This window comes from Rissa tridactyla, chromosome 14 (assembly GCF_028500815.1).
Source record: "Rissa tridactyla isolate bRisTri1 chromosome 14, bRisTri1.patW.cur.20221130, whole genome shotgun sequence".
NCBI classification, from domain to species: Eukaryota; Metazoa; Chordata; class Aves; order Charadriiformes; family Laridae; genus Rissa; species Rissa tridactyla.
In genome coordinates, this window is record NC_071479.1 from 3,431,648 (window position 1) to 3,560,070 (window position 128,423).

A 128,423-nucleotide genomic window follows, 5' to 3' on the forward strand; every position below is an offset into this window, starting at 1 on the left:
TATTACTCTAAATTTTCTCGAATCGAGACATTCTCAACAATAGCAAAGGAGCTGTGCCAACGCACGGGCTTTGACTGTGGCTCCCGTGATAAGATCACACTCTGGTTGTGTGGGAAATATTAAGAGTTTTGGCTTGAATTCAGCAGCAGGAGTCGCTTTGGAAACCTTTTGTGTGCAGTGCACCAACCTTATAAAAGAGGGCATCTTCAGGATCTGCTTTTTGCCGTAGCTGCCATATTAAAATCCTCCCTCAGCTCTGCAGAACAAATTACACGGAGCATTTGTCCTGGGGAGAAGTTGGTTTGATTGTAGCTATACATATTTTCTAAGATAACTTTAATTGGCAAGATTGTCACCCAAAGACATTTACGTTTTTCCTTTGTAGAAGAGGGAGGCATCAAACGCAATAATGTGGTTGTTTTTTTTTTTTCCTTTCTTTTTTCCCCTCCTGATTTCTGCCAAAAAGAAATACAAAAATAGTCTGAGTTTTAAAAAATGAGCAAAACCTTGCTTGGCACTGACAGTCAGCCATCAGTTCTGCTCTCCCGAGAGCAGCACGAGCTCCTGGCCGCGTCCGCGGTGCTTCGGGGGCTGCTGCGGGTGTTCAGCCGAGCAACTCGCAGGAGTTCAGCCCTGGCAGCAACCGGAGCAGGGAGAGGCTCCTCCAGAGCAGAAAGGAGAATTAAAATATGTTTTCGGATGCGACTCAGGGGCGCTGGAGCCGTTCTCGCTGGGTAATGGGATGCCACTTTTCCAAACAGTGGAAAATCTGGAGACAATTCTCTCCGCAAAAATCTCTTGTGTTACGTTGGATGCTGCTGATCTCGGTGCAGAGGTCGGGTACGGTGCGAGTGCCCGGGAGGAACGCCAGCACGACCGCGGTGCCGCTGGCAGCTCTGGAGCATGGCAGTAGGCTCAGGGAGCAGCCGTTGGATGAGCCCAGCACCCAAATACCCAGCTCCTCTTGTTTTTCTGAGTATTTGGGGGCTTGTGCCACATTGTATTGTTCTTTACACCCTGCCAGCCCCTGCAGAGCATCCTCTACCTGTATCATTGTGCAGGTGTGGAAGGCACCGCACGGTGCAGGGCGTCTTTCCCACTCATCATTGCCCTGCCCCGTGTGTCTGGCTGCTGAAGGACAGATGTTTGATGCTGTAATTTGCTGAACAATTCCCAATTCCCATCCTCTCCTCTCTCGGGAGAGGCCGGGCTGAGCGGGCGGAGGCAGTGGGAGAGGAGCTGACAGTCTCAGGACATTCTCACAGTAACCTGGAGCTGAATATTTAGGAAATTTCACAGTCATAAGACATTAAAATTCTTACCAGGAATTAAGTTATTGCTTAATCATTCAGAAGATCACCTCGATCGCTCAAAATAAAAATCCAGACTATCTCGTGTTCAGCAGCAGTATTTCAGGCGATACCTGAGTCAAGCCCAGAGCTGCACGGGGCCGTCGCTGGAGAAGACGGGAGCCCAGGTCTGCTGGTTCAGCTGTCCACACGCCAGCCTTAATGGATGAAAACTTCAGTGGGTGCCAGTATCGGTATGAGCCCATTTCCAGTGGTGAAAGAGCCTCTTCCCAGCAGCGCCTGCTGGTGACACTGGATCCTGGGCTCCCGGCAGCGGGGAGACAAGGTTACCCACTCCCACCTCCAGCGCCGCAGCATCGACTCATGAATCACGGCTCTGACAGCAGAGACTTGCTGTATCAGTCACATCACAGACACTTCAAACCAAACTGTTCTTCTGCGGAAAGGAAGGGGAAACACAGACCGATTATGCCAGTCTCTTCATTTACATGCTTCGCTTAGAAAAATTAAGTGCCTGACTTCACCTCAGGCAGTTTCACACTCTCGTTGAGGGCGTCACTGTCTCCCACGGAACAGATACGCGGCCGCCCCGTCCCCTTTCCACCCGACCAGAGTTATTTGACCCTCCAAAGGTGACCTGGGCTGCTTCATTTAAGGCATCGTGCTCGTGTTTCTGTGCATCTAAAGGACAAAATGGAGAGGGACGGAAGGGGGTCTGTAGGGAGAGGCTGAACGCCGTTTTTTGCTTCAGCGGTTCAACTGAGCGGTCAACTTTAAATGAATTAAAATTGTTGTCCAAGGAAAACTGAAAAAGTGCTGGTTGTGTCAAAGAAATGAGCCATGCTCTGCGAGAGGCCTGAGATGGTCTGCAGGGAGTTTGGGTTTGAGGTACAGCACAGGGTGTTGCTCAGTGTCCCCAAAACCTCCAGGCTGGCTGCAGACACCGCTTACCGGGGCTACCGGGGGGCACATGGAGCCCAGCTGCAGCCCCTTGACTAAGCCAGGAAAGGAGGCTCCTTGCCCTGGTTTCCAACTCTTCAAAGCAGACAGGTGACCTCCAACGCAACACGCTGCAGCTGGGGCTAACAACTAACCCTACCGAGAGTCCTCCAGTCACCCGAGTTGCTGGGGCCAGTAGGTCCTGCGCTAACGGGACATACGCTCCCACAACCCGGAGAAAGGTGGTGCCTCAGGGAGCAGAAATCATGGCCAGACCTTAACAAGAAAGCAATCAGCCGGAGAAAGACCTGTGAAGTCCTGTGAATTGTGCCCGTTCAAGTTAAATGCAATTTCTAAACAGTAAAGGCAATTAAATATCAACATCATTTACAAGAAGAGGTTCTATCCACCGACATGTTGAGTTTTTAAGACGAAAGTAGATGTTTTTCTGAAAATTTTATTTTAATGCGGCTCCTGGGAAAAGAGTTGGCAGTCTGCATCTAGGGAGGTCAGGAGCCACGGGGCTTCCTCCAGCTTCAGAGCCCGGCAGCTTCGGCTGAGCCGGGCATTTAGTCCCTGCACGTGAATTAAGAGCCGGAGCGAAGAATGCCTCCCGGGACTGGGTTTTCTCTTCTCCTGCTTGCACAGTCACCATACCATTATGTAATAAATAACTATTAAAACAGGCCAACGCTACATTAGTTTTGTTGTTGTCCTGCCCTCACCTCATGGGAGGCCCAGCTGGGAACAGGCGGCACCGTGCACTTCTGGAGCAATTCTCAGGGCAGGATCTGAAGGATTTCTCTATTTACAAACAAGTAAAGCCTTTTTACACACAACCTTGTACCAGTTTAGTTAGGACAAGGCGGCCACCTTGGAGACACTCTCATTTCTGTTTGTTTTAACTTATTCCTAATCGTTTTAATGTAAACCAAATAAGCCTGGCTGTAGTCAAAATAACCACCGTTGGCACTGCGTCAACTGTGCGGCACGGGGCGATGCCCAAGCCTTGCGTAGGTGTCTAATGTAAAGAACTCAGGACTTTATTTACTTTATTTATAAAAAATAGCAACTCTAACAGCCAATTCCATCACACTGGCTCGCTCTGAGTAGTGTCTTCTCCCATCGGTGGCTTCCTCACGGTACTGGGGATGCTGATGTGGGAGGCCCTGCCCGGAGGAGGGAGGGGGCAGAGCCTGCTAGTCATGTTCCCTGTTTGCTGGTTGGCATTATGGGAGCTGGGGCCGATGGAGGGTTACGGAATCACAGAATGACAGAATGGTAGGGGTTGGAAGGGACCTCTGGAGACCATCCAGTCCCACCCCCTGCCAGAGCAGGGTCACCCAGAGCAGGTGGCACAGGAACGCGTCCAGGCGGGGTTGGGATGTCTCCAGAGACGGAGACTCCACCACCTCTCTGGGCAGCCTGTGCCAGGGCTCTGCCACCCTCAGAGTAAAGAAGTTCCTCCTCCTGTTGAGATGGAACTTCCCATGGTCAAGTTTGTGCCCGTTACCTCTTGTCCTGTCACTGGGCACCACTGAAAAGAGCCTGGCCCCATCCTCCTGACACCCCCCTTTCAGTATTTATAAGTGTTGACAAGATCCCCCCTCAGTCATCTTTTTTCCAGACTGAAAAGACCCAAATCCCTCAGCCTTTCTTCATCAGAGAGATGTTCCCGTCCCCTCATCATCTCGGTAGCCCTTTGCTGTCCCCTCTCCAGCAGTTCCTTCTCCTTCTGGAACCGGGGAGCCCAGAACTGGACCCAGTGCTCCAGATGCGGCCTCCCCAGGGCAGAGCAGAGGGGGAGGATGACCGCCCTCCACCTGCTGGCCACGCTCTTCTTGATGCCCCCCAGGATGCCATTGGCCTTTTTGGCCACAAGGGCCCATTGCTGGCTCATGGTCATCCCGCTGCCCACCAGGACTCCCAGGGTTGGGGTGGCTGGGGCCGTCACACCACGTACAAAGCTAGCAAGGAGAATACCCAAGGGACTAAAAATGACTGAGCTGAACAGCCACCAAAGACAACAAACGAAAGGCTTTCTTGGGTAAGAAATTGTCTCCCCGGGTCCTGCAGCTTTGGCTGAGCGAAGATTTCAGGGCCTTGTCCCAAAATGCGGTGTCAGTGCCCTGTCCCTCCTCAAACATGGTGGGTGACAGCAAGGTGCGGCGAATACGCTGTTCGTCGTCCCATCGCAGCTGATGGCGCCTGGCAATCGCGGTTACTGATGTTGCGAGTGGGCTGCAATGGCAGTTATCTCCCAGGGTCGTGGTCCAGTTCAAAGAGCTCAGACACCATCAAAATGCCAATTCGGAGCCCGGGGCCTCCCGGGAGATCTCTGCGGGGCTGACATGAAAACATTGCTGGGCTGGAATGAGACCCCCCGTGACCCAGGAGAGATTTACTGCGGCAGGGTTAAAGCTTTCCCAGTGAAATACATGCCAGCAAGGCTCCCTAATGGGAGCAGTGTGTAATTCCGGAGTGGGAAGTGAAATGAAGACACCACAGAGCGGTCGAGGAGCAGAAGAGCACGAGACTAATGAGGCAGGGCCAGCAGATAAATTCTCAGGATGGTCACAGGTTGTCATTTAACCTCTTTATCTCCATTTTCCAAAGGGAAAAGCAGGCATAATATCCACCTTGAAACCCATTTTGAGCTTTGTGGCCGAAAGATGTGTGCTTAGATAGTTACTGCTCTGCCTGGACGGAACCTGTGTATCCTCCCGCCCCGCTCCGCTCTACTGCACCGACGGCAACAAACCCCCCAGGGAACCAACTCTTTCCTCACCGTGTTTCAGTTTTGTACAAGAACATTAAAGACTGTTTCTGCTCTTGCGGGCTGGAGCACAACGAGCAAAACTCATCCCCTGGCAAGGTTGACTTGGCCGCTGTGATGGGGAGAGGAAAAGGCAAATCCCTCTGCCATAAATAAATAATGCAAACGAGGGTTTCTGATACATTTTGTTTTGTCGTTTGCTGCTGTTCATGATGGTGTCTTAATCCCAATGAACTTTATGCGGCTGTAATAAAGCCGCTGTGTCCTCTCCTCTCTCCTATGAATACCAAATACACCGAAGTGTTAGCTAAATGTACCGTCAAAGTAAAGGTTTCTGGAAGCAGGTAATTTTCTCTCCCTACCAGATTGCCTTGTAGCTCACAGCGCAATGCAAATACTGGTTGCGCGTGTTGGGCTGGGTGTATAACGCTGTTTCTACCCACAAAGAAAACTTCTGTCCCGGTTACACAAATTCATCCTAATATGACGATCGGTCTGCTTTGCAAAGTCCTCTGAAGAGTTGCTTCAGAGAACGGAGTCTCTCAGACAGACTTGTTAATTTTGGCAGTTTTTTCAGCATCCTCTTCCAGCCCGGAGCCGCTCTGCTGGGCGAACGTGGTGATTCCCACGGCCGCAGGGGAGCAGCCCAGCCAGGGCTGGGCACACCTCGGGCACATCGATGGCCCTCCCAGGGCAGCGCGCCCGGAGGCAGGATGGTTAGAAAGGTCTTGTAGGTCTCCTTCAGTACCGGGTTCGCTGCAAAGTCGTGTCTCGGCACAAAATGAATTTGTCCTCTGCTGCCTGGTTTCATGGGAGCCTCGGGGCAGCGCTGCTCTGCCGGGGGCGAGTCGGTCCCCGGTCCTTCACGCAGCGGTTCAGAAACACAGCTGGGAAGGAAGATGCAAAACCCATCTTAACCATCTCCAGCGCCCTTAGAGCCCGAAATTTGGAGAAGGAACAAAAATCTCCAAAGCTTTGCAGTGAAGGGCTAATGTTTAATGGAAAAGCTGCAGCTGGGAAGGGTTAAATGGACGTGGGACACCGCAGGATTGTTTCTTGTGCTTCCCTAAACTACTCTTCAGATGGAAAGAAAAAAAAAAGTTAGCTTTTCTCCTGCAAGAATGTAAATGTTGGGTGTTTTATCAAGTGATTTCTTCAGCCCTCGAGCCATTCTTCAATTTGAAATGCTAGATTAAAAAAAAAATTGCAGGGAAGAGAGAGAAAGAAAGAAAATATTTTTGTCAGCCCAAGAACACTTTGCAGACATTATGGAAAATGTTGCCTATTTTGTTTCCTCTAGTCGCTGAACCAATCTTTTGCATTAAAATCAGCATAGTAGTAAATAAACATGTTTTCTCTAGCCCTGGAGCCATTCCGAGACATCAAATGGTACTTAAGAAATGTTTCTTTCTCCATCAGGGAACATTTTTAAAATGTCCATGGCCGAAGGGAGGAAGATGCTCTCGCGGCTGAAGCATTATCCGGCTTCCTGCACTCTCAAAGCTGGGGGTGGCCCTGGGCAAGTCAACGGAGCTCGGATTTTTCTGTCCTGCTTAAGCACTTGGGGAAGGACAGGAGTTTTCCAGCGAAGCGGCACCTTGCAGCTCCTCGTAAACGTGGCTGGATTTCCTGTGAAGCTTGGAGAGGTGCAGGGGGCTTCCGAAATCCACCCCACAGACTCCCAGCCCTGTGCTGACCCTGAGCTCTGCTGGAAAATGTAGCCAGTACATCACAGAATCCCAGAATGGTTTGGGTGGGAAGGGACCTTAAAGATCATCCAGTGCCACCCCTGCCCTGGGCAGGGACACCTCCCACCAGCCCAGGTTGCTCCAAGCCCCGTCCAACCTGGCCTTGAACCCCTCCAGGGATGGGGCAGCCACAGCTTCTCTGGGCAACCTGGGCCAGGGGCTCACCGCCCTCACAGCAAAGGATTTCTTCCCCATCTCTCATCTAAATCTCCCCTCTTTCAGTGTAAAACCCTTCCCCCTCACTCCCCTCCCTGCTCCAGAGTCCCTCCCCAGCTTTCCTGGAGCCCCTTGAGGGACTGGAAGGGGCTGGAAGGTCTCCCCGGAGCCTTCTCTTCTCCAGGTTGAACCCCCCCAGCTCTCCCAGCCTGTCCCCACAGCAGAGGGGCTCCAGCCCTCCCAGCATCTCCGGGGCCTCCGCTGGTCCTGCTCCAACAGCTCCGTGTCCTTCTGCTGTTGGTGCCCCAGAGCTGGAGGCAGCGCTGCAGGGGGGTCTCACGGAGCAGAGCAGAGGGGCAGAATCCCCCCCTCGCCCTGCTGGCCACCATGAAGCGTCTCGGGGTGATATTAATTATTCGAGTTTGGTCCACACGTCTTCTGCGACACGGGGATGTTCTGACGCGGGCTGTGGTCCCTCAAGGAAGGACAAGGGGACGGTGCTGGCTGTCCCCCCAGGGACATTTGCCCCCGAGGAGCAGTGCCGCAGCCCCAGGAGGTGGTCGTGGTGGCCCAGCAACAGGGGAGCTCTTGCAGGAGATGGTTCACATATTTGTACCAGGATGAAACTCAGCGTCTCCGCTCCGTGCGGAAAGTGGCCCAATGGGCCACCACTGGCCCAATTCCCACCTCTGTGGAAAGGCGGGCGGGTGGCCACGCAGGCACTGAAGCGTTTGTAGCATCGCGTTGAGATGCTTCAATGAAAGAGAAGGGCAGGGAGTGGGGAACGTCACACTCGAGGGTAGTCCGAGGGCGCTGTCTCGGAACGCAGGGTTGGGACGTATTTCTCGTGCATCATTTCTTAAAAAAACCAACAAACCCGATTTGATCTTGCGCAGCACAGAAAATGCCTTTGTCCTGACCTGACACTGTTTTTTAAAGTGTCAAGTGCTAATGAAATTCCTCAGCCTTGAGAGGTTCTGGGCATCCAATGCTGATTTTTAAAATGCAGGGATATTTTGCTGCAGATTTTTAAAGCGGCCTCGAAATGACAAACGTTGGAGAGCGTGAGAGAAAAGAAACTTCCAGATTCAGAGAAGTTCTGCCACAATCACGCAGGAAACACACCCAGACTCGTGCGTTAAAGAGCTTTTTGTTATTCCTTTGAAATTTGTTTCGAAGACGGAGGGCCAACACCACACGTTTAATCATGCAAATAGGTTTCCTGATTTTAATATTTGGGGCTCAGAGAAGCAAGAAAGGAAAATGGCTTTTTTTTTTAGGCTAGAGGATGAAAATTGGAATGAAAGGCAGTCGGCAATCGGAGTAGATGATCATCGCAGGTCCCTTCCAACTAAACTATTCCATTCCATTCCACTGTAAACTTAAATAAAGTACAATAAAATAAAAGAAAAAAAATTTAAAATGGAATAAAAAAAAGAAAAATGAAACAATAAAATAAATTGAATTGAAAACTGAAACAAGGAATTGAAATTAAAATAAAATAAAATAAAAATGAAATCATAAGGTTATAGAAAAACCAAAAAATCAAATAATAAATTTAAAAGTTAAGTGATAGAATAAATGAAATTGAAAAAAGAAATAATGAAATGAAAATAAAATAATAAAGATAAATAAAATAAAAAAATAACAAAAAGAAGTAACAAAAGGAAATAAAAATAAACTAAGTTAAATAAAAAATGTAATACAAATTTAATAAAAATTAGAATTTTAAAAAGTGAAATAAAAAATAAAGAGCAAAAAGTGAAATAATGAAAAGCAGCAAAAAGCGACAAAATTAAATGAGAGTAAAATAATAAAATAAGATAAAAATAAGTTAAAATAAAAGAAATAAAACAAGTTAAAATAAGTTGAAATAAAATAAGTTAAAATAGAATACGATAGATATAAGTTAAAATAAAATAAGTTAAAATAAAATGAAATAAAATAATAAAAATAAAATAATAAAAATAAGTTAAAATAAAATAAGTTAAAATAAAATAAGTTAAAATAAAATAAGTTAAAATGAAATAAAATAATAAAAATAAGTTAAAATAAAATATAATGAAATGAAATAAAATAAGATAGAAATAAATAAAACAAAATAATAAAAATATAATAAGATAAAATTAAAATATCCTAAAACAAGATTGAGAATAAAACAAGATAAAAACGGCGAGGAGGCAAAATAAAATGCGATACAACAAAATAAAAGCAAATGTGACACAAGAGAAAACAGCAGCGATTTCCGCCCCTCGTGACCCCCGCGCCCCCACCGCTCCCCTCCGCAGCGCTGCCCCGCGGAGGGTGGGTGGGGGGGGGGTGTATGTGTGTGTCCCGCCCCCCCGCGGTCCCTCCCCCCAACCCCGAGCGGGGGCATCCCCGCGGGGGGGGGGGGGGGGGGGGGGGAGAGGGGCGGCGGCGGGAGGTGGGACCGGCCCCCCGGAGGGGGGGGTTCCCCCCCTCCGGGGGGCCGGTCCCACCTCCCGCCGCCGCCCCTCTCCCCCCCCGGCCCGTCCCGGGTCCGTCAGTCTGCGGCGGCGGCGGCTGCCGGCGCTGCTGGGCGAGGTCAGGGAAAGTCCATGTGAGGAGCGGCTGGAATCACTTCCTGCCGCCGCCGCCGGGACCGCGGCTCCCGCCGCCGCTAGGCCCAGGGCAGCCTCCGGGGGCCGGCCACCCGCAGGTGAGCGACCGGGGACGACCCCCCCCCTCCACCCCCCCCGAGATCGGCATGGAGGTGGGGGCGGGGGGGGGGACGGACGGACGACGACACGCGGGAGGCGGGGGTGCAGTTGGCCGGCAGTCAGCGCACCCAGCATCCCTTTTATATCCTAATAACTATCCCCCCCCCCAAAATATTAAAACTCAGGGAAAGCGATTACACCTCGTTTCCCCACCGGGGGGGGTGGGTGCGTGGGTTTTTTTGGGGCTTAGGTCCCCCCCCCCCCCCGCCCTAACGTTGCGGGGGGGGGGTGGTGTTTGTGGATGAATTGGGTTAGTTCCTGCAGTGTTTGCAAGTCTTGCGCGAAATGTGGGAAATGGGGGTTATTATTAGAAATGCCTCTCCCGGGGCGGGGGGAGCTGCCGAAGGCTTTATTTTTTTTAACGCAGGTTCGGACTTTTTCCTCCCGGGGGAGAAAAACGCTGTGAAAGGGGAGATGTTTAAAAAAAAAAAAAAAAAAAACAAAACACAAAACCAAAACCACCCGTCAAAACCCGGCCAAAACGCCTCAATTCAGAGTTGGGGAGCGATCCTGGTGCTGCGGCGGAGGGGGGGTGGGGTGGGGTGGGGGGTGTCACCGTGGGACAGGCAGCCGTGCCCCCATCCCAGCGCCGGGCAGGATGGGAATGTCGTTTGGTTTTTTTGGTTTTGTTTTGTTTTGGTTTTTTTGGGGGGGAGAAAAAAATCGGGGGTCGGCGGTTGGGTTTTTATTGGGCGAGCGCCGGCGCGTTCCCCCGCTGCTGCAGTCTGCAGCCTGCCGCGGGTGAAGTGCGTTCGCTCCGCTCAAGGACTTCTCCAAACATCCTCCCGGCTGGTGGGAGATAATCCCAAGGCGGCCCACGGCGTGCTGGCCCCCACCGCGCTCCCCCCGACCCACCGACCCACCGACGGCCAGGTGCAGGATCACTTCCAGCCAAGTCCCCGTTACCCGCTGGGGCGTTAATTTGAATATTCACAATATTCACTTTTTTCCTTTTTTTTTTTTTTTTTTAATTCCTCCCTGCCAGGCGGCGTTTGCGAGGTTGCGGGCGGCTCGATGTGCTTCGTGCCTGCCAAACGTTCGCCTCGCGCCCCGCGTAATTGAGGGGCTGGTGTGCCGGCTCAACCTCTCCAGCTGAAATATTAAACAGCGGGAGAAGCCGAAATGGGGAAACAAACGGGAATGGTTGCTGCCCTCTCGGTGGCACGGTGGCTTCTCAGCAGTGGTAGTCACAACGGGCCCGGCAGTGGCCACACAAACCCCAGTGCCGGGGCGGGAAGGCGGGGAGAGGGCCTGAGAGAACCGGTCCTGCTCAAAAGCGTGGCGTTTGAGCACAGCTAAACCCAAATTCCCTGCCTTATTTGTAGCCTGCTATTAAATAAACCCCTTCAACTAAAAAGAATAAAGCTGAGGCTTTCCTTAATGGCTGAATTGATGTTATTTGCCCGGCCTTGGACAATAAGCCCATGACCTCAAGGTGTGGATAATGGAGGTAATAATGGTTTGATCTGAAGTCAGCAGCAAATATAAAATAATCAGGAATCTTTTCCTCCTCCTCCTGGGAATAAATGTCCTTCCGTAGCCCTAACAGCTGTGGGTTTGGGGTTTTTCCTCCTGTAGAGGCCTTGTAGTGAAGGCTTCGTGGAGGAAAAGTTATAACATTTGAACGCTCAAGGGCGGGGATGGATTTTCAGGACTTGTCAAAGAAACCTTCCAAGGCTTGCAGAATTGTATGAGCGGTTGGGTAAGACTCCGAGGTCCGTCCATGCACAAGCGGGAGCTCTCAGCGGCGTTGAAGGGGTGAAACGTGGCGTTTGTGGTGTGTCTGGTCCATGCACTGGTGTGGGGCAGTGTCCCCCGACACCTCCGCTCCCGGCCTGGACCCCTTCCATTCCCTCCAGGCCAGACCACACCTTCTCCCCTGGGAAACTTTCCCTTTCCACCCCGCCGGCCCCAGCTCCAGCCTGGGATGCGCTATTGGCCCAGAGCTGCCAGCACCGCCTGGGTTTGGTTGTTGAGGTCTCCTTAGGGTTCTCCCAGAGACCTTCTCTGTTCCCAGAGGATGGACACCTTGAGATGAGATGTGTGCGCGTTGATGCATCATCTTGTTATTTCGGAAGCGGTGTTTTCCGTGCCCCGTTGTAATGTGGAAGCCTTTTCCCTCACCAGCTGTAACTCTGGGGTTTCCTGAGGGAATCTCCTTGGATTTGGGGCAGATTTTGGTTCCTCACAGCAGGTGCCGGTGACAGGTCGGCGTCCTCGCGGGGCGGTTGTGCTGCTGGTCCAGGGGCATAGAGCATCCTTACTGCTGGTTGGTCCAGCAAAGAAGAGTCCCCTCTCCTTGAACTTGAAGGAACCTGCCCGTAGAGTCCCGGTAAGTCCTTTTCCAAGGAGGTTTTGGTTCAGATCCGCAGATGGGGTGACAGGAGGTGTGAGGTGGCTTTGCCATATGGCACTCAGGGAAGAAGCCCCGAGAAATCTCCTGCCAGAGCCCGTCAGAGTCGGTGAGCTCCGGCTTTGCTCCGGCCTCTGCTTCCCTGCCGGGGGATGCACACCATCGCGCCTCGGAATGGAAATATTTATTTTAGAGTGGCGTCTTATAAAGTCCGCTTCCCCTGCCAGGCCTTCTGGCGGAGCTCAGGCCATGCTGTACCCAGTGCTGGTGCACACACTGGTGCTTCAGTGGGCGCGCGGTGCTGGGGAAGGGCGTGTTTTGGGGCGAAACATGGCGAATCAGGCCGCGACGGGGTGCTGGGATGCCGTTCCCGCTCTCCTCTGCGTTTAAAAATACCCAGGCCTGACAAAATGGGGTTAAGAGGAGGCTTCAGCCATGGGTTTGAGTTTTCCCAGGATTTTTGAGTCAGGTGGTGTTTTAGGTGGGGAAACGGGGTGGGCTGTGCTGGGGCCGCGAGGAACCGCTCCTGGAGAGCTCCAGGGATGCCGAGGAGCGGGGCGGCTGCGCTTTAATTGCTTTTTTTTTTTTTTTTTTTTCTCCTTTTCCTACATCTCTTTTGAGTTTGGTTGAATGCAATGAAAGAAGTAGAATACAGGCATTCAGCTGGAGGAAATTAAAGTGAATTGTAAGTTCCCCGCCGTACCTAATGGCCAGGGAGAGCATTGTATCTTGCTGCAATTAACCTTCAAACCCAGCCCGTGGCTGCCGTCCGAGGAGCAGCCTCCCAGCACATGGATTCTCCGGCCGGGAAAGAGGATCCCGTTGCCTTCAGCACCCCGCTGGGGTGGGCGCACCTAGAAGAGGTGGTGGGGTTGGATGGTTTCTTGTTATGCTGTTTGGGTTTTTTTTGGTTTTGGGTTTGTTTTTTTTTTCCAAATCAAGCCTGTAGAGCAATTGAGAAATAGGTGAAGCATGCTTAAGAGAGGGTGAGGCTGTTGGTTTTCTCTACCTGACTTTATGTGCGAAGTGACAGGGATTTTGACAGGCTTTGTGTCTTTTTTAGCAAATCAAGTGTCATGCCAGGTTTGCCTGTGGATGAGATCATTTGCAAAATATGTTTCCCAGCTTGCTTCAGGCATAATTCATTGTGTCAACTGCAATTGCTCATTTGCTAGGAACTGTGATTCATTAGCGGTTTGGGTTTTTTTTATTTTTTTATTTTTTTTTTAAGTTCAACTTGTTTTCAAGCAAATGTTTGGAGGCAGAACAGAAATTTAAAAAAAATATTCTGTCTTCTAGTCTTTGCATCCGTAAATGCTGCCGTTGAGGGAAAACTTGCTAAAACGCCGCGATCCCGGGGAGGGAGAGGCGATCCCCGGGTGAGCTCCGCTGCACTGGATTGCGCTCGTTTTTGTCATGTGGTGACTCCTAAATGGGGACGGAGGTGATAAAACTCGGAGTGTCGGGACGGAGCCTCCCACGTAGAGCCCTGGGTGATGGCAGGAGCCTGCGGAGTGTCCTCCTCCCCATCCCTGGAGGGGGGTTTCAGCCCCGCTGGAGGTACCACGCTCTTCCTCATCCCCGGATTGGGCTGGGGTGGAGGCTGCCCTACGGGTGGATGGGTGGACGGATGGATGGTGGGGGCAGGAGGGACGGGGAGGGCTGCACCACCCCAGCTCCCACCTCCTGGCCAGAGGAGGCCTTGGGGCCGGTGGTGAGGAGAGCAGGTCTTTAGTTTGGTGCGGGGAGTGAGACCCCCCGAAAGCTCACGGCTCGATGGGCTAAAATGAAGATATATTGGCCCTTGGCAGGCGGTTTGTGCTGTGTGTCCCCGGGGCGGTTCACAGGCAGCGCCGTTCGGCTTCCGTCTTGTTAGAGGTGCTCACATCAGACTTTTTTTAAAAAAAAAAAAAATTTGCACGTCGAGTACATTTTTGCATTCTGTTTCCTATGAAGACAAATATTTCAGTGCATTTTTTTCCCTTAGGTGGGTGGATGGGGGGTGGAGGTGGTGGTGGGGGCAGAAATCACTGCTGCCGCTTCGGCAGCTGCAAACTACCCTCCGGTAACAAACGGCTGTGTGTGGGCTGAATAGATTGATATACTTTTCACAAAACGATTTGATTTTATTTTTTTTAAAAAAACTTCTAAGTGAGTATGAACTGTACATTTAAACATAAGTCACTTGACAGTTTGTTTTTTTTCCCCGTGCACCAATTCTCTCTAAAGTACTCTTAAAATACGTTGGGGTTTTTTCCAGAGTATTTGTGTTTTCTCTCTCTTGCTCTCCCCATTTAAGATATTATTATTTTTTTTTAAAGCCAAAAAAAATTGGGAAAGGGGGGGAGTAACGTGGGGAGTCTGCTGACTCGTGGCTGGCCGGCGCCGTGCCTGGGCGCTGCCGGTTTGCTGCGGGGGCCAGTGCCAGGAGCGAAGGGCAGCGGAGCGTGAGGGGAGGGAGGTGACTCCATCAGGGTGACCATATATAGTCACTGGGGTGAGATTAAATACTTCGCCTCCTGGTGTCATCCCCACGGCAATAAAGCCAATATCAGGATCTATTCATCCCTTGCAAAAGCCAGGCAAAGAAAAACACGCTTTTTCTCTGCGGCCCCTCGTTTGTAGCAGTCAGGGCTCTTCTGGGGCTATCGATGTGGGGAGAGGAGCCAGATGTTTTTCATCCCTGGGTGTCTGGAGAGGGAATTTCGGCGGCAGGGTGAAGAGTAGCGTGTGCGAAGAATTGCAAGTTAATATGACCGAGCTTGCGCTTCCTCGGGCTCGGTGGCAGAGCGGTTGTGTGGAAAGGGTCCTGTGTTCGGATGCCAGCGCTGGCTCGGCTCCACGCACGCGTTCCTATCATGATATCCACTGGGGAAGCATATGGCAGCCGCGGAGATATATATATATATATATTGTGTGTGGGTACATGTTTTACATGCCAGTTCTCTCTGTCATAGGACAAACATTTACGCTCCGATTATATGAAGCATTAGGAAAACAAGGGTTAGGCTTGGAAATGACATAACTCCTTGCAGAGAGGTTGTAGAAGACACTTTTTAGTGATGACACGGCAAAGGAGTGATAACGTTCTGGTGCTTGGTGCTTTCCAGGGCGCTAAGCTCTGAAGGGATTATGCTGCGTAGAGGTGTAAATGCAGGTGTATAAATAAAGTGTTGGCATTTCAGGGCGTGCCATGCAGAAGGCAATGGCCAGGTGCCCGGAGGACGTGAGGAGCGAGCTTTTGTGCCGTTGAAGGTGGTTAAAAAGGCTTGATTTCCAAGGGAAGAGGCCGATGGGCCTTGCCGGCGTTGGGTGGGAGACCTCCATCGTGGGGTGGAAGACCTCCAGTGGGACCTGCCTGGCTGCCCGGGTGCACCGTGGACCCCTCCTGGGGAAAGGCTCTTCTTTGGGTGCAAAGCTCGTGGTTGAGATCCTGCTGGAATGAAATTCCCACAAATTGGGGGTAACCCCTTTTCGTAGCTGCCCCTTCACTGGAAACCTGCCCCGATGCTTCACCATACGTAGCGACCTTCATAGGACTGAATCTGAGTAGGATAACGTGCTTTTTGGTTATATTCTGTTATAGTTATGGTTGGAATCACACTTTCCTTGGCAACTGAGGGGTTTATGATTTGCTGATGACCATGTGGAACGTTTATATCACTCTGCCTAGATCTTCTCCCTTCCAACAAATTCTGATGGACGGTGAAGTATGACATTGTGGGTTTTGCATCGCTCCTACAGCTGCAGCCCAGCCTCACAGGCAGGTGAAAGCAGCAGTATCGCTCCGTCACTCATTTCTACAAAGAAATTTGTTTGAAACTTCATCTGTCTGCCTTGCAATTACCTTCTCCTTTTGTGCCTCCCCCGGTTTATACGTGGTAACATCATCGGTGCATGCCCGTGCTTAATGAAACATTACTGCTTAGGTTTAATTGTCTTCTAATTAAGTAAAACAAAATTTTGCACGGTGGTTGTAACTACATCTTTCATGTCTGTGAATGCTGCTGTGGCCACGGTACCGGAGCCTGCGGAGCGGGGTTGGCACCGTTCGTACAGAGGGTGATAGACAACAGCAGCAGCAGGAGCCCCCTCTGAATCTGCTGCTCCGGGGTGTCACCCTGGTTAAATCAGATGAATTGCCAGGTTTAAAGCACTTTTTTTTTTTTTTTTTTTTTTTTGGATAAATCCGTGGACGCGTTCGGTAGCGCTGCCTGGGTCGTTGCTTCAGGACAACCCCGCTAAAAGACACGTCTCTGGGGTGGTGCTGAGTATCTGGGGAAGGCAGAGACAGGGCAGGCAACTGTGGCACTGAGTTTTTGACTCTTGTCTGAGTGCAATTCCTGCCCTTAATGCGTCATTAACACGGTTTTCTGCATTTCATTCAGTTCCCATTACAGCACTCAGTTCCGTCTGTTAATTTTGGTATGTTGATATTTTTGTTGTCAGCAGTTTTTTCTTTTTTGAAGCATATAAAACCGTTAGTGTGAAAGAAGATTAAAAAGATACATTACAATTAAAATGTTAATGAAATTGGCATCATACAACTTTTGAAACCATTTAGGCATTAATCTTTCTTGGTCTTATGTCCATTAACTCAGGCGATTCTTATTCTACACTGACCCCTGCTGAGAGAGTCGTGCTATAATTGGATTTTAAAAACTTGGGGGGAAGAAAAGGAGGGAAAGAGAAAAGCTATTTTTTAAAAAAAAAAAAAAAAAAAAGTAGATGTTGGGGAGCTTGCGTTAAGCTTTCTGCGTGGGTGTCCGTGGCGATGAATCCACGATGGCTCCATCGCTCCCCTGCCTGCGTCCCACTGGGGCAGGTCTTGCCCGTGCGGTGGCTCTGCGGCCCGGGGGACACCGGGGTCGGTGGCCGGGGCAGAGCCCCGGGAGCCGCGGGGCTGGGCTGCTCCTCGGCGGCGTGTTGTCACCGTGACCTTGGCAGGACGCGAGCACCGCGCTCCTCCTCGCCTGGCACGGGTGAAACGTGAGACGGGGTGGTGGGGAGCCTTTTTAAGGCTCTCGGAGGAAGGGAGTGGGAGAACAGCAAGTGATCATTTGCCGTTATGGCTTTAGCTTTGCCCTGTTCCTCCAAAATAGTATTTCTACTGTTTCGGGGTGTGTTTTTCGTAGCTTTTTGCAGCTTACACAATATTTGGATGGGGACCAGCCTCCTCTCCCCCACCCCCCACCCCAGCCTGCGGGGTAGGCGAAAGAGGAGGATTGACTAATTCACGGGCTGTGTAGTGGATCAAACAGTGGGACTTCTTGACTCATCAGACGGCTCCCAGGATGGGTGCCACAGCGCCGTCGGGGCCATGGGCTATGCTCGGCTGCTCCAGCCTGGCCAAGCCTCCAGCCCATCCAGAACACTCTGTGCTGGTCAGCCCAAGGCTTGGACTCGCTTGGCTTCTGGATGCCTTCTCCAGAGCTTTGCCTTGGGCTCTCCAAGAGCTTTGCGTCTCCGGGACCTCCTGTGGGATGCTGGAGAAGTTGTGAAGGGCAGGTCCTTTAGTGAAGAGCACAACCGTCCTTCCCAGCACAGGGACGGGGCATTGACTTGTTCAGAGGGTGGGTGTGCTGCTAACGGGGCAGGGATGCGGCTCATGAGTGGATGAGCTCCGAGTCAAAGGGCGAGCACATCCTGATGAGGGGAGGAGCAGAGTACCAGCCCAGCCTGCCTTTATGCTGCAAACGTGAATTTCTTTTTTTTTTTTTTTTTTTTTAAAAAAAAAGGTAAATAGAAATTTGGAAGTTGCAGAGCTGTCGTCTTCCAGCTGCTCCACTCTCCTCCGGGCTCGTGTGCCGTGGGATGGCACTTTACTGCACAGGCATGCGAGCGAGGGGGTGGGTGTTGGTGTGCCGGCCAGGAGACCCGCTGGAGCTGAAACATCTGCAGGGGCTGGGAGAAAACGCGGGCTGTTTCTTGGGGCCGGGTTCCTGCCTTGCCATGAAGCACAGAGCGTGCTGCTGGCACCTCATCGCAGGGACACGGGCGCTGGACAGCCGGGGCGATGGGGGCTCTTTCTTGGAGCTCTGAACTAGCTGTTCACACACAGCAGAGGCTGGCTTTTAATGGTTTTATTCCCTTTTTATGTGGGTAAAAAAATAATTTAGAGTGTTGTTGTTATGTGTCAAGTGTTTGGGCATCATGTGAATTTACAACCTGAGAGAATCTGGGACGAGGATCCAAAACATTTGTCAGGAATGAGGGAGGCTGCTGGGGTGTGACCCATCCGTGTCCCAGCTCCGCTGGGATGAGCTGGGGGTGTATTGCTGGCACAGGCTTCCCCCAGGGTCCCGTTTTGTGCTGCGGGGGGAAACCCACAGTGTTTATGCCAGTCAAGTTAAACTTCCTTAGGGCATGGGAAGGGAAACCACCCCACCAGAGCAACGAAAAGGCCAGCAGAATATCCTGGGGTGTTCAGCCTCCGTCTCTGCCTTCCCATCCTACGGTCCCATGGAGATCTGGTGTGAAGAGGGAATTCCCGAGGGCAGGAGGGCTGGGGGGGGAGCCGAGGGGCACCTGCAAGTCTGGTCCAGAAGCCCCCAGAGATACAGCCGGGTGCTGACCACCATGGAGACGATCAGCCGGGACGGAGGTGGGAGCTGAGCGTCGGGGTGGCACGTTCCTTTTCCCGCACAGGCATCGAGGCTTCCTGGGTTCTCCTGTGTCTCAGCAGGGCAGCAGACGTGCAGGCAGGGAACAAAGAAATTACCGTTTGAAATTCCTGGCTTATTTTATTGATGTGCACCGGCAGTTGTAGGCCAAGGAAAAGGGAGCAAAGCAAAGCAACCCCAGCCATTCCCAGAGCATCTTTCCAGCCCAGCTCACAGCTGGGATTTCTAGCAAGGTGAATGTCTGTGTTGCAGCAAGAAGCACACCAGAATCAATATCTGAGTAGTCCAATAAAATCTGTGGGAATTTCATTTCAAGTCATTTCAAGCCATCTAATAACTGGTCCTTCGGACGACTGTTGGGTGGTTTGTTTTTTGGTTGGGGTTTTTTTTTTTTTTTCATTGGTGTTTTTGATTGTGCAACTGTAAAAATGTAGATCGAGCCCAATGTACACATAGTGCTTCGGTTGTGCAATGTGAGCGGCGAGCCCGGGGCTGGTTTACCCTGGAGCCGGGCAGCGAGGGCTGGAGACCCCACGTTGCCAGGCTTGGCTCTGGGTGGTTTTCAGCTCCACTGATGGTGCCAACGCTTCTGCTTCCAGATTGCAATGCTGATTTCAGCACAAAGCAGCTTTTATATCCTTGCACGGCATTGTTAAGATTTCTAGTCCCGTATCCTTGAAGATTCATGAACTGGTTTGGGGAAGAGCCCATAACGCGCTGTCCTGTTCTGCTCCCCAGCGGGCACCAGCCTGGAGAGGAGCATGGGAGCCGGGTGCATCTCGAGCTGTTGCCTTCTCGGAGCCTGTCATGGCTGTGGGTGAGGTCAGTTGAAGTCCCGGTGTCAGTAATAGCCAGGTTAGGGCCCATCCCTGTCCCTGGGCTTACCCTGGCTGCCCCACAGTCCCCACTCGAGACCCTTCACAGGCTTGGAGAAGCGCCTGTGCTCCTGCAGAGAGAGCAGCTGGAGGTACCCGAGCCACTCAGTATCCTCACGAATATTTTTACAGTCAAATTTAGGAAGTTTCCTCATTTATCTTCTCCTTAAGATCCCCAACTGGCTGTCGTCTTGTTTGCAAGTGGCCTTAGGGGAGGTGTATCCTGCAGTACTTGCTGACTGATCTGGATTTGGCAGGAGAAACGACACAGAAGGGAGGATTTAACTTTTTGCTCTTTGGAAGGGAGCTGCGGCTGGGGCGGTGGGCCAGGAGGGCAGTGCAGCCTGGAGGGGGTGGAGGAACCACGCGGTGAAATCACGGCGTGTCCTGGGAGGCAGCAGTCGCCTGCGCGGCAGGGCTCGGAGCCGAGCGGTCCTGGCAGCACTCGCACGGCACGGATAACTTGTTTTCTGCAGGTAGACCAGAGCTGTTTGGATTTTACCAAGGCTTGCAGATCTTACCAACACCACTAATTATTATTTTTTTTTACCAAAGTCCAATGGGTCCATTTAGAAAGCTCCAGTCTGTGCTTGCCCCAGCGCTGCTGGGCTGACCGGCCCTTGCCCAAGGGCTTGATGATGGGGAGCTGCTGCCCCATGGCAGCTCCTGCGCCAGAGAGGAGCAAAGATCTCCTGCAGGCTTTGATCCATCTGCCTGGCACCGTGATGAGCTCGTGGTCTGCATCCTGCAGCCTGAGCCTGTCTGGTTCGGGCCCTGCACCCCACCGCAGCTCAGCGGGGCATCGAGTGTTATTTTTTCTGCTTGGCCACCAACAAAATACAGAGGACCACTGCAGTGGTACTGGTGATGTCCAGAGCCCATCGTGTTGCTTTTTAAGTGATTTTTTTTTTTTTTTTTTTAAAGAACAAAAATATCCCAGTAGGCTTTACTACTTGTTTTGTAAGGTTTTATATGGTGAAACTCATGATTTTATATCGCCTTGAAAAATAAACGCAGCCCTCGCACCTCCAAACTGGTATTTCCCTCCCCAGATTCTTCAAGCAGTTTATCACAATATATTTATAAAGGGACACAGATGAATGCCGAGTGCCAGCCCGACAGGAGCCCTGCTCTGGCAGCCTCCCTCGGCGGTGCAGCACGGGTCTGTGCTGCTGGAATCGTCTCGCAGGCGGTCGAAAAACTGGCTGTGAGCTCCCCACCCTCCGGCCTCCTCCTCTCTGTCTCGTAAATGTTATGTAAAACGCAGCGTGCAGCATTAGCAATAGAAATATTCGGTTCAGGCAGTTCACGAGGCGGTTCCCACACCCTCGTGATCTCCCCAGCGCATGTGCCGACGGCTGAGGTGTTTGCTGGGACTCCGGAGAAGCTTTTCCTCCTGGTGTCGGGGTGATGGCTGTGTCGGGCATGCAGGAGGTGGGTAGGGGGCACATGAATCGCATTTGGTGGTACCACCCGCCGGTATGGATGGATGTGTCAGTTTGGGGAAGGAAGGGAGAGATTTGCTTGCAATTTTTGAAAAAAATAAGTTCCCAATGCTGCTTGCCCCACTTGGTGTCCCTGAGCGGTCAGGGCGGTAGGGGCTTCACCCCGGGACCCGCTGTGCTGCAGCATCATGAACAAGAATCAGTGTTGAGCTGGCACTCGGCGGGTAAAATCCATTCCCCTGCTGCTGTTCGTGGAGATGCTTCTGCAGGTTTGCTGGGGACACAGCTGGACACGGCTGGAGGTGTTGGTGGCCTCGTGCTGTGGGTGGGGGCCTCTTTGTGGGCTTTCTGTGTGACTGCATCCTCCACAAGCCGGTGGCCAGGCTTCCTCGCCACGGTCACAGCTCTCATCTCCGCAAACAGTCAGCTGATTTAAAATCTGCTCATTAAAGAGTTGCAACAAATTCTGTGCCAAGCACCAGACCTGCGGCTCCAGCAGCCCCGACCCCGTGCTGATGGCTGGTGTGTGCTGCGGCCACAGGCATGGTCTGCACCAGAGCATGGGAGCCGCTGATTTTCCCTTCTTCCAGTGTTGCGTCCATCGCTGGTTTTCATTTTGGTCACCGTTCCATGAGTTTTGGAGCTGCAGAGGAGCCCCGTCGTCAGCACAGAGACGAGGTTGCTGCTGGTGGGTTCAGCATCGGTGTTTCTGGCAGGGAGAGGGCAAGGGGTTTGCAAACCCGTTCGAGGAAGCCTGTGATGGGGTGTAGCAAGGAACTGTTTGAAATTCATAAAAGAGGTGTGCAAAGGAGATGATGGGCTGGAGTGGGGGATTGTTGGAGGCTTAGCCTGGGCTGGTTCCAGGCGGGGAGTGCTGGGACGTGGCGATACCCTGCAGAAGCATCTGTCCCCTGGTGTGCTGAGCAGCCAGGGGACACCGAGGGGTTTGTGTCCACAGTGCCAGAGCATCTGCACGCACAGCCTGCTGTGGGGAGACTCAATGCGCTGAAGGCCCAGCAAAATCATCTCGGCGTGTTCACTGTGACAGCCAATGCCACCAAGACGTACGAGTCTGCAAGAATCTCCCCTAAAAACTGTCTGGCCAGCCTCTGATCTGAGAACTTACCCTGGCGGTTCTTCTCCTGCCTGGCATTGACTGTGGTCAGACAAACTCTGGAAGTTCCCAGACCTTGTAGGGGAGGGGACCCATCTCAGGTCTCCCTTACGATGTCTATCAGCCGAGCAGAGACAACCGCCTCGCCGAGCTCGCTCTGACGTGCGAAGAGGCTGTTTTCTCCCTGCCTGGACTGCACAGATCTGGTATTTGAATGTGAGACTTGGTTTTGTAGGTGGGAAAAAAACCACCCACCCTCAGCGCTGAATGATGCCCTGTTGTATATGTTAGCGGCGTGGGTAGCGCGAGCTGGACTATATGTACTGTCCTCGGCGGTCCTGCGGATGCTATGGGCAGAGCCAGGGGACATTTGGTTTCTGGGGCACGTACTGGCGCTGGCACTGTGTGGCAGCGCTGGCGGGAGCACAGCCCACGCCGGGGAGCCCGCCTCGTGCTTTCTTCCAAATCTGAGACCGTTACATCATTTGCACGATGAGAAATAGATTGGTGTGAACGTGTTGTCTTTCTTTGCTTAATTGAAGTGTGCGACTGCTCTGTTTTATTGCCTTGCGCACGGGCTGCCCCAGGAGCCTCTCTGAATTCCTTTTGGCAGTTTTATTTTAGCTGGTGGAAGGTTCGCCCAGGTTTAAACCGCCTGGTTGTGGTTGTTAAGTCTTAGTGACATATTAAGCATTTAGTATCCAAGTGCATTAGCTTCCCACCCACATCCCCCGTTTGAGATGGGTTGAGGGAAATAGTCGGTGCCCACATCTAAGAGGATGCTGCTTGGCATGCCTGGATGGATGGCTTCCTCCTGGACCTCTTCTTTTTATGTTTAGTTCCTGACCTAATTAAGCATGAAGGATGGCGATCTTGTGACTGCATCAGACAACACCTCATCCCTCGCAGAGATTTCGGGAAGATCGCTGGCTGCCGGAGGGGACACCTTCTCGCGTGGTGGGGACGTGACAGTGGTGGCACGGTCTGAATTCCCAGTGCGCTGTAAATGGCTCTGCAGCCAACCGGGCAGAAGAAAAAGCCCAGATAAACCAGTGTTCCCAGTACCTGGTGGCAATTCGGGTATGCCCCGGTGCTGCCACCTCCTCTCGGTGTTACCTCGTGGCTCGGTGTGAGAATCCGCCTAAATTGCTGTGGTACGCCTAATTGTATTACCTCTTAATTTCTAGGTCCTTGCTTAACCCGTGCGGTACATCAGAAGCTCTTGTGAAATGTAATGTGCCGGAGCATCAGCACAGGAAAAAGCTCTGCCTTCTGTGAAGCCAGACTGTTGCAGCGTAATTTGTTTTGTAAGATTTTGAAAGGCAGTGTTGCAATCTGTAACAGTAGAATAGTGGGAAGATGGTCAGGTGGTTCTTGGGACTTCAACAGACAGATTTCATGTCTGTGTGTTTTTGCAACACCTTTCTATAAAGGGAAACATAATTTAAAATATGATTACTTAGTGTTGTAACAGTCTTCTCAAACGTTTTTGCATTATGCAGAGATCATTATCAGAGGCTGATATTAACTTGCAAAGAATATTATGCAAATCATTCTCCTGTTCTTCTAAAAAGAAATTTCCTTCATAATGCAAAGCGTGACAAAAAAAATTGTGCAGAGGCTTTTGGCAAAATTACATTCAGAAGATGTAACAGTTTTTCTGCTTACTAGCACAATCCATTTGTGCCTTTCTACTGGATTTTCTCAGCTCAAGCTGATAAAGGATGAATTTTAAAATGAGGGCTGGGGTTGGGGGGGAGAGTAGTGTACCTCGCGGGTTCAGGAATAGACAGAGAGGCTTTTTGTGTTTCGATCGTTGTTTCAAATCCGTACTGAGAGTCATTACGGGCTGTGTTTAGTTGTCAGCAATTCATCGCTCGCTGAAATTATCCGGTGGTGTGTCTCCCGTTTCCAAGGAGCAGGGGTGCACGGCATCGCCGTCCCCCTCAGCAGCGACTTGGAGGTACCTGGCCTCAATTCCCCGCACAGTGTCCGACCCCCCCCGTCTCCAATATTGAGCACTTACTGCACTGTTGGGGCTCTGTATCGCCGGTCCCGCTAAGACCATCCTGAACGAGGGGCAGTGCTTGGCCGGGGGACGGATGGTCCTGCTCCGAGGTGGCCCGGCCTTGGCATCTACTCTGGATTCCTCCGAGCATCAGCACTTTCCTGGAGGAGATCCTGGCCCTGGCTGAAGTCACTGTGGGTTTTGCCACCGGCTTCATCCCTCCTCCATATTTTATTTTATTTTTTTGGTTTGTTAGAAACTGGTTGTATCGGTTGAGAGCTGCCCCTTTCTAATACAGAAACCAGACTGCACTAAAATCGAGGGGATTGTTTTATAGATATTGTCTGTTCTGCTCATTATAGATTGATTGACAAAACCAGACCCTAATAAATATTGTAGCTGGTTTAAATGACTAAAATATTTAGAAGCTGCAGATTGCAGTCAGAGCTGGAAAGGCTCGTTCACTGTAGATCCCTATTTTTCAGGCACTTAAGATCATTTTGAAAAACTGTAGCCTTTGTCCTGAATTTTTTTTTTTTTTAGGCATTTCTCAATACAAATGTGATTGAGAAAAGTCAGTAGTATTCAGAGATATATATTGAATTACAGCGTCACAAAATGGCAGAGAGAGTTTTCACCGGCATGGGAAATTTTCCGACTTTTTGTTGCGTTAGGTTAGATAACTCAATATTTTAAAATCAAACCAAATTAGATCAATAAGCTGGAAGTTGTCGTTAACATTCTTCAAGCAACTTAGGCTGGGTGTTCGGGCATTGACTGGCTCCACCTCTAGCTGCAGGGTTTCCCTGTTATGAACGGGTGAATACTAATCCTTGTTTATTCTCTGCTGCAGAGAAAAGGATTCATCTGTGGGTTTCGATCTTCAGAAGCAGCCTGTGGTGGAGCCGGGTGGGAGCGCCCCGGGCGGGTGGATGTATCTGTGCCATGTGCACGACGGTGCTCAGCTGGCTCCCGCCGTTGATACCTTCTGCCAAGACGAAATACCGTATTTCGGTGGCACAGAGAAGTTTTAATACCCCCCAAAGTGGCCCCAGGGTGTGGTGGTGATGTGATAATTCCGGCAGTGAGCGATTACAAGAGCTGGTGCTGCCTGGGGCAGCTCCTGGTGTCCTGCTCGCCCCCCGTCACGGGGAGGTGCACGCTGGAGCCCACCGAAGGAATTACTGGGAAAGGACGGTTTTTTACTTTTTAAAAGAGTGCATGGAAGGATGAATCAAAGTAGTGAGGTGTTTTACTCTGGGCATGATGGCAGAAAGGGATCTTTTTACCTCCTGCGTTTCTTTATCTCCGGGAGGTTTCGCAGTGCCGACCTTGCTAGCAGAGCACTGCACGCTCCTGCACATCTCTTTCTGGTGTCCTCTGGAAAACAAATGAAAATCAGAGATTTAGCTCTAAACTTTAACTTTCCTTTTTTTTTTTTTTTTTGCTCCCAAGGACTCTTCCTTTTGACTCTATTTGTTTATCCCAGAACACGGGCTGAGGAGCCACCAGCAGCCATCTGGCCGAGAGCCTCCGTCCCTGCAGGTCTCGGGGGACATGGGGCTGGGGGGCTTGTAGCTCCTTGGGCTGTCCTGGGTGGGCTGCGTCCTCGAGGTGGGCTGTGTTTAACTGGGACAGCAGCGTTATCTCTCATGGTGGACAGGCGATTGCTCGTTCCCCATGTTCCCCTTGTATTTCCAGTCGGAAATATCATAGAATCATAGAATCTTCATGGTTGGAAAGGACCTTTGAGATCATCAAGTCCAACCATAGAATGGTTCCTTCCCTGTTCCCTTCGTGTGAGTCCCATACTCCCCTTTGCGATCGTGTCCGGGGATGGGGCAAAACGCCCAGAAAACCTTGTCCAGGTTGAAGGAAGACCTGAGAGTCCTTTAAAATACAGGGAAATTTTCTAGACTCTAAATGATTCTTCCTGTAGGTAAGCCCAAGCTCTATGAAGGGCTGCAGCATGAAGAACTAGAATTTCTTTGGGGTTTATAGTATTTCTTAGAAGAGCATTTTCAACGCTAATCTCCAAGCTCCTTCCCTTTGTTTTCCCCCATTTCCCAATTAACCTCATATTAGACTGTGCATATCAACAGTGGCTTTTATCCTCTCCCGCTCTTCTCCAGGTTTTGTATTCCTACCTGCCTCGCTACAACCATGTTCTCACCGTCACACATTTAGAAAACCAAAGCAGAGGCCAGCGTGATCTTCTGCCGTCTCTCTGGCTGCTGGAGGGAAGCTCTTCCCAACAAACAGAGTGAAAATTGCACCTGGTTATGTAAATTATGGGCAAGGGGAAAAAAAAAAATAATATATATATATTCAAACCTGGTTTAATTTGTGAGTATGTGTCTTGGAAATAAGTTATTCTGATGTGTAGCACAGGTTATTCTAACGTGAATTACGGGCTCGCCCTTCTGCGAGCGTGATGCTAGCTCACGGATGTGGAAGCAGATATTACAACCTTGAAGAATCTTGTAGGACGTAAAAGCTTTAATTAAAAATCCGGCTTGGTTGAGGGTATTTTGGTTGAGTATGAATGTCTTCATTTCTTTTGAAAGAGAATTAAATGAAACCCTTAGTATTTTTTTTTTTTATTTCTGCATATTTATTCTTGAAGTTGAAGCATTAGAAAATAATTGAGTAAAACAAAATCCACAAGGCTTCAAATTACCTCTAGCTTAATGTTTTATTTAAAAGGTTTGCTAACTGACATTCTTTATAATGAATTAGGTCACGCGGCTCTAAAGAGTGTTGTGGGTTTTCTTTTTTACATTTAAATTTGAGGCTGCTTCCCCCGAAACTCGGGCTCCGCTGCCATGAACCGCTGTACGGTTGTGACTCCCCGGCTCGGGGAATCTCGCTCTAATTATTCTCAATCACACTGGTGCAAATGAATATATCCATGTTTGGAGGATCAAAGCAGTGTTGTCATGGCAATCTCCGTAAGGTCACGAGAAACTCATGGATATTGTTTGCCGCTTCTCCCTGGGGACTTCTCCTACCTTTGCGGAACTATGGATTTGGGGGGTTTGGGTAATAACTTTAAAGCACAATTTTGTACCAGTTTGGCTAAAAGGATTCTCTGTTTTCTACTGGGTAGCTGAAGGCACCGGGGTTCAGGTGAGGCCGATGGTGGCCTGTGACTCATGTCCCACATGCTGACTAGTCATCTGCCTCTGAGCTGCAGGTCACCAGACCCCGAGCTGGTGTGTGGACAAGGGTGGCTCCAGGAGGTGGGATCCAAATAAAGCCCAGGGCAACAGAGGGGACCCGTTGAGTGGGCACTGGTTCACGGTGCTTGCTGTGCTGGGATGGGCTCTGGCTTGGGTTTTGTTGGGAAAGGATTTGCTTATACACAATTTAGAAAAAAAGAAAAGAAGAAAGAAACAAAATGGGTTCAGGGAAGGGATTCTGCCCCTCTGCTCCGCTCCGTGAGACCCCCCTGCAGCGCTGCCTCCAGCTCCGGGGCACCAACAGCAGAAGGACACGGAGCTGTTGGAGCAGGACCAGAGGAGGACCCGGAGATGCTGGGAGGGCTGGAGCCCCTCTGCTGTGGGGACAGGCTGAGAGAGCTGGGGGGGTTCAGCCTGGAGAAGAGAAGGCTCCGGGGAGACCTTCCAGCCCCTTCCGGTGCCTCAAGGGGCTCCAGGAAAGCTGGGGAGGGACTCTGGATCAGGGAGGGGAGCCATGGGACGAGGGGGAAGGGTTTTACACTGAAAGAGGGGAGATTTAGATGAGAGATGGGGAAGAAATTGTTTGCTGTGAGGGTGGTGAGCCCCTGGCCCAGGTTGCCCAGAGAAGCTGTGGCTGCCCCATCCCTGGAGGGGTTCAAGGCCAGGTTGGATGGGGCTCGGAGCAACCTGGGCTGGTGGGAGGTGTCCCTGCCCAGGGCAGGGGGTGGCACCGGGTGGGCTTTAAGGTCCCTTCCAACCCAAACCATTCCATGATCCTGTGGAAAAAAAAAACCCAAACCAACAAACCCCCCCAAACCAACTCTGCTTCCTTGATCGCAGGAGGCGATGCTAGCTGAAGCTGTAGCAATAGGAGGCCCTCAAAGATGTCCCTGTCCCCCGGCGTGGCTGGGGGTGTCACCCTGAGTCCGTCCCTTCCCTCCCTGTCTGCAGTGGCGTGGGGAGCGCGGATGGAGCTGGTGCTGCCATTGCTGCAGAGGAATGTGGGCAGTGGAGGTCGTGCCTTGCTGGGCTGCAGCTCCCTGATGGAGTGGCCCGTCCCGCGGCCCGTTCCCCGGCCTCGAGCAGGAGGGGATTCATGTCAAAACTATGTGAACAGTAAACACTGGAAGAAGTGGCAAAGGCAGCAAAGGGGCTGTTTGCTCAGGCCTGCTTGGGCAGAGCTCTCCTCTTCTAAAAGAGATCATGGCAAACTCACGGGGTGCTTTTATTCGGGTTCTGCAGGGTAAGAAATTGATAATGAAGTGCATCTATGTGGGTGCACAGCAAGAGGCGTTACAGATGCGAGTGTGAGTCTCTCTGCTTTTGTCGACTTCTATTTGTGCTAAATCTTAAGTTAGAGTTAAGGCTAAATTAAAATAAAAGTAAGTGTAGAAGTGATCCAGAAAGTTAGTTCATTTTGTTTACTGACATGTCTGAAAACCTTTTACATGTTTGGATTGCCGCAGCAACGCTGCTGGCTTTACAAATGTCTTCTGTAGTAGGACAAATGAATTCACTAAAATTGACATTTAGCAAATCTTAGTTTAGGTGATCCGTGTAGTTGTGGGTTTATGGTTTTGTGTTTCTAAGTTCTTTTTGTTTTTAAAAAAAAAACAAACCCAAACAATACCAACAAAACAAAACCTAAAGTAAGTCTTATTGATAGAGCCATGAAAGCATTTGGATTTGCAACTAAATGCATGTTAAATCTGCAATTCTTTTGCTAGCCCAAAGTTACACACACATACATACACACACACACACATCTTCATTTGAGCCTTTAGACAGGTTTAGCATATCCATATGCAATTTTTTTTTGTGCAGGTTACTTGGTTTGACAGATCTGGCATTATTTAATGATTGATATCAATATTCTACAAAAAGGTATGAGATCCATATTTAAAATTAAATGAAAATCTTAAGTTTTATTGGCTACAGAAGAGACGTGACTATTCCTGTCAGGGTGCATGTAAGTATACGTGTTATCTACACTTAATTACTCCTGCTTACCGAGATTCTGAATGTAGCCGGTCCTGTCCTCTCACACCCAACCTGCACTCGCGCGTCAGAGGAAGAAAACAGGTTTTCACGCGTTTTTGCGCCTGGCAGGTGTGCAGAGGGGTCCACCCTTCCCTTGCACAGCCCCTGCCCTGGGCTGGGTTTGCCCCTGCCTGTGCCGGGGGTGCCCTGGCCTGGGGACAGCCCCACCGTCACCTCTGCCCACCCCGGGGGCCGTTTTGACCCGACTTTCTCTAGAACTTTACAAACGTGTCAGATTAAAGGTTTTTAAATTAGAATTTTAGTTAATCGCTGTAAGTCAAAGAAGGGCTTCCTAGTTTCGAGTGTAGATATGAGTTGGGTTTAAAAAAACCCAACAAAACGCTTAGCAAGTAGAGTTCATAATTAAAGGCCTATTTGCATTTGAAGAATTATTTTTAAGTGATCTGGCTTTCTCCCTGCTCTCTGCAGAGGGACGGAGCAGAGGCCGGGCTGAAAACGAAGCTGGTTTTCTCAGCTGACCATCTGGCACTGGGGCTTTCTCCTCGCCCGCTGCCTCCGCGCCCACGTGTGTGTGCACACACGGCTCCAGCCCTTCGTCTTGGCACCCAGAGAGTATCCGTTAGTACTTCCAGCTCCTCAGGACTTGCTGAGAACCTCTCTGAACAACTTCTCCTGACCTGTTCTGGCTCGTGTACCCCGCACGCCGGGGAGGTGGCCGGGAAGCTGCTGCCCCGTGAGGGACTCGGTGTGCCTGTCGAGGTTAAAAAAGGCACAGTGGAGCCTTTGATGCCGGGAAAGCAATTAACTGCAGCTTCTGCAATATTTAATGTTGCTTCAAAACCCTCCAATTATCCCTCGCATTGGCTTTTGTCGATCGTTTGGTTGACTAACGTGGTTCTTTTCAGCTTTGGTGATAATAACATGTGAGTAAGCAGAATACCCAAATTTCTGAACGATGGCTCGTGGCAATTTCCTAATTTCCTGAGTGAGTGCAGGCTTCTTGGGATTTCATTGCTGTGCCAGAAAGACTATTTGCTCATACAAAGTTCTTCATTGTAATAGGAAAAAAATCAATTTGATTACTTTCATGTCAGCATGCATGTCTAATGGCTTAGAAGTTATTGCAGCCATAAAATATACAGTATCATTTCTCTCTCACTCTGAAATTTGACAGGATTAATATAGTCAGCATGAAATCTTAGTCATAAAGTCGACCATAAGTGATGGTAAAATTAGCTGCTGAAATCGTCTGCTTATGGAAAGCATCTTCTGTTTTTCCTTCTGGGAAAAAATACCAAGGGGCTGGCGTGCGGACAGGAGCGGGAGCTCTCTGCCTTTCAGGCTCTAATACAAATGTGCCCGTTTCATCTCACACTCTGCTAACGAGTGCGCTGGCGAGCGCTGCTGGGCTCTGCAGTGCCCTGGCTAGCCTGGCCTGTGGGCTGGTAGCCTGTTCAGCGGCTGGCCGGGCGGTGGAGGCAGCGCTGGGGCTGGGTACCACGTCCCACAGGTGGTGATGGGGGCGTCGTGGCTCTCCTGCATCCCGCCCTCCACTGTAAGTCATTCCCGGTGGGAGCTGAAGTGAGGTACATTGGCAGGGCCCAAAAAGCATCTCCCCCTTTGGAGGTTGGAGTTTGGGTTAGAAACCGGGGATTTGTGGTGTGGCCCTTGGACGGTGTGTCCTTCGGCACTGGGCCATGTTTGCCTGCCCGCGGTGGAGTGAATGATGCACCCGTTTGTCTCGTCCAGTGCAAGCCTTGTTGGGGCTGTTTTGGTTGAAAAGCTGTTTCTGTCCATGGGTCAGGGCTCCAGTGAAGTGAGAGGGAGTTGAGGTCCAGGTGAGCTGAGCTTTGTCCTTGGTCTTCACCCATGGGCTTTAGTGGATGCTCCTCCTGCTGCTGTCTAGTCGGTGACCTGCTGTCCTCCCCGCACAGCCCCCTTGGGAAGCACCTTCATCAGGGCAGGAGAAACGCCCCGTAGGAAGCTACCTTGCTTTGAGCTGAGGTTGAGAAACCTCTGCTTGACGCTGAGTTTCCTCCTGCCGAGTGACTGCGCTGGGTGCCAGCGGAGGAGCCCAGCAGGTGCCCGGAGCAGCCGCTCCTTCCTGCTCCTCCACCTTCAAAACTGCCCTTGGAAGTGGAGATGAAGGGCTGAGGTTAGGCAGGGGATGTTTGCTGACGTGTAATCCTTCACCAGCCCAGCCTTTGAATTACTTGTTCATATTTTTGTTTAATGACATCTTCTTTCGGCTGCATTGTGTAAGGTGCCCATAGCTGTTTTTTCTGCTTATGAAGCTGGTTCCAGAAAGAAGTAAAGAGCTGGGTGCTGCTATCTTTGTTATCAACTTTAAAATGAGACCAAGAGAAGACAGCGTCTCGCGTCCGGGGGTCATTTACCCACCCCATAAGGGCCAAGACCAGGGTTTTGTTGCTAGCCCTTGGCCCGCTTGGCTTCGGGAGGGGAAATTTCCCTTGCTTCTTGAGCGAAAACGTGCAGGGTTTTATTTCTCCTGGGCGGCTCGGCAGTCCCTCCCGTCGTATCCGCACGCTCCCGCCTGGGCTGGAAGCTGTTGTCCTGCTGGTTTTGCATGTTCTGCCTCCCTTGGCAGCCCCTTGTGAAAAGTTAATATCTGGTCATTGGTTTTGGCTGCATCTCCAAGGCAACTTCATTCATACACCGGCTCCTGGTTCATACCGATCCGGACATGCCTAGATGACTAACTCCCGTCTCCTGTTACGCTGTCCCAGAAGAGCTGTTAACTCCTTCGGCCCAGGTAGGTGGTGATACAGCAGGGAACGGGCAGACGGAGCCAGTGGGTGCCGTGAACACCCGCCAAACGCTTTCTCTCTGCCCCCTCCATCCTTTCTGCTTTGCTGTGCTGCCCAGCCTGCGGAGCAAAGAGCTCCTCTCTATTTAAGATCCTTTTCAGTGCAGAAAGGTCTCACACCGAGTTTGTTTCTCCTGAAATTATCGCGCTTCATTATCCTTCGGTTTGAGCAGAATGTTGCCTTTGGGATTTAAACTTAGTGAAAAATTTCATTAAAAAAAAAAAAAGAACTTGGCTGCATGCTAGCAATACACTCTGAAACGCAGCTAAAACTTGATTTTTGCATTTCGTGCAAGCCAAGGGGGGATTTTTCCTCCAAGGGGGAGGTGATGCAGTGAGACCACCGCATTCCCAGTGCGTGTTGGGGGTCCGTGAGCCTGCGAGATGGAGCTGTGACAGGTTAAACGTGGGGACGCCCGGCATTGCTGCAGCGCCTGGTCCCTCGCTGATGTGCCTATTTCTGTATGGGTTTGTCAGATACAGATTTACAGCCCCCAGAGGCTCCTTTTGATTCTCACCAAAAGATGTAGGAAGGAGGAAAATGAGCCAAACTCTGTTGGGCTTGGGTTTTTTTTGCTGTTTGTTTCCCTCGCGGCGGTGCCGAGAGGTGCCGTTGCACTAGATGATGATAAGTCCTTGTAATCCGCACCGCTCGCTGGGATGGGTCCCGCAGCGCCCATCAATTCCCGTCCGGTTTCACCGTGGGGCTTTTCTTCCAGCTCTGGAAAGCGTCCGACCCCGGGCAGGAGTGGGCTGGGAGAGGGGCAGGGCAGATCCAGCTCGCACCAGCACCGCGCAAAGTTCAGCTTGAGCTTTAGGATGGGATGCTGCACTCTCCCCGTGGTGCGCCTGAATATTGATGCGGTCCATGTATCCCACGGGGATGTCGTGACGCTGCTTTTCTCAGGGTCCTGGAGGTGACTTGGCAGGAGCGTAGGCACAGGTAGGAGAAGCACATCGGGTTTTTCTGGTCACATTCCTGTCCTCCTTGCAGCCTAAGTGGGGTATCGCAGCAGAAATAAGGGTCAAGATTGCCCTGAGGATCGCTAGGATGCTCAAAGACGCTGTTAATTTTTTAACGCCTGACGCGTTTTGGGAGATCCTTTACGCTGAAACATCAGGCGGAGAATTAAACACGCTGGGAATATGAACCTGCCGTGGCTTGTGACCATGCCTGAGCAGCTGGCCGAGGCTGCTTGCCGCAGCAGCGCTGGTCGGCTGTGGAAGGGTTGATTAGAGAAATATCGGAGAGATTACCCCAAGGACCTGGGGTACAGCCCCGTCGGAGACCGTTACCCCATGTGCCACGTATGGAACCCGCTGTCTTGCCAGCTTCCCTCCTCCAGGTGCTGCTTTCCCTTCCGAGAGAAGAAAAACTGCTGTAGGACTGTTTGAAATGTAGCTGCTATAACTCTTAAATTTTAATAATAGATTACCATTAGTATCAGCCTTATATAATGCACACCTCATTATTGCTTACTCAGAATAATTTCTCAGCCTCCTTATAGAACCTTGGAACTTTATTTGCTGAGTATAAAATATGCAGAAATGCATGAATAGTTTTAAGACTTGGTACCCTAAACTAATACAGCGTGCTTTTTTTTTTTTCCCCTGCACCATGATTGAAGTCAAATTAACATATTTACCTTCAGTGCTCCCAGGAGTAGCATTAAAAAATTCAAGAGGTGATTCAGAATAGTCTCCGATTTACTGTGTTTAAAGCTGGATTTCATTTCTCAATAAAACCATGCAAACACTTGACTCCCTTTCAGCTTCGCAGCCTCTTTCCTCCCTGTGCAGGTCCTTGGACTTATCAACAGATGGTAGCGGTATTATTACCGCCGCGTTCCCAAAAGGAAGCTTTTTATTTTATTTTATTGGTTTTTCAGGATGGGGGAGAAAGCAGAGACAGAGAATAAGGGAGGGAATGAGTTATAAAAAAATAGCACAGAAGCGTAGCTGCTAGTTTAATCTGAAATAAGGAAAAAATATCATGCATGGTTTTTGTCCTGCTGCCTGCGAGCACTGTTTTGCTGGGTGATGTTGGTTACGTTATTGTGCTCTGCCTCGGGTTATCTATATGTGATAACTGTTTCCTAGGGCAAATCACAAAGCTGAATTTTTTCTGTATGTTGACACCTTCCCAGGAAGAAAAGCCACGTAAACGCAGGGGTAGGAAATGGAAATGGTTGCTTTATTGCCCAGTGGTTTCTTTATTCTTACCAAGGATTACCCAGGAGTGGTCCTGCCTGTGCCGTGATTTGTTCCTACAGCTATAGGATGCAGCTCCCAGGATTTTAGACCCCACGGCGATCGGGTTCAGGGGTGCAAATTCCTGCCCCGAAGCCCCAGGCTGCTCCTCCATCACTTCTGCCATGGGCTCCATCCTTTTTAAGCACATCAGTCCTGCAGGGAAGGCTTTGACCCGATCGCTTTTCCTGACCAGGTAATAAATACTCTGGGAAGAGGGTCTGTGAGACCAGCCCCAGTACTTGGCGTTGATACCTTCCGAGTGGAATAACTCTGCCTAAAAATTTTGTTTACTGTGGACTAAGGATTCTGCAGTGACTTTTTTTTTTCCATGCCTGCTTCTAGATTAGGAAGTTATTTCAGCAGATGTTGTTTCCTAAGAAAATGGGTTAATGCTTGGTGGTTAGAACGGTGTGGCAAAAAAGCTTATTTGTGTGAGGTTTTGGCTAATTGCCTTGCAAGTGTTACAGAGCGTTGCAGCAAATTTCCTGGATTTCGCAATCGTGATGGTTCTGGTCTAACTGGCCAGAAAGATTTTCAAAAATACAAAAATAAATGGAAAAGAAGAGGCAAATCACACGCTGTGTTGCTGCAAAAAGCTGGAGGACCTTAAATTGGGGGTGAAAAGTCTCCAGGTGTCTGAGCAAGTAATTGAGACTCGAGGCTGAACAGATCACAGAGTTTTATCGTCTTTTAATTGATGAAAGGCAGATGTTGCTCTGGGGCAGGCCAGAACAAGCCCCTCTTAGAAATAAGAAGTAATTCCCAGGCTAAGAGTTCCCTGGGAGAACAGGGATGTTTTTCCATCCCGGTTGATGGGAATGCCTTAGCAGGGCTGTTGTGCGGGGAGGGGAAGGCTGCCGGGGTGCAAACCCCCCTCTGCTCTGAGGTTGGGGACCTCGGGAGGTGGCAGGTCCTGGTTCTCAGGTGGAAGCTCTTTCTCAGCATGGAAAACCTGTGGAAGGTGCTGGTGGAGGTGAAAACAGAGCCTGGACTGAGAAACAGGGTTGGTTTATGTTTGATAATATTTGTGCAATGCGTCCTGCTGACATAATGCCGTCTCGGTGGGGAAAGCTGCCTGTCCCCCGTCTCACCCGCTGGCAGCAGGACTGCTCCGCACCACTGCCTCGGCTCACGGGCACCCATCCTGCCTGGGGCTGGGGGAGGTGGGAGCTGCTGTGAGCAAAAAGGTGAAGGACAAGGTGATTCTGCCCCTCTGCTCCGCTCTGTGAGACCCCCCTGCGGTGCTGCCTCCAGCTCTGGGGCACCAACAGCAGAAGGACACGGAGCTGTTGGAGTGGGGCCACAGGAGGCCCCGGAGATGCTGGGAGGGCTGGAGCCCCTCTGCTGTGGGGACAGGCTGAGAGAGCTGGGGGGGTTCAGCCTGGAGAAGAGAAGGCTCCGGGGAGACCTTCCAGCCCCTTCTAGTCCCTAAAGGGGCTCCAGGAAAGCTGGGGAGGGACTCTGGGTCAGGGAGGGGAGCCATGGGACGAGGGGGAAGGGTTTTACACTGAAAGAGGGGAGATTTAGATGAGAGATGGGGAAGAAATTGTTTGCTGTGAGGGCGGTGAGCCCCTGGCCCAGGTTGCCCAGAGAAGCTGTGGCTGCCCCATCCCTGGAGGGGTTCAAGGCCAGGTTGGACGGGGCTTGGGGCAACCTGGGCTGGTGGGAGGTGTCCCTGCCCAGGGCAGGGGTGGCACCGGGTGGGCTTTAAGGTCCCTTCCAACCCAAACCATTCTATGATTCTGTGAAACCTCAGACTCTCTCCCAGGCACCTCCACACTGCTGGCCCTCGGGGTGCCCCAGGGAGAGGTGGCCGTGGTCTCATCCTTCAGCTGGTCCCACCATCCTGTGCCATGGAGAAAACCCATTTCTGGGCCAGAGTCCCCAGGGCCACGTGCCAGCGCAGCTGCGGGTCGGGGGCTCGCGGCATCGGCCAGCACCGCATCCCCACGCTGCTGGTTAAATCGCTAATTAGATTCTATCCGAGCAGCGACATAAACCGGGAATAAATGGATTTGGCTTCATAAACTTAGCGCTTAAATATTTTCCCAGGCAGGAAAAAAAACATTTGCTTTCCATGCAAAACATATAAATCTTGGAAAAGTTCCCGAAGTTGCGTGTTTAACTGTTCAGTTCTGTGCCTTTGTAGAATAGAAGTGGTTATTCCCCTGCATAATTATTTTTCTTTTTAAAAGGAAGCTGAAATGTTTGCGAGGAAGACATTTTAAGCGACTGCTGGGGATGAGCAAGAGTGAAGGGAGAGTCAGGTTTAATGATGATTGCTTCTCTTTGCTTTATCGCTGTTGGAAATGAAGCACCTTCTCCTCATCCCCTCCCTGCAAGGACTAACCACAAATGTCGCTTTTACCGTCGCATTTTGGGGCTGTTTCTGCTTGTCTTAGGAGTTTTATTGAAACATGTGTCTGGTTGCTAGTTTATTTTTAATCCTTCCAAAATACAAGAGCTGTTACTGGAGTTTATTTAACGCGATGGAGTCTTTGTATAGTTAAAATTGCAGATGCTGTATAAAACACAAGCTCTCTCCTTCCTTCCCAACATCCCTGGTGCAGAAGATGCTGCGATGGGATGCTCCTTTATTTAATGAGTGAGGGCCAGGGGTGGAAGGGAAGGGAAGGAGCATCCTCTCCCAGGCGGGGAAGGGCCGTCGGGGCCACTCGCCCCTTTGCTGCGGTGGCAGGCAGGGGGTGCCCGTGGGAAACAGGGGGCTGACACCCAACGGGGGGGGTCCTGCCTCCAGGCACGGGCACCGCTCATCCAGGACGGAGATTTCCCGAGCGACGGGGTGAGCTTTCCGCAGAAAGATGCATCGGTTATTTCCCGCACACCCCCTCCCTCGTGCTCACCCCACTATGGCTATATAAATAGAGACACACAGCGTAGACTTATTTTTACAGAAAATCACTGTTTTGCATAAAATCCCCGAGGAGATGCTGTGGAGACCTGTCACGGCGGCTGGCATGATGCACAGCCTGTGTTGGCACCGTCCTGTCCCCATATTGGGGGTGCTGGGGGACACTGGGGGGGCAGCAGGACACTGGGATGGGGAAGCAGGTCTGGGGTGACCGTCCTGCCTGTAACGGGTCAGGTTTTGCTGTGAGGACAAGCGAAATGAGGTTGGTGGTCTCTTTATTTGATGGACTATCAAAACAAGATTATCGGGGGGTTCTCGGAGCTGGGAGAAGGTGGGTTGGGGTGCGCCAAGCGGGAATTTGCCTGGGACGGTGGTGCGCTGGAGGAGGCTTTCCAGCACGATGGCCCTTCACAAGCACCATGAACACACGGTTTGAAAGAAGCTAGAAAATAAAAACACTCAACAGTCTCCTATGAGATGCAGAGAAAAAAAACCCACCCCAATAACCGTCCTACAGCTTCTCTCCACGAGCACTTTCTGCGTGCTTTGCTGTCGTTAATAGTCGCCATGCCCGAGCTGGAGATGTTAGGAGAACACAAATAAATTAAACACCTTTCTGTTTCATAACAGTAATCACCTCTCCCGGTTTGGCCGGGAGGCAGCGGTGTCTGCCGCGCTCCCTGTAATCCAGGAGTGAATCAAAGCAACTTTTTACAAAACAAGATTCTCTCGCTGTTGCAAAAGAGCTTTGGGGAAATCTGGTTTTTGTGGTTAAGGATCTTACTCTGATGCACAAGGAAAATTATGTGTAGCTTTTATTTGGCCCAAAGGATTCTTACAACATTATCCGTATTTCCTTTAATTTGTGGGATTTCTAGTAAATGGGCTTAAAAATAGGTCCGGGCAAGATGCCAGGGTACATACGAACAGCAAAAAGGCTTTGCAGGCTGCGAGCCTCTCGCTTTCACTTCTCCCTCGGCGCGGGCCGGGGGGGCCGGGGCCAACGCTCACCTTTGGGGGTTAAAGTTAATGTCGGCTCTGGAATTCTTTGGAAGTAGATACTGCGGGAGAGAGACCCTTTAACTCTTTAGTAGAACCGATGCAATACTGTGGTTGAGCTGGACGCAAGTCTGGAAAGGGGCAGGATGAGGTGTTGTGCCGGGGGAGGACGAGAGCCCGGGGGGGACCTGCACATGAGTCTCTGGAACCGCTCCCTGACGGGATTTGGGGACCCTGGAAAGCCGGCGTACGAGTGGGAGCAGAACATGGCAATGATAAACATGTTTGGTTTTTTTTTCTTTCAGCTTTTCATTCTCAGAAGCCTCTTTAAGCCTTTTGTAAGACGGGAAAAATCTAATAAGGGAGAGGCTGTGGCTGGAGCCGGGCGGCTGCCGGGTGCCCGGCTCCCCTTGGTGATCCGTAGCTGCCTCTTTCTTCAGAGTCAGTCTCGGTTCAAGTGACTTAAAAATGCATTTTTCCCTGGGGACAGCCACCCACAAAAGCCTTTCATTAAGCCGTAGTGGGTTTATGCAGCTGGAGTCCCAGCGGTAAAGGGAAGGTAAGTGGGAAAGGATGCCAGCCTGCCTCGCTCCGCGTTCCTCTGCCAGGCAAGGGCTCCCTACAGCTTCCCAAAATGTGCCATTTTTGTCCTACTTCTGCAAAACTTAGTTCATTTGATTTTAGTTAAATCTTCGGGCATAAAGCTGTAAAACTTTTATTTTATTTTGAGTACCGTGGATGCTGTATCTCTGTGATGTGAGTAGCTTCTTGGGAGATGGGTGAAGAGGAGGAATGGGGAGATGGGTGAAGAGGAGGAACGGGGAGATGGGTGAAGAGGAGGAAGGTTTTGAGCTTCCTGGGAGCGGCATCAGAGCGTCGGATCGGTGCGGTGGGCAAGGAGCGGTGTCCCGGTGCGGGGAATGGCAGGAGTGCGGCAGCAGGGCCAGGGTCGGGTTGGGGCTGGAGCGGGTCCCGTGGGTCCCAGCCGTGGAGAACCCACCTTGTGGGGAGCGGCGGGTGGGCACAAGCTCACACCGAGCCTGTGCCAGGGATCTCGAACTAAAAATATCCACTGTCACGAGTTGCTGGTGGTGGTCTTCCATAAAATCCAGAGGACCCCGGTGCCTGATGCAGAAGCAAGCGTCTTCCAGGGAAATTATTTATGCCATTGGCAGCAATGTGCTAATAACACTTCTCATCCGAGGATATCGAGTTGCTTTACAGATACTAAGTCTTCTGATGTCTCTGTGAAGCGGGGGAATATGGTTAATTTGATTGTACAGGTTGTACCAGGCCTCATCTCTGTCGTCCCCCCCATCGCAGCCTGGCACCTCTGTGCCACACCAGGACCGCGCTTCTCCTTAAAAGTCAATAATTTGAGAGTTGTTGTGGAAACAAACCCTCTGGGATCCCAGAAGCCGTTAGCCATGCCACCCAGTTCCCCAGTACGCTTTCTGGAGGAGGCAGGTGAATTTCCTCTAGTTCTTATAATAAGGGATAATAGGGATGTGCCTGGCACCCAGCTCCGGCACCCAGCTCCGTACGGCCAAGTCTTTCCATCGGATGGCATCGCCGGCCATTGAACGGGATCTTGAGCCTTTTCCATGGGACTGGTGCCGGTGGTGGGTACCGCAGCGAGTGCAGGAGCATCCCAGGGCAGCTCCCACCTCCGAGGGCTCTTCCATGCTTCAGGAAAAAGCAGAGCAGGGAAAAACACCCGTGTTACATTGGTTTTGGTTGGTTACCAACAGCAATCATCTGTTTGGTGGGTTATGAAGAGAAATCATCTGTTCCTCGTGGACGGGGGGCTGCGGAGTGCAGGCACCCCAGGACGCCTCTTTTCTCATTAAACCCGGGGTTTAGCAGCTCCCGGCGCCGCTCGCCCTCCCGCACTGGCGCGGGATGCCAAAGAGTTTAAATTCAAGCTGATTCTTCAAATTTACCTCCTTTGCTAGAGATCGGCTTTCCCGGCTGCCCCGGAGGAAAGGGCTCCTGTTGTTTCTTCAAAGACCAAGGTTAAATGAGGAGCTGCAGCCCAGCTCGGTGGTAAAGGCAGGTTTTTCGGGGCTGGGGGGAGAGCTGGTGCCCAAGGGTCCGTCACCGGGGCTGGGGCTGGGATGTGTGAGCTCCCCTTTGAAAACAGCAGCATCCCCCCTGCGCACCCGTATAACCCACTTTAATTTTTCTTTTAAAAAATAATTGGGTTTGTGCATGTGGTTTTTTGTTGGTTTTTTTTTTGTTTGTTTTAAAGATTTTTTAACCGAGAGCCAGCAAATTTAATATTTTCTGTGTCTTGGATGTGTTGTGATTTACATTTGATTTTAGGCATAATTAGAAATGCAAGTAGAGCGCTTTGTGTTTTACCTCTGCTTCAACTATTTATGGCATGATATGCAAATGAAGCAAGCTATGAATATTAAAGATTAGAGTATGTTACAAAGTATCACTGTCTTTAATGAGTTTCGGTAATGGGCACAGGCTTTGCGCACGCTGTAATATGGAGGTATTTTATGTTGTGTGCCGGCGAGGCGGCTCTGCAGCCATCGATGCCGTGTGCGGTTGCATCCCCGGAGAGCGGGGCTGTGATTTAAACCCCCCCCCCCCCGCCCCAAGCCCCCGGCGCGGCCGCAGTCGGGGTGTGCGATTTCCAAGCGTGCCCGTGACAAAGGCGGCTGCGGCTGGCGAAGGGTGGTGATGGATTATTTCACAGAGACTGTTTCAGTTCTCGTCTAGGTCAATCCGTTTCATCTGCTGCAGCGTTAGGAGATGGATCGGGGAATATGAAAGCGCTCGGCGACCTTTCAAGGTGCTTTGCAGCACTGGGAGGGAATCTTAAACACGCTCCTGCCGGAGCGGAGCTGCTGCCGGGAGCATCACTGAGACCCCAAGAAATTAATTTTGCCATTCCTCACCAATTAGACTTATTGACATAGAATTGTTTTGGGGTTTATTGACACATCCGAAGGCGTTTGGAGGAGCATCTTATCTACTGGATAGCAGAGGGCTGGGGCTCCTCACATTAACCCTTTCTTGCCTTAGGAGTCAGGGCAGCCTGGGTAGCACGGTTTTATCTCTAAACCGGTAAACCGCTTTATCTCTAAGCTAGCATCATAGTTATAAAAGAGGAAGGTGAAGGGTGGGTTTGGGCGCTGCAGTGCGCGCAGAGATTTCATCCACGGGGAATCTGAAGAAGAAACTTGTGCTGGAGCACTGGGGTCCCTGCGGGATGCGGCGGATGCTGCAGGGGGGATGCCGGGGGGATGCGGCAGGTGGGGGGGGAAAAACCAGCCAGATAGGGAAAGCCATGGATTTTGTGCCGAACGGGGCTTGGGGAGGGTGGGCGGCGGGAGGGAGAATGAAGTGTGCCCCAGGGAGCGTGCTTTTCAGATTTGAGGTATTTAAATTACAAATTTTGATGAGGCAGATTGTCAGCAGTATTCAAAACAGTGCTTAAATTCTTTTGAAACACTGTCGAGCTGTGCTGTGGCAGTTGAAAAGTTTGGCACACAAGAACTTGGCCCAGAAGTTGCTGCTTGGGTTTTTTTTCCTTTAAAACTCAATTCATCTGTATTCAAGTATCCCACATGCTTAAGAAAAAAGCCCCACCAGGCTCGCACTGGTTTGAGACGGACCCTTGCGTGCGAGGGAAGCTGCAGAAGGGCTTGATCTCTAATATTGGGGCGTTCCCTTGTCGGTTGATGAGCACTAATAACTATTTATACTTGTGTATTTTAAAAAAAAATATATAAATTTTATAGCGCTCGTGTCTATTCATAAAAACAACCAGCAAACTAAACTGGGGTTTGGAATATGTTTGCGATCCACTGGATTGTTAATCCATATGCGTGAGCTGTACCTGTTTATTTTGACGGGTCGGTGGGTGTTTGCGGGTGTGGGATCAGCTCAGTGTCTGCAGCGTGTCCTGAACCTTGGGGAGGCTTTCTCACTTCCAGCCTCCGACCCTCCTCTGCTGCACAAGGCTTGGATCTCTGTAAAATCCTGAAGTTTAAGGAACGTGTGTGCTTTAGCCAGAGCTGTGCACCCGCAGGGCTGCCCCGGGGACGTTGGCTCTTAGCTGTGGCACGGCAGCACAGCGCTGGTTAGGTGTTGGTGTTGGCTCTTAAGACCTACTTGATCATATATAATAGATATAAAAGTAATAATATATAATATAATAATATATAATATAATGACCATATCTAATCTACATTATAATATCAAATACATGTATATAAAATGTAATATTCTGGGCTGCGGGGCTGCCTGGGGGTGTTTTAGGGCACGTTACAGAAACAGTCGCATACTCAAGGTTTGGGCAAAACGTGCTGGACCGGTGAAGGGTTTTGTTGGAAGAGCAGAGAAGCCAGAAATGCCAAGTGGGTGTTGAGTCTCGGATACGTTCTGCCTTGATGCTGTGATCCGAGGGGTGGTTTACCCCCTGATAAATGGGGAGAGAGAGAATTGGTTGCTAAAAGTGCAAGCGATAAATGCGATGTATGAAAAACGCAGGTTTTCCGCTTTGCCCCCATCGTCCTGGGGCAGGTGGGTGTCAGGTTGGGGTGACCACCTCACGTCACTAATTTTAGGTTTCTCAGGTTTTTTGGTCAAGGACCAGAAACCTCAGTTTTGAAAACCATCCTGTGCAATCCAGTACTTGCTTCTATAAACCTGGAAGTACAGAGTTAAATTTCTGCAGCCTGTAACTTTCCTTTTGTGCAAGCTTATATTTCCATTAAGGATCAAGCTCAGATGCAATTGTAGCTTCGCTTTATAGAGTATTAAAAGTTTAATGTATAAATGTCTTCGTTTGCCAGAACTTTTTGGCAGTATTGTTTTCCAGTGCTGAAATTTCTACAAAAACACGGAGATCCCGATCGCTGCAGGGGCTCAGCTGCCCTTGAAGGGTTAATTATATTATGCCTGCTTTTTTTTTTTTTTTTTTTAAAGCAGGGAGAATAAGCTGTAGCCAAAAGTAAAAGTCATTAATTTTAGGACAGAGATGTAAGCAAAGTTTCCTTCCCCTCTGCAGGTTGGTCAGGGTAGGCTATGCAGTAATTGAAAAGTAAAGGCAATTGAATTACAGGCTCCTGTCCAAACGGAGTGCGATTTCTTCTTCTTCTTCTTCTTCTTTTTTTTTTTTCTTTTTTTTTTTTTTTTTTTTTTTTTTTTTACAACCTCCATTGCATCAGAACTAGGCAGTATTCCTGATGTTCTCATGTGTGTTAATGCTGACTCACAGACTAACTTGCACAAGAAAAAAAAACACACAGGCAGCTCCACCATACTAGGTAATGAGCTCTAGCGAGAAGCAGCGTCTGATGTTTTGTAAGCTTTTTTTAATTGACCTTTTAAGATATTTACTTTATTTTAAGGCTTTCTGTTCCGTAGTGGCACGATGGTAGAACTGAGTCATGCATGTTATATATTGCTAGCTCTGCTGTTGTGTACTAGGAGTGAGGAGAATACAATTCAGCATGGCACTTGTCTTTTTGATGTGTTACGGATGTGGATTAATGTTTGCGATGGGATGCAGGCGATGCACGCTTTGCGGAAGGCATGGTGATGGGGTGCTGTGTGCTTTCTGCTGGACGTAACTTAGCCGGGGTCTCGAGCTTCTATTGGGTTGCAAAAAATTAAATTCTGCAGAATAATTGTGGGTTTTATCTATGTCTTTCCCTTCCCCTTTCTCCTTGCAGCAATCTGGGGTGGGGGGGGGAAATAAAATTAAAATGTTGCATTTTCTATTTTTGCTTCTCCTTGCTTTGAGAGCTCTTAAAACCAGTGATAGATAAGGAGAGGGGGAAGAAAAAAATAATTAAAAAACAATGGCAATAACACGCTTCGCCTTGGCTGAATGACTGCACTTTTTGGAGGCAGCAGCCTGCGGGGTGGGTGACCTCGGGCGGTGATGGTGTGCCCAGGCTGCCGGTGACTCACCTTGCAGCAGGACAGAGCCGGGGACCTGCCACCGGGGCTGTGCCGGGGTCCCCTGGGGCTGCACCGGGTCCCCAGGGATCGCTCCTGGCACCCCGTCCCCGGGCTGCCCTGGCAGAGGGGCTGCGGTCGCCCGGCTGGGCTGGCTCATCAGCGTTGATTTAATTCACTTTTCCATCTTTTTTCCCCCCATTCCCCCCTGCTCAAGCCTCCAGGTCTTTACTTTCTGTGCGAACTTTTCGGGTTACAAAGCAAAGGTGGCTCCGTGCCGCATGTCTGCTGCCTGCCTTGCTTCTGTGTTACTGAGTAATATTTGCAAATTTGGTTTCTGCTATCTTAATAAGGCAGAAATAATCTTCTTTCACCCATTGCCACTGGCTGCTACACTAAAAATAGGGTCCGCTAGCGCTGCTCGCCGCTTGCCACTTGCAGCATTTCCAAAATAAATACTTTGGAGCTGCAGCAAGAAATGCTGCAGAAGAGAAGCGGAGTCTCGGCATGACCGTCATTTGATTTCCAAACTTAACCTTGTTTTCTTCCCCCTGCCAAAGACGGGCATCAGGCCGTGCGGGCACTCGCGGCCTTTCCCGTTTGTGCCCCCGTCTGTCCCCCGTCCCCTCCCCAGGTTTTCTCGTCCCGAGCCCCAGCATGGGCAGGGGGGAGATTCGCTTTTGGGGGTGGGGGAGAGGGGGCAAAGACTTTTCTTTTTTGCTTCTCGGTTCCCCGACACAGCAACCTGCGGTGCATGGGGAGGGGGGTATGCCCAGCGCGGGCCTGAAGTGCATTTTATTTGACTTTATTTAACTCCTTATTTTATTTAAGGCGTGACAGCAGCTCGGCGCTGGGGGAATGGTGCTTCGCCACCCAGTTGTGCAGTTAGCTGTTGCGTATTTTCCTTTGGGCTTATGTAAAAAGTGCATTTCCTTCTCATTAAAGGGGGGGGGGGGGGAACCCCAAAACCCTCTAGCAAGAGCTGGGCGGGTGGCACCCCTGCACCAGGGGGTCCTGGGTGGCTTTGGGGGGCCCCTGCCCGGCTGGGTGACATCCCCCTGCCAGCCTCAAATCCAAGGATGGGATTCCACACCCCCCCCCCCTCATTTACAGAAGAAAGCAGAGTTTCCTTTGACCCTTTGGGGCCTTCAAGGGCAGGACTTTTCAGCTCTTTCCTTTTGAGGGGCTTTGGCTGGGAGGTGAGGGGGGGTGCAGGCTCTGGGCCGCTTTGTCTCTTCCCCCCCGCCGGAGGGTCCTGCTGCCTTTGACCTGCCCCGGCTGCCCCCAGCGCCCCTTCCTGTGGGAAACCCAGGGCAAGGGGGGCTTGGGGGGTTTTTTTTAAGGGCTGGGTGAAGTCTCCGAGTCTCTTTGTATGTTGGCTAAGGAAAAAGACAATTTAAATACATTATCTAATTATTTCTGATTACTCCTGGGGGAGCTCTGATGCCAGCATCTTATTCTAGGTCGATGCTTTTTTCCTTTGTTGTTGTCTCGCCCCGACCTTTCGGGCCTCGGAGCAGGAAAATAGTTTGGAAAAGAGCAAACCTGCTTTTTTTTGTGCCCCCTCCCTTCCCCCCCCCCCCCCCCCCCCCAAAGCACGTGAACGCAGAAACTGAGAATTCTCAAACTCTCGTGGAAGTTGTATCAAGTAACAGCTGCATTTTTTATGAAGATCTTTGTGACAAAGGCTATGACTTTACAAAAATCGTGCAGGCATGTACAGATTGTCCTGCCTTATCCAAGAGCTGGAAAAAAAGAGGCTGCCATTAGAGAACAAAATGATGTTTTGCTTGAACGGTCACGTATCTTAAATGATCCGGGGGAGGCAGGGGGCGGGGGGGCGCTGGCTGGTTTTAATCCAGTTTTGTCCAAGTTTTTCCATTTAGTGGGAGGTGTCCATCTCATCGTCTGTCACCTGTAGGACACGGCAGACCAAAGGGGACTGGATTTTTTTGGGTGACGATGGCGCTGGGGGCTTCTCCTGCACCCTGGGGCACAGCTGAGCTTGGGAGATGAGGTTGCAAAGTACAGTTTACAGCTGTAATCACTAAGGTCATTTTTCCTGCAGCACAGCTCTTCCCGTGTCAAATGGACTGAAGCCGTTTCAAACCATGCAAAAGTCGCTTTGTTTCTCTACTTAAAAAAAAAAATTCATATTTAATAGAGGAGATTTTTAAATTAGGTATTATCAAGCGTTATTGCATTTGCTATCTAGTCACAGTAATATTTTGTTGCTGTTGTTTTTAGGGGATGTGAGGTCTGGTGGTGAACAGGTTCTCCGTGGCTTTCAAGGGTGGTGAGCAAGTTCTCCTTGGCTTTCAAGACTGCCTTCTTTTATTTCTTGGATTTTTGGAGGGTGTTGGATTGTTGGTTGGTTTGGGTTGGTGTTTTTTTTCTATAAAAAGGCAGGGGCAAAGTGGGGAGGAAGAAACAAAAGTCCAGCAGTCCTGAGCTGTGGTTTGTTGAAGTGGTTTTGCAGCTCACTGGTACGGCTTTGCCCGTGTTCCTCGATGCCGTTTCTAGAGCAAACACAGTTACTATTTTCACCATTTCCATGTGAGAGCATTTCAGAGCCTTTTTTCTCCAGGAGAGCTGGAGGTCTAATCTATCACCAAGTGCCACTGGAAACTCGCCTGCTCACTCGGCCACTGTGTGACCAGCAGCTGCAAAACCTGCTAGAATGGGAGAAAAGGCCACTGGGAGCTGGAGTGATGTGATTTTGGGGTGGGATCCCCTTGGGGTGGTCAGGCCAGGCTGCAGTCCTGTGGAAGGCAAACCTCGGGAGGGATCAGTTGTGTGGAGCATCTTGGTTCAAACTCCGATGTCTCATGGGAGGTTTTATATGAAATCTGCCAATAATTTGCTAGGCAGAGGCACTCTAGTGCTTCTCACCGGCTTAAATGTATCCTGAACTGGCACAATTTGGGTGTTTTTAGGGAGAGACATGGGTTCCTGCTGGCACGCCTGGCTTGTTTGTAGAGCAGATTCTAAGTAATGTTAATAATTGAGATCTATTTTAAGTTGGTTTGTTCTGTGCTACCAAGCTGTCCTTGGCTGGTCCTGCTCATCCTGCCCTGTTGGGTTTCTCCAGGCTAGGTTGTGAGCGGGTCCAAGCAGGTCCCACCTGGTCCTTCCAGCTCTAAGGGAGCTCTTGCTGGAAGAAAAGAGGAGGGGATCCTTCTCCACCCATGGTCTGCCATCCTCATAGACAAGGCTTCCTTCAGGTTCCTGAGTGGAGGAGTTACGTTTCTGTAAAGCACATTTAATTTCAGTAATTTTCACAGATCCAGAGCAGATCTGCATTTGCCAGGGCAGACTTCTTTCCTTCTCCAACAGAGGTCGGTGCTGTCATGGGTGGAAGGAGGTCCTGGGCTCTTGGGCTTGGCTGTTGTGGTGTCATCTCTGACCTCCTTGCAGGATGTCACCTTGGTCCCCTCTCGGTGCCTTAGCATCCTCGTCACCACCGGGCGGAGATCCCATTGACCTGACATGGGGTTTGGATGAACCCTTGGGCGCTCCTGACACATGGAGGTCCTGGAGGTCCTCGGCTGGGAGCGTCGTGGCTCTGCGGGGCGCTGGGAGCCTGCGTGTCCTGTGGGATGCAGAGCAGACGTGTTAGTGCCGTTTGCTGGAAGAGCAGGGGAAGGCAGCCAGCCCCTGGGCGCTGGGGAGCAGCGGCCGTTTGCTGCCGTGGAGTTGAACTTAATGCACCAAACATCTCTTTGGAGGGTGGAAGGGGAGGCAGCGCGCGGTCAGCAGGGAGGGGTCACACCGGAGCATCACCCGCCCCGTCTGCCCTCCCTACACTTACCCTCCTCTAAGGATGGCTTCACCTCTGATCTCTTACATTTTAACGGTGTGTGACCGTCCGAGCGGAGTGATTGAAACAAATCTGAGAGCAATAGCAGAAATAAAAAACGCTCTGGGCAAGAGCGAAGTAAGCAAAGTGAGGCCCCACCCTCTTTCCCAGAAAAAAGCACCAAACATGCTCAATAAATGCGAAGGTAATTTAAAATCTGAATCCAGGAGACAATGTGACTAGGATTTCATTACTTAAGCAAATGGATTTGCTTTTAGTGGATTCAGCCACAGCCTGAAAGAAGCTTTCCCCAAGGGGTAAACATTTTTCCTGCATTTGAAAGGCTTTCTTGTATGATGGGGGGAGCTGGGGGGGGGGGGGGCCGGATCAGGACTGTGGCTGCCCAAGGAGCACCTGTATTTGGGGCAGATTTGGGCATTTCCAAAGCTTTCCTTTTGGGGGGGTGGTTTTGGGGAGCCCTGGCGTGGGGTGGCAAGATGCAAGGAGGTGGCTGGGGGGATGCGGGGGGGGTGCTCGGGGGATGTTGAGGGGATGCAGGGAGACGCTGGTGGGATGCAGGGAGATGCAGGGGGGGCGGCTCGGGGGATGTTGAGGGGATGCAGGGAGATGCTGGCAGGATGCAGGGGGTTGCTGGGGCAGGGGGAATGCTGGGGTGATGTTGGGGGGGGCAGGGAGATGCTGGTGGGATGCAGGGTGGATACTGAGGCAGGCGGGATGTTGAGGGGATACAGGGGGATGCTGGCGGGATGCAGGGGGGATGCTGAGGCAGGTGGTATGTTGGGGGGACACGGGGGGATACAGGGGGATGCAGGGAGGATGCAGAGGGAATGCTGAGGCAGGCGGGATGTTGGGGGGATGCAGGGGGATGCAGAGGGAGTGCAGAGGCAGGTGGTATGTTGGGGGGACACGGGGGATACAGGGGGATGCAAGGAGGATGCAGAGGGGATGCTGAGGCAGGCAGGATGTTGGGGGGACGCGGGGGGATGCAGGGAGGATGCAGAGGGAATGCTGAGGCAGGTGGGATGTTGGGGGGATGCAGAGGGAATGCAGAGGCATATAGGATGCTGGGGGGATGCGGGGGGATACAGGGGATGCTGAGGCAGGCGGGATGTTGGGGGGATGCAGGGGGATGCAGGGGGAATGCGGAGGCCCGCGGGATGTTGGGGGGATGCGGTGGGATACAGGGGGATGCGGAGGCAGGCGGGATGTTGGGGGGATGCGGGGGGATACAGGGGGATGCGGAGGCAGGCGGGATGTTGGGGGGATGCGGGGGGATACAGGGGGATGCGGAGGCAGGCGGGATGTTGGGGGGATGCAGAGGGAATGCGGAAGCAGGCGGGATGTTGGGGGGATGCGGGGGGATACAGGGGGATGCCGAGGCAGGCGGGATGTTGGGGGGATGCGGGGGGATACAGGGGGATGCGGAGGCAGGCGGGATGTTGAGGGGACACGGGGGGTTGGTGGGGGATGCTCTCCACGCCTTCCTCCGGCCGCAGGAGTTAACCCGCAGCAGTGCCAGCTCTGCAGACTGTTTGGAATAGTTTAAATGCTTTGACACTCTGGATGTACTAGATGGCAGGGGAGGCAGTTTACAGCGTAATTCATATGCAAAACTGCACTATAAATTTAAAACCTGTCTCAGTTGCCGTGGCACCACTAAGCATTTCATCAGCATACAGTACAGTATTTCTGCCATCTTTGTTTGCATTGCAGTGACTCATCAAAAGTCTGTCTTGTACCAACACTGAGAGCATTCCTCTGGCACTGATATTTCTCTGTTTTTAAAGCTTCGGTTTGAAACTGGCATTTACTTCAGGTCCCTAATCAAAGGGCTCTATTCATTGCAGAGAGCAGCCTGAATGTTAATCTGCATCCGGCCTATTCATTTAGATGCTGTGCGCTGCCGGGGAGATTTGACTTGGTAAAAGCTTGAGCTCCAGCAGATACAAACCCAGGGTTTGATACTATATATTTATTATTTTTTTTTTTTTCCTTCCCTCCCCTGAGCGATCGTCGTCGCTGGGCACAGCCTGCGGCCGGGCTGTACGGGGGGACGCAGAGCCCCTCGGCCGGCGGCCGCGCTGGGGACGCCGCTGCTGAAGGTAGGTTTGCTTTGCTCCCGGCCAGGCCAGGGGACCGGGAACTTCCTCGCTCGGAAGAATTTTTTTTTAACCATGCAGATACAATTAAATTGGCTCCGAGTGTGTTCCCTTTTCTTCCTGTTACCCCGTGGCCTTGCAGATAGGACTTTTTTTTTTTTTTTTCCCCAGCAGTGGGAACAGAGCAGCTCTTTGTGGGTTATTATTTTCTTTTCAGAAGGTTTTTTTTTTTAATCTTTCTCAGATAAACTTCTTTTTTTTTTTTTTCCCTTTTTTAAAAATATTGTTCTTACGAGCTTTCAGTACTAGTTAACCGTCGTTTTTCTTCAGTAGCATTGAAGGCAAATAGGATTTTACATCTTCTGGACTCTTGCGTGGAGCTTGAGGGGGATGAGGGGGGGGAAATTTGGGCTCCGGCTGCTGTCGGTGAATCCGCAGTGATTTGCTTCGCTGGAGTTCCCGTTCCCTGGGCTGCGCTGACGCTCCCTGCTCGGGGCTGGTGTCCCAGCTGCCTTCCCACGCCGGTCGGGGAAAGGAGGAATTGTCCCCGTGGCCCAAGGTACAGCTGCTCGGACAGAGCGGCACCGCTGGGACGCGAAGCCGGAGGCGTCACATCCAGCCCGTTCGGCGTGAGGTTGCTCAGAGGGTCCCCGGTGCCGCTCAGACCCCCGGGATCCCCGGGCTGGGGCGATGGAGCTGGGGGGGACGGAGGGGCTGGGCTGGGGCTCCCCCTGCCCCGCTTGGAATTTAGGGGAGAAAAATACGAAGACAACTTGGTAGGCGGCTGGCTGCGGCGCGTCGGTTTGTTTTATTGGGGCTCAAATATCTGGCTTAATTTGGAGCTAAGCCTCGTTTTGTTGGAGGATCAATCTGTTGAGAAGGGGTTTAACTGTTGAAACGCTCCCTCTTTCTGGTGCAAATGGGAAGATTGCTTTTCAAAGTGCTTTTTCCTGGGAGCTGTCGCTCCGGCAGAATCCTGTATTTATTTCAGGCAGAATGGCACGTTGTTTTATAAATATCTTTTCTGTAGTTTCGACATAGCTGCTGGTTGTTGTCTTTCTTATATAATGCTACCCGAGGTCTGACTGTCCTACGTTTGCTGTGCTGTTCACTACTCTCCCGTTACCGTTCAGATTTTCCTGCAGAGAGTAAAACCCCCCCCAGGGGAATGGATCAGTGGTGCTTATTTAAACAGACCACAACTTGAAGAAAATACTTGCATTTTTGGGGAATATCCTTTGTCATCCACCGATAGCATTTCCAACACTGTTTGAAAACATTGATAAGTAATTTTTAGGAGTGATTGCTTTTCAGCGTGGGCTCTCGGAGCTTAGCTTTGAGCCTTTGATGTCGGGTGAGGTGGGTTCCTCTGCTTCTGCCTGCTTTGGTGAACTGTCTAAAAACGCTGTGCCTCTCTCCCTGCCTTCTCCGTTTTTCAGATGTGCCCTACTTTGGATATTCCTGCATTGAATGTCTGAGGAGCTCCAGCCGATCCTGAGCCATGTCGCAGATGTTGCACATAGAGATTCCCAACTTTGGGAACACCGTTCTGGGCTGCCTGAACGAGCAGCGGCTGCTGGGGCTGTACTGCGATGTCTCCATCGTGGTGAAGGGCCAAGCCTTCAAGGCGCACCGGGCGGTCCTGGCCGCCAGCAGCCTCTACTTCCGAGACTTGTTCAGTGGGAACAGCAAAAACGCCTTTGAGCTGCCGGGTACTGTCCCCCCGGCTTGCTTCCAGCAGATCCTCTCCTTCTGCTACACCGGGAAGCTGACCATGGCGGCGAGCGAGCAGCTGGTGGTGATGTACACGGCGGGCTTCCTCCAGATCCAGCACATCGTGGAGAAAGGGACGGACTTGATGTTCAAGGTCAGCTCGCCCCATTGTGACTCTCAGACCACCATGATCGAAGACCCCAGCTCGGAGCCACAGAGCCCTTGCAACCAGCTGCAGTCGGCCTCGGCGCCCTACGTCATGTCCCCCTCCATGCCCATCCCGCTCCTCACGCGCGTCAAACACGAGAACCTGGAGCTGCAGGCAGCTGCCCTGCCCGGCCTGCCCGGCAAGCGGCCCCTTGAGCCCGGCGCCCGGGAGGGGGCGGGTGGTGGTGGCCCCAACGCCGGTCCCCTGAAGCTCTCCCGTGTCTCCTACTACGGGATGCCCAACCTGGCCACCCTCATCCCCAACGTCCAGCAGGTCCAGTACTCGCAGGGGGAGCGGACGAGCCCTGGTGCCAGCAGCATTCCCACCACCGACAGCCCCACCTCCTACCACAATGAGGAGGACGAGGAGGATGACGAGGCATACGACACCATGGTGGAGGAGCAGTACGGGCAGATGTACATCAAGTCTTCGGGAGGCTACTCTGGTAATGGTCGGTCTCTCTCCTTGGGTTTTCTGCTCTCCTTGAGCAGTTGCTTGGTCCTTCTCCAACCAGCATGGGTAGTTTGGGGTTTGTTCACCAGGTTTTTGTCTTCAGGGGCATCATTTGTTTATTTCTGTAGCGCGGTGCATGTGGTGGGCTCGTGCTGGTGTGTGGGTATGGCATGGGCAGGTCCCCCCCTGCCATTGCTCCTGGGCTGTGTCCCCAGCTGAGAGGCTCTTCAGGTAAGAGAAGCTGCGTCGTCTGCCACAGTTGGCTCGGCCCCTTGCGTTTTGGCTGAGGCTCTCGACAAGCGGCCTGGTGGTGACGTGAGCCATGCGCTGGTGACACTGTCCTGTGGCAATGGCTGAGCTTACCTGCTGTGGGTCATCCGAGAAGGATGGTCATCCATGGGAAGGGAAGCGTCAGCCCTTGCTGGCCTGGCAGGGCTTAGGTGGTCGGTCTGGGAGTTAGTCTTCAGCGAGGAGCAAGGCACGGTCCCTCTGTCCTGGCCTTTTAGAGTAAAATTTTTTTAAAAAGTGATGAACAAATGACATTTGGAGGAAGGGAGAAAAACATCAAATGAATGATTTTCACAAATGTTAATTAGGAATATCTGCAAAAAGAAGAAAAGATGGGCTTTTATGCCCACTGCCTGAAAGTGACCCCCCCTTTCCCTTGCCAGCCTTGCCCAGTGCATCGCTGTCACAAAGGGAAGAGCAATTTGGGGGCCTCTTGATGACATTTTATTTCTCTATTAGGTGGGTCCCTGGGCATGCCTACAGAGAGGAGGTGGCTTCACTTTGCTGGTGTTCGGCCGGAGCTGCCAGCTCAGCCCCGAGGCGGGTGTGGGGGCACAAGGCCCCTTCCCTGTCGCTTCCCGCACAGGAGAGGACGTCCTCGGGTGTGCACGCCCCGGCACCCTGCAGCAGCAGGGGAAGGGTTCGGAGCCAGGGGCTCAGGACCGGAGGGGGAGATGCCCGGCTGTGTCACTGGTGTCCCTGCATCCCGTGTGGATGAAGCTCGCAGCATCCCACGCGGAGGCTTGGCCTCGGCGCGGTGGCCTCCCCGTCGGAGCTGCCGGTGTTTGTGGTGGCAGCTTTGATCCGCGGGCGCTCCCCAGGGAGGGACATCTTCCCGCCGGCTCTGGCAGCGCGGAGCATCCTCTCGCCCGGAGCTGCTGCTTTCCCGCTACGGTTCTGCGCTGAAATTGCTGGACTAATTTTGCAAATATTTAACTCTCGTTTGTTGGAGAGCTGGCGTGTTTTCCTTAAAGCCGTTTGATTTTGTTCTTAAGTAAGGGAGAAGTTTTGACAAATAACGGCCTTTCCTGTTAACCTAAAGCCAGGCTTTCCCTTGTGCTGAGAACTGGCTCATCCCCATCCTGTCCCAAAGGGCAGGAGCCCAGCGTCCCCTTGGCATCTCCCCCTGCCAGATAGCAAGCAGATAGATAAGCAATATTTTCCAAGCAATTTTACCAAGCCATGTGCAAAAGGGGGAAAGCATACCGATAGCAGTGATGCTTTTTTAATATTTGCTGAGAAAAGTGGACAAGCCAGTTGGAGAAAATGAGCCTCAAAAGCCGGTCTGCTCTCTCTGCTGTCCTTCAAGTCCCAGCGGTTGGTACCGGCTGGGCGAGGAGGAGCGGGATGAAGGGATGGGGACGGGGTTGGGGTCTCCCCCATGGCCACCCACCCAGCAGGAGCGGGGCCCCGTGCCCCGGCTGCTGTCAGTGTCAGACTGAACAGAAATCGGGCTGTTTTCCCTCACGCTGGTTTTGTTTTTATTTTGCTTTGCGCTTCCCCGCTGTAGAGCTCGCGGTGAGTAATGTGGGTTTGCCGGGGCTCACAGCAGCGTTCCTCGGAGCAATGGGATTATACCCTTGGACACGGTGTTTTCCTTTGCCGGTTCTTGCAGTAACAGAACCAAATAAATTCAGCAGGCGAGGGCAGGACCGGCCCTGGGACGGAGCAGGCTGTACCTAATTCCTGCCATACGGGAGCCATCCCAGTTGGAAAAGGGAAAACACAAGCAGCTTTCTTGGGTGTCGCCGGAGATGCTGCAGCCGTCCAGCCCTTGCGTCGGAGCTGGGTCATCCCACAGCAAAGTTTTCCTACTTGGTTTCTGTAGGGGGAAGACTTGAACCACGCCGTGATGCCGAGGCAGGGGCCGTGCGGGGAGGAGGCAGGTTGGGAGCCTGGCGCTGCCCGGCCCCGCTGTCAGGCTCTTAATATACCACATTTCTGCTAAAATATCTCTTCCGCACCAGCACGTTCCAAGGGAGTTTCCTGTTTTAAATAAGCCAGCTATAGTATCAGGCTTCCTGGAAAAGAGGGCACAGAAAAAAAAAAAAAAAAAGATTAAAAAAAAATAAAACCTAAGCTCTTCCATTATGGTTTGGACTTGTACAGCTAACTGCGTTTTAATTACTCGGGATAAACTGTACCCTCAAAAGGTGCAGAATAATAAAACCATAAGATGGAAGAGAGAAGGCAGCTAATCCTGCTCCTGGCATGTCGATTCCCACAGCCTTACAAAGGCCTGGGGGAGGGGGCAGCCCTTTAAAATTGTGATTGCCAAGGTTTCCAAGAGCCCCGCTTGTAAAAACAAAAACAAAGCCAAAGAAGAGCACAGCAGATGAAGCCCTGAATTTCAGAGAGGTTTGGTCTTTTTTTTTCTTCCTCCTTTTTTTTCTGCTTTTTCCTTCCCCAGCTGAAGCGTTGACTGAGCTAATGCCAGCGAGTGCGTGGTGGGACGCTGGTAGCTGATGCTCTTCACTTGCCTTGAGCATCACTCGCCTTGAGCATCACCCACCGCTCGTGGGGCAGGGAAGGGCGCTCGGTAGGACCCCCTGAGCAAGGGTGGCACGAAGCCTCTTCTTGCCCCAGGGCTGGGGTTTTTTTTAATTTGTTTTTGTTCACCCCTTTTTATGGTCAGAATCGTGCTGAAACTCCAAAGCTGAGATCAGAGAAACACCTCCAAAGCTGGGATCGGAGACACAAGGAGCACATCATCCCCTTGGCCAAGGGTTTGATGGTGGTAGAGGGAGCAAGGAGAAGGTCTTATTAAATGATGTGCCTCCTGCAATGGTGGCAGTGGTGTGATGGACCAGGACAAGCGCTGGACCTGCAAAGGGAGCAGCAGATAAAGGACAAGCCCTGTCTTGAACACGAGCTGATGGGAGGGTTAGGTTTAGGCATCAGCAGACAGGGCAGCAGCCTGCAGAGGGATGGAGGAGAAGGTGCATCAGCTCCCACCAGCCTCTGGCCGCGTTCGGTGGCCACGGTGTCACCGCCGCCATCCCCCGCGCCCGCCTGCTGCTGTGGCAGGCTGGGAGCACCGCGGTAAAATGGCTCCTTCTTCTGTAACTAGGTCTGGTTGTGGAGAACATGTGGGCCTTGAGGACATGAGTGAGACTGAATGAGGTTTCTAGCATCTGATCTGAGGAATGCACAACTCCAGAAAATATTAAACAAAAGCAAAGTATTTTTATCCTTGTTAATTACAGCGTCGTGGGCCTGATCTGAAGTGGGTTTCAGCAGGACTTGCAGATGCTCGGCGTTCTTCTGCGCTGAACCGCGTTCTTGTCAGTCAGCTTGCTGCTTAGCAGACGCAGTTAATTTAATTTTGACAGGCGCAAGTGAAGTTGCGCGAGGGTCCGTCCTCCTCCCCTGCTCCTGCAAGATTTCTCCTCTCCTCCCTGTTTGCAGGGAAGAGGAGGAATCTTTATGCAGCAAATGGCTGGAATGTAAAGGCTGGACTTGAAAGTTATGAAATCCCGAACTGACAAGAGCACGCTTCATTAAAAATTCATCTAAAATGGCCATTATAGAATAGTTGTGGTAATTAGCTGAGAGAATAGTTTTCTCTCCTGGCCTCTTGATTCCTGACAGTAAGGAAAGAGGGCAGGGAACAACCCAGAATCCGTAATGAGCGGCTCCGGCGCTGCATCCCGACCCGAGCCCGGGAACGCCGTGCCACGCTGCAGCGATGTAAATCACGGCTCGCGACGCCCGACAAGCGCAGCCATAATAACGCAGCTGGTTCTAACTGCGGGAACGGGGGGATCCCATCCTGGGAGGACCAGAGCCGTGCGGCGGCTGCTCTGACACCGTGCTGCACAGGGGGGATGCTTGCCAGCAGAGAGCCGGTGGGGTTTTTTTAGGAAATAAAGGAGTTTCTTCACCAGAGCACTTTTCCTTTGGCTTTTTGCTGAGGGTTGCGAAGAACCCCGATGCCCCCGGGGAGCCGGCGTCGCCCAGCCCGGCGCAGGGACCGGTGGTACCGGAGGAAGGCAGAGCCCCACGCCAGGGGCGAGCAGCCTCTGGCCTTTTTTGGCGTTAAACTTCCAGTCCCGGTTTCCTCACCGTAAAACACAGATGTTTAATTTTAGGCTGGCAGATGTTTCACTCCTGGCTGAGATCTGAAGCGAAGGCAAGATAGGGGTATTTATAAACCAGTAATATTTTTCCTATACTAATTCCAGATTACCTCCCTGTATAAATAGGTCACAAATCAAATCTCTGCATTCCAGTACGTTGTTATAAATGTACTATTTGTACAACGTAAACTATCCCGGCTGGGACTATATCATATATCTGTCCCGCGGTGCGTGCATGTGTCCTCTGTGGTCCAGGTTTATGTCGTCAGGCAGATGCTGGCGATGCCGGGGCTGCGGCAGGGATGCTATTTTTGGGGTAGTCCCACTGCCAGTGGAAAATAGGCTAATGGGATAAAAATGTTTGTAAAATGTTGCTGTTTAAATGAAACTTCTTGCCTTGCAGAGAACAGGGGAGAATTATCCATGTGTTTGCATACGCGGTGACTGGTGGTGGAGCCGGTGGAGGTGGTTTTGTAGCCTTTGCAGTGGACCTGGGCTCCTGAGTTGTGGTTCCACATTGGGGCTCTGTAAAGGTTAATGTCTGGGTGAGGGTCCATCACTCTGATCTTTCTGTATCTCAGAATCCCATTCCTAAAAGAGAAATAGTTTTTTCTTACCCACGGGAGTATGTTGAAGTTTATATGCAGTAAATGGTGAAGAGGAGCACTGGTGGGAATTGGGGGTTCATGAATAATTTTGAAATCCTGGAGTTTGGCTTGTCAGGAACTAAGGAAATAAGTGAAAAGTGGCACCAAGTATACGGGCAGCAATTCCCAGCGCTGCCAGAGCCCGGGCACTCACCCGAGCAGCTTGGTGCCCATCATGGATGAGGGTCAGCAGGAGCTGGGTGGGCTCAGCATCTCTGGTCCCAGGCACCTCAGGCGGGATGTGCAACCGTCCTGGCATGACCAAAACCATCGTGGGCTCAGCAAGAAGGTGGTGTAATGGACCTCTGAGCCGCATGGTAGGTTTTAGGGACAAGGAGGACACGTGCCCCCAGCGTCACGCAAAGCCTGGAGCCGTGGAGCACCGGTAATTCCCGTGACTCCAGCTTTCACAAAATCACAGAATCTCTCTTTCCTCCGAGCACAGACCGGTGAGTTGGTTTGAGGTTGCTTCTTCAGCCAGGAAAAACAGGATATTTCCCATTCTGGACCACTTGTTGCTATCCATAGAAGTTTGAGGTGAAAGCATATATCTGGATAAATAAAACATACCAGCGTCTGGCTGGCAGCTCTCATTGCTCCCTCTGTAATGATTTCCTGCCCCTCTCCGCTAGCTGGTAGGCTCCTTTCTTGGTCGAGAACAAAACTGTATTAAACAATACTTCACATTGTTTGGCCTTTCATTCAAGGGGAAGGAGCCGCTGCCCTCTGAAGATACAAATTAATTAGAAGCGAATACTATCCTGTTCTTCAGAGCATAAAGGCCAAACAGACGGGCTTTCTTTGAGAACATGGGACCAAAGTGTCTCTTGTATCCTGCTTCTTTACATAACCGATTGCTATCTGCTGAATTGAGGTGGCACTGAAAGGCCTAAATCTTCAGTCGTTTTTGTTTAGTATCGTTGAATTTGTGCTAATGCTTCAATGGAAACAAAGTCCAAAAAATGATTCATGCCCATGTTTAATAAGAGATTTATAGACAGCGAGCCAGCAGGACAGATGTAACCAAAATAGAGGAGTGGGTTGATTTACACTTGGGCTTTTTAGCCCAAATTTTAGCCTGTTTTATGAAGCGTTTGATTCCACGGGAAGAAACGTAAACTTCTCGATGGCTCCATGTGTAGAAAATGAAATGTTTTCAAAAGCAAAGAATTTCTTCAAGGCAGGATTGTCACCAACCAGCGTGGCAGCGTTGTCTTCCTGAAAAGCTGCTTTGCTTTCAGGAAATAGGTCTGACACAAAATCCTTCAAAATTTCTCCAGGAAGGTGGCGTAGAACACGGGGCTTGTGCTGATCTTCCTCTTCCCTGCCTCATTATTGCTACCTTGGGATCTCTTTGGCCCAAAAATTGTTTTTTACTGAATGTTTGCCTATGGAAAGTGGTAGAGCAGGTAGATTTGTCCTTGTCTGCTGTAGCTGTTGGCCACTTGGGTGTTGGAGGTGTTTAATTTCTTCAATGACAGTGGCCTTGCTGAAGAAGCGGGCAGGAGGAGGGCACGGCTGGTGGCCCTTCCAGGCTGGCTTCTCTTCTGCTCCCAATACAGCAATGCCGCGTCATGAGCTGCGAGGACCTTCTCCTGCTCTGAACCTCATTGAGGTTATTGACTGCAACTGCTTTCCCTGGAGACCCACAGCCTTTATATCGCTTAAAAAAATAACTGGAGGCTTCTAAGACAGTTTCTGAGAATCCGTACCAGTCTGCCCAGCTTTCCTTCAGCAGCTTAATGTCTGCCCGTTTTTAGGTGGTGACGAATATCGTGGGTGCTTTTGACCTCAGTCATTAGTTAAAAGTAAAAATGAAATATTAAAAATGCAGTTTTACACAGCCTGGGTGGCGTGTTGTGCTTGCGAGGGCTTGCGATGGTTTTCCTGCTCCTGGCGGGCAGCTGAAGCGGTGGCTCCATGGAGAGCCCGGCGCTGCCAAGCTGCCTGCAATTAGCAGGAGCCCCATGCACAGGCACGGCCTTGTCCTCACCTGTCCTGTCACCTGAAAGTTCAGGGACGTGCGTTTGGCACAAAAAACTCATGCTAAATTCTGTTTTACCCCTAATAGCATCATGCACCTGCCTTTCACTGCCGCTATTGAAGACCGTAGGGTAGAGCAGGACAGGAGAGGACATCCCAGTCTGGTTGCTGGGGTTTACCAGCAGAACGACAGCTCATACGTGGTGTATATAATTTTATCTTTTGGTTCAGCCTGTGTGTGACGTGCAGGGGACTCCAGGTGCGAGCTGACGGTGGTGTCCCCCATTCCTGCTTCTTCCTCTCCCCTGGAGATTTGCATTTACTTTGCGGTGGCCCCTGTGCTGTAGCCTGTCTCGGTGAGCATTGCCAGGGCCAGAAAGCCTGGGAAGAACAGCAGAGCGGGTCCTCCCTGGGTGGTGGGTCCCCCATACCTAATGCTCATCTACCTTTGATTTGTTTAAGCTGGAGAAAATCCTAGTATTTAATTGGATGTACTGTGCTTATCGCTCTTTGAGAGCATCAGCAGTACAGCAGGTCTTTGAGATGCTTCCTCTGTGTAAGCAGATGACTCCCATCTCCAAGGAGAAGGTGTTTGGATGCTTGGGAGCGCGATTAAACAGGGAAATATTTCAGTTGGTGAAATTTCTGCGTGTCAATGGGACTGCACATCAGGATGACAAAGCCCTGCCGCTTTGCACGGATAACCGCGCCATGCTGGCAAGAGAAGTTAGTTTTAAAACATCATGTGAATTGTTCTGCTGCTGTTTGGTCCTTAATCGGTGAAGGAAACGCTGCCCTGCTGCGGTGCGGCTCCGCGAGCAAGGGGCATCCTCCTGGTATCCCGACTTTGTAGGGAAGGAGGGAGCGATGGGGTGGGGATGCTTCCAGCCCCGTGCCTGCGATAGGATGCCATGGCACCGCCGCGGGGCATGTCCTAGTTAGAACACTGCTCCCATTGTGCCGGAGCCGTCGCCCTGCGGTTACTGCAGCAACAAGTCTGCAAAACTTGTTATTTTATCTTGAGAGTGGAAAAGTGTCCCCCAAGAACACCCAAATAATTGCAGGAAAAGACACCTCTCCGGTATGAGACATTTTGGGTTCAGAAACACTAATTGCTGGGATTTTTTCCTTCGCTCTGTGTTCGCAGATGTTGAAGCACAGAGAAGGGTTTGATATTATGCGTGGCACTTGCCACGTTAGACAGTTTTGGGGAAAGAGAAGGATCATTGTAGAGCTGGGCTGCAAGTCAGGATTTTTAACTGCTCCCACTGCGTCCCAGTGCAGCTGGAGTTGATGTACACCCGTGTCAGCCCTCTTTTGCTGTCAAAAATTGCAATTTTAGGCAAACCTGTGGACTTGCACTGTAAATGTGCTTTAGAAGGCAAATTGTCTGTCTGCCCACAAGACCCTGCGCGGTGCTGGTACAGCTCAGAACTTCCAGCTGTTCAATGTTAATGGTGGCTGGTGGGCAGTGGTGGGCGCCGGGGATGGAACGTCGGGGCAAGTCACAGCTGCGTCCTGGCAAAACCCAGTAATTTGGTTTTGAAGCCACAGCTTAATAACATTTTTTGGCTTGCTGGTTGGGGTCTCTCTTGTTATTGAGAGGAAACATTAGCCCGCAAAAGGCAGAGTAAGAGAAGGTGAGTTGGAGCTCGTGGGAGGTGGCTGCTGGGTGCCGTCCTCGGGGGAGGCTACGGTGGCCTTTCTTGGTGCAGGGGGTATCTGCGGGGTCTGACTTTTAACTTCTGCAGGAAAAAAACATCAAGAGACGTAGTTATGGTGCTGATACAGGTATTTATCAAACTTGGGCAATTTATTGCCTGTTTTAGAACCCCCTGGTGAAGGAACCTGCCGTTCTTCTGGGAGTGTTTGGGGAAGCCAGCTCCGTATGCTGCACTTCGAGAATGATGCCAGCTGTGCAGAGTTGCCTGCTTTCATAAATGATTAACTTAGGAAAAGTTAAAGCGTAATTAGATTCCAAGATTCCCTCTTGCAGAATCCAAACGCACATGTGCGATGGCCGTGGTAGATGGTGGGGGAGACCGGGGGATCTTTCCATGCTGTCAGGTGGCATCTGCCCTGCAGCCGAGAGCCCTGGTGAACGGTTTACTTCTGGAGGGAGGAATATTTCCGAGAGCTATGGGAAAAAGTCAAAATCTGACCTTCTGTTAATGTTGCGCCTGCGTAATAAACTGTTTTAATGGTTTTCCCTTTTAATTTTTAAGTTGCTCAAGAGAAGCCAGAGCAGATCCCACTGGAGAACCGCTCCTGTGTCCTCATACGACGGGATCTAGTTGCTCTCCCAGCCAGTCTTATCAGTCAGATCGGATACCGTTGCCACCCAAAACTCTACTCAGAGGGAGATCCTGGAGAAAAACTTGAGCTCGTTGCAGGTAACGAGGGGGTAGATTTCTTTGCCTGGGGATCACTGGCGTTTTCCTCCTGGAAATGGGTTCTTCATCTCGTTTGCACCATTGCTGGAGTGGAGCATCTTGTGTGCCCTTGCTGTGTCTTTCTGGATTATTCATCACCAATCATCTTTTTAAAAGTTCCGAGTTTCCTTTAATTTGCTGATAGAAAAATGTGTCATTAACAGGATTTATTCAATTGAATTAATTTAGCATTTTAATTGAATTCTCCAGCTTGTGTTCTTCCTGATTGGTGTGGGCTGCATCGCAATTGTGTTTTGATTTAGATGCACAGATCTTAAAAAAAAAAACCCCACAAATGAAAAATCCCATTGCATTGTAAGATTTACAGAGCAATGGAGATAAAATTTATGTCACTGAACAAGCTTTGAAAAACCTGTAAAAGTTTTTTTAAAAATTGGGGGTGTTACTAAACCGTGAGATGCTGCAGTAGGAAGGAAGGGAAGGAATCGGTTTGGGTCCTTTCTTCTCTCTTTAGTTTCGGTTTTGGGGGTATTTACAATATCAGGAGAATTCACTGCTCTGTAAAGGACTTATGGCCAACTTGAGGGGCAAGATGCGATGTTGAGATGTGCTTAGATGAAGCGATCATTGCATGACAGCCCGTACCCGCTGCCCAGGCGGGGAGGGTTAATTAATACCTGTAACGCCCTCGGTACAAAAAGGACATGTGGCAGCACAGTCAGTCCAAATTGTCCTTTCTTTCTGGTCATTTATCTCTTGGTGAGTAGCGTGATTTTATTTTCAGTCTGTAGAAGGAATCTGAATTTCAGGGGAAGCCCAGGAAGGTTTCCGTCTGATGGAGGATGGCTCTTTGATGGAAGGCAGAAGTAAAACGCACACGCTGTAGCACAGTGCACAACCACAAGTATTTATTTTGTATCTGGAATATTCATTTTGTGCCCATTTACATTTTATGTGAGACTTCTTAAAAACCATCAAGTGGTGCAGGTTATTTTCACAGTGAGAGCTGCAAATTGGCTCGAGGCAGCTCTGCTTGATTTACATTTTTCAATCTGGAAAAAAAAGTAGATTAATATCTCTAACAGATAGTGGCTGCCTCGGTTATTTTTTATTTATTAAAGTGAAGTTACCCTCGCTAGCGTCTGGCGTTCCCTCTGATGGCTTATCTTTTAAAATACTGCTGATGAAGAAAGCTAATTCCTGTCTCAAACCTGGTGAGACCTCAAGGGGGGCTTGACCAGGGCTTGACGCAGGAGGATCCTGCGGCAGAAGTTTTCCTCAGCTCTCCACTGGGAGTGTTCTCCTTTTGTCTCTGATTTTTCATGCCGTAATGGATTCTGCAAACTTCAGCAGCTCCGAGAGGGTCTTCAACAAGTCTCACAGTCGTCGTAATAAATCTGCTGTGTGTGGAGCATGGCGAGAAGCGGGACCGCTCGGATCTGGAGCGATAATTGCTGTTTCCTGGGGCAGGACCGGTGGCCTGGGCTGCCCACGGTGTCTGGAAGGGTGCGGGCAGCTGCCGTCCCCAGGGAGGGGGTCGGGCTCAGGATGCTGCTGCCCACCGGCAGCTCTGTCTTCATCCGGGAGATCAGGAACAATCATAGAACCATAGAATGGTTTGGGTTGGAAGGGACCTTAAAGCCCACCCAGTGCCACCCCTGCCCTGGGCAGGGACACCTCCCACCAGCCCAGGTTGCTCCAAGCCCCGTCCAACCTGGCCTTGAACCCCTCCAGGGATGGGGCAGCCACAGCTTCTCTGGGCACCCTGGGCCAGGGGCTCACCACCCTCACAGCAAACAATTTCTTCCCCATCTCTCATCTAAATCTCCCCTCTTTCAGTGTAAAACCGTTCCCCCTCACTCCCCTCCCTGCTCCAGAGTCCCTCCCCAGCTTTCCTGGAGCCCCTTTAGGGACTGGAAGTGGCTCCAAGGTCTCCCTGGAGCCTTCTCTTCTCCAGGCTGAACCCCCCCAGCTCTCCCAGCCTGTCCCCACAGCAGAGGGGCTCCAGCCCTCCCAGCATCTGTAGGGTTTCCTGGAAATCCAGGAGGTAATTTTATTTCAGGAATAGATATTTCTCTATCTTGAGAGCAGAGCGTGTTCTGGATCCAGATACAACCCATTTTTTAATCTTAATTAAAAGCAAATACCAAAACCCTCTCGTATAACGGTACTCTTGAAAACCAGGATAACCTTCCCCTGCAAGCCGACGCCGAGGCAGGAGCGGTTGGTTCTGCGAGAGCTCCGTGCAAAGTAAAAGGGTTTGATAAGGAACCTGCGGTAAAGCGCTGCCAAACCCCTGGACGTGTAAAGCCGCTTTGGCGGGGGCTCCTTTTTCTTCCCGAGAACATCCTTAAAGGCAGGGTATCTCAAAGTCAGCAGTTCCTGTGCATTAGAAGGAAAATTCCCTGCTCACCAGCAGTATGAAGAGGTGATGGGCTGGGATTTTTGGAAACAGATGTGTAGTGTGAGCGAGGACCTTTTCTGGGCTAGAGGGTTTTTTTTTTTCCTTTCTTTCTAGTGATATGTTCTGGGATCCTTCCCTTGAGAAAAGAAAGGCCAAATGGATTGGGGTTTTCTTCCTTCAGAAAGAATAAATAATCTGCATTAGAATATAAAGAATATAAAATCACAGAACAAAGCCTTGCAGTCTGTGTCTTTGCAAAAAAGAAAAAATAATAAAAAAAAAATTTAGTCCTTTCATTTGATTTCCATAGACTTCCTTTCTGTAATAACAAAATTGGGAATTATTATTAGCTGGGACTTGCCAAGACCCCAAGGGTCTGCGGTAACAGCCCCTGCTGGGCTTGTCCAAAAATCCTGCCGTCCTTGTTGGGCTTCCAATAGCAGCACGCGAGGAAGACGCTGCCTCCGGCGTGCCCCCAGCGCGGGGCTGGCTCGCAGGCGGCGAGGCCAGGGCGTGATTCTGAGTTCTCCCTCTCCGACCCTTCCAGGCTCGGGGGTGTACATCACCCGGGGACAGCTGATGAATTGCCACCTATGTGCCGGTGTCAAACACAAGGTCCTCCTGAGACGTCTTCTGGCCACCTTCTTTGATCGGTATGTCCGCTTGCTCTCTGTGCTTTCCCAAGGGATTACGTTTATTTTCTGGTGTTTTAACCACGTTAATAGATAATGTGTCACGAGCGCTTCATCCTCTGTGTATGCTGCGCTGATTTCTGGGCTTTTTCTCAATGATGCTTGAACTGAGTACTGGGTTTTCCAATTCTTTGCCTCAAAATCGTGTAACGTGGTGATGCCTCCGTAAGAACCCAGAGGGAAGAGGCCGGGGCAGCGGCTGTCCCCTGGAGCCCCCGATGTAAGGAGCTTCCTTTGCCTCTCTTGCAGGAACACGCTTGCCAACAGCTGCGGAACTGGAATCCGGTCCTCCACCAGCGATCCCAGCAGGAAGCCCCTGGACAGCCGGGTTCTTAATGCAGTCAAATGTAAGGAGAGAGATTTATTGCTGCTCTGTTGGAAGAGCATGCCGAGAGCAAAGCCGAAACCTAAGCAGGGAAGGCCGTCTCTGTTGCGTAATATGGGAACTATATGTGGTGAAATTAGGTTATAGGAAAATTAATTTATTTTTGGTTTGCATCATTTTGGGGGGAGCTAAGGTGAATGTTTGGGGTTTTTTTATTTGTTTGGCAGTATCTTAATATAAGACATCATTGCTACTTGACTGTTTTGCTATATTTTAAAGCACTAATTTCACAGTTAATTATTTTATTGATAGGTGCTCTAAGAAAGAAATCAAAATTATGGTTTTGGCAACATTCAGAGCTTGAAGCCACCGAAATAGCACATCTCTGTGTGCTGGCTTTAATGCCCCCGGGTTTCAGCTGGCACTCGGATTCATCCCAGTGCAGAGCTCTGCCGAATCCCCTGGTTTGCAGGAACAGAGCGTCCAGCCCCATCCGTCTCCTGGTGGTGCCCTCCGCGCATCTCTGGAGGCGCTGGCCCTGCGGTGCCCGGGAGCAGCCGTGCTGTGCCGTGCCCCGGGCATTTGGGGCAGGAAAATGCCCCAAACTTCAGCAGTAAATGGTCCCCCAGGAACCAGGGAATCCACTGGCTGCTTCAGCCCTGGTAGCGTGGGAGGGTCTGCTCCATCTCGCTGGCAGCCTTTCTGTTAGGTCTACAGTCTATTGCCTTGAGTGTATTTTGTAGACTTTTAAAAAAGAAAAAAAAAGTAAAATGGGAGCCCTGTTGCAAGTAACTGCCTTTTTAAAAGACTGCATAAAGCAACAGGAGTTTTTGTTTTTAACGTCTGAAGTCCACACAAAGTTCTGTGTCGTGCCGCGCGGCTCAGCGCGTTGGTCGGTCGGTCGGTCTGTAGAGCCGCTGGGCTCGGTCTCAGAGCTGGGGCTACAACAGGTCCCGCTGTTTAATGCCCCTTCTGCTGTCCCGCAGGTAAGATCCCCTGTGTTTGCAGGGTCACCCAGCACCCAGACTTCACCCCGGTCTGGGACAGGCAGTGCCGCCTGCTCCACTGCACGTGTTTGTGCCCAGCGCCTGGGGTTTATACAAGAAAAGGAGAGTTTTGCTGCTTCCATCACAGCAGTTTAATTACTTGTGGCAGGCACCAGAAAGAAACGGTTAAATATTTGGCTCTTGCAGTCACCCTTGAATACAAGGGACGTGCTGTGGGACAGAAGGTGCCTGCTGGGGAGGGAGGACCTGGGTGGTGTAGGAAACCCTGATGTGCGGCGAAGTCCCTTCACTGTGAGCTTGAATACACAGTGGAAAGCAATGTGTTCTCTTGCCCTCCCTGGATTCTGGACAGTAAATCTTTATGTAAATATTGTTGCGCTGGGAAATGAAACTCTAAGCAATTTTTTATTTTTTTTTAAGAAGATAAATCTTTTCTCTCCCTAATTGTTGCTGTGCTGCTGAACTCCAGGGGCCTTCCAGCCACCCTCTGAGATCTGTAGCATGCAGAGAAAAGGGATAAGGTGGCAGATGTTCAATACATAAAGGCAAAATCACTGAATGGTGCTGTTGGTGCTTGCCCGTAGCTTGTGCGTGGTGCTCTCCTGAGCCCTCCCTGTTAGCAGCTTCACCCTGGAGAGCCCTGGTCTGGACCTTCCAGCCGTGGTCCTTGCTGAGGCTTGCCAAGAGTTTCAGAGGCTGGAAAGGCATCACTGTCCCGTGACAGTGCCTACAACACGCTGTCGTGTGTCAGGACGTAGGATGACTCCTTACTGCCTGAATTTTACCCCGTGCACAAGCTTTAGTTGGTGATTGCTCACTGTGGCAGTTCCTTGGTTGTTGCTCCGTAACATCAGGTGCTTGGCCCCGTGGAGGAGCCGGGCTGCAGCCGAGGTGTTGCTGGGCTTCCGCAGGGTACGTGCCAGCTGATGTGCTGGTGGTGGGACACTGGAGCAGCCGCGCTGGCCAGGCTGGTGGTCCACGCGGCGCTGGTTGGCGCTGTGGTGGCCAGCATGAGGCGTGGGACAGGCAGAGGACAGTCCTTTGGGCAATGTCTGCTTGGTCATGAGCAGCTCTGACGTTCTCCAGCCCCGCAGCTGTGCCTGCACCACTGTGGTTTTAAGAGCCATTTGTGGCTCTGCTGTTGAGGAGTTTGTGTTGACCTTTTCTGTGTCCATCTCTGCTTTTGGCCATCCCCACGTGCTGTGGCTGTGGGTGCTGCGCTCTGGCTGGAGGCTGGGTCCTCTGGGGCTCGCTGCGTCCCCGGGGAGCGAGTGGTCCTTCTCCAGCCCCTTCCCTGTGCCTCCTGGGATTTTATGCCTTCTGGTTTTATCTCTTCTTGGTGGTGTCTGTCTTGAGCTGAGAAGCCAAACTGGCCAGCAGGTGGAGGGAGGTCATCCTCCCCCTCTGCTCTGCCCTGGGGAGGCCACATCTGGAGCACTGGGTCCAGTTCTGGGCTCCCCGGCTCCAGAAGGAGAAGGAACTGCTGGAGAGAGGACAGCAAAGGGCTACCGAGATGATGAGGGGACTGGAACATCTCTCTGATGAAGAAAAACTGAGGGATTTGGGTCTTTTCAGTCTGGAAAAAAGATGACTGAGGGGGGACCTTATCAACGCTTATAAATACTGAAAGGGGGGGTGTCAGGAGGATGGGGCCAGGCTCTTTTCAGTGGTGCCCAGTGACAGGACAAGAGGTAACGGGCACAAACTTGACCATGGGAAGTTCCATCTCAACATGAGGAGGAACTTCTTTACCCTGAGGGTGGCAGAGCCCTGGCACAGGCTGCCCAGAGAGGTGGTGGAGTCTCCGTCTCTGGAGACATCCCAACCCCGCCTGGACGCGTTCCTGTGCCACCTGCTCTGGGTGACCCTGCTCTGGCAGGGGGTGGGACTGGATGGTCTCCAGAGGTCCCTTCCAACCCCTACCATTCTGTCATTCTGTGAGTCCTTGTCTGTAAGTGTCTCCTCGTGAGAGCTGTGGCCCATGGTTGAACCTCCGCTCCATGGCATCAGCGCGCACTAAGCCTTGCAGCAGGTCTCTACGCCGGGGCAGAGGCTGTGGTGACGCAGCCACCTTCCTATTGCTTTCTCTGAATCCTCAGCTCTGTGTATCCCTGTCTTTGCAGTGTATTGTCAGAATTTTGCCCCGAGCTTTAAGGAAAGCGAGATGAATGTCATAGCAGCCGATATGTGCACCAACGCCCGCCGGGTCCGCAAGCGCTGGCTGCCGAAGATTAAGTCCATGCTGCCGGAAGGGATGGAGATGTACCGCACGGTCATGGGCTCCACCACAAACAGTGTCCCCCTGGATCCTGAATTCCAGCCCACCACTGCTCAGGTCTTTGAGCAGCGAATCTATGCAGAAAGGAGGAGCGATTCGGGAACTATAGTAGCCTTGAGAACTAACACGGTGAACGTAGAGCTAAGCAATGGATCCAACCAGTCCTTCGAACAGAGCGAGGATGCCGAAGGGGCTGGCTCTGTGATACAGGAGGCAGCTGCCGCAGATGCTGTGGCATCGGATACCCAAAGCACTCCGCAACCTTTTGAACAAGGTTCCGGCTCCTCCAGCCGGCCCGAAACTCCTGTGAGAAGACAAGATGGTACTTACGGAGGGACTTTATAAAGAGAGCAAACGTTTCGTGACCTATAAGGGATCTGTAATACTAAAGCTGCTTGCATGCATTACTAATACAAAACAAAAAAATGTGATCAAGCCACTTACCTACTGAACTGCTACTGTTGCCTGAAAAAAATGTGATTTTTATTCTGCTTGTATTTAAAATTTATGAAGGAAATAATCGCATTCGTTATACTGTAAACGACTAGGTCTGTGGCGACCTACTTAAAAAAAAAAATATTGGGCTCCTTTTTTGATATTCCTGAGGTTAGTCTCTAAGATTGTAGCTTTTTCTTTTTTTTTTCTTCTTTTTTTTTTTTTTAATTTTAAGAAGGGGAGGAGAAAAGCTAGCCACCCCCCCCCCAACCACCACCACCCCCCACGTCATCACCACCCCATCCATTACTCAGCTCAGAAGTAAAGCCATCGTTAACCTTGTTCCTCTACAGAAAGTTTTACCGTCACTTAACAGGAAAGCGAGGTGTGTTAGGGAAGAGGTGCTGTGACTGGCGACGTGTGTCTCGAGCAGAAGGGCTTGTAGCCAAGTGGGACAGGGTGGGGGAAATCGTCAAAGGCTTCTGGTGTGGGAGGCAGCCCCGTGCTGTGGCTGCCGTGGGGCAGGGCTGCCGTGGGGCAGGCTGCTGCGGCGGCTGGCGGGGGGCTCGGTGCCGTTGTCTCGGGGAGTTTTCTCCGGTCGGCCGGAGCAGGGATGGTTCCGTGGGAGTTCAGGCGTGCAGGTGTCAGGAGGACTGCGTGGGATGCTGGTGGAGACCCTGGCCGGTGCAGTGGTTGTTGTCGGGTTGGTTTTTGGCCCAATACGGCTGGGTTTTGGGCTTGGTTTCTCTCTCTCTCTCCCTCTCCCTCCCAGTGACTCCTTTTCTTTTCCTTCTCCTCGCTTGCACCTCCACGTCACCCGCTTCTTGGGCAAAGGGGCTGCTGTCGCCCCGCTGCACTCCATCGCCTCGGGGCAACGGGGCATCCAGGCAGGTGGCCAAGCCTGGCTACTCCTGTGGAGAGGAGTAGCCCCCCTTGGCCTCCTGGGAAGGGCTTTGGAGAGGAGTCTGAGCACGGAAAGCAGGTTAGCCTTGCTCCGAAGGGCACAGAGCCAGGAGCTCTCGGTGTTGGCTCCTGGCAGCATCCACACCAGGAGCATCCGCTGGCGTGTGGGGCTCACCCACCGCCCCCTCTCTCCGCCCCGGCCAGCCGGGCTACCACCATTTAATAATTCAGAGCTTATTGGATGCAAAAATGTATTTAAAAAAAAGTAAAAAAAAAAAAAAAATTAGCTTTGTGCCCTTCTGTGAAAGAGGTGTTTGGGGAGGAGGAAGCGTTTCGCCTCTTGCTTATCCTTCCAGACAGGCCCTCCTGGGGAAAAGCCCGGTGTGAGTTATTTGTTGGGTTATTTTGTTGAAAGCGGATGTCCCCAGGCTGTGTTGGCTTTGGTGGCCCCGGTTGGCCTCGGCTCGGTGGTGTGGGCGCAGGATGGGACCCGCAGGTGCCCCTGGAGCCTGGTGGGGTGGGGGGTACCGTCTCACCCCCCACTCGCTGCCTCTTGCCCGCGGAGGGCAGAAATCCCCGCAGAAATCCCCCAAAGGGACCGTCACCCTCCCGCAGCCCCGGCTCCCGCTGGGCGCCGCCGCCGGGCAGGGGGATGCCGAGGCCGGGATGCCCCCGAGGGATGGGGGCAGCGAGGAGAAAGCCAAGAATAGCTTTTTTTCTTTTTTTTTTCTTTTTTAATTGTTATTTTTACTGTGACTAAATGGCCTGCTTTAATGATCTTTACCGCTTGTTCTTTGACGAGTTTGGGGCGAAGAACAAGCGCGAGGCGCGTCGGGAGTCGCTTCTGAAAGCGCCTGCGCCGCTTTTCTTCCCTGCTTTGGTCCCCAATGCAGACGGCGCTTTGCTCAGGGTTTTCTTCCTTCTTTGTATTTCCATTGGGAAAGGGGGAAAGGGGGAGAGGATAACCCAACTTTTTCGGCCATTTTTTTTTTTTTCTTCGATACTTGAAGCATTTTTTTTTTTTTTTAATTTTTTTTTTTTGCATGGGAATAACAAAGCTGTCCGGCGCTTCGCCTGTCCCACTGCTCCTTGAGAAAAAAAAAAAAAAAATTTAATAATCAGTGATGGGATGGTTTTGCCTCACGTCTTGCACAGCTCTGCGGTTTTTGGCACGGCGTGGCTCGGGTGACGGCGATGGGCCGGCGCGGGGCACGTGATGCTCCGGGGAGCGGGGACGAGCAGGGCCGGGGGCTCTATTTGCACTTTACCCACATCAGCAAAGAAAATTCACACTCTTGGCGAAGCCCAGAGCTGGCACGGCTCATCCCCGGCCCGCGGGAGGAGGACAGACCTGAGCAGGGGGGACCAGAGAGCTGAGCTTGGGGTGGGCTTCTTCCCCGGCCATCCCCCAGGAGATGGAGAGGGGGCAGTTCCTTGGCCCTGGGGGTGTCCCCGTCCCCCCGGGGGCAGCTCTAGGGCAGACTGGTGGGGCTCAGAGGGTCAGGTTTGGCTGAGGACCCCCTCCCCCCCGCCCCAATCACCTCCCCAAAAATTTGAGGCAAGCTGGGAGCGGATCCGGGCGCCGGAGATCAAAAATCGTCCCTTCTGTGTGTGTCTGTGTGCATATATATGTGTATATTTTAAAGACGTTGCAAAGGGTTCCTCCTCCTTTTTGGCACTTGCTGGGGTTTGGTGAGCAGGCCATTAGTTAAGGTGTTAATTCCGGACCAAACCCGCGCCCAGAGAGATGGCCCCGGCCGGCGGGGCCAGCGGGGGGGCAGCAGCAGAAGTACTTGAACGGCTTAGGACAGAGAGTCTGAAGAGAGTCAAGTTGCACAGTGAAAATATATATTTTTATACCTAGCACAACTTCCTGTATATTTTTGGGGTTTTTTTCTTTCTTTTTTTTTTTTCCTTTCATTTTTTTTTTCTTTTTAAATTTGAGTTTGTTTGTTTTATTAATTATTATTATTAGGAAGGCAAACTTCTAAAATGTGAAGGGCGTTGGGTTTTTTTTCCTTATCTGGTAGATGAGGGCAAGCATTTTGCACTAATGTTTCCTGTGTGTGGAGGATTAATGATGTGTTTGAAAATGTTATATGGTAATGATTGTATTCTTCCGAAAAAAAAAAAATGAAAAAAAAAAAAAGTAACCCCTTTAAAATATTGAATGTAAGGTGAGAACAGAGCAGTCCATCGATTGTATGCGGCTTTCCTGAGTGCCTTAGAATTTTTTGATCATTTTTTTCCAAGGAAAACAGATTAAGAAGATCAGATCATAACCGACTCCTTCCTCCTCTTTGTTTACGACACTATTTTAAATTATAGAATTTGGGGCTGCTTTATAATGTGAATAGGAAACTGCATTCATCTAGGTCTGATAGTGTAAAATCAAAGCATCAGTATTTATGGTATGTCTGCACCTTTATTCTTATGCTTGACTATTAGCAATATTACATGTATATTATATATCTAAAGTTATACCAAGCACCTTTAAAGAAAACGGAGTGTAAGCATACAAGTTACCTGCAGCTGCCATATAGTGTAGAAGCCAGCCCCTCTCCTCCTCGTTAGCGCCAATTAACACCACCATCCCGGGAGCTGCTGCTTTGCAGAAGGGCTGCGTCACCTTGTCCCGCGCCGCCGTCTCGGCGTCCTGCGGGTCCAGCTTTGGCCAAGGCTCGCGGTGAACCCCCTGGTTGTCCCCCGGGCCGGTGACCTTCCCAGCGCTGGTTTGGCCGCGGTGGCACCGGCGGGATGGGGCTTGGGAGGGGAGGGATGGTGCCGGCATTGCCGTGCTGCCGGCAGACGATGGGGAGCGGGTCCTTTTTGCCGCCTTGATGGTTTAGTTCTTCTAACCGTGGTTTCACCCTAGAAAATTCCCCCCGGGGGTGGCGGGGAGCCCGGCCGGGGGTGGCACGTACCGGGGGTCCCCTCCTCCGGCCGGGCGAGGGGTTCAACCCCAGCGGCCACCCAAAACTGGAATTGCCCGTGGCTTAACCGGCGTTGAAGGGAGCGGAGCATCCTTGCCGCGGGGTTGTGTGCGGGGCCAATGCCTCCCCCCAGCCATTCGTGTCCCCCCCAACCCCCGCCCCGGTGGTTTTGTTCAGATCGTTTGTTTTTCTGGAAAAAGCTCGCTGCGAGTGGAGAAGGGTCAACGGGGAAACCGGGACGAGCCCCCGGCGGCGAATCCCCCGCCGCCACGTTGCCAGTCCGCGGCCATCCCGGGCTTCAGCTGCTGCTCCAAGTGTTCCTGCTGTCTGAATCCCCCGCGGGGGCGGCGAGCGAGCCCCCAGCATGCAGGGCGGGAGGCAGGTGAGCGGGGAGCCCCCCGGCCCCGCGCGCCCCGGGGTGGTGGTGCTGGGGGCGGGGGGGAGGACGGTGCTGACCCCTAACGTGCTCCCATCGGACACCCCTCGACTCCTCCGATGAGTTTCTTCCACTGTTAAAGCGTTTTGCACACTAAATTGTGATTTTTATGTCAAGGTAAAAGCCAAAACTTGCAATACTATTTTTAGCAGACAAAAATAAAAAAAATAAAAAAATAAAAAATAATAATAAATAAATAAAAAACAACTGAGTATAAATGTATAAATATTTTTGACTTGAACATTTGGATGGCACTTGATTCAAATAGAACATTAATCCTTTGGACAGAATGTTTGGGGAAAAAAAGGACTTAAAAGTACAAGGTTGTTTTTAAAGCGTCTTCATAGGGTATTAAGTAGTACTGTAATTCATGACTGTTAAAAATACTTTCTGTGCTGTAAGAAGTCTCACAGTACCACTGAATTATGTTCCTCAACTGTCTCAGCCACGAACGATGCTAGCTTCTTTTTTTTTGTTTGTTTTATTTTTTATTTTTATCGTGCATTATTCACTAGTATTTATGTGCTCTTACTCTGTATAGTTAAGACTGTTATTTTGTAGCCATGGCTGACACGATATATCAGTAACTAAAAGAAAAGAAAAACGAAAAACGAGAAAAGATTAAGACCCCCGAGTTGGAACTGTGCTCATAGCTGTTTTCATATGATGAAAAATCCCTTTAAAAAAAAAAAAACAAAAAAAAACCAAACAAAAAAACAACCCAATGTGATCATTAATTGTAAAACGCTTTGTAAAATTCACATTTACAAAATAATAAAAGTAAATTACAATTAAAAGCTTTTCTTTTGCTCTTGTTTTCTTTCTTTCTGGGTTGTGGATGTCGGTTCAGCAGAAGTGGTTTGTTCGTAGGTGCTGGAGCGGCTCCGCGTCCCCGGGGTCCGCTGGGGGCTGTGAGAGGGACCCCAGCCTTGGCCAAATGGATGGGTTTGCCCAAATTCGGGGCTTTTTGGAGGTCCCTGCCCTGGGCTCTCCTCCCACCTCACCTTGGCTGCCCTGGGCACCTTTTGGCTTTTTTCCCTGAACACATCACACGCTCCCTCGTGGGACGTGTCCAGGACATTCCCGCACTCGCTTTGTTTATTACTATTTTTTAAAATCGACTCCCCAGCCCCCCGCTGCGCCGCTCGGGCGCTTCCCCGGGGCCCAGGACGCAGCGTGGGCCGAGACTCGCTCCGCCGGGCCCTTTCTGCCTCTTCGTCAAGAGAAAACCGTAACGGGGCTCCGCAAATACGGGCAGGTAAATTATCCTTGTAGGGATGGGTTCCACCCGCGCCCCGGCCGGGCAGCCCCCGCATCCAGGCTGGGAGTCAGCCCCCAGACCACGGGCACCTGTGATGAGTTTGCCGGGCCTCGGGCAGCGGGTGGCTCGAGGCTGGTCCCGGCACAGGGTGAGGATGCTCCCTGAGATGCTGCATGTGCCATCCCTGCTGCCGGGGGATGCGGTACCGGTGGGGACCAGGAAGATGGTCCCGGAGGGGAGCACTTGGGGGGGGGGGGGTCCGAGCCCTGCTCCGGGCGCTGGGGTCGGGCTGTGCCCAGGGATGGGGCTGTTATGGGGATTGATGGAATCTTTGGGATGGGGAGGGGGGAAAAGGGTTGCAAAGCCCCTGTCAAAATCCAGGAGCGGGTGGTGAGGGGCCCCCCCAGCTGGAAGGGAGAGCTGGGGGTGTCGGGGCGAGCAGGAGTTGGGGGGGGGGGGGCTGTGAGGGTGGTAATTCTGCTCTCCGTAATTTTTGTCTTTCTTTTTTTTCCCAACCCAATTGGCCATAAAATTGCTGAGAAGCTGCATTTCCTCTGCTTAGCAAAAAAAAAAAAAAAAAAAACCAACCCAAAGTGCCCAAAACCACTTGCATTTGGGGTTTCATTTAATCTTGTATTACTGAAAGGAAAAACACAGAAACTTGGATGCTCGTGTACGGCACATACCGCCGTGTTATATAAACCATTTCAAACTGATTTATTCTAAATGAGTTGTTATAATCAGAATTTTCCTTATGAGCAGCTTTCTTGCAAACGTCAGTATTTCGGAAAAAAAAAAAAACCAACAAAAAAAACCAACCCACCATCATACGACCGCTCCAATATTTCAAACTGATTACTTATAAACACCATTTCTAAAATTAGGTCTTTGGTGTGCGGTATTGTCAGAGTGGGTGTATTATGATCTGCAGAGAGTATAAAAAGACAAATGAGTTATTTAACCAAGTAAACGACGTTGCCGTAGAAATGTGCAGAGGGGAAGGGGGTGGGGGGGGGACAGGACCGCGCTGTAACGCGCCTCTCGCATTGCGGCAGCCGAGAGGGGCCGGCACCGCACACCGGGAAACCGCCGGAGCCAGCGGCAGGGTGGATGGAGAAAGGTTTTCTCTTTGCGTGAATGTTATTATTTTTATCGCCGTTGTTATAAAACGGCCGGTCTCCCTCTGCCCAGCGCGGGGCCGTGATTTCGGCAGTGCCCAGCGAGGGAGGAGGCTGAGCCGCGGGGCGACGGGTGCACCCATGGGTGCGCTTTTTCCCTGGGCATTAGAAAATGACTATTTGTTGGTGGTGTCTTGGGTCACAGCTGGTTTCTGGGAGGCAGCCCTGGGTGTTAAAGGCTCGACCTGTCTTCGTTTTCTCAGGATCTGCTCCGGAGGGAGAGGTGCTGGAGCACTGCACCCCCTCAAACTCTCTGGATTTGGCTCTTTACCTCCACCCCTGCTGGTTTTTGCCCCCCCGGGGTGTTACAGGGCTGCCCTGGGGGCAGATTGTCCCCTCATGGTCCCCCAAGGACGCAGCCAGGTGGGCGCTGGGGTCGGGGACCGCCAGCCCCAGGGCAGCAGGGACACTGCACCATCCCGCGTGGCCGGGGGCAACATACCTCCAGGTCTCTCACAGGGCCCGGCGGCTCCTTCCTTCTCCAGCAGAAAACAAGCCCAAATGGAGTGAAAGCTGCTCCACCTGCTGCAGTCCCCACTGGGCTGCAGATTTAGGCTGCTTTTTGCACTGGCTCCTGATGACGTACCGCCGCAGGAGGGCGAAGGGGAACTCGTTAGCCACCACGGCAGAGGAGGTGAGGCCGTCTGGCTGCAACCAAACGTGGCCAAGCCAAAAGGGCCAGGAACCTGCTCCTGGATGCCTGGAGGGGTCCCGTAATGTGAGCTGTAGACAGGGGAAAGCAGGAGGCTCTGGGCTGGCCAGGACCATGTCTGCCATGCACGGCGCCAGGAGGCATACCTGCGTTGGCTAGTGCAAAAGGCATTGGCCATTGCAGACGGTGTTGGCCACAACGAAAGCTGTTGGCCATTGCAGATGGCCTTGGCTGTTGCAGAAGGTGTTGGTCATTGCAGAAGGTGTTGGCCATTCCAGGGGTCGTTGGCCATTCCAGGGGCCGTTGGCCATTCCAGGGGGCGTTGGCCATTGCAGAACCTGTTGGCCATTGCAGAACCTGTTGGTCCTTGCCTTTGCAGCCGGGGGATGCTTGTGGGTGGTCAGTGGACACCGGGGTCTGCAGCATCCCAGTGCTGAGGTGCTCCACCAACACTGGGGACCTGCGTGAGCCCAGCACCGTCGCTTCTCTCAGGCCCATGGGAAAGAAGAGAGAGGAAGAGCTGGGGCTGGGCCGAGCTGAGACACCAGGTATGGCTGGATCCATCCCGAGTCCCCTCCCCAACCGGGAGGGTGGCACAGGGGGGACGATGGGGAAGTCACACGCCCGCGGGTGCTGGGGGTGCCACCGCTCCCTCTCCCTAACTCCGTACATATGAATGAAGCGTGAGATTTATGTCAGCGAGGCCCATCGAGCAGATGCTATAAATCACAGCTGCGAGCGCTCCCTGCACCAGCGGCTGAGGAACACTTCACGGCTTCTCTTATTTATATGCATCTTTTGCACCAAGCCATTTTATAATAGAGTGTGGAGCGGCACTCCAGCACCGGCGATGGCTGATATATATCGTGCAGGACAGAAAATACAAATAAAGGGTGAAGGGTAGGAACTGCATCATTCCCGACGTGCGCCGCCATGCCCGCCTTGCTCTGCGGCGCTGACTTGGGTGCACCGGGGCTGAATTAAGATTGCCACCGGCACATAAATCAGCCCCAGCAAGCAGGGCTGCAGGCAGGGTCTTGGGAGTGTTATTGTAGGGCAGCTTAAGGGTAATAATAAAAATTATGATGGTAATGCCCCGGGTTTGGGGGAGGGATGGGGAGGGGGTGGCAGGGATGGGTTGGAGGGTGGGGCAGTGACTGGCCACGTCCTCAGGGTCACGCCGGGACGGTGACAGCCAGCAACGGTGGCAGCGGAGTGGCAGCAATTAACACGTTCCTGCAGGAAAGCTCGCACAGGTGCGCAGGTAATTAACGTGCGGCCGTTCCCCGAGCCGTTCCCCGAGCAGCTAACGGAGGATGCGTTGCGGGAGGGCGGCTGAGGGAGCCAGGCACTTGATTTTTTGGCCCCGGCTGGTGCTGTGTGGGCTGGGGCTGGGCTGGGTACCCAAACCCTTGGTGGTGGGGGTCCCGCGGGGCCATCAGCCCTCATCCCCCCCAGCGCTCTGCTCCCTCTGCGAGAGGAATTAGATCAGCCTAATTCAATGCAAGGACAAAAAGAAAAAAAAAAAAAAAAAAGGAAGAAATGCTGAGCCATAAACCAGGACGAGAGATAAATCCAGGAGGGGAATGTAATCTCACTCGCTGGGCCCAACCAGAAGTTACAATACATAAATTATTGCGCCTAAAAGCTTCTATAATTTCACTTCTATTTGATTCACCATAAAGTACCACAATGCCCTCTGCATCTACCCGTTTGATTATACATTTGTACCAAGACACAGCTTATGCTTAAAATAACATTACTGGAATAGAGACGGACAAGAGAATTCATTTGAATGGAAATCAATTTGATTAGAAAAGTAAATTACCCAGAGTATATGAGCAGCATATTGCAGTTCTGAATAATAATAATAATAATAATAAAAAACTAAATCAGTGGCAGCAAAAGGATCTTAAATGTTTTCACGGAGCCGAGCCACTCGGGCAGTGGTGGAGTTGTGGTCACTGCCCCACACGGAGCCGGGGCCGGGTCCCTGCTCCTGGGCATCCCGGGGCAGAGCTGCCCCGTGTCCCCAGGGACCCCCCTGCCAGCGGGACCCTCCAGAGGGGACGAGCCCCTTCGTGCCCACCAGCAGCACCTCCCTGCCCGATGGGCACGGTCACGGCTGTGCGCGGGTTTGCGTGGCTGGAGGCGACTTCAGGGCATGATTTTACGTGCCCAGGGGCGATGCCGCACCATCGGCCGAGACACCGTCCCCCTCTGGCCACCGCACCGGGTGTCACCGCTCCCATTTTGGTGACACTTGGCAGAGCACGCCGGGGCGCTGGCCTGGCTGCGGGGAGGATGTCAGCGTCCCTCCCTTTGTGTCCATCCTACACTGCCAAAAAAAAGGTGCCAAAGAGGCCGACAAGGTGGCGAGAAGGCAAGGAGGCCAGTGGCCATCAGTGCCCGGCAGGAGCCAGGGCAGGACCCCCAGTCGCTGCCCAAAGGTGCGTTTCCCCTGCGTCAGCTGCCGTGCAAGACGACGGCTGAGTCGCACACTTTGCTGAGCTGTGATATTTTACAAATAATCAATTGGTATTTAATTCCCACGTGATAACTGTCTTATTAAATCTAAATTTAATGTGTATTTGGGAAACCCTAATTTAAAGTGTTACTGCATGCACCATCTGGTGTGCTCTCTAAATACAAATGCAATAACATAATTCAGAATTACATCATAAAAGTAAGTTATAAGAGATTAAAATGCACAACTCTGTTCTTCAGTCAAGGCAGCTTTTACGCTTTTTCTCCTGATTTAGACACAAATCACAGCCGAAACATCCCTACCCTGATTAAGTGATTTTCTGCAGGGATTTTTGTTTTAATGGCGAGCAGGAGCACGGGAGGGAGTTTAGAGCAGGAGCAGGAGCAGGTGCCTGGCTCCGCTGCCACCGAAGACGCTTTGAAACCCTCTCCTTATCGATGCCGGGGAGGTTCGGGGCCCCGAGCGCTGCCCGGGATGGGGAGAGGTGACGGGCGCAGGGCACCCCGGGGTGCTGCGTCCCCCCCACCCCGACAGCCAGCTCCCCGGCGCAGGAGAGGACCGTTCGCCTGAGGCACTGGGGTTTTTTAAAGGTAATGCCTTGACGCGGGCCAGAGCATCCCCTCCCGGCCCCTTTCCACCGGCGGGGGCCGAGCTGGGCGCAGGGCGGACTCGGCGACCCACCGGGCTGCCTTCTGTGGGAAAACCGGTCAGATAGAACCCAGCGTCAGGTGCATCAATGATCTTTTATAGTGGCAGTAAGTCTAATATCTTTGCAAAAAAACCCCTATTTTCTTTCTACATTGAATGAAACATGAGATTTCTTAATAGAGAGGGAAATTAAAATCTAGTTTTATTGCAGTTCCTGTAACTGGTATCTAAGCTATTAATAATCAATCCATTCTTGCTTAAAAGCTAACATTTATCACGCCAGCTACGATGAGCTGACGGGCACTGGGGGGAAAGTACAATTGACTGCAATTACACTTTGAAAAATGTTATCTGTGCCACTGACCACTGGGGATAAATGATGAGGTTTCATTTGTTTCTTCAAGCTTCAGATTCTTCTTCATGACTTTTTTCGGTTGGGGTTTTGGGTTTTTTTTCCCTTTTGCCTGTAGGTTGGCTCGACACTGAGCTGCTCAGGGCAGTCGCGGTCTCAGAGGGACCCCGGGAAGGGAACTGAAGTGTCCCAAAGCCATGGGGATCCTCCACGCTGTGCCCTGGTGAGTGCGAGTGCCATCCCTCTGCTCCTGTCCCCTCTGGGTGCAGCGCGCCTTCCTCACCCTCCCTCACCTGGGGGCATCATGCCTAGGGACATCGCACCTTCCTCATCCTCCCTCACCTGGAGACATCATAGCTAGGGACATCACACCTTCCTCATCCTCCCCTGGGGACATCATAGCTGGGGACATCGCATCTTCCTCATCCCCGCTTGGGGACATCCTACCTAGGGACATGGAACCTTCCTCATCCTCCCTCACCTGGGGACATCATACCTAGGGGCATCACACCTTCCTCATCCTCCCTCACCCGGGGACATCATACTTGGGGACATCATACTTAGGGACATCGCACCTTCCTCATCCTCACCTGGGGACATCACATCTAGGGACATCGCATCTTCCTCATCCTCATCTAAGGTCATCATATCTAGGGACGTGGCACCTTCCTCACCCTCCCTCACCTGGGGACATCATACCTAGGGGCATCGCACCTTCCTCATCCTCACCTGGGGACATCGTGCTCAGGCTGAGCAGTGCTCCCTGCAGCCGGGACCAGAGCTCACCCCGAAGGGCACCCATGGGTGCCCGTTGAGCCTGGATTGCCCACCGGCCGGTGGGTGCCCTGCGCAGGGGAGTCCTTTCCCTTGATCTAGGATAAAACGCGGTTGCAGAGAGGGGCTGCAGATGGCTCCGGGTCCCGCACGGCTTTGGGAGGGGGACTCAAAACCAGCCTTGTTCCGGGGCCACCAGACCCCTTCTAACAAAGGCCCCAGCACAAAAGTTTGTTAGTTTTATTCCTGCATCTTACAAGAGGGAGGAAGAGGCTGGTGAAGGAATTGATTTGCCTGATTTACTGGTATTAATGGCACAGCTGACCGTAGATCTCCCGCAGCAATATTACGCTCCCCGTGATAATTCTCCAGACTCCAAACTTTTCAAATGAGTTTTTGCAATTTAAAATTAATAATTGTTCTGTCTAGAACAAGGATAATTAAATGCCTGTTCATCCTCATTATTGTCAGCCTTGTGATTTGTTGTTTTCTCTGTAATAAAATTAACCGGTTTAACTAATGGGTGCCAAAACTTGATAATTAAAGCTGAGCAAATAATTTGCAACAAATAATTTACCCACTGGATTTGGCGGGGTCCGTGGCAGACACGGGGCTGATGGCGAGGGGCCAGGAGCCAGCGGCGATGCCCGACCCTGCGTGGGGCACCCCGGGCAACCTCCTTTTTCTTACAATGGTCATTTTTTAAATGAAAATTCTTTTGTGGTTTTTTTTTTTTTCTTTCTAAGAAAAGAGGTTCCCATCATGGGCTTTGTCACCCAGCTGGAGCACGAGGCAGATAGTTCATCAAAGTTTTGTCGGGCCGTCTGTGGCCGAGGAGGCCCATCGGGATTAGCGGCTGCTCCTGGGTAAAGCCCAGCGACGGGGAGGTGGTCGAAAAGTGGCAAGTCTCGGGGGGAGGAGAGGAATTAAAACAATGAGCCAACAAAAGAAATTCGGTCAGACACCATCTTCTAACAAGAATGGACTTTAAAATTATGGTTATTAGCCAGGTTTCATTTCAGCGGCAGTTAAAGAAGCTTTAGAAGGTATCGCAATTAATTTGTGAGTTTATATTACACATTACAACGCGAGGGGCCATTAACGAGGCGGTGACATTAAATTTAATGTACCCGGGGAACGGGACGGTTTGTCTCCCTCCTGGGCGGGTTTCTGGGCGGATGGTTGGGGTTCGGGGCTGCGGTGGTTCTCCCCGGGAGGGCAGTGGTGCCGGGGGGCAGCGGTGCCGGGGACCCCCTGGGGGGGGTCGGGGAGGGCTGTGGGGGCACGGACGGTGCCGCCGGCACCGGGGGGGGTTTATCGCCGTGCTGCCCCGCGGTGCCGTGGGGCGTCTTGGGGGGGGCACTGGTGGGAAGCGAGGTTTTGGCCCCAGCTCCGCGGCACGGCCAACGAGGTTCAGATGAATATAAGGAGAATATGAAATGTCTCATACCTATAACTTTAAATTAAAAAAGCAATGTACTGTTTATTGGTTCTTCCAAGTGTCTCCGGAGCGGCAGGCTCATAAAGATCATATTACAGTACAAGCCATTATGCAAAGAGTTTACTATATATACATTTCTAAATGCTTCAGCAAACAGCAGCCTACTTACGAGCAGAGAAGGATAACTGGTTCGTTTGGGGTAACAAATGATCCTTGATTTGATTTTAAATGCAATGACAGCAAAATTTATTTCTTATTTAATCACTTGCCAGAGCTGTTGAGGACGGGATGGTATTAAACCGCACAATGCAGCATATGACTACTGAATCAGTTGAAATAGGCATAAGAATATATTATGTTTATAGGATAGAAAAAGATTGTACAGCAATGCATATAACTAGAATGGGTATTTTTGTCATTTATACAGTAGCTTATATCATTATTTCTTCCCGCTTCCAATTTTTCAGTAATAAAAATACAGGGGATGTGATTCTCTTTGCATTACAGATAAACCATCTTGATTCTTTATTAAATATTTTTATTAATCTGAAGTACTACAAAGCATTTGAGCAGATAAATCAGGCTCCGAATAGTCATTTCCTCTCTGCTATGGCTCTATAAAGTGGATTCATTTATGAGTGCGCAATACCAGAAAAGAAGGTTTCCATATTCATTAATATGCTCCCTTATGGTCCTATTTTTACATCCCGCTGCACCGTGCAGAAGGACTAGCACTAACTTGGTCCCCAAAATGAAACAGGTCTCGGTAATCCGCTCTGTAATCCCTGCCTGGTTTTGTGTACGATTTAATTAGGAATCCCCGCTCGGGTGCCACCTGCCAGCCCCGGCGGGGAGGATGTGGGGGGCTCCCCAGCCCCGGCTCCCCCAGCCCTCCTCGCACCTCTGTTGGCAGCGGGGGGACACCAGTACCTTTGGGGTGATTTGGGGATGGATCCGGCCCCAGCATCATATATCATATCATATCATATCATATCATATCATAGACTGGTTTGGGTGGGAAGGGACCTTAAAGCCCACCCGGTGCCACCCCCTACCCTGGGCAGGGACACCTCCCACCAGCCCAGGTTGCTCCAAGCCCCGTCCAATCTGGCTTTGAACCCCTCCAGGGATGGGGCAGCCACAGCTTCTCTGGGCAACCTGGGCCAGGGGCTCACCACCCTCACAGCAAACAATTTCTTCCCGATATCTCATCTAAATCTCCCCTTTTTCAGTGTAAAACCCTTCCCCCTCGTCCCATGGCTCCCCTCCCTGACCCAGAGTCCCTCCCCAGCTTTCCTGGAGCCCCTTTAGGGACTGGAAGGGGCTGGAAGGTCTCCCCGGAGCCTTCTCTTCTCCAGGCTGAACCCCCCCAGCTCTCCCAGCCTGTCCTCACAGCAGAGGGGCTCCAGCCCCAGGGTGATCTTCATCCCCTCCTTGCCCAGTGCCTTTGCCCATCGCCCCGGCTCCTCTCCCCATAGGACATGGGGATCCCGTTCTCTGTCAGAGGGACCCATGTGGGATTTGGGGTCAGCCCCTCCTGGGAGAGTGCCCGACACTGGGGGGCTCTGCCAGAGGCTGTTTCACCCCCTACAGTGTCTCTGACCTGTCTCTGCCCCTTTGTCCCCATCACCTCACGTCCTCCCACCCTACGGAAAGCTGCACTTTGGGGCCAACACCGCACTTTTGGCCAAGCGCCGCCATGCCCAGGTGCCTCCGGGCTGTGACAGGGGATGCTGCCGGGGGACGCACACACCAGTGCGGGGGCAAGTTGAAGCCGTCAGCACTCAGCCTTCGACAGCTGACAAGCCACTTAGTCATCAGAGGAAGCTGTGGAGAGGCACAAAGGAATTAAACCTATTTAAAAGACAGCCAGGTGTGCAAACAAGTTTATCCTATTGTAACAGCTAACGAGTGAATCAAGGGGGGCTCTATAAAGGTTACAGCAGCCACGTGGTTATTTAGGGTTCCCTGGGAGGTGTGACATTTAGTGCTTGTGTTTGCTGGGGCTGTGGGACTTGCTGGGACCCCTGGAGCTGCTGCCGTCACCCCATGGAGCCCAGGGCTGTGTTTCCCTCCCCCATGCCGGGGTCGGCATCATCCTGCCCATCCGCCCCTTCTTGCCCCAGCCGCTGCTGGCACCCCCGGGGGACTTGGCTTTGATTTCAAATTTTACTGCAGCAGCTGTTTAACATTTGTTTGCTGTTTGGAAACAGGAATTACGGCGCTCGGCAAAAGGCAGGGTCCCTCCTGGGCCGCTGCTGGCAGCCGGCACAGTCGCAGCCCAGCACCCCAGGGCTCCGGCACTCCAAAATGTTCCTCCTGTTACCGGTGGCCTTTAGCAGCCGAGCTGTGATCACACGCAGGGGAGCGGGAGCCTGGCTGCGGGGGGATTTAGCCAGGCTTCTGCCCAGATGGCTGCTTTTTCCTGCTTTTGAGCATCCCTGCTCTCTCCAGGGCATCCTCACACCCCTGCACCGGCGCAGCCTGGTCCGGCACCTTGGCGGGAGCCCAGCAGCGTCGCAGAAGGATGCGGATGGGGCTTTTCCCCTCCTCCTTTCCCACTGATTGCACTGGGCTAAGGGAAAGCGGGGGTTTGTCCCCACAGGGAAGGATCTGAACAGGGAGCTGTATGAGGATGGCTGATTTCATGTGTGGAAGCCGGTTCAGGGGCAGAGGAGCAGGGCTGTTGCACCTCTCCATGTGCCCTGGGGTGCTTTCCTTGCTGGGGCTGCACATAAATCCACCGTCAGCCACAACTGTGTCACAGATGTCCCAGGACGTGAATTTTTTTCTCCAGTTTTAGTGCCGGTGTAAAGCTAAATTATGGTAGTTGTCAGCATTAGCAAAAACCATCACCTCCATCCTGCCTGTAAAAAGCATGGCAGTGGGGCCTGGGAGCTGGAAGAAACAGAGGAGAGGTGGGTCAGCTCCTGTTTTCTGGAAATTATAGGGACCGGGTTATTGTGCTGCGGAGCTGGGACTGATGCTGGTGTGTCGGCCATGGCTGGGATCACCGGCACCACAGCAAATGCCAGGGCGGCAGCACGGGCACCACGACCACGGGAAGCTCTTCTCCATCCCTCCACATCCCTCTGCAATGCCAGCAAGGACCGACAGCACGCTCAGACCCCTCTCGGGGACAGTGGCTGCTCTGTCCCACGGTGAGGACGGTGGAAGTTGCGTTCGAGTTAAATCCAACCCAGAAACTCTCACGGCACCTGCCAGGGCTCCGGCACGGATGTCTCGGGGAGCGCCACGGGCTGCACCTCCCCGCCACGGCAGAGCTCGGGCATCTCCTCTCCAGGAGACACCAATGCTTTAAACACCGGCTTAGGAAAAGCGGGAGCGGAAGAGTTTTACACCTTCGCAAAACAATGTTCAAGAAGGAAATGAGCAGCCAGCAATTGTAATTGAGATGGATGAAAGGGCAGCTGGCTTCCCCCAAAGCGTTTCAGGCAACATACTTGAGAAGAATATGAAGTGCTGCTGCTCTCTAAAGATCGCCACGCTGCGGCTAAATTATTAATGACTAGGAATGATTTCATATTTAATCTAAAGACTATTAATTACACTGCAGAAGAGCAACACACCACCCTGAGAGCCCCTCTCACCAACTGAATAATTTAGTGATGCCCCATATTTTACCTCAATGTCAAGGCAGGCAGCGACACGCCTCCTGCGTGGGCAGCCCAGCGGCGTTTGGGGCAGGCATTGATGTCCCAAGGGGTACGAGGTGCTGAGGACTAACCCTGTTCTCCCAGCCCCCCATCCTGATGGAGGGTGCGGGGTGGAGGGGGACACGGGGGGCTCCTGTGGGGCTGGGGGCACGGCCATCGCCCCGGCCGGGCTTGGAGCCCAGCGGCAGCCCCGGTTGTGGAACCGCCAAAGACAGATGTTTATTTGTCCAGGATTATTTGCTGATCACTGCTACGGTGATCCAAGATGATCATTAAAAAGTGAAATGGGCTGTTTAATAATAATGCTCAGAGCACGCAGTGCGCCTCGCATTACGAGGATGTTTAAGCATGAGCCCAATTAAGTCCCTTGCATCCCTCCAGAATTACCCCAGTTGTGCAAACTATTAGGCAAACTCCAGGCTCCCGGTACTCGCAGGCAATCCTGGAGCCTGGCACTCTGCTAGAGACCCATTTCTGTCCTGAAGCTAAATTAAAATCCTATTGTGCCGGTGCTGCTAATATTTCCTGCTCTTGTTTCCAACAATTAAATGGTGACATTCTGCCAAAACATACGAGGAAATTAGAAAACGCTCACGATCAGCTGGAAAGAGGTGGCAAACCCTCCCGGCAGCCTCCTGCCACCCAGACGCGGCGGTGATGGTCGTGGGTAAAACAGCACCTGATGGAAGAAGCAGCGGCGGGCGGACGTGGGAATTCATCGTTCTCTGCCGGCGGGCGTGGGAAGCGGGACATTAAATATGAAGTTGAAAGGTTTTTCTTTCCCTTTTAGGAAACAAATCTGTGACCTGGATCCATGCGGTACCAAAAAAAGCAAAATGCTGATTATAAGGAAGGACTCGAAGGATGATTCCCGGCACCACCAGTAGCCTGGTTCTGCCGCCCTTCCCGCACAGGTACCCCCACAGCCTTTTAAATACCCCCCTGGTTTCTAATTCTCTTTTCCCCTGTGTCTCTGCTCCCCTGGCTGCTGCCCACCCCAGCACTCCTCAGGGAGGGCTTGGGGGATCCCATGCCGCCGGCAAACCCCCAAAGTGATCCCCCCAGTTACCCCATAGAGATGCTCCCCGGGTCGATATGGGAAGAGCCGCAGCGTGGCTGCTCCCGGGCAGAAAAGTGCTGGTGGGGACCCGGACGGTGGCGGGGACCCCTGCAGTGGGACAGGCAGGGACCCGCACAGCTGGCGAGAACAAGTTACCTGGTGGGGAGAAAAATAAAAGGCTGTTTAAGAAAGAAATGAACTGTTTGGTCATAGCTTAGAAGTTGGTACTTAGAAATTCCATGAATTTTAAAATAAAGACGTAGTGAGGTTTGAACTTTCTTTTGAATACTCACAAACTGCAGAGCCTAATACCTTCCCCGGCCATTAAGGAGCTGTGCTGGAAAGCAGAGCGCGCTAAGTACTACACTGATAGAGCACTTACACACGGTAATAGAATTGTGTTTGGAGAGGCTGCAAAGCCAGGTATAGAGCCCATACATAAACAAGGCCATTACCAGCCAGGGTAAGCGGTGATAGAATTTCATGAATATCCCCACAAAAAGCTTTGTATATTTATAACAACCTACAGAGTCGTTCGGAACACAGTCAGAGGCCTTTCAGAGTGATTCTGGAGGTAAATTGTAGGAGAGATCTGGGTGTCTCTGCACTGGGGTATCAGGTGCAGACGCTGGAGGAGAAGCTGGACGGGGCAGAGAGGTGCCGGGGTGCTGCCGGGGGGAGCGGGACACCCCCAGCTGGGCACCCCCTGCCCGACCTCGGCCCCGAGGTGCTGAACCAGTGCCAGCAACGACAGCCTGACCGATATTGCCCACAAATTTTTCCAATTTCCAACTTAAGACACTCTCTTTAGCATTTTTTTTTAAGATGATCCTCTGTTTGCAGGGAGGGGGAAGCAGAGGGCCTTCCAGCTGGGATGGAGAGGGGAGCAGAAGAGGTGCTTCCTCCTCCTCCGTCTGCCCGGGGGAGCTGCCAAGGGGCAAGAGACAGAAGTTTTCATGTCTCAGAAAAAGAGAAATGAATCTGGGATCCATCGGCCTCGAAGCATCAGGATGGGGCTCCTGTCCTGATCGGGACAGGAGCATCGGGACATGAGCCAGCACTCTGCAAGAAATCCACACTCGCAACCTCTGCAGCTTCAGAACAGGAAAGGAACCTCTTGAGCATATTTATTGCTTTAATTTAAATATATAGGTACTTTGAACTTATGAAAACTTCACTCTGCAACTCCAGCAAAACCCGAACCCAAGCGACAGGTACGGAGCTCGAGCACGAGCTGTAATAAAATGCTAATTGCAATTCATAAATTATATGGGGATGCCTGGGACTATTGAAGATCCTGGATGAAGTGTAGTGTTCAATTTATCCTGTGCCTGTTGCCGACAGGGCTGCCAGCCTCCCTCTTGTCCCCCTGTGTTGTTTTGTCATCTCTGTACTATCACCAATTCATCACAAAGGCAACCGAACTCTCCGATGTCCACCCACCGGGTGACTTTGTCTTCGCTACTCTATGACTTCTAAATTAAATTGTCAAAACACATTACCAAGAAAAATATCGTGGAGGGAAAGTTCTTTACCCTTTTATCCCACCTTAAGAGAGAATGGGTTTGATTTGAAGAAAACATGTCTGCTTCATTATCCCTCCTGCTATCATATTTCTTCACTCAGCAGCAGGAGGAAAAGAGAGTCGATACACAAGTCCTGGATGACGTGATGGAGCATCCCACAGGAGTTGTCTCAATAAATTCTGAGATTGCCCAGGAAAAGCGGGGGGGGGGGGGGCGTAATTTCACTCACTTTTATTCCTCCCACTCTCAGACAATTTAAAAGAGATTCTGGGTTTGTTGGTGTGGATTTCCCTGAGCTGGATGTCCCCACTCCGCCCGCACTGGCTGGTCTGGAACAAGCTCCTGGGAGTCCCTGCAAGAGAAAAGATCAGCCCAGGAGAGGCACAGCCAGCGCCCCGTGCAAGTCGAGGAGTCCTCGGACCCGTGTCCTCCCAAGAGGGTGACAGACAACTTGCAGACATTAGAGCAGTCCCAAACTGCTCCAATTTGCACCAAAGGAGACGCTGGGCAGCAGCACCTTCTCCCACGCCCCTCTCTGGTTCCTGCAGGAGTCAACACTAATGGTTCTCTGCTCCCCAGGTACAGCCCAGCCAGCCCCCTGCGCTACACGGGGGTGTTTGACATCCCCCCTCCCCGGTCTGCTTTCCCCCCTCCCAGAACATGGGGCAGCCCCAGGCCAACGCTGGCAATCATCAAATCCACAGAGGAGTTTCACAACCCTCTTCCCTGGGACCCGTATCATTCTCAGGAACGCGGGAGGTTCCTGCTGCTAGATGCAATCACTGAAAATAATTCACCTGGAGACATAAAACAAAAGGAGCCATTTCTCCAAGGAAAAGAGCTCTTGATTTCCCTCTTTTCTCATTCACACGTTGGTCGTTGGTCGCTGGCCATAATGGATCAGTCATAAAAAGCAAGTAACACATTGTGCACTCATTCTTTTTGCTTTGGACAATATTAACATAATACACACATATTGTTTATTTATTCTGCTACAGTGCAAGTAACGGAGGTAATGCCCGACGTTTAAATGGGGTATTTTTAAATGCCCGCATTTCCTTAGCCGTTATGATGCATTAGCCATCAGTAGTCAAATTGCCTTGTATTTGCAATTTTATGGCTACATTTTATCAAGCACACAGGAGCTGCATTCAAAGCATGAAAATAAAGTATTCCACTTGTGTTAGGCAAGCACTGTTTTGATGCAAAATACAGCTAGAAAGCAGAAATCTCCTTTTTTCCTGCCTCAGCTCCAGATTCATCTCCAAATATTGCTTCTACTTGCAGCAGCAACTGCTAAGAGCCCCCTTTATGGCTGCGTAACATCCACGCAGCCCCCCCACACTCAGAGCTCACGACTGGATGTAGTCTGCCGCGAAATTACCCCATGTTTCTTTGCTGCTTTATAATATCTCCCAGCAAAATGTTATCGTTCCTCTCCCCTACAGAGAGAGCGGCTGCTGGGGTCACCGAGAGTCGCCTTCCCGAGTTGGCATCCAGACTCCCAGCTCTCCCCATGAAGCAGGAAAAGTTGCAGGGAGAAAATAACGTGGGTGATCAGAAGAAAAGAGCGGTTCTCCGGGGCGGATTTGGTGGCCAGGACGTGGCCTCAAGCAGCGGATGGATGGAGCCAAAGCTCCCGGCTGGGCCCTTGGCAAGGGCAGGACTTGGGGTCACCCCACCGCTGTCCCCCAGACCTGCGCCTTCCCCTCGGCTCAGCCCCGGGGGACACCTCATGGATCCAGGGCCACCCTCGTGGGGGACAAAACTGGTGCGGGCTGACCCCAAAAGGAGCCGCCGCTGGCGGGGAGCTTGCTGAGGGGGAATTTGCTCCCTCTCGTGGGCTCTGGGAGCTGGTGTCTCCATCAAGGGTCGTGGAAAGGGATGGGATTTCTCCGTATCTTGGAAAATGGGAAAGAAAAATCTCCCATTTGGCCCTGGGGAGCTGCCGGCCCAGCGCAATTTAAGTGTAAAGACCCCCCAGAAACACACTCGTGGGTCAGGGTTCAGCGGTACCTACTGCTTCTGTCAGCCTAAAACTAAACCTGCTTTTTTGATGAGATCGAATTTTGGCTCTCCGGAGCTCTCAGCTCCTTTTCACATAACACTTTATTGCCTTTATTGTCTCTGGGTCTGCTAATTCTGTCTGGATTTATTTCTTCCAGAGGGCTTTAGCTGCCGTTCAACCAACTCCCAACTGCGTGTAACATGAATGCTACAGCGCTCACTCTCAGACACGAAACGATGCAACAGTCCTCATATTTTCTAGACAAGCACAGCTCCGTTTAGTAAATACATAAAAATCCAGCAGCTATAGCTGCAGTGCCTGTTTAATTTCAAGTTCCCTTTAAGAGTGTATGTAACACCAAAAGGCTTTGGACACAGGCTGCCGGCAATAATCTGGACAGGGAAAACAAGCCGAAGCATAGGGAGCGTGTAGAAAGCGCGGGGGCAGCCTTTTCCTATGGATTAGTCTTCAATTTCTATCACTTGCTCCCCGGGGAAGGAGTCACCGCAGCCGGTGGCACCCACGGACGTGTGAAAAGGATGGGAGACGGGCAGGGAACTGCAGAGCTGGACAGGACAGGCTGGGCTCGGACAGACAGGCCCGGGAAACGGCCCTGGGGCAGACAGATAAGCCCCGGACAGACGGACAGGCCTGGGACAGACAGACACACAGGCCCCGGTGCAGCCCCCATCGTCCGCTCCTCCACGGCCGTGGGGCCGCCCCGCTCGGTACGTCCCCGAGGGCGGCTTTAGCCTCTTCCCCTCCCCAGGGCCGCCGCCCGCCCGCCGGGGCTGGGCCCGGGTCCCCGCGGCGCAGACGCGTCCCCGGACAGGCGGCGCCGCCGGCAGCTCGCGGTCCCCCTCTAACGGCGGAAGGGAGGATGCCGCGTCTCCCCGCCGTCCCCTCCTGCCCGGGCGCGGAGGACAGAGTCCCGCCGGGTCCCCCAGGGCCCTCCCGGCGGTGCCGGCGGGGCAGCCGGCTCCCTGAACGCTGCCCGCGGACCGAGCGCTGCCGGCCGCCGACCGCCCGAGGCCGGCGGGCGACGCCTCAGCGCCGCGGACTACACCTCCCACAGTGCCCCGGGGCGGCGGCGGCACAGACCGCCATTCCCACAATGCGCTGCAAAAACACTTTTTAAAAAAAATTCTTTTTATTTTTTCATTCCGGGCCGCCCCTCCCGCCGCGGGGCCGTTAACAAACGGTGAAAAAAAACCTCCCTTACGCGCCCAGGGGCAGAGGGCTTTATTCCCGCCCGGCGCCCTCGCGGTCTTCACTTCCGGCGCAGCCGTCAGAAAACTACATCTCCCAGCATGCCCTGCGGTGCTGGCTACTCTTCCGGTTCCGGTCGCGGCGGGAGCGCCCCCGTCCCCTGGGAGGGACCGGCGGGCCCAGGCGGTGACAGGAGCGGCGGCGGCGGCGGGGCCGGGGCGGCGCGGCGGGGCGGGGGCAGCGCCGCCGGGGGCCCACCGAGCTCCCCCTCTCCTAGCGCGGCCCGGCCGGGCTCGCCGCTCCCCTCGGGCCTGGCGGGGTCACCTTCATGGGCGGGCGGTAGCGCGGGGCCCGGCGCACAGCGGTGCCCGGGGCCTGGTTGAGGAGGCGTCGGCGGGAGAGAGCGGGGCCCGGGGCCGGCGGTGGGGGCCGGGGCCATGTTCGTGCAGGAGGAGAAGATCTTCGCGGGGAAGGTGCTGAGGCTCCATGTGTGCACCATGGAGGGCGCGGAGTGGCTGGAGGAGGTCCCCGAGGACACCACGGTGGAGAAGCTGAAGGAGCGATGCCTGAAGCACGTAAGGAGCGGTGTCCCGGCCCGTCCCCCGGGGCCTGGAGCTCGCCTCGACGGCTCCTGGGCCGTGCGGTGCGCTGGGAGGGAGCGGCGAGGCCGGGTCGGGTGTGAGGCAGAGATAGCGCCCAAATCTCTGCGCTTTCGGCCGTATGGGGAGGGTTCCGGGCTGGGGCTGAAAATCACGGTCCGGAGGGAGGGCAGGCAGGGCCCCGTGTGATGAAAGCTGATTTTTCCAACGCCCTGTAAGTGTCTTTTTTTCATATATATTAAAAAAAAAGGAAAAAAAGTAGCACAAGTAAACAAGTGGGTTTGTGTTCTGGTTTCCTGGTTTGCTCTGTCTGCCACCCCCCCAGATTACAGGTAACTGTTCCATATAGAAAGCAAATGCCCCTTTCAAGAGCTTTGTGTGTTGGTAAAGGAGGATTTTTGGGAAAATTACTTTGCAACCTTGAGTTACAGAATTTGGCATGCGTTTTGCGGTAGAGTTAGAGACAACTAGCACCTCCGTGCACTTTACGAAGTGGTCACCATGCATTGCAAGAGACTGATGAACTGGCTTCTGATGATTTCCCCTCACAAATTATAGCCTGATTTGTTTCCTCTTTATATTTAAGAGCAGACAATGAAATTAAAAACTGCGGAGGAGAACTTCCCTTTTTTTGAAAAAGTCCTAGTACAGCCTCACCCTGTGTTGGCACAGTAGCCAGTGCGGTGTTCGGTGGGGAGGTAATTGGCTCGTCTAATGCTCTCCCAGTGCTCTAAGCAGTAAGGTCTTAATGGACGTGTCCAAAGCATAAATTACTAATCACTGGAAGAAAAAATGCATAAAAATGCACGGGCTCTTTGTACTCAACATGCTCGATTACCACTGGTGTGTTTGTGGGTGTTAAATGTTAAAACCAGTCATTTCAAAACTATTGGATTGAATTTTGAACATCTGCCATGAGAATGTTTTACGTTAAAGCAAAAACGTGATTGACAACAACAGCGTTTAAGGTTGTGACCCGTGACCAGGACTGTCCTAAAGTCTCTCATTCTGGAAGCAACACAGCGTGGTCTGGCAGCTTGAGTCGTAACCTGCTGAATTTCTTGCTGAGAGCCTTATAACTTTTCAGTGTGAAAAGCAAGAGCCTTTACTCCCATCTCTGTAAGCCAAATTTACTAAACTGCATTTAGTAGTGGGTTTTTGTCTTCAAAGTCTTGCAAAGATTATTTTTTTCCATAAAACACAGTTGCAATAGGAGAATGTACCTGTAATATACAATTATTTAATCCCCATTTGAAGGGTAAAAGCTTTTATTTTCTGAATGAGGGTGCCATGAAGTACGGGTGGCCAGCAGCCCAGGTGCCCTCTACCTTGGCCCTGCTAGTTACTTGCTTTCAACTAGAACCCCTGGAAACTACAGGTCACAGCACACACTGTTTTTTCTTGTCCCGTAGCCTTTGCAAGTGCTTTTTGATGTCGGGATGAGAAGGGCTACATTTGGGTTTTCTTGCCTGAAGTAGGTGCGATCCTTCTTGAGGGACAGTGGGGGCACAGGGCTCCCCACGCTGTTCTGTTCCTGAAAGAAGTCTAGTGCTCCCCGTCTGTCCCCCTTCAGCACAGCTGAGTGATTAAGCAGAAGAGTGGTGCCCAAACAGGGAGGGGTAACGATTACATGCACATGTACAGAGCTGAAAGGCCTTTAATTATCAGGAAGCTTAATTGAATAGATGCTTGTATTGCAGTGTGAGTCAGGGCAGAAGACAATTGATAACTTGGCGTGATGTTTGATTTCATTCTCTCTGCTGCTTTGTACTAATGGTATGGATTTGCATAACCATTATGGATAATATATAGTTTTATGGAGGGGAAAAGTAGAAATGGAAAAATCATGACTCCTGATCACGGGTATGTTGCAATGAATCTTGATAGCACCTTGAGATAATTTATGCAGCTGTCTACTGTAAGATGCTGATTATTATGTTCCCAAAAGTCTTTGAAATTATTCTTGAAATCAATCAGCAGAGGAAGATGATACTTGTGAGGGATTTGAACTAGGAAGGTGGCCACTTTTCCCTCCATAACATTCAAATGCTTGCTGATCTCTGAAGTGTCATTCTTGATGTTGTTTTTTTTCCCCCTGAATTTTGTGTTTTGTTTTTTTGTTACAGATAAAGCAAAAAAAAAAAACCAAACAAAAAACCAAACTAAACAACCCTTCTGCTGGTTTTATCTCTTGACCTGTAACAATTTAGTGCTGATTGTTGTTAAACTGCCACCTTTAGTTATGTTGTTTATGTAGTCTGTGAACAAATATCTGATAAGTTGTTTCCCTTCTAGTTATTTTTGAACTGAAGTTTCGTCATCAAAGTGTTCTCTTGGAACAGTCACTTGTCCCTGCACAAGGCCCCACCGCCTCAGCGGGAGCACGGCTGGCAGGAGCAGGCCCTGAGCTCTCCTGTGGTTTCCTTAAAAAGCAACTGTCCCTTTCGGAACCAGAATTGAGAAGGGTCAGCTTAACCATGGAAACTCAAGCTTGACTTAAATATTTTTATGGTCCATAATTCTTGTGCCCAGCGCTGACAGGCCAAGTAGAGCACTGCATTGGCCAGCGGTGCCGTAGGCGGTCCTGGTTCTGATACTCCCATCGCAAGAGACTGTTGCTTCTTGCTGAGGCTCAGGAGTATTTCTAAAATACTGATGTAAATTGTGGTCATGCACTCGGGATGCACAAACGTGGGCTGTATGCGTACGTAAGCTCTACCTCTAATTTTCCTGGCAGCGTGGGGCAAGCTTTTAATGCTTCTGTGCTTCTGCTTCCCTTTTTCTTAAGCTGTCTCAGTGATACTCGCCTGGGTTTTAAGGTATGATAAGGAGTATCTGTGGAACGGAGATGCAAGGTGCTAGTTCTCAGAGTACAAAGATAAGGTAGGTTCATGCCCTTGGGCGTTTTGGATACTTTGAGGGATGCGGATAGTTTAAGCCACCCAAGCTTAGTAGTAGGGAGTGTCAGTACTATTTTCAAATGTTTCTGTTAATAAAAGCAAACAAAACAATGCTTTTTCTTATTTTAAAAACAAACAGAAAGCCTTGTGGTTTATCAGCATTCCAAGCTTTGCAAACAGCATTTAGCATCACCAGGGCTTACAGTTTCAGCAGTTGCTCAGGCACCTGTGAACAGAAGTTTCTCACCTGCCTGGCAAAGCAGCCTCCTGTAAACTCAGTTCTGAAAAGAAATGCAAATATTTATGCTGGAAGCAAAACCATGAAACAGGAGATCTTCTTACAATCCTTTTGTACAAAAAGATGTGAGAGAGCTCATCTTCCCCAGCATGCTGCACCTCTGATGGCTGGTGGAGCAGAGGAACGGTGCTTGTTATCCCTAGCTGCGCCCCGCAGTGCCCTGGGGCAGCCAAGTGCACCCTGATTTCTCTGCGTCGGGGTGCACACCCTGAGTTGTTGTCTTCCTTTTGCTTGTGTGACAGACACTTCCTCTGCACTGTGCATGGGATTCTTCTCCTCCTCACTGCTCTCCCTGTGGATTGTCAGTGCTGCTCTCTCTCTGGGCAGGAAAATGTTTTCAGTTACGCTTTAAAGCATTGTATTTAATACAAAAGCGCTGTGTTTTGGCAGATAGGGTTCTCATGAAGCAAGATTCCGCAGTGAGACCTGATGATTAGTGGTGGTGGTTCCTGGTGGGCTGTTGAGAGCTATTAGAGGCATTGCCTGTTAAGATGGCCTTTCTATTTCCAGGACATGTTAAAATGTTAAGATACGCTAAGTATTTCACTGAGCAGTCTCTTTGAGATACGTGTTTGTCTATACATCCCTTATTGTTCCACGCAGTTGTTAACAAAATGGCTAGAGGAACAAGAAGTAAGAATAGGTGTCCACAGGAATTTCTTTTAAAACAGTCACCTCTCTTTTTTCACTTAGACTTTCACCTTATTAGTAAGTATTATAATTGCACGCATGCCCCCCTTTATATGTGCTAGGGAAAAAAAATGGGTGATAGGTCTGTGTCATGTCCCATCCTGTCCTGCCCCAAACATACACCTCCCAGCTCCTATTTTCAAGTTCTTCCTTTTGGGATCTGACTCTAAGGATCTATAACAGTAATATTTTGAGGTGTTTGGAGAGGAGATGTTCCACTGATGTACTCTTACACATTTTGGGTAACTTGTCAGATCCATTATAGGAGGTACTCCCAGCTGCTTCTAGGCTTTAATGCATTCTTTGGCTTTTGTTCAGCAGTTAATATGCTGAAGGATTAGTAAGAAGCTTCTGTTATACAAAGCAGGACTCAAACATTCTCACCTCAATCTTATTGAGGCATCAGAACTGTACAGAAGTTCAGATGAGGAATTGAAGATCTGACTGTGTTGAAAACAAGGGCGTTAAGTTTGGGAAAAGAGCAGGTAGCTGAGTTTTCTGTCAGTTGCAGTCACAACAGAAAAGGTGATGATGGGCTAAAAGGATTCCTTTGAAGGAGGCTGGTGATGGATATTATGATGAATATGACTAAATGCTACATCAAAGCGAAGCACTGACTTCAGTGGGGTTTTCTGGAAACGTCGCAGTTACGTGAAGGGTGAATGCACTCTCCTGCAAACACTGTAAAAGTGGCTTGTCAGAAACGTGTATTGAAAGAAGTGTCATTAAAAGCTTTTTTCCATGAGCAGAGCAGGTGAGGTCAGTATTAAGTGTCCTATTTTGTGGTGAGAACAGCAGCATCAATTTTGTAGGTTGTTTTTAATTTTGCCCTTCTGGAATTGCAACTACTGTGCTTTCTTTTTCCACTCAAACAAATTGTAAGCCTCCAGATGCATTGATGTAATGTTCTTGAAATCTGTCACTGTGGATCTGGGAGTCACTCTGGTGTAAAGATGAGTCAATTCAAGACCTCTGTGTGTGCACGCTCTTTTTTAGGATTTGAACTTGATTTCCTCGTGAATTAATTGACATACAATTTAGATTTGTAATAAGGAATTGAGTACAACATTCATATATGAAAAACATCGACTGTATGCTGGTTATTTATGGTTGGGAAGAAAAGTTGTGGATGTAACTTTTGTTCAGCACTTTCATCAGGTTAGGGCTCTGGCAGCCAAATCTGTTGATTACAGCTTGAAATGAGGTGTAGAAACTGCTCTTTCCTTCCCAGTTTAAGGTCAAGTATACCAAAATCACTGCTGGCAGTTGCTTGTTTAGTCTGACAGCATGTGTAAATAATAATTATTAGATGAAGCAGAGAGTCTCTGTCTCCTCTATTTTGACACTAGTTACAAATGAGAAACATACTGCGTTATTATAGTCTTCCCTTCTGCCAAACCACTGGATGCTCTTTGTAGATTTGCATTTTTAGTTCATAATACTAATTGCTACCCCAGACTTCTCATAGAATCACAGAATGCCAGGTTGGAAGGTACCTCAAGGATCATCTGGTCCAACCTTTCTTGGCAAAAGATGGTCTAAACAAGATGGCCAGCACCCTGTTCTGCTGAATCTTAAAGATGCCCGATGATGGGGAATCCACCACTTCCCTGGAGAGATTATTCCAATGGTTGATGGTTTACACTGTGAAAAATTTTCCTCTTGTGTCCAGTTGGAATCTCCCCAAGAGTAACTTGTACCCATTGCCCCTTGTCTCTTCCATGGGGCTACTTGTAAGAAGGGAGTCTCCATCTTCTTTGTAGCCACCCTTTAAATAATGAGATGTGGTGATAAGGTCTCCCCTGAGCCTTCTTTTCTCAAGGCTGAACAAACACAGTTCTCTCAGCCTTTCCCCATCCAGCAGGCTTTCAAGACCTTTCATCATCTTTGTGACCCTTCTCTGGATCCTTTCCATCCTGTCCGTGACTTTTTTTGTGTAGCGGGGACCAGAACTGAATGCAGTATTCCAGGTGTGGCCTGAGCAGAGTGGGATAATGACTTTGTCTCTGCTGGTGGTGCCCTTGGTGATGCAGCCCTGCATCCCGTTGGCTTTCTTTGCACTGCAGCACCCTGTTCACTAGGAGTGATCTAGTGCAGAATTAACGTAGCTGTGGGTCCTAGAGCATCCTTGCTTTGCTCCAAATCTCCGTAGGCCCGACTATAGGACCAAGCACTCGGAATTAAGTGTCATAGAGATGTACTGTACTGCAAAAGTGTGAATCCACTGACAGAGGCTGGTGCCCTTGAAGGGATCATTTGGGGCGATTGGGCTGTAATGTTAGGTCTTTGAAACTGTCTGCTCAAACAAGTTCTTTAGAGCATTGGTAACCAGTTGGCAATTAAATCATAGAATATCTTAAGTTGGAAGGGACCCTTGAGGATCATCGAGTGCAGCTTCCTGAGGTAGCTGTTAATTTAACAGCATCAAGAAGGAAGGCTAGAATCCTTCCTTTTGATTATTCTTCCTATCCAGGAGCCTTGGACATGCAGGTAGAAACCTATCCCAGTCAGTATTGTTATAGCACAATTCAAGCCTTGGTTTCTGTAATAAAATATATTCTTTGCACTGGCCTCTAGCTTAAGCTATTTAGAAGCCAGTAATTGATGGCACAGTTTGTATGTGGACAGTCCTAAGTGCAAGGTGAAGTGATTCATGCAGTTAAGCCTTCGGTCTTCTGATCTTCAACATTTATTATCTTCTGCAGTGTGTACCTGGGAGCTTGGAGGATCCAAAAACCGTGACACATCATAAGTTGATACATGCTACTTCTGAGAAGGTGCTGACAGACACAAAAACAGTGTTGGAGGAAAACATTCAAGATAGAGGTAAGATTGTCTGGTTATTAATCCTATCAGCCTCAAAACATGAGATTGTGTTTCACTATTTGGCGAGCTCCAAATAGTAACCTTTTTAATATCAGCTGTGCTTTCACATTGGAAACTAATAAGGTGGCAAAAAAGGAAGAGGAAAAAAAAATTATTTTTTTTTTGCCCCCCAGAGAAAGTAGCTTGAGCAGTTTGCTTCTGTTCACTCTTCGTTTAAGAGCTGGAAGGGAATTAAGAGTTCATTAAGTCAATAAGTTAAACAGATTATTTTTATCTCATTTTCAAGGATTTTTTTTAAAACCTCCAGGGCAGTATTTATCCCTCAAAATTATACAAAATTAGTTATCATGGCTGAGTATTCCATGACAGGGGGGCTTTGGGGTGTTTCTTGAGGTCTCCAGGCCAAGCAGAAGGATGGTTGCTGGAGTCTATCCGAGTTCCTGCAGTTTAGATCTCGTTCTGTCCTCTGCAAACATAGGTCAGAATCCATCACACTACAGTATCACTGACTACAGTAGAGTATGGGAGGTGGTATGTATTTGCTCCTGAAGTTTAAAGGTTTAGGATTAAGGATTAAGGTAAAGGATTAATGTGAAACAAAAGACGATGTAAAGATGAGAGCTGGAGTCAGTTTTTACTAGGCAGCTTAAGCTAATGGCCCCTTCTGGAGGTAAAGGGCAGTGGTGCAGAAAATGAGAGAAGCAGAACTGCTGTAGACTGAAATATTGTCTGAACCAGAAACGCAGCAGGAGTAAAATTCCTGGGTTTTTGCCTGAGTTCATGCAGGCTGGAGAACTGCTGCCATGAACATGAGCAGTTTGGTGTCTCTTCCAAGGCAGTGTCACTTACCACCTTCAGAGCTGAACAGGAGCTGAGAAGTGCCATCATAGGCAAAGGCAAGGGACGGCATTTTTGCCGATTGGTGGTGTATTATTTCTAGGCGAGGTGCCGGCTCCTACAGAGTTTTCAATTGCAGTTTGCAGCAGCTAGGCAGTATTCACTGTTTAGTCATAGTAAGCTGTTGTGCAAATGCCTTTTTGCTCCTTTCCCTCTGCCGTCTCCTCTCCCTTTCATGTGCCTTGTCAGGGAGACGAGATCGCAGCCAACAGCTGATTGCCACCGGCTGACTGCGCAGAGCAGCCAAGAGTCAGCATGTGGATCCTTTCGCGTTCTGATCAGCTGGACAAATGAGGGTTAAGAGCCTTCACCAGCTGTTGCTCTTGGCTGTTATGTGCTGAGCCTGACCAAGGGAACTTGTGCAAAGCATGCTTTGTTTGCTTTTCACCTGCTTATTGCAGTGGACTAAAAGCTGCCTGTCAAGCTGTATCTGGCTGAAGGACTGCAGGTGCTGCACAGGCCCGTTTTGGGCTCTAACTAGTGTGTCTGCATCTTTCCACCCTTAGAATGTATGTGGTAGTAACTGAGGTGCTAGAAACTCGTAAAGCATTGTGTGAAGTTTAGAAAAAGGGTGCCTTGTAAGGGGAAAGTATTAGTCTTAAAAGCCCAAATCAAGCTCATGCCGGATCATGTGGGATAGCTGAGACTGAAGACTTGTTTGCCCTCGAGAGTTGCCCCGATGGGCTACTAGTGATGCATCCCTGCTGTAGACCTTGAATTGCTCTGCTGCTGCCGTTTGCGCACAAAGGTGAGCTTCAGCCTGGTACTGGAAGCTCTCGTTGCGGCTTGGCACTTACCTTGCTGCAGTTGAAGGAAGGGCCCAGCATAGACCAAACCCATCCATGGCCTGTCTCTACTGCTTCCTTCTCACTGAAAGTGCCATGCTTTCTTATTATGGTGAGTCAATTGATGTATTATTAATGTACAAGACAACTGGAGCCTGTAATACCCTTTCTTTAGTGATGTTGTGTGAGGAGAAGAAACCAGGAACAGTCAAAGTGTAACTAATAATGGACCGTGTTTTGAATTCAGTGTGCACTAAGGAATTGCAAATACCGAAGGGGAGTGTGTAAAGCCATGCAAGTTTTAAAGTGTGAAAAAGGTCTGATGCTACAGTGGAATTAATACAGAATCAATCTCCAGGAAAAACTGAATTTGTGAAGTATCTTACAAGAACTGTTTTCACGTTACTTTCTGGTTTATTTCATTGTCATTCTCTTTCTAGATGTCTTACTTTTAATAAAGAAGCGTGCGCCACCTCCGCTCCCCAAAATGGCAGATGTGTCAGCAGAGGAGAAAGTGAGTTTGAGTGACTTCTTGACTTGGCCTTTTTGATTAACTGCTTTATTAGTGAGCTGCAGAAGGTTTACTGTGGTGTATTCTTTTTGTTTGTAGAGGCAAATGCTGTCAGTTAAATTCTAGGGAAATTATTTCACATGTCTTCCAAACTTTGAGGAAGCTGATTTTCCATTTTTAACTTTGGTTGTGAGAACATTTGCCTTAGAATAAGACATGCAGATATGCTCTATGGAAGCGGTATAGATTTAATCTTTGAACAAATGTCTAGTAACTGTATAAGCATAGTTCAGCAAGTGCCTTGCTTTCGGTTTGAAAACCCAGTAGAAATGTGTTGATTTGCTGTCAGGCCGTCTTCTGTCTTTTCTGTGTGTGGCTTGTCGCCCTCTAACCAGGTCTCTAGAGCTGAAGTGTTGGCCCCCTACTGTTCTTCTTGCTTTGTTTTATTGGAGTGTAATTGTTACTGAGGGTCAGTGATGCCCATGAGGATGCTTATGCATGAGTGGTACTGCAGTTGATGTTATCGCATAAACACTTCGAGCGATGCTTGTGCTTGACACTGTGAATTTCTAGGTGTCTCTACTTCGTCCTTGCACAGCTTTGTTTCTTCTTGCTTCCTGTAGGTATTGCTGTATGTCTCTGTATCCCTTCCTGTAGGTATTGGTGTATGTCTCTCTCTTCAGTATGGTCTTGCTGTACAGAATGTCACTGTAAGAGCATAAGTTATAAGACTGGGAAATATTTATGGTTTGTACCCTATGTCTTGTCCTGGACTATAAGCATGTACTGAAAATCCAAGGCACTGTATATCTCTGCATGATACTTGCAACCAGCGAAGCACTTCCAATATTACATAGTTAAGTGTTAGTCTGTGCACAGTATTGGTACATCTCTCAATAAACCATGGGTTTGAAGAGAGCAGGCCATGTGGAGCAGAATATGGTCAGGGCACGGAGGCCTCTGAGTTCTCTCCGTGTTTGATACATCACTTTCCCTCTTTATGCTGGAGTTTCCCTCTGTGGTTAGGTAACAGAAATAGGTACAAGGACCCTACAGGTCCAGTTTTGCTCTATATTTGCAAAATGATAGTGGTGCTGTTAATCTCTTGTATTGCTAGACTGCTGTTTCTCTTAGTTGCAAGTTACAGAGCACTGCTTGATGCCTTGGTGAAGAATATGAAACTGCTCTCCGCTATGCTGTGTTCTCTGTTCTGTGGATAATGGGTTATGAAACCTGATCGTGTTTCCTATCCTTCAGAGGAAACAAGAGCAGAAAGCTCCTGATAAGGATGCTATTCTCAAAGCAACTGCAAATCTGCCCTCTCGCAATGTAGATCGCACTGTGGCCCATCATAACATGAGGGATGTAAGTATTAGACTTGACTTCTTTAACTCGCACACTAATGTCCAAATAGGCCTTTGTCTTGTATAACCTTTTCTCTTACATGCGAATGTGATTCTCTTTTCTCTGTAAGAGAAATTCAGATGTATATAACATATTTTAAAGCAGATAGTATGACCTGTGTCTAAATCTTAAGCTATTTAGTGATAATAAAACACTCTGCCCTAAATTATGATTTTTAAATGTTTTGTTTGTCCCTGGGAAAGCCTCAGTAAGTGTATTCAAGACCCGGCAAATGTGAAGTTAGGGGTTTTTATTTCTTGACTCTTAAATAGTTCATGTGTTTGCAGTGGTGTTTTTCTCCTCCGTGGTTTTGAAAAGAGAAATTAGGCATAAATGTTGCCTTCAGTAATCACTTGCTGATAGTCTGCAGTGCCTCTAACTGTGTCTTCAGCAGCGTGGGGACTGCTTTTACCCTTCTGTACTAGTAGGAGTACAAAGCAGCGAACCTACCTACATATTTCATGCTCTCAGAATGCCCTAGTAACCTAAAGGGGACAACTGGCATTTAAGCTCTTTAATGTCCAACATGACCTACTGAGCATGGCGTTTTAAAAAACAAACGTCCAACTGAAAGGAATTTGCAATGCTTCAGTTTAGAAAATAGCTTTGATCTCTGCTATTCAAATTTTGATTACTAGAAAGCAAATGGTAGTCCAGGAAGACTCACTGGTTCACAGAAGCGAGTAGCGCTGGTACGGAGCTACCGTGACTGTCGTCTTACAGCGTTTGTGCAAGGTGAGAGTCAAAGTGTTTCTGTGAAGCAATGAGTTTTCTTGAACACTGCACATCTTGTGGTGGTACTGGGCAGCGAGCTGTGGTAGAAATAAGAGGACTTTTCTGCCCAGTAGCTTTTACTCTACATGTAGCACTTCACAGGAAAGGCCTGGTGCTTCTTGAGAGACTGAAGAATGAAAATAAAGCCCTAATAAAGCAACCATCTGTACAGGGGGCCAGACTGCTGCTGAGATACTAACAATAGAGATATTAAGATTTAATGATGTCTGGTAACTTCCTGTCTCGATGTTTTGACAGTTTCCTTTCTTGCAGTTCCAGACAGAGCTCCGGAAGATCTTAGTGTCTCTCATAGAAGTTGCGCAGAAATTGCTAGCACTGAACCCAGATGCGGTTGAACTCTTTAAGAAGGCAAATGGTATGAACCATATATCTTTATAGTTACTAGTTCAATCCTGGGAACTTGTTTGCTTCCATAGCAGAAGAGAGGGCTCGCGGAGTGAAGTCCAGACCTTGATGTAATAGCAAAGCTACTACAAACTTTGTGGCAAAGATTTCACCTTGTGGATATAGATTGTATAAAACTTGGGAATTTATAAGGTCCCTTTGGGACAGATGAGAAGTTCAATTTAAAAATAAAATCATTGGTACTGAAAAAATTGGAAAACTTCACAAGTTGCACTTTAAGGATGGTAAAGAATAGTTGAAAACGCACAATGAGATAGTAAAATGAGGAGAAAGTGTAGCTGTTAAATTCAGTTTGTGGGAAATGCCCTTGAGATTTGCCATGACCAAATGCAACTTACGTTCTAGATAAATGATAAATAGATCTTCAATGAATCTCATATATATTTACTTATGTGGAAATACCATGGTCATGTGAGAGTTGGCTGTCTTTAATTTGAGATCTTGAACACATCTGGACAAAGTCTTTGTCCTGGAAGAATCTATCTGAGCCAGACCAAGCTGAGTGCAGCAAATTAAATGATGAGATAGCAAATTCAGGGCAGAAACAAAAGAAGGGATGGAAGAGAAGAATGGGGTTTGAACTTAACACATGCCATTCCATTGAGAAAGGGGGTTATTTTAGCTTGAAGACAATCTGAACGTTGTTTTGTTTGTGTATGTGTAGCCATGCTGGATGAGGATGAGGAAGACAGAGTGGATGAGATAGCTCTGCGACAGCTTACAGAAATGGGGTTTCCAGAAAGCAGAGCTGTCAAAGCCCTTCGATTAAATCAGTAAGTGTACTCAGCACACTGCCTGTAAATTACTTGATATGGTTAAAAAAAACCTTGCATATTTTTTTTCTAAAGTCTCCTTATGTGGGTCACCTAAAACTAGGTTGGAAGAAGCACTAACTCAAAGAACAGTGCTGCCGCAGGCGGTGCGCAGGTGCGGGTGGCACAGGGAAGGGGAAACAGTGCTGTACTTGCTCTGGAAAGAATAGCTGGTCTGTGGTTCACGAGGCTGCCGGGCTCGCACTGTTTCCAGTATTAAACTCACGTTTTCTTCTGCTTTTAGAATTCAGATTTTACAGAGGGGAAAAAAGCAAACCTAGCCCATCCACGTTAGTCTTTCAACTGTAGAAAAATATTTTGTGCTGATCTTTTAAAAACATTGCAAGAATATTGTGAAGTCCAGATAGCAACTCTAGGAAAATACAAGAACTACTACATTACCTCCTGCCCTAAGAAGAATCAGCTGTGCTGCCTCCCTCCTGAGAGGGCTTTGTTAGGCCATTCTCAAATTTCTAGTGATAGAGAATCCACGATATATTCCAGTCACTCTTTGCCAGTATCTCTGCCTTGTGGCTCAGAAAGACTTTCTCCCCTGATGTCCTCCATCTTTCACGTTGTAACCGAAAAGCCAAATAGGCAAAGGTTTTCCTTTCCTTTCTGTGAATATGTAATAATTCCCGTGTGTCAAATGAAATTACATGTTCAGTTGCCCTATCGTTACTTTGCCTCCTCTGTATTCATTGGGAAGAGATGTGTTGGGGTGCTGTCAAGATCCCTAAGCTTGAGCACTTGCACTGGATAGCAAGTCACCCTGTTACGGTCGTGATGTTCTGTTCCCTTGGGCTGGCCTTTCCTTCGAGGCATCACAGATTGCTTACGTCACAGTGGAGGAAGAACAGAGTGGTACATGTCCAAGTGCAGTTGCCTGTGTTGAATTTTGTTCTTGCTCAAGGCATATTGTGCACACGTAATGTTTTTCACTCTCTTTTTTTCTTTTTCTTATGGTGTTAATGGCATTCCTTGGTTGCTGGATGGACGTCAGAGAGATCTCCTTAAGAAGCAACAAAGCAGCTTGCATCTGAGATGTGGTTCCATGTAAATTTGGAACACGCTTTGTTTGCAGTTTTGTCAACAGTTGCAATTAGTCAGTGTTTGTCTGTTGTGAAGTAAAGCAGATGACGTGGGGAATTAGGTGACTCCCTCAGAAATGCCTTATAAAATCTGGGTTGCAGCTGTCCAAGTTGGACTTCATTCCTCTGGCTTCAGAGAAGATTGTGGTGTCCCAAATGCACAGAGAATTAAGGTGCTCTGAGACTTGCTCCAAAACTTTGTTATTTATGATTTTTCAGATACTAATTAACCTGCAAGTCAATATACCATGGGGATAAATGCAAAGGCAAATGTATGTGGAACACTACTGTGCATCTGGAGTGTTTCTCACCCCTGTTTTTGGATTTGCGTTTCAGTATGTCAGTGACACAGGCCATGGAGTGGTTGATAGAACACGCAGATGACCCTACAGTGGATGCTCCGCTCCCAGGTCAGACTCCAGCAGAAGCCACAGCTGAAGCTGGCGCATCCTCCGCTGAAGCGACTGCAGGTCCTAGTTCAGAAGCGAGTGCGGAAGAGGCCAAGGATGAGCTGACAGAAATATTTAAGAAGATCCGGAGGAAAAGAGAGTTTCGTCCAGACCCACGAGTACGTGCTGTTTGTTTTGCTATATAACTGTTAGGATTGGAAGGGACTCTGCGGGCACCATGGAATCCAAATAAATGTTTAGTTAATAAATGAAATGGGCCATCTGGGTAGACGTATATTATGCTGGCTTGACGGTATTTTAGTCAAGTCTGTAGGGACTGTTTAAATTCAGGTTGCTCAAAGCGATATTACCTAATTAATGCATCGCTGTCTCAGATAGCAGTATCTACATTACTGGCACTGTTACTTCTGCACCTGAAAATTAACTGGTGGGACTGAAATGAGCTGCCAGACTCCTGGCATTGCTTTCTATGACTGCTGTCTAGGAAGGAAGGGTTGCAGGACAGGAGTGGGTCCTTTTGCTGTGGAAAAGGACGGAAGGGCTTTGTTGTATCTAGAGGGCAAGGAAAATTATCACCAGCAGATTTAAGTCTTGCAGCAAATGCAGAAGTTAATCTTTTTTTTTCAGAACACAGTATTAGCTGAAGTGAAAATACGTGCTGTTATCACACTGTAAACTCACCAGGAGGTGCTCTTTAGAATCTAGCACTTTGTTTTTACAACTAACTGTTTCTTGAGATTTTTGGTTAAAAGCTGCAAATGTATTTGATGACCTGGGTACAATTTCTAAACGATTAAACATTCTCATAACAGTATCTAGGTGCACGTGTCTAAATACATAACACTCACTAGCAATATAATAAATCCAGGAAGTGAAATTAAATTGAGTGAATAGAACTGCAAATGCGTGCAAGCTTGATCTGTCAGCGAGATGTGCACAAAAGCTTTATGATGTGAGAGAAGTTCTAGAATAAGGTGTTTCAGTCCTGCTCCTCTCCTTTCTGCCCCAGGTACACTTGCGTTTCGCTTTGCATTCAGCTTTCAGGGCTGAGGATAGGAACTACCGTCACTCTTAAGATTTATTCTTCTTCCGTAATAAAGGCACTTTTAATATAGGGTATTTGAAAACTTCATAGATAAATCACTTAGTGGTCTACACATGGAAACGATGGGGGGTTTTAGCCCACAAATAGCTCCTGCACAGAAGGTGAAAGGATATGATTGTTCTCATTTCTGTTTTAAATGGTACATTATTAAGCTGTGCAAATCTGCTACAGGCTGTCATTGCCCTGATGGAGATGGGATTTGATGAAAAAGAAGTGGTAGATGCACTCAGAGTAAACAACAACCAGCAAAATGCGGCTGTGAGTACAATGTCACTTCTGTTCCTTATTGCTGTAATATGCTGTTCAACTGATTCTTTTCATCATTGAATTGGTGATGTTTTGATCTGTCATAAAGCCCAACTGTTACTGGAGATGAAATGAGCACTATATAGTCTGTGCCTCTTTCAAATTAGATGCACAACTAGAATACAAAGGTTTTAGACTTCTTAGGAGGAACTCGGCATGCGTGAGGCCGAGGCTGATCGGGTTGGGATAGCGTGTGTGGATTTTCAAAAAGCTTTTGAGAAACTCCCTCGATAGAGTCTGCAAAAGAGATTATGCTGTCACGAGAAAGGAAAAGGTATTCCCAATAATTAATAACAGATTAAAGTACAGGACTAAATGATCAAGCAAGAGATTCAAGCCATGGAGCATGTAAATTACCATGTTGCAGCAATGCATTCTGCAGTTTATGGGATCAAAAAATATGAAGGTGTACAAAGATCAAGTAGTCCCCTCCTAGTGGATGATATGTTAAGGAAAATTACGTGGGCACAGCTGACAGCCAAGGAGTCTTCTCTTCTTAAGCATCCAGTGCTGGCTCCTCTTGGAGAGAAGATATTGGCCTGGATGGTACTTCAGGCTGCCGCATTGTAACCGTGTTGATGGGGCTCTTTTTGAGGCAGTACATAAGTAGGATAACACACATCTTCCCAGCACAGCTGCTGTTCCCATTGAAATAAAGGTGTGGGAGCAACACAGAAATTAATAGTAATCTAGCGTGAAAAGAAACGTATAGCTCTGTCTTTAACCGTGAGAGGAAAAAATATTTTTAACATGCCACATTGTCTGAACTTTTGAGACGCTTTCATTCTGATGGAATCGATCGTGAAATCTGTTGTGCCTGGTGATTTCTTTCAGTGTGAATGGCTGCTGGGAGACAGAAAGCCTTCTCCAGAGGACTTAGATAAGGGAATTGACACCAATAGCCCTCTCTTCCAAGCCATCTTAGAAAACCCAGTGGTACAGTTAGGGCTGACCAACCCTAAAACTCTACTAGGTAAGTCCTGCTTGGGTTCCTTATATATGTGTGTGTGTGTATATATACACACACCCTGTCTCTGTAGTTGCTAGCAAATAAGAATAGAGACTGGATGATGATGGCACACTTTGTGGGATAGGTGCAGCTCTGTACCCTTTTCCTCTCTTTCAGCAACTGTATTGTTTGTTTGCTTCATACTGCAACTCAGCTAAACCCAGAACAGAACTTGGGGCTGTCCCAGAAATGCTGCTAATTCCCTGGGCTACTGGATTACACTTGCTGAACTCAGAACTTTAATAGCTGCTGGCTGCAGTGCTTTTGTGGATTTAGGAGACCTTTTGTGTGCACCCTTTGGCCACGAGGGGAAAAATCAGGAATGTCTGTCTAGAACGCTGGTTATTTCACAGAAAAAACAAGGCTGTCTCCTGCTGTACAGCTTACTGTGTGCTGCGGCCTGATCATTGGGATGGGAGATAACTTGTGGAAGGGTAACCAAACAAGAAGTCTGAGCTCCTGGCTTGCCTATCAAAGCTGAGATAACATACGTGAAAATACACTTTGCCCTACTTGAGTTTCAGCTCCGTGGTAAAGTCTCTGTTCGCGGCCAGAAAGGCTGTGAGCACAGCAAGTTTCCAACTGATGAGCCCGACAGTGAAACACAGATCTCGGATGAATTGGTGTCTGACGCTGGAGGATGATACAGAAGAATGACATTGGCTCTGTGATGCATATAAAAAGTCTTGCATTTAGTCTTTGGCTTCAAAATGTAGTTGAAGACTTGCTTTTAAATAAAGGGTGTATGCACAGCTCTTTTGAGAGAGCTTTTAAAAATACTACTTTAAATGTAATTAGGAGAGTTTGCAAGCCTTTAAATAATTCAAGAGCAAGACCTTCCCACCCTGATTTCTGAACAAATGGTCTCCATTTCCAACCAGGGTTCCATGCTGCAGCTCAGAATATAAATAGAAAATGAAATGCCATTATATGCGCTTGTAAAGCTTGGATGAACATCTGAGAACATATTCCTAATGATACATCTGCAAATTGCTTGTGTCACAGAATTTAATAATGAATGTTTGCAACTAATTAAATGCTTACAGAATGCTGATAAGTCTTTAGTTTTAAGCTTTTGAGTCTGTGTAAAAGAATATAGTTAAAGTGGTGAGAAGCAAGATCAGTATTTGATTCTGGGCTTTTCTGTAGGCATGCTGCATGACCTTGAGCAAGGTATTAATGATGAGCCTTTCAGAGGTGCTGGGTACTTAGAGCTCCCACTAAAGTCACTTGGAGCATTGTACACTCACGCTCCTGGCAAAATTAAGACACTGACCTTGGTGCCGCTCTGCCAGAGTCCGAACACTGACATTTGGGTGACTTCTGCATAGGTCAGATGTGCAAGTGCTTTTTTTGTCCTGTTCCGAAATGACGGCTCCACATGTCTGGTAGTCCAGCTCAGTGTCTGTCACAAGGCTTATAAATTATTGCCTGGACTGATCTTCTGCCAAATTTGCAGCTTAGCTCTTCCAGTGGCTGTCTGGTTCCCTCAACATAACTAGAAGAGTGGAAATTAACACATTTTAAAAAACAAACAAACAAAACAACAAAGCTTATTGTAAAGACAGCTGTGTATAGAAAGAAACTACTGCTTTTAAATATTTGGATCGCTGTCATGGTTCAGAAAGGGAGGTGATTGATCTGCACAGCCAGCCTTTCCCCTTCTGCCTGGGTCTAGCCAGGTGGAACTGGCTGCCTCCTTGCCACCCTCTACTCTCCAGATCCCGGGAAGGAGAAAGCACACACTGCACTGAGGGAAGATGCTGCTTCCGTTCTGGCTCCAGGGCCTCTATGAAAAGAGAGCACTCTGAGATTTGAGGCTCAAGGGGCTACGGTTTTGCTGGCTCTGCTGCTCATTCCTGGGTAGCCTTTTGCTTACCTGCTTCTTATTTTGCTGGCTTAGTTTTCTCTTCTGAGGTGTTATGAGAGAGTAGCCACAGGACAACCGAAGTGCGGCACAGGAAAGCAAAGGTGACAGAGGCAAGGGGGTCAGGGCTTTCTATGAACTGTCTTGGTTAAGTACCAAAGAGGAAAAAGATACTGGTGCAAGAACTAGCCATTAAGAAATCTAGGCTGGGACATGGAAGATCTTTGATCGCAAGAGTGGAGTTGCAGAAGACTCTTCCCCCAGGAGTATTGGCAGCGAATGACCCAGTTCTACAATGGACATTCATAAATGGGTGAATTGCACGGCAGGTTCCCTGCTCCTGCAGGTGGACACTTCTAAGGCTTTAGCTCTTCAAACCTGTGTCCTTGAGGTTTTGTGAGATGGACCATAATCCAGGCTGAGTACTTAATCAGCCTCTGTCTGCAGTGAATCTGATGCTGGGGAATGGGGGAAGCGTAACAGCCTGTAGCATCCCAGGCCGTGGAGACTTAGGAGCGCAAATGGTAAATGTATTATTCCCACCATTTTTGGGTGATGCTTGCCCACTGCCTTTGAGTTGCAGCTATTTCTAACTGTCCTGTTGTTGAAGCATCCCGAACGCGGAAGCCTTTGCTGACTGAAGGACTGAGTGTTGCAATTTCCATCTCTCGGCAGCCTTCGAGGATATGCTTGAAAACCCCTTGAACAGCACTCAGTGGATGAACGATCCAGAAACTGGGCCTGTCATGCTACAGATCTCCCGAATCTTCCAGACGCTGAATCGCACGTAGAGGGGAATGCCAGTCCACTGTGCCACTTCCTACTGTCCCTCGCGTCACCTTCTCCTCACCGGGAGGGTGCTTGGATTGTCTGGGGAGGGGGGCGGCTGGAAGGGCAGGGGGGGCGATCCCGTCTGAATGGGTCTCTCGCACGAGAGCTTATGTAGTTACAGCCAACTGCAGTTAATTGCCTTGTGGATTTAGTGTTAGTGGAAGAGGTTTGAAGACTTGTTTATGTTTTCAGGTATTAGGCTTAAAATAAAGTATATCAAAAAATAGGAAAAGGTTTTGTGAAAACGATTATGAATCTGATTGTTGGAAAGAAATACGATATTGCTTGTTAAAAAGGCCTGTGACAATAGTTTTCTAGCCAGTTTTGCTAGCATCTGGCTAGTGTTTACAAAAGGTCACTGACCACTAGCATAGGATATTAATCATCTCCATACAGTATTAACTTATGGCTATATCAAATTATAAAATGCTTTTTTAAATTGATTCTTAGGAAATGTTTTTTAAAAGTCCAAATATTGGGAGAGCAAGCACATTTCTATCCAAACTTGTTTATCGTACGTTATAATTTAAACAGAGTAATTCAGAGATGGAATTCTTTTAATAAATAGCATTACTTTTTCCTATTTATTTTCTGCGTTAGTGTTGTTCCAGTCCCACAGTGGTTGTACTTGTAGGAGGTTCTCTGTCAGCTACGTTAAAGATGCAGTATCTCTTTCACGGCAGAACTCGCTACACCAAGGCTTGGATTCTCAAGTTGGCTACAGTTCATACGTTCGTACTCTGCCATATCCTAACGCGAGGATGTATTCATGGAATGGGGTTTTTCCATTTCTGTGTGCATGGTTTTGGAAAGGGAGACTTGTGGTTTATGACTTTGCTTCAAACTGTTTACAAAAAAGCAGCTAATTTGCATGGGTTTTTCACTGGTGATCTGTAAAGAAGCAGAACTGCTTAGGTTTTTATCTTGTTTAACGTATTTAAGAGCACGCTTGAAATTATTATCTTCTTTGAGATAGAAGTGGTGTTTCTTGACACTTATTTTTACCTTGGAAATACCAAGAATGTCAGGTGGTGTCTTTCCTCTTTTGTCAGAAAACTGACTTGAGATTTCAGACAGGAGTTGTGAGCTCTTAAGAGCAGAACTCACTGGTAAATATCCAGCTAGTTTTTAGGATTGGGCTCTGCAGGTGTTACTTTTTTAACAATCTGAACAAAAATGGGGTTTTGTTGTCGAATTAGTGAAACATGATTGATGTCTGTCATAATCCCTGCCATGTCTTGTGTTTTCACAGCTTTTTTTTGGAAAGGAAGGCTCAGCAAGCCCTGCCCCTCCAAAATGCAGAGTAACCAGATGGAGACCCTGTCCTTAAATAGCACAAAGGGCTGCTCTCAAACAGAGACATCCCAAAAAGCTCTGCAAGTCTTTTCTTTTTTTCTTTTTTTTTTTTTTTTTTTAAGTGTGGGTTTGCCTGGGTTTTTTTGGTGCGGTTGGTTTTTTTTAAACAAAAATGTAACAAGACACAACCCGAAACCCTACAACAAGTTTTGGCCTGAACTTGGCATCTAATCTCTGCTGTTACTCAGTTGAGGCACTGGAGTTGCCAATTTCACATAATTAATATGAAGGGTGGGGAAATAAAGACAGCTTGAGATTTTATCTTGACTTACTATCCCAGTGTTATTTTTTTTTTGTTATTTGTAAGCTCATGTTAAGCTTTACAGTTCATGACTGCTGAAATATTTACTTCTACAGTTAGAAATTCCACGCTTTATAGAGGTACTGCTTCTGTTCAAATTGAATGGTAAAACCATTTTCCCGGCCTCTTGCTAAGAACAGATTGACAGGATGACATTAAATTGTCAACGTGTCCTAGAACCGTAAAAGCTGGGAACCCGATCCTGCAACCCCGTGAGCTGAGCACAACTACTCGTGAGTAGCTGTGCCTGAGTATTGTAGTGTTATGAAAGCTTTTGATTATTTTGTCCATTTTTTTTCTTACTCCCTGTAGCTTTTTGCATGTAATACTACCAGAAGACACTATTACTTGAAACTCTTAGAGGCACAAGTCCTTCTCTACCAGTCAGGATTCTTGTAAATATTCCTTTTAATGAGTGTTTTTAGAAGACAAAGCTGGGAAAAACTACCCTGTAGTTTGATGGGAGTTTTTTGGCTTCCAAGTAAGTGCAGGTCCAGACTTATCGAACGGATACTTTGGTAGCAGTCGTGGTCTTTGAAGAACGTGAAGGCTTGTTGAAATGCTTTTGATTTCAGTAATACGTTTATCAGACTCTGAAGTGGCTGTAGAGCTTCCAGACAGACCAGGCGAGGATCATCTGTCAACTTTAGAGTAATTTAAAAGTTTGGCATCCGGTTTGCTGGCGGAACCCAGGGGCCTGGCCATATGGCAGGAGCGAGCAGCACATCTTGCCCGTACCGGCACGGGAGGAGCTGCCCCAGGGCTGTCTCTTACTGCTTCCAGGGCAATGTGGATGATGAACTTGTACCAGCTCCCGGCTTTGAGGGGGCTGAAGCTGGGCACATTCCTGGTATGCCGTGTCTGACCCACTTGGGAGGAGCAGAGTGGCTCGCTTCGAAGGGTAAAGATTCTGCTGCTTGTGTATCTCTGCTTCAACCCCACAGCAACGGGGTCAGAGTGCGATGCTGCCAGGACCTGCTAACGAATTGTGCGTGTTCGTCAGTGTCAGTTTGATCAGGGTGATAAAAGCTAGCAGAGCTGCCTCCCTTGGTATGCCAAAACGCAATTGCTGCCACTGAAACTTATATAAAGTAAGGGGGGGGGGGAAAAAAGCATCAGTAAACCAAATCATGCTTAAGTAATAGAAAAAGGTAGGAATGCCCAGGTTCAACAACACAACCTAATAAGCGGTTAGAGATCTTAGGGATAAAGGAATACTGCATCTTTAAAATACTTGAAGGCTTTGAGAATATGTGGTTATTTCTGGATTTCATTATTCCAGAGCTCAGCACTTAAAACAGCTGAAGCGTTGGAGAGTGTGTTCTTCATCTGCCAAACCATTCTCTTGCTTGGTATGGCTTTAACATCCACGGCCCTGCTTGTCTTTCAAAAACTTACAGTTTCCAGTGGCCAATAGCTGAAAGAGGCCAGAACTTAGGAGGCATGGTGTTTGCAGCAAGGCATAGGAGTTGATCTAAAACAAGCAAAAACTACCCTTGAGGTTAAAGGAACACTTGCTGAATTGATGAAGACATCAGTGGTGGTGTTAGGGTAGGAACTGGTAGCAGACGAGGGAGCTGCCTGTTGGGTCCGTTCCTGCTTCAGCACAGTAAATGGAGGGGGGAGTTAAGTCCACTGTGCTTGCAAAGGCATTGATTGTCCCGATTTTTACAAAATCTGCAAAAAAAAATGATAGATCTCTGCTATTGAGTCAGAATGTGCGGACGGGTCTCCAGGCACAAGCAGTATGTGTGCAGTAAGAGCTTTGCCTGCTGATCGTAGAATCATAGAATGTGTTGGGCTGGAAGGGACCTCTAAAGGCCACCTAGTCCAACCCCCTGCAGTCAGCAGGGACATCTGTAACTAGATCAGGTCGCTCAGAGCCTCATCCAGCCTGGTCCTGAATGTCTCCAGGGATGGGGCCTCCACCCCCTCTCTGGGCAACCTGGGCCAGTGTCTCACCACCCTCAGTGTGAAGAAGGTCTTCCTCATGTCTAATCTAAACCTGCCCTGCTCTAGTTTAAACCATCGCCCCTCGTCCTATTGCCACATGCCCTTGCAAACAGCCCCTCCCCAGCTTTCCTGGAGCCCCTTCAGGGCCTGGCAGGGGCTGGAAGGTCTCCCTGGAGCCTTCTCTTCTCCAGGCTGAACCCCCCCAGCTCTCTCAGCCTGTCAGTGTTAAACTGTCCTGTTCGGTGGCTGAAGGGCAGAGGACAGGGTGATCTGTCTGAGAGCCAGCGAGAGGTCCCTAAGCACGTGGGAACAGGAGGTTCGGGTTTTAAAAAAAAAAAAAAAAAGAAAAAGACATTTTTGTGAGGAAGAACTACTCACAGGAGTAAGGATTTACAGGTTCAGGTCCTGTGCTTGCATCTCCGGTGTTCAAGTTATAACCAGCAAGGACATGTCATATTTAAGTGTCTCATCACATGGTCGTGGGAATATTTGGAAGCCTGTGGAGTCAAGAAGTAAGGCAATGGGCTGGTAGGTGGCTAATACAATTCTTACAGTTCTAGCTCTTTGCCCCGTTGGTTGATACGGACAATCTTCTACCTTTTGATATTACGTGACTCTTGAAAGCTAGCTATTTATTTAAATATATATAACTTATAATTTTGTCATCAGAACACTGATATCTTTAATAGAAATGTACTATACGGAAGTTTGTTCTCAGGGCTTCGTATTTATACTCTCTTTATAGGGGGATGCATTTAAAGGGATGTATTTGGAAAATTCGGCCACTTTACAACTTGGACCTTGATTGTCTTGACCTGTGAGCCTGAGCTAGTGTCCCCCTCCTACCGAACCTCTCCTGTCTGGTCCAGTCCAAAGAATCTGCCGGTCTCTCTCTCCCTGTGAGCAGCGACGTGAGTCTTCCTTTCACATTGCTGCATCGCTCTCTGGGAATGGTCACACAAGGTTGCCCCGAAACTTCACGCTTTGCTGATCCTTACAACCGTTTCAAGGACGCTTCTGCTCTCCGTGCAGCTGGAAAATGAACTTGCACGGTTTCTAAAGCAGATGTCAGCGCGCTCCTGCTCTCCTGGGGTGCTGCAAGGTTCCATCCTGCAAGAGGTGGGAAACCTTCAGCTAATGCTGCTTTTTGGCTGCTTTTTGGCCCCTGTTGCAGGTGCGTCCCAGAACCTTGACCCCCAATTTCTTTCCTCACTCTTCTGGAACCAAACTTGTCTTTTGGTGATTGATCTTCATATCCAAGAAACACTTGAGTGGTTACTGAAATCCTCTTTAGTTGGGACTGTTACAATTTATTTTTTTTTTTTTAGGTGTTGTGATTCACGGGCTGAGGATCTTTTAATATATTTTGAAAGTTGTTTAAATAAGCATTGCACCAAACGAATGTATAGTGACACTGTCAGCAAGTATTGCCTGTGGAAGGGGTTCAGAGGTCACCGCTCATCTCTGCTGCAGCGGCAATGCTACGGGAGTAGCGCGCACAGGGCAGCGAGCGTTTCATCCAAAGTAAATACCCTGGTTTTCTACTTTTAATAAATAGCGTTTTTATTAACTAGCGGAATAGCGGCGCTTGCAGCTGGGTCTTTCCATCCGATCACAAGTCCTTTTGCTTCGAGGCATAAGCAAACCACTGAGTGTAGCCTCCTCTCTGGACCGATTCTCCTTCTGAAGGATTTGTGCTGCTTCTCGGGGGTGGGACGGGGGGGGCTCGGCCAGGCTGACCCCCACCTTGCTGCGCAGGACACGGCGAGCGGCGTATTGCGTCGGGTGAATGTGCTCTCGTGGTGGTTCTTCTCACCTGCATCCTCACGCCTAGGTGTAGCAAAAAGGGGTTTTTAAGGACCCCCCTAGACTTGAAGATCTTTAATGCAGATCCCGTTCGCAGCATGTGAACTTCAATAAATGTAAATGCATTAAATATTAAATTCTTACTGAATTTGGGTATAGTTTTATATCGTGCTCAGGGGAGAGGGAAGAAATTGGATCACGTTTTGAACTAAGCCCCACAAAACAAAGTGTCTTTGTTGCAGCAGGTAACAGAGGCCTGTAGAGATTTTTAATTTGCATATTTTTATCATAGTTTAATGAACTGTACGAGAATGTGATTTGCTATCCAGCACTTAGCACCAGGCAGCATCAGTAAAACTTTATTGCAAGGTACTGACTTAACATGTTTTTTCATTTCACCTGTGTATAAAATAATTAGGTACAGCATATGATAATTTTGATCTGGCACTGGCACTGACGTGTGGCATGCACAGCTGTTTCTAAGATGTAACCTTACTTTTATGAAGCTTAATTAGGGCGGACGTCACTGAGCCTGTGGAATTCAGGGTTCATTCTGGACACGCTCCCGTGGGTCACTGCCCTCCCCCCGAGTGGGAGAAGCAGCAGGCTTTGCTCCTGCGCAGCAGCCTCGAGGCAAAACGTAAGAAATGCTACTAATTTGTTATCCTTTTCAGCAGTCGTCGTTGTCTGCTGAAATATTCCTGGAAGTTACGGAGGTTGTTGGCGAAGCCAGACCTGTTCGGACTGAAACGGTCGCGTCTCTTTAGCGTGTGGAGAAGCCGTACCCACGGGTGAGGCTAGAATGAACGCTGAGTCTTTAAACCTGCTCACACATACACACTGAAGACACTGATGTTGTGTGTGCTGTAAATTTATAATATATCTTAAAAATAAAGTTTTTTGATTTATTACGAGGTGTTCTGAAACATCATTTTCAGGAGCAGCAGAGGCTTATGAATCCCCATCGTTCAGCGTTCCTTGTATCTGCAGACTTCTTGGAATTGTTTGGCAGAAAGCCAGATATTTCGATAGCTGGTCAAGAAACCAGAAATTGTGTAGAAAATCCTGGTTCAGTAGCTGGGTCTGCACCTGGAAGTTGTTTGTTTATTTTTTTTTCTTTGGGAAGTTGCGTTGGAAAGATGCGTTGCGAGGGCCATGCGAAACAAGATTTGGTGATGCCCTGGGACGAACTGATGCCATTTAAGAGGGCTTTATCTTTGACGGTGGTTGGCTGATAAGTTGGAAGCCTTTTCTTCCGTGGCCGGGGAACCCTCGGAAGGGGAAGTCGCTTGAGCGACGGCAGCTGGCGGCGTGGTGGGATGCAGCGACGTGACGAAGCCAGGATGTCATGTGTGTGTCCCCCGGCTTGGGCAGCGCTGGTGCTGCCGCTGGCTGTTTGGCAACGAGCCGGGCAGCTCCAGGCCTTGCCCAGGGGCGTGTGGTTGCCTTGGAGGCAACTGAGTAAGGGCGTAAAGGCGGGAGGTTTATTTCTCTAAAGAAGAGGTGGGGTCATTAGCATTTTCACACAATGTTCAGGGCGAGGAAGGGCACCTGCCAGCAGCCTGTTTATTTAGGCGCACGTTACAGCAACTGGTGAGGAGTTCAGAGTAATTTTCATTGCATCCTGTGAAAGGTGGAGCGTTAGCCTGTGAGACGTCTAAACGCTGCTTGTTCAGCGCAGGCTTTTAAATCTGGTGGCGTTCAATGCAGGTGTTCTCTTGCTGGCCCCTAACTCACATTTCCTTTCATGCACAGGGTAGCAGTAGGCTGCAGGACGGTTCAAAGGTCCAGCTCTCCAATGTAAAATTAAAACAGAACACACACAGAAAAAAGAAAAACCCCAACCCTTAAAGCAGCTTATGGTGTATCATTAGATAATGGTGCTTCTCAACCTAAACTGGTACAGCAGGTCTAGGCAGAAATCCACACCTTAAAAATTAAAAAGTGCTGCTATCGGAGTGACAGGAAGGGTTGTAATTGCCGCGGTGTTTCTCGGCTCTCGGTGTGGAGACGTGGCGCTGGCGTTCTCCCACCGGGATAAGAAGAGACGCTCATGCTGCTGCGTCCTGGGAGCTGCCTCCAGCAAAGCCCGTGCCCGTGCTGCGGAGGGTGCGGGAGGTAAGTGCAGGTCACACCTGGCTGTGAAAATCCAGCTCGGCGTTGGCGAGGTGAGACATCAGCAATGGCACAAACGCTGTGGCAGGAGTCGTTCCCGTCCCCGCCGCGGGGCGTTACCGCGGCCTCTCCCAGCAAGCAGCGCAGGGGCTGGGCGTTCTCCTTCCATGCACTCCCTCTTCTCCCACAGATCGGAGGTCACTAGTGGCACCAACCCGTAAAAAGGAGTAGAATCTTGTACAATTCCCTGGTGGCTCCTCTGCTGCATCTGCCTGGAGTGGGTTCCAGTGGAAACGGCAGATGCTGCCACTGGGAGCTGCTGCACTCTGGCAGCCCAATGCGCTCGGATCAAGGCTGCAGTCCCCGCTGGGACAACCCAACCGTTCACTCTCTTTTCTATTTTTTTAATGGTGGTCTTACTACAAGAGCAGAATTGGGCCCAGGAAGCTGCAGGGATGCTTTGCTACAGGGAAAGTGGGTTTGGGGCAGAATTAACGGAGCAGATTCTTTTCTCTTGCCGGTCAAAGCCTTCACTTCAAGTGCGAGACTTGCAGTTGTGAGCTGGGCCATCGCTCCCGTGGTTTGATCATGAAAAATGGCTTGGGATTGGGCAGGTCTGTAGCGTCCATGTGTGAGCAGCGTTGGTACGACTGCCGGTGAGCGTGACCCGAGAAAGGACGGCAGTGCCCGAGCCCTCTGTATCCAGTGTCACCAGGAATCTGGTCACTGGTGGAGCTGGGGGAGGGACATCGGTAACTCGAGATGTGCTGGACCAGACCATGCCGGACCAAAATAAACCTGGAGAGGTGGCCAGCTCTCTCGGACCCAGGGGTGTAAATCAGATGGCTGGCCGAGGAGCTGGTGCCCAAATAAAAGGGCCTGAGCTGAGGGTCTGTGAGTGCCCAGGGCTGCGGGGGAGTCCCCCTGGGCTCCAGCACCGCCGCCGCTGCCACCCCTGCGCCGGGTCTTGGCTGCGGGTGGTGGGTGCAGCAGCTGGGAGGATGCGAACCCCCAGCAAACCCCACGTCTTGGGGTCCTGCACCCCGGGATGAGGTCGGTACTGCCGCTTCCCCGCGGCTGTCACAGGGAAGAGCTGCAGCTCTCCAACAGGTTTCGTTAAGGATGCCATCGTTAGTTGCGTAACGAGCTCTCCCGCTCTGGGAAGCGGCATGCCCGGAGCACTGAGCTGGTCCAGCTGGTTCCGCGCCAGGGCTCTGCGTGCGTGGCGGCCACGGTGGCTTTGTGCTTAATTCTTGGTGAGAGGTGTGTGAACACCTCGGTGCCGGGCTGTGCAGGTGTCAGCAGCTGCCTGTGCACCCTGAAAAAGAAATTATTCATGGAAGACTTGGAGCACTTATGCATGATGCGGTTACTTGGCTTTTACAAGCCATAGCTTGGGCATAAACCACATTTATGTTGAAGTGAACCTCTATTTGTCCTCTGAGGAAGGGCTGCTCCGCAGGGAATCTGTGCCCAGGCGTCCCGTACCTGCGGCAGCACCCAGAGGGTGCTTGAACTGTTCAGCTCCGCGGCGCTGCCGTGCAGGGCAGCCCTGGGGAGAGCACAGCCCCGGTGCCACGCTGAACCCGCTGCCTCCAGCATCGACCCCTTCCCACAGCGTGAGGGACGGAGTAGGGGGGGGTTGGGGCATTTCTCTGGGTTTTCTGGCACCCAGAATTTTATTTTTTTGCTCTGTTCCCACGTGATCCGCACAGCCCCAGCCGGGGCGAGCCAGGCAGTGTGGGATGCTGGACCCCCATAGTTCCTCCGTGAAGTGTGCAAGAGAAGGAAAATAGTTTGGACCCTTTTAAACGATCCTTAAAAGGACACCAGTCGACTATTTCCGTGCTGTTGGCTCGGCAGCGCAGCAGCCCTCTTCCATCTGTGTTTTCCCCTACACAGCAGCTCGTTGCCAGGCTGCGTGCGATGAATCACGGGGTGCTCTCCACATTCACCCCCCTTCGCCCGGCTTCCTCGCAGCCGGGCGCCTTCCTCCCCTGCTCCCACACGCAAATCTCATCAAGGAAAGAAAAAAAAATAATGCACAATCCTCCCTGCAATCTGGGCTCTGGCCCCCAAGCCATCCTTCCCCATCCCTCTTCCCCATTCCTCTCCCCGCTTCCCCCAGTGCAGGCAGGAGACGGCAGCAGCCCGCTTCTCCTGCCAGCCCCCTCTTCCCCCTTTTGCAGGAGCATCGTGCCCAAGCTGAGCCCATAAGCGTTTTGAAATGCTTCGTATTTTCGTCCAGCCCGGGTGTTTGGAAGCGGGATGGTGCCTTTCCCCGCCGGAGACCCGTCGGTGCAGTGCTGGCCGCCGCGGGCTTCCCCGGTGCCGTCACTTCCCGCGCTGAGCCGTCGCTCAGATTTCCACAGGTTACCGTGGGCTGTATTTATAGCTTGCTGGGCTAAAAATAAAAGCCTCCAGTGTTGGGTTCCCTGATCCCAGCCTCACGTAAGGAGGGATGCCCGGGAGCCCCGAAGGGTGTCTGGGGAAGGGATTGAGTGATGCTGATCCCACAGAGGAAAGTTTATTTCTTGGAGATCATGTAGCTGCTGCGTCGCTGTCTGACCTGGCACTGCTCTGGCTCCGTGCAGAGCCTTGTGCAGGACTCCCGTCCTACTAAAATACTTCATTTTGTCTCATCAGAGACTAACGGAGCCTGTGAGCGAGAGGGGAGGGAGCATCGGCACTTCTGGCTGTGATTATCTGACAGTGCCTGACAGCGCCCCACAGCACAGCTGCGGGCAGAAGTGCTGCCAAAATGCTCTGAAAAATGGGGTGTTTGCCCGTGGTGGTGCCTGAGCCCCCTGTGTGTGTGTGTGTGTGTCCAGCTGACGCTTCTCTCTCTTCTTGATGAGTTTCCGAGCGAGGCCCTATTTCGGCTCCCGCAGTGTGACGGTGCCGGGCAGGCGCTGGGGACCTGCCATCGGCCCCTGGGTGCAGGCAGGGTCCCCCGGGGAAGGTGCGTGGCCGCAGCGTCACCGGAGACAAGGAGCCCAACAACCCCCTGAAGGCAGCCTCCCCTGCCCCTGTGCCCAGCGCGAAGGCGAAGCCAGTCAAGGCAAGTGATTTCTAAACCGGTTTCCTTATTCTGGCTGAGTTTTGAAGTCACGAGGGCAGGCGGGGCCCCATCTGTCCGGGGTGTCCCTCCTGCCCTGCCCCAGCACCAAGCCAACGTGTGGAGGGGCTACGGCATCTCCTGCCCTGCCGAATCCGTGGGTCTCCAGCACAATAACGCCAGGACCCCGGCGAGACGCAGCCCAGGGTGTGCTGCGGGGCTGGCTCTGGATGTTTTCCCTGCACAAAACCTTCCGGCTTTAACCAGCAAACCCAAATCGGGAATATCTGCTCCCAGCATCACCCTCAGCCCCTCCAGCCCCCGGCCCCCTCCTCCGCGCCTCTGATGTCACTCATAAATGAGTCATTCAGCCGTTGCCGTGGCGACGCCAGTGATGCTGGGGAGCGCAGCGCTGCCCTGCTCCCCCCGGCTCTTCCTGGGGAGCGGAGGGGACCAAGCCCCCCAGCGCTGAGCCCCTGGGACGTGCCACGGGCTCCCATGCCACGGGCTGCTGCCCAGAGCCCCCGGCGACCCCTCAGGCTGCGAAGATGCCGGCGGCTGCCACCGGTAAGTCAGCGCTGTCGGGGATTTGCCTGTCCGGGGGGCTTCTGCTGGGGGTCTTATAGCATCCGTGTGTCTTGCCCAGCAGGACAGGCAGCAGCACACGATGTCCCAGCCCCATGGATATGGGTGTCCTTTGCAGCATCCCCTCCTCCGTGTGCTCCTGGCAGCCCTGGGGGTCTCGTCACCCCAGTTCCCAGGGCCAGCTGGGGGGGTACGGGCTGCTCTCAGCCAGCCCTGAACCCCGGGGAGCGAGGGGAGCCTGGGTGCTGGGCAGGAATCAGCCTCGGCAGACGTGGGGACTTCGGTGGTACGGCACTGCACATGGGGGACCAGGGCCGTACAGCCCCCCATGTGTGGGTAGCGTCCATGCCCAATGGCCCAAGTCACCAGCACTGTGCCCGCTTCGACTGGGACAGCGTGGTCACCCCGTCTCAGCGCGATGGCACCCTCATAAGCCGTGTTGCGTTTCAGCCGCAGGTGCTGCTTGTGGTGCCTCGGCCCCTCTCAGACCCGTCCTGGCGCAGGGCTGTGTCCTGCCCACGCCGAGAGCCTGCCCCTGCCAACCCCAGCATGCGCCGAAGCCTCTGGAAGGGATTGCAGGGGACACCCTGCCCCGGGCACCCCGGGGCGCGCAGGGACCCCTGTGTGCCAACCCCTGCGGCAGGGAGGGACGGGAGGCGCACCCAGGATGGCAGCATCCCCACTGGGAGCATGGGGACCGGGATGCCCACCCCCTGCCCACCCCCTGCCTGGCCCAGGCGTCTGCGCCGAGGTCCATCAGTCGGGGTTCGCTGCCGGCGGCTCGGAGCTGCCGGCATGGCTGGGGTTCCTGCCCGGCGTCTGAGCTTTACAGTCAAGTTCTCGCTGTAAATAGGACCCGGCCAAGCCGGATTGAGATGTTTCAATTACTCTTGACTAATTTGTACTTTAACGCGTTTCTCTGGCTGCAGATTTAAGAGCGTTCAGACGCGGCGGCGTGTGGGAGCTGGCAGGGACCCCAGGGGGTGAGGAAGGCCGTGGTTTGTTTTGGCACCTCTCTGGAGGCCGGGCGAGAGGGGACAGGGCTGCCAGGGCAAGGGCTCGGCTGCGGTGCGGCGCCGGCAGCGAGGTGAGCCAGGAGCCGCGTCCCACCGGAATGGCAGGAGCTAAAAATACCAAACAGGGTATGGGGCAAAATGCAGCGGGAAGCCGCCGCCCGCCCCCGCCGGACCCCGCTGGTGGTAGAATTAGAGGAGCTGTAATTTGCTTTTTGAGGCAGTTTCTGCTCTTTAGAAGCAATGTGGGCTGAACCTTCACGTGTGGAAATCACCCGGAGCGCGTTGTGGTGCCGTCCTCCCCACCTGGGGCCGTGTGGGTTGTATTTATGGAGGGGAAAGCCTTAAAATACAGAAATGGCAGCCCTTTCCTCAAAATATCCTCTGTATCTCCAGACCAGAATTCAAACATGCCGTAGGGAAGGCGAAATGCCTGGGCCAGGTACATCCCTCCCATGCCTGGAATGGAAGAGGCAGTTTTCCAGGAGCCAGCAGCAGCTTTTGCCTTCGTGCGTCCCCAGGGGACCTGGAACAAGGCGGCCCCGGTTTTGTTCCCACGCAAACACCTCCCTCTGCGCAGCGAATGTGAAACGTTTCGGTGAAATAATGATGTTGTAACACAGTTTTGGAAAAGGTTGGCTGGAGTCCGCTGTGAAATCCCAAAGGTGACGCTTAGCAGAGGTTCAGGACGTTGTTTTTGAGAAAAAACCACGCGCCGGCTCATGGGGAGAAAGGAGGGTTACACACTGTTTTGCTGGAAATCAGGTTATCGGGGCGCCAGGGCTTTGTACAGCTCCAGCCGCAAACCCCACGGCATTTTTGGGGATGAAGATGCTGAGAACGTCCAACCTTGCTCTTGGCCAATGCACCTCACAAAGCGCAGCCAGGAGCGGGGGGCAGGTGTTGCATTTTGGAATTCAATTAATTGGGGTTTTTTTTTCTTATTCTTGTCTTTTACCTTTCAGTTATTCACTGCTTTCCAATAATGTTTAAATAGTGGTGAAAAAGTTGGAGAAAAGTCATTCTTTCTTCGTGTAGTTATACATTTGTGGTAAATATAGTTTTACTTTCCAAAGTGTCCTTAGGAAAAAAGCGAGTTTTTAAAAGGGGATCACCTGGGTAACGCAAATCAACAGTTCCTATAGAAAGTGATTTCTGTCTGAACACTACCCAAATATGCCTGCTAAAAAGGGTTTAATGTATATAAAGATACATGGAAATAAAGAAAAATCTCATTTTCTCATTAATTAGATCGTGGCACCACTCAAAAACCTTTCGGCGCTCGCCCAGCTGGTCCCTGGGGTCTCGTCGGTTGGGGTTGCTCCAGGAAGGACGAGGCGGAGGGAAGGCTGGGACCAGCCCTCTTGGTACAGAAATCTCTCTGGAAAACCTGGTGGGCTGTAAGTGCTATTGACCCGTCATCGTCCTAAACAGAGCCTAGGGACTTTAAAAGTAAATAATCTCATAGATAAAAATATCTTATGTGCTAAAACCCCTCCTATGATTAATGCAGGCACTTAAAACCCACCGCCAGCGCCTCCAGAGCTGTAATTGCTGCAGAGAACCGCGAGCCCGGAGTGGGAGCATCCCGCGCCCCGCAGCCGGCAAAGGCAAATCTGGCTTCCAGCGGGAGAGCCAGGCAGGGCGAGCTGTGCCCCCTCCCTCCGCCAGCTCTTGCCCCTGGCAAGAACGGAGTCATTAATTAATGTTTGCACAGCACTTTGGAGCTAAGTGCTAAATAGAAGTATTTAGTATGGGCTCCCCGGCTCCAGAAGGACAGGGAACTGCTGGAGAGGGGACAGCAAAGGGCTACCAAGAAGATGAGGGGACTGGAACATCTCTCTGATGAAGAAAGGCTGGGGGATTTGGGTCTCTTCAGTCTGGAAAAAAGATGACTAAGGGGGGACCTTATCAACGCTTATAAATACTGAAAGGGGGGGTGTCAGGAGGATGGGGCCGGGCTCTTTTCAGTGGTGCCCAGTGACAGGACAAGAGGTAACAGGCACAAACTTGACCATGGGAAGTTCCATCTCAACATGAGGAGGAACTTCTTTACCCTGAGGGTGGCAGAGCCCTGGCAGAGGCTGCCCAGGGAGGTGGGGGAGTCTCCATCTCTGGAGACATCCCAACCCCGCCTGGACGCGTTCCTGTGCCGCCTGCTCTGGGTGACCCTGCTCCGGCAGGGGGTTGGACTGGGTGATCTCCAGAGGTCCCTTCCAACCCCTACCATTCTGTCATTCTGTGATTATTTCAGATGCGATGGGGATCACCATCCCCACTCTGCGCGCGGCCCCTCTCTGCCAGGAGCGGAGCTGCCGAGGTCCCTTCCTGGGGTGTTTGTTCCTGGAGCTGTGCAGCCCCGGGGTCCCCAGGGGCAGAAGCAGCCCCAGGGACTGCCGGGGGGAGCCCATGCAGCGGAGGTGTGAAGCAGCACCTCCCCTGGCATCATTTCATACATATCAAACGTTTTAAGAAAGGGGAAAAGAAATAAATCTGAATAACTTGCTGTGCTCATCAGCATAATAGCCAAATTGCACGCACATTACCTTTAAAATAATACGAATGCATGCATGAATGAAATAGAGTCCTACTATCCGTGTTTAATTTGTTTTCTTTATTTACATGAAAAACATTGCTTGTTGCATGCGGTTCCCCGGTGCACAAGGCCACGCCACTGCATATTCCTCACGAGTTACAGAGCTGGGTATAAGGAATTACCGACAACATCATGCTGTAGAAACTGTTCCCGTGGTGTTGCTAATCGCGCTGAAGTGACTGGTCTATTACAAAGAATAATGTTCTGCTCTCCTTAAGGCTGGCTGTATGACGAACTGTCATGGGAAACTATATTGTACGAGGGAGAAAAAGACATTTTGAAGCTGTCAGAGGGGCAACTGGATGAGGAGCCCAGCTCCATTCAGCCGGGCAATATTTTAAATGTCTTTTTGACCACATCTCTTTTTCCTTAGTGAATTTCTGGGAAGACCTAACTTTTTTTTTTTTTGAACTTTGTGCTGGGGGATGCTAAAGCCCACCGGCACCGAGAAGACCGACTTCTCCTCCTCCTGCTTCCCCTCACCTCCTGTGGTGGTGGTGCCAGCCTCAGCCCATGCAGTGACCTCCAGAAGCGCCCGGGCTCTAAGTCGATCCCAGCCAGGGATATTAAGTGCTCAGCACCAGGGCAAACGAGGCCCTGCAGAACTAAGCGCGGGGAAGCAGCTACAGCGGTGTTCAAAATTAGTCCAGGGCTGAAAATAGAGCCGTAAGGAGAGGGCTGCAGGCATGCACGAGCGGCTCCTCGCTGCTCTGCCACGGCCATCCTCAGCACTTGTGTCCATCATGGATATTTTGCAAGGATAACAGGACAAAAATCCTGTTGATTCACTCAACCATCTTCTCTCGCTGTGCAGCGTTTGTGCCGTGGGAGCGGGGCAGGGTGACCCTTGCCTGCTCCCGGGCAGTGCCTGAGCGGGTGGTGAGGGAAAGTCTCTCTCCTGTTCTTGTCCTGGGGTAAGGAAGAAAGGAGGCGAAAGATGGGAAATCACCACTTTGGAAAGTGTGGTGAGTCCTCATGGAGGAAAGGAAACGAAGCAGAAATCAGGCTACCCAGCGTGCCAAAATTCCTGTGTCACAGCCCTTTGCTCTGCTTTTTTTGCTGATTTTAGCACTAAGAGCATTATGTCATGGGTAGAGACATCGCATGGAGTCCTCCCCCTCCGTAAACAGCTACGGGGAGAAAGTGAAGCACGGGCTTTCATGCATTCTCCGGCAGATACTCGTTTTCCTTCATCTGAAGGTGCTTTTTGTAAAGCTCAGGGCACACCCCAGTTCCCCGCTGGCCTTTCTGACTGGAAGGTGCCAATTAGTGCCACTGCCGGGTCCGCTCTCGCTTTCTCTATGTACCCAGGAGGTATCTCCACCCTATAGGATCCCAGTGCACAGCATGTTGATATTTCTACAGACTACAATATAAATGTAGATCAGAAGTCCTTGGGATGACAAGGGACTGATATTCTTGTTCTACATGTGGTCCCCAGGCTGATAAATGGAACATGGTGGAAGAAACCGAAATCCCAGGCGTTCTTCCAGTACGGCAGAAAACAAGCACGCGGCTTTAGCTGTGTTCCATGCAACAGGTGTTGTGTTTGAATATGGTAATTTCTCAAAGGTATTACCTCCTAGTAATTAATCTCAGAGTTCTGCTGGAAGACAAGTTGCGCAGTGTTTGTCAGTTCACGTGTACGCCCACTCCGAACGGTTAAGGAATCCAGGAGACCAATAGGAAAATTATTTCATATAGAAAAGCAATGTATTAACATTTTCCAGAAGAAAAGCCTTGAAGCATGTTTAGTAGAGGCGTACAGGAAAGAAACACGCGGTACGCAAATTGCAGATGAATTTGCTGCTACTGAATAAGGGAGAGTCATTTATTTTCTCATGGAAAAAGCAAACACGTTTAGCAATCCACTGATGGCCCTCCCATTTTAAACGCAGGCTTTTTATCTCCAGGACGATTTTGAGGACGCTGGTGCCGAGTTCTTGACAAACCACTTCATCATCAGCTACAAAGTTTCCCAAAACATCAGTTTCAGCATCCACTTAAGGACAGGCAAATGCATGCCCTCAGTAACAGGGTTTCAGGGTATTACCACGGAGGATTTCAGGGTATTACCACAGAGGAAGAAGTGGCAGCTCATTTCGCATCGGACTGGAACATGAAGGCAGCTCTGGAGGACAGTGCTGTATGAGTGAAAGGGGTAGGACAAGAGGTAAGGCCAGGATCCTAAGTGCAGCAGAAGCCTGTGAAAGGAGGCATTCTCCTTACCGCCAGACTTCCCCCGATGCTTTTTCTCCACAATGTTCATTTTCTTGAGCCAAACTTTTCCACTTTTTTTATTCAGAGAGTTTCAGGGGTCCAGGTAATACCGGTTTGGCTTTGCAGGAGTGGTCTGCCACCCTCTTAAAACATATTTCTAAGTGGTTCTGACGAGTTTGACAACTGGATCCATTCTTTACCTATAGCAAAAATATGTCAGAGGAAAAAGCAGGTCAGTTTTCTCCCGGATGCACCTTCACCCTCGCATACAGGTCACCTGCTCCGAGAGTCAAAGGGCCATTTTCTTTCTGCAATCCCTTTAATGCCCGATCCACCACGTAAAAGAAAACATTCTTCTTGAG

General features: G+C 50.4%; 2 protein-coding genes across 7 annotated transcripts; both read left to right on the top strand.

The window, feature by feature from the left end:
• Positions 1 to 9,437: 9,437 nt before the first annotated feature.
• NACC2 (NACC family member 2) lies at positions 9,438 to 71,220 on the top strand. 5 transcript variants are annotated; one of them, XM_054220190.1, is made up of 7 exons: positions 9,438 to 9,609; positions 11,862 to 12,002; positions 51,506 to 52,438; positions 61,663 to 61,830; positions 64,782 to 64,887; positions 65,176 to 65,273; positions 68,382 to 71,220. In XM_054220190.1, the coding sequence occupies exons 3-7, from the start codon at positions 51,568 to 51,570 to the stop codon at positions 68,879 to 68,881; spliced, it is 1,743 nt and encodes a 580-aa protein (XP_054076165.1). In that variant the 5' UTR covers positions 9,438 to 9,609; positions 11,862 to 12,002; positions 51,506 to 51,567; the 3' UTR covers positions 68,882 to 71,220. The 5 variants fall into 5 exon arrangements, with proteins under 5 accessions (XP_054076165.1, XP_054076166.1, XP_054076164.1 ...); XM_054220191.1 differs by having other exon boundaries at positions 11,865 to 12,002; XM_054220189.1 differs by lacking the exon at positions 11,862 to 12,002.
• A 20,506-nt stretch (positions 71,221 to 91,726) lies between these two features.
• On the top strand, positions 91,727 to 117,385 carry UBAC1 (UBA domain containing 1). 2 transcript variants are annotated; one of them, XM_054220607.1, is made up of 10 exons: positions 91,727 to 92,092; positions 98,710 to 98,830; positions 100,953 to 101,026; positions 102,281 to 102,388; positions 103,460 to 103,577; positions 104,292 to 104,400; positions 105,867 to 106,098; positions 107,217 to 107,303; positions 108,186 to 108,324; positions 110,903 to 117,385. In XM_054220607.1, the coding sequence occupies exons 1-10, from the start codon at positions 91,955 to 91,957 to the stop codon at positions 111,016 to 111,018; spliced, it is 1,242 nt and encodes a 413-aa protein (XP_054076582.1). In that variant the 5' UTR covers positions 91,727 to 91,954; the 3' UTR covers positions 111,019 to 117,385. The 2 variants fall into 2 exon arrangements, with proteins under 2 accessions (XP_054076582.1, XP_054076583.1); XM_054220608.1 differs by having other exon boundaries at positions 91,729 to 92,092; positions 103,475 to 103,577.
• Positions 117,386 to 128,423: the final 11,038 nt, after the last annotated feature.

Bases quoted from the DNA above. Each gene is read 5' to 3' on its own strand.
- UBAC1 (XM_054220607.1), top strand. From the start codon at position 91,955: ATGTTCGTGCAGGAGGAGAAGATCTTCGCGGGGAAGGTGCTGAGGCTC. The intron at 98,831-100,952 runs GTAAGATTGTCT...TTCTCTTTCTAG, and splicing joins GGAAAACATTCAAGATAGAG to ATGTCTTACTTTTAATAAAG. The intron at 108,325-110,902 runs GTAAGTCCTGCT...ATCTCTCGGCAG, and splicing joins CAACCCTAAAACTCTACTAG to CCTTCGAGGATATGCTTGAA.
- NACC2 (XM_054220190.1), top strand. From the start codon at position 51,568: ATGTCGCAGATGTTGCACATAGAGATTCCCAACTTTGGGAACACCGTT. The intron at 64,888-65,175 runs GTATGTCCGCTT...CCTCTCTTGCAG, and splicing joins CTGGCCACCTTCTTTGATCG to GAACACGCTTGCCAACAGCT. The intron at 65,274-68,381 runs GTAAGGAGAGAG...CTGTCTTTGCAG, and splicing joins GGTTCTTAATGCAGTCAAAT to TGTATTGTCAGAATTTTGCC.